This window comes from Oncorhynchus mykiss, chromosome 8 (genome assembly GCF_013265735.2).
Source record: "Oncorhynchus mykiss isolate Arlee chromosome 8, USDA_OmykA_1.1, whole genome shotgun sequence".
NCBI classification, from domain to species: domain Eukaryota; kingdom Metazoa; phylum Chordata; class Actinopteri; order Salmoniformes; family Salmonidae; genus Oncorhynchus; species Oncorhynchus mykiss.
In genome coordinates, this window is record NC_048572.1 from 65,930,821 (window position 1) to 66,041,967 (window position 111,147).

General features: G+C 41.3%; 3 protein-coding genes across 7 annotated transcripts; all 3 read left to right on the top strand.

Moving 5' to 3' along the window:
• Positions 1 to 214: 214 nt before the first annotated feature.
• On the top strand, positions 215 to 74,654 carry LOC110530370 (contactin-associated protein-like 2). Of its 3 annotated transcripts, none has more exons than XM_036985997.1 (26): positions 215 to 332; positions 592 to 685; positions 28,651 to 28,761; positions 28,923 to 29,116; positions 30,807 to 30,954; positions 33,378 to 33,581; positions 34,048 to 34,232; positions 35,030 to 35,173; positions 42,785 to 43,043; positions 50,326 to 50,475; positions 52,300 to 52,462; positions 53,892 to 53,998; positions 54,236 to 54,355; positions 54,623 to 54,738; positions 55,071 to 55,155; positions 58,032 to 58,188; positions 58,393 to 58,520; positions 58,631 to 58,801; positions 60,942 to 61,160; positions 61,500 to 61,736; positions 61,909 to 62,139; positions 62,544 to 62,677; positions 63,349 to 63,442; positions 66,749 to 66,979; positions 73,406 to 73,480; positions 73,572 to 74,654. In XM_036985997.1, exons 2-26 carry the CDS (start codon positions 604 to 606, stop codon positions 73,769 to 73,771), a joined length of 3,945 nt encoding a protein of 1,314 aa, XP_036841892.1. In that variant the 5' UTR covers positions 215 to 332; positions 592 to 603; the 3' UTR covers positions 73,772 to 74,654. The 3 variants fall into 3 exon arrangements, with proteins under 3 accessions (XP_036841892.1, XP_036841891.1, XP_021469040.1); XM_036985996.1 differs by having other exon boundaries at positions 221 to 404; XM_021613365.2 differs by having other exon boundaries at positions 221 to 685.
• A 5,276-nt stretch (positions 74,655 to 79,930) lies between these two features.
• Positions 79,931 to 96,388, top strand: LOC110530372 (cullin-1). 2 transcript variants are annotated; one of them, XM_021613371.2, is made up of 22 exons: positions 79,931 to 80,139; positions 82,176 to 82,533; positions 82,716 to 82,893; positions 84,636 to 84,803; positions 84,907 to 84,957; positions 85,066 to 85,156; positions 85,273 to 85,436; positions 85,580 to 85,742; positions 91,621 to 91,751; positions 91,893 to 92,000; positions 92,113 to 92,219; positions 92,467 to 92,515; positions 92,751 to 92,882; positions 93,101 to 93,218; positions 93,437 to 93,513; positions 93,615 to 93,746; positions 93,959 to 94,051; positions 94,719 to 94,766; positions 94,891 to 94,973; positions 95,119 to 95,224; positions 95,443 to 95,556; positions 95,787 to 96,388. In XM_021613371.2, the coding sequence occupies exons 2-22, from the start codon at positions 82,394 to 82,396 to the stop codon at positions 95,865 to 95,867; spliced, it is 2,334 nt and encodes a 777-aa protein (XP_021469046.1). In that variant the 5' UTR covers positions 79,931 to 80,139; positions 82,176 to 82,393; the 3' UTR covers positions 95,868 to 96,388. The 2 variants fall into 2 exon arrangements, with proteins under 2 accessions (XP_021469046.1, XP_021469047.1); XM_021613372.2 differs by lacking the exon at positions 79,931 to 80,139 and adding an exon at positions 81,007 to 81,061.
• A 7,846-nt stretch (positions 96,389 to 104,234) lies between these two features.
• mcm6l (MCM6 minichromosome maintenance deficient 6, like) lies at positions 104,235 to 109,899 on the top strand. 2 transcript variants are annotated; one of them, XM_036985998.1, is made up of 17 exons: positions 104,235 to 104,425; positions 104,510 to 104,656; positions 105,008 to 105,118; positions 105,210 to 105,459; positions 105,576 to 105,741; positions 105,896 to 106,044; positions 106,174 to 106,324; positions 106,409 to 106,550; positions 106,822 to 106,963; positions 107,080 to 107,187; positions 107,320 to 107,475; positions 107,600 to 107,728; positions 108,056 to 108,217; positions 108,436 to 108,562; positions 108,652 to 108,828; positions 109,288 to 109,424; positions 109,564 to 109,899. In XM_036985998.1, the coding sequence occupies exons 1-17, from the start codon at positions 104,331 to 104,333 to the stop codon at positions 109,684 to 109,686; spliced, it is 2,472 nt and encodes an 823-aa protein (XP_036841893.1). In that variant the 5' UTR covers positions 104,235 to 104,330; the 3' UTR covers positions 109,687 to 109,899. The 2 variants fall into 2 exon arrangements, with proteins under 2 accessions (XP_036841893.1, XP_021469048.1); XM_021613373.2 differs by having other exon boundaries at positions 108,451 to 108,562.
• Positions 109,900 to 111,147: the final 1,248 nt, after the last annotated feature.

Genomic DNA, 111,147 nt, shown 5'->3' on the forward strand with positions numbered 1-111,147 from the left:
TTTAATACTGTACAGAGTGAAACGTAATGTTGCAACACTAAATGTAGCATATACAGCTCTGAAAATATAACTGTATGCTTAACTCTTTTAGACTTGGACCAAATGTTATATGTGGCAGAGTAAAATGTTCTCTGCCTTAATTTTATTTCACCGACGCGTGTCCCCTTGTGTATGTTTGGTGGACCGTACCATCACCGAAATAAAGGGGAACAACAAGACAATTTCCAATTCAGTACCTGAACAGCGGCGACTCTGTTTGCCCGGTCATAATTAGCAAGCGAGTATTCCTCAATGCAGTTAGAGCTAATGGGGCAGTGCACTGAAAAAACATGGTTCGTGAGGATATTCTTTGAAAAAGAGGACCGTTTTTGTCAAGTGTTTAGTTTTGCTGGGTGACACTAGAGGTAGCGAATAATGCGCACCAGCGTGTAAGCGAGCCATTGCTTGGTAGCCGCCACTTTCTATATAGCTAATAAAGCCCTATCTGGATAGCTGTCTTCAGCTTGCTTCCGCCTAGAGAGGCGGGTTACTATACGAAGCATCCATAGGCAAAGGAAAACAACAACTTGACACAATTTTCTTTGTTTCAAGGTCTAATTGAAGATGCTTCCTGGACCGGAGCTAACATTACTGCTCTGGATCTTCAGTTGCATCAGCAGCCTCAGCTCAGCATCTTCAACATCCAGTGAGTAGGCTAACACACACTATATGTCCTGAGCTTCGTTGCTTTGTGTCCGTCTTGTGCAGGACAAGGACCAGGGCATTCATTGCAGGCTGAGTGTTATGCGTCAAAGTGTTTTAACACTTCGGCATCAGACCTGCTTGGAACACATGGCAGTAGAAGAGTACCGGTGTTTTCAGTGCTTATATCGGTGTTTTCAGTGTTTATCGTCTGTTATTGTATTTATTTATTGGGATGGGGCTATGCTGCTTATTAGGCTACATTTGACCTGACTCCTTGTGTCGTTCGTAGATCCAATAGATGATTCTGAATGGCAGGCTACAGTATAGGCTACGTTTGGTCTGTGTCAAAATAATCTTCCCCTTGATACATGTTTCTGCAGTTGTTTCGGGAGATGCGGTTTTTATTACAGTGTACTGCAATATAGTTTATTTTTACTGAAGGCACATTTTAAGTCTCCAAAAAGTTGATTTAAAAATTATATTTTAACGGTATAGATCAGAACACCTACTGTCGTTTTATTCTGTGATAAGTCATGAGTTAATTAAGCCTAATATTTAACGTGCATACATACATATGAAGGATAGCTATCGTAACAGCGTGTGTTTTAGGAAATTATCTGCGTGCTTTACTCTTTATTTCTAAACTAGTCTAAGCCAATATAGCAGGCATAAAATAAACTGGATTGACACAGCTGTATTGATGGCTGGGGGAGAGTGCTGGTCCCATGTGACATTAACTTTAAATGGATCTGTTAAACATTAAGATCTGTACAAGCAAAGTCATTATTTAACCAACATCTATACTGAATAAAAATATAAATGCAACATGTAAAGTGTTGGTCCCATGTTTCATGAGCTGAAATAACGTGTTTCTCTCAATTTGTTTAAATTCCTGTTAGCGAGCATTTCTTCATTGCCAAGATAATCCATCCACCTGACAGGTGTGGCATATCAAGAAGCTGATTAAACAGGTGCACCTTGTGCTGGGGACAATAAAAGGTCACTCTAAAATGTGCATTTTGTCACACAACACAATGCCATAGATGGCTCAAGTTTTGAGGGAGCAGGAAATTGGCATGCTGACTGCAGGAATGTCCACCAGACCTGTTGCCAGAGAATTTAAGATTAATTTCTCTACCATAAGATGCCTCCAACATCGTTTTAGAGAATTGGGCAGTATGTCCAACTGGCCTCACAACCGCAGACCGTGTAACTATGCTAGCCCAGGACCTTTACATCCGGCATCTTCAACTGCGGGATCGTCTGTGACTAGCCACCCTGACAGCTGATGAAACTGAGGAGTATTTCTGTCTGTTATAAAGCCCTTTTGTCTGGTAAAATTAATTCTGATTGGCTGGGCTTGGCTCTCAAGTGGGTGGGCCTATGCCTTCCCAGGCCCACCATGGCTGCACCCCTGGCCAATCATGTGAAATCCATAGATTAGGGCCTAATGAATTTATTTCAATTTACTGATTTCCTTATATGAACTGAACATAATTGAAATCGTTGAAATGGTTGCATTTATATTTTTGTTCAGTATATTTTGTGTGTGGATGTGTCTGTTTACACATGTACATGTGCAAGAGAGACATTAAGATGCCATGAAATGAGAGCATAGAAGTCCCAGGACAGCAGTAAACAGACATCCAGATCAACTGAAATAAAACAAAAAATAGATCACATAACTCAGTGATATTTGGCACTACATTTGGCTATTTAACAGACAATACATAGTGGTGTAGGTTCTCGCCACACACCCCTCCCCTTCTTCTTGTCTCAATTTTTTTTTATTATACACAAGATACTATATCTTCATGCTTTTCACTGACAGCTGCAACTCAATAAGCTAGTCCTACATTTGCCGCATGCCCTGCCCAAGAGGTCTGAATAGTTTCCGAATGCACTGTAGACAGGCGTAATTAGGAATTCTGGCAAATGTATTTCCCTATTGGAGGCACTGCCTATGCCTGTCTGTGACGCTTGGCCTTAGTGTAACGGTAACCCATGATCATGTTTGAGGAACAGAGGAAGGGGTATTGCATGTCATTTCTGTCATACTCTATAACTGCTAAGAGGGAAAGATGATTAGCTCCTCCAAATTAAGCCATAAAAATCTCACTGTTATTTCTGTCTATTCAAGAGGTTGTGTACATTGTGGTAAAGTGTTCAGATGTTATGCCCTTGCCATTCATTCAGTGCGCGAAATAAGTTTGTTTCAGTGGCAAACTATCTTATCATCATGCCTGATAGAAAGTTGAGAAACACACAGACAAATTAGAAAAACTTTGCCCAAACTCAGTGAACACAGCCTGACCATTGACACGACTTCACAGGCAGAGCTGACTGCAGGCTGAGCTCACTGAGGTAGTGACCTCACTAACACTGTTTGAAAACTCTCTTGCCACACCATAAGGATACAGTTTTCTTAACTCCAAATATACACTTCTTGTTGTTATCATTATCGTCACAACTTGCATTTGCAATGTTCCTTCAGTTTTCATAAATGAAATGGAGGGGGAGAGAAACCGAAGGAGAGAGAAACAGAGGGAGAGCTTGTGTGTTTGTGCCTATTAGAGCTGCTAAACACATGATTTAATTGCTTTCCTCCAGCCTGCACTGACCTTTCACTATTTGTATGAGTGGAGAGGCAGAAAGTTTAGATTTAATGAAGGTTGGATTTCATCATTCTGAACGTCTCGGATCAGATTTAGCTGTAACTACCTGGTTACCTTATCTACATCTTTATACCGATTGTGTTAGACTAGATACACATTGAAAGCCAAACTTCTATGGAAATATTATTGGATTTCAATTGTAGTGGTTTCCCTGACAGATTATCATGTTATATTAAGTGACTTCTGTGGTTAAATAAGGGTTAGTAAATTAACATGGTAAAACCAGATGAGTTATTTTGCTAGTACCTTGTCAGTAGCTATATTTCCATTAATTTGTCCATTTTATTTTATTTTTTCCGACATTTAGAAAGTTTGCATAGAACATAGATGCGACAATTGCTTTCCAGGGTGTGTTTACATTTAACTATCTTGTGTCATTAAAACAGCTGGACGTAATGATGTCACACCTAAAAACGTACAGTGTCAAATAAAAATGAAGTGGTTGAAGTGTTTCCATGACTCATTAAGGCAAATTGCGCATGAAAAAAATGTTGACAGCCTGTATGCCCTCCCACCTATCTGTTTCATGTCTCAGGTAGCCCACGAAAGCCAGCATGGGTAGAAGGCAACAATTTACTCATATTTGCCATATGTTCTAATAATTATCCTGTGCCAACGTATCGCCATGGTCCGTGCCATGGTGAACCTTGCACTCCTGTAGATCTGAAATAATTGGATGGTGAAACTTGCAGCCAACTAGAAGAGCAAGGCGATGCAATTCAGGCATTCATGAAAGTCAGGACAATTATTGTCCTGCAAAGAAACCATAATTTTTGTAGTTTTATTTTGCAAGCAGTAGACATTTGGATTGAAATGTGGAGTGGAGATTTATAGTTGTGGTGACATCACGTGCCCCGCGCACCTTCGAAAGGATTTGTAAATCATAATTTATTCACATTTGTCGCAATACGTTTGATTTCCAAATCATTTTGAAGGTGCACGTGATGTCACCACAACTATAAATCTCCACTCCACATTTCAATCCAAATGTCTAATGGCTAACTACATGATGATCGACGCTAAAATATTCTCATTATGTAGACTACCCTACTCGCACAGCCTACCCGCACTGTATCTGCTATACCCGCACTGTATCTGCTATACCCGCACTGTATCTGCTATACCCGCACTGTATCTGCTATACCCGCACTGTATCTGCTATACACGCACTGTATCTGCTGGCTAGAGCGCAAAAGCCTAAACCAGACACATCTGCTGTAAACGCAACAGTTTTTGTAACTTAACTATCGGTAAGAGTGACCGCATTTCAGCCATACAAATCCATCCTTGTCGAACAGATAAAAATGTATCCTGTATCTGCTGTTTCCATTACACGACACAATTCTTTTTGCAACATTGCTTTTGTCGAACAAACCTGGGTCAATGGAAACCTGCCTAATGAGAAGGGAAGCCAGGGGCCAATCACCCTTTACTTCCATTGATGTCTCTGTGTTGACCTCTTGGTATTTGTAATGACTGGGACATAAAGACCGACTCATTGTGGCCACGTGTCACATTTGTGTGTCAATGATTTCCTACAGTAAGATTCCATTTAAAGGTCATGAACAGTCAATCATGTTTTTCATGAAATTAGTTATTTGAAGGGAACCAGATCAAAGTATGATAACCAAAGTATGAAAAATTACTGTTGCTTCTACATTGATAAAATTGATCATGAAGTTACTGGTCCCCTCCCCCATGTCAAACACTTGGATTCACTATTAAGAGGACAAGGTGACATCACCTTAACTCTCATTTTTAATACACCAATGGTAACATGATATTCTCTTACCTAATTGAAGTAAGTACTGCCTTGTAACCAACATTGGAGAAGGCGTGTTTGCAGAGAGGTGTGGTTTATATACTAGCTAGACTGTAGGGGGTCGGCAAATATAATTCAAAGTTTACCCTATTCATCTATGGCAAGGATACTTATACCGAACAAAAAATGTAAACGCAACATATAAAGTGTTTCCATTTTTCATGAACTAAAATAAATTATCCCTGAAATAGTTAGTCCCATATGTACCTCCTTAGTTTAGAGGCAATGGGGCCACACTCTAGGGTGCTGAGGAGTAGTTCTGTCTGTAATAAAGCCCTTTTGTGGAGAGAAATTTTGATTGGCTGGGACTGGTTCCCCAGTGGGTGGGCATATGCCTTCTCAGGCTCACCCATGGCTGTGCTCCTGCCCACTATGTGAAATCCATAGATTAGGACCTAATTTATTTATTTAAATTGACTGATTTCCTTCTATGAACTGTAACTCAGTAAAATCTTTGAAATTATTGCATGTTGCGTTTTATTTTTGTTCAGTATATATGTTTCTCCTTTCATCTGTGTCGGGTGTTAGCTAGTTACTGGCTAGCTAGGTCTTCAGACAGCATGGAACAAAAGGGGGGGAAGGGTGTTCAAAACTTTGATGCCGTTGTCAAGTCAATATCTGTCAATGCTGCTGTGAACCGCATCACAAGAGACCATGTAAAATAAAAAATAATAATAATGAAAATAATGCTATCATAGGTGCAATTTCAGTGTTGTTTGAGTTGCTTTGTGTATCACCAAATTAGCCTGAGATGATTTTACTGCATTGCAACCAAGTTGCTTGACATTGGTGTTTCAAAGATCTGGTCAGTCAAGGCAAGCTCGTGAATATAAGTTCTCCACCCACTCAGCCTGTCTTTTCAAACTTCCTGGTAGTTAGCCATTAGAGAAAGTACTTTTCAGAATGACTGTTCAGGACCTTTAAAAAAGTGGATTGATCAATAGAAAATGCAATGTATAGTTTAAATTCTTTATTTTTCCACCCAAGAAGTTAAATCTTAGAACTAATCACTTAATTCATCAGACTCAATGTACTTTCCCTGGCTAAAGGATTTAAATACATCTCAAATCTGAGTAATACAATTTGGCCAATTAAATAAGTAAATCCAATTGAAAAATGGACCCAGTCAACCCTCACTAAGGTAGCTCAAAGACCTGCATAGAGAAGCCATAGGGAATAGATCAAAACAAATCAGGTCTCTCTTTAGTTCACCAAACGAACTATAAAAACAAATGAATCATGCATATTTCAGGCATAAATACCTGCAATGGACTGTACAATACACATATGGCACAAAAGAGAGAGGATTTCTACTGTCTGAAAGAGAGACTACTCCTTACAAATGCCGTATGGATTTTATACTTGTGTCCAGTGACCCTAAATAACTAAATGTTAACAATAATATTGAACTGAAGCTGCTGCGTGGGTCATGTAAGTAGGGGAATAGTGACTACGTCTACAGATAATAATCTTGCTGCATATCCCCTTTTGATAATGAACCTCTAGATTGGTGTTTTTTTGTTAGGCAAATGAGAAAGCTCATTAAGATTCTGGACACCTGCCACCATCATTTGTCAAAACATGTGACGACCCTTACCGTGACCCTCCCCCCATTCTCCAGGATCCTCCTTTTGTTCACTCTTGGTGGACATCTCCAGAACAAAGACCTACCCCAAATCAGCTCCCAAAATAACAATACCACATTAAATCTCTAGTAAAATATGGCCGTTATTCCACTGTCACTGGCATTGCACATATGGAGACAGGTTGGCCTCATGGCCTCTATACATGCATATCTGAAATGATTACACGTTTATCACATTGTTGTTTGGATTGAGATGGGGGGTTAACTGTAGGAAACACACTCCCAGTCACAATGTCTTGCCATGGCTGATTGCTGGTCATAACTCTCTGTGTGTGATTGTGAAGTGAATCATTGGGGTTTCTGAGTCCCAGCAAGAGGAGATTAAAAAGGAAGCACTCATGCACCCGCTTTCAGGCAGCAGACCTCCCCGCGGATCACCAGCTTTTGACAGACTATGTTTTTCGTTAAAAAAATTAGAATTCATTTGTGAGCAGTGCGGGCAGATGCTGTGTTCAGTATGATTGGGTCGAACAAAGAGAGGGAGCCAAGGAGGGAGCTATTCAAAGCCTAGCTCAGTCATTACCACTTGATGGGGCTGTGGGTTGGAGAGGCATAATTGACAGCGTTCACAACAAAAGTAATCACCCGTATTAACTCACAACATATGGAGTGTCAGTCAGTCAGACTCCCAAGATGACTCCCAACACTGAAATCTGAGATTAAAATCGAAACTTTTTAACATCATCATTTTAGGGAGGTTGTAAAAATATATGTTTATTGTAATTAGCTCCAGTTGAGTTAGCTAAATAGTGGAAATTGAATAGCTTTGTTTACCACAAGCTTCAGGGGCTTAACTTAAAGCCAGCTCCTGCTGTAAATAGAGCTATCCAAAAACATGGCCTTGTATGAAATCCATGATCAAATATAGCATGCACAATGATGTTGAACTGTAGCTGCTGTGTTCAGTATGATTGGTTCCGTATTAAACATGATCCTGTTTGAAACATTGTATCTATGCTATGGTGGGGATAGTTGAGTGCGTTTGAGTGTGGCCCCATTGCCTCTAAACTAAGGAGGTACATATGGGACTAACCATGTCTCTGACACAGATCTTTAGGCACAGAACTCCCTTTAAAGCAACTGCTCTGGTTTACTGGTAAACAAAAATCTGTCTCATTAATTACTGTCCCCTTTTTTATTGCACATTTTAAACCAAATGTTTTTCATACTGTAGCAGCAGCATTGTGGTTTAATGTGATGCAGAAGTGGGCTATTTTTTTCTATTCTTGTGTGTTAATAGATAGTTAAATGATGCATACAGATAATTGTATGAGAAGATGGTAATTATAGTTTGATTTTATTTTGGAGTTCACATCTAGTATGGGATGGGGGCAAAATAAATGATAACTGAAAGAAAACATTCATTGAGCTTGCAAGACGGGGGTTCCCAAACTTTTTAACTCAGGCTCCCCTTCCAGTATTGGGGAACATTCCGCACCTGCCACGTTCATGACGCAAACTGTTATCACGCCTCTTGTTGTTGGATAGGTTTTACAGCTTTACCTGTAAGCTTATTTCCTGCAATTCAACACATTTTGTCATAGAGTGCAGAGAAAATGATGCAGTTTTAAAGCAAATGTTCTATTCTATACATTTTGCCATGTCTAATATGTGATAGTTGAATGACTCACACATTACAACAAAATCTATGGGGCCCCCCTGCGCCCCACAGATCGAGAACTACTGATCTGAGATACTTAATGAGATGACTGTACTTGGTATAAACCTTGTCATATTTCTCTATTTAAATGAGCTTTTTGATTCCCCTCTCCTCATATCCATTCAGACTCATATTCACTGATATCTCCACCTGCATTACTATCGAGGAGGAATTCATATTAAGTTTAGACCCACCCAATTTATGTCTGCGATATTAACATAATTATTTTCCTGGTTATTCCAGTTCTTAGAAGGCATCCATTATTGATCAATGTCACATCCATTTCTTTGACAGAATATCACCCGTAAATCAAATACAATTTTATTGGTCACAAACACATATTTAGCAGATGTTATTGCAGGTGTAGCGAAATGCTTGTGTTCCTAGCTCCAACAGTGCAGTAATATCTAACAATTCACACATCTAAAAGAATGGAATTAAGAAATATATAAATATTAGGATGAGCAATGTCGGAGTGCCATTGACTAAAATACAGTAGAATAGAATACAGTATATACATATGAAATGAGTATGGTAGTATGTAAACATTCAAGTGACCAGTGATTCCATGTCATGTATACAGTGCCTTGCGAAAGTATTCGGCCCCCTTGAACTTTGCGACCTTTTGCCACATTTCAGGCTTCAAACATAAAGATATAAAACTGTATAATAATTTTGCACGCCCAATTTTTCAGTTTTTGATTTGTTAAAAAGGTTTGAAATATCCAATAAATGTCGTTCCACTTCATGATTGTGTCCCACTTGTTGTTGATTCTTCACAAAAAAAATACAGTTTTATATCTTTATGTTTGAAGCCTGAAATGTACTGGCACTGTATAGGGTGCAGCCTCTAAGGTGCAGGGTTGAGTAACTGGTAGCCGGCTAGTGATGGCTATTTAACAGTCTGATGGCCTTGAGATTGAAAAACAGCTTCTGTCTCTGTCCCAGCGATGCTGCACCTGTACTGACCTTGCCTTCTGGACGAACTTGAATTCCTTGGCAGAAGAATTGGCCTTATCAACTCAAAGTAGACATTCCAACAACTGTAGGTTCAGTATACAGTACCTATATAGCAGCAGTTACTGAATTCAGATGTAACAAATATATTACCACTCCTGCAAATAAAGTCCTGTGTCTAAATTGGCAATGATTGAGTGGTGTTTGTGCATCTAGCGTTGTGGTGTTAAGGAGCAGCATCTTGAGAGTTATTTAAACACTCAAAAATACCCATTTCCTTTGAAGGACAGCAGTAGGTAGAAGGAGCGTGTTTAATTTGATGCTTGGTTACTCTCTGCAAATCTCACAGGGATGGCTTCTGAAAGCGTGTTGCTTTTGTTCAAACTAATCTAAAAAGGCAAGGAAATGTAAATATGTCATTTTGACTGACATGTAACGGAGCAATATGTCATTTCAAGCAGAATTGCTCCACCGTGAATAAAAATGTGTCAAATTGTGATTTGCTGCCACATTTCAATTTGGTATCCCTGTTCTCTGATGTTTTAATGTGTTCTACAATACAGTTCAACATTCAAACATCACTCGATCAAACTTCCCACCAGAATAAATGATTTAGCTTCTATAATTTTCCGCTCAGAGTGCTAAGACTTGGTGCTCAATGAGTAGTAGCTAATTCATTATCACAGCAGAATGAAAGTACAGTAATGGTCCCACTGAGAATAATTATTCTTAGAGCTTCATTTGCTGATATAGTGAATCCAACACTTTCTTTTTCTACTTTTATATTAATCCTGTGAGCAAGTGTCCTTGCGACACTCATTGGCTTTGCAGGGGCCTACTGTACTGTTTAGTATTGTCTGCACGTGTGGCATCACAGTGCCATTCACTCATTGTTGAAAAATAACAGGGGAAGAGAAGGACAGAAGCCTATAGACAGCTAATTTCCACTCTCTCTCCCTCTCTGGAATACCATCAATACAATAGTTACCTAGTTTGACGCAGGAAAATCTTTGAACAAGGTCAATGTACATAGCCTATGTACCGCTGCATAGATCCATATCATTGAACACATACATTGGAGGTGACAAAACATGCCATTCCATTAGTTTAAGCGGAGGCCATGCTCCAATAACAGCTCAGCTGCAGTCACGGCTTTGGCTGTGCTAATAAGGCCCAGAAAGTCAGAAGCTCCACAGTGACATATTGAATCTAACCCATGATTTATGCAGTGGTATAAAAAGTACCCAATTGTCATACATGAGTAAAAGTAAAGATACAGTACCTTAATAGAAAAAATACTCAATTAAAAGTGTAAGTCACCCAGTAAAATACTACGCAAGTCAAAGTATTTGATTTTAAATATACTTAGGTATCAAAGTAAATGTAATTGCTAAAATATACTTAAGTATAAATAATTTCAAATTCCTTCTATTAAGCAAACCAGACAGCACTATTTTCTAGTAAAAAAAGAATCGTAATACAGATAGTCAGGGGCACACTCCAACAATTTACAAAGCATGTGTTTAGTGACACCGCCAGATCAGCGGGAGTAGGGATGTTCTCTTGATAAGTGCATGAATTGGACCCTTGTCCTGTCCTGCAATGCATTTAAAATGTAACAAATACTTTACAACACAGTACTTGTGTTCCAGTGTTATACTATTGTCTATATACTGTAGTATTACTATATTTATTTACTATTCACTGTAGTGTTTCTGCAGACTTGAGTGTTTTTGCAGATGACTAGTATACTGCAGTATTGTTTTTGTGAAAATTGCTAGTATATTGCAGTATTTGTTGTCGTGTTTTTGCAGACTAAGGGGTGCTTTTATACATTCCCTGCATGTCCTCCCATAATAAGGGTTCCGACGGAAACACTGACAAAACCTTTGGTTCCTATCTGGTCACTCAATATACTTCAGTTACAAGATTGTAACGATTGAGGTTTAGGGGAGAGTTCTGGTGATGCCCATCTACTGTGGGACTCCAGTTGAAGAGCAGGCGGAGGCAGTAATGCAGTTCAGTTTGAGGCTTTATAGATGCAGGCACTGAGATGATCCATGGAATGATTGACAGTTGAGACTGGTCTTGAGACTTGGTTGTCTTTGTATGGGGTATGGTTGATCTAAAAAGGAGAAACCGCAAGGTACAAATAACATGCCATAACAGCAATGAAAAAACATCATTAATTGTCCATTAATGTCAATAATCATTGACAATATGCAATAAGCATTTACATTTGGAAAACTATGCATAAATATAGCAGCAGTCAACAATGAACTTTAGAAAGAGGTGCAGTGGCATGCTGCATGTTAGGCCGAAGTTATACAGTAGCAGGATAATTTAATCAATGGCTACATGCATAGCATAACAAACAATATAAAGCTAACAAAAGTAGCAAGCATAGCCATAAATTAAGCCTAATTAGCATATCAAAAGGCAATGCACAGAAAGTGCAAAACTTATAAGCATGTGTCTATTAACACTACAAGTACCAAAGAGAACAGAACAGTCAATTGAAAATAACTGTTTGACTGAGCCGTTAGCATTTCACAGCCATTTTTGGCCGAAATCAACTAAACAAAACAAACAATAGTGAGAGAGTCCTCTTTTATAAGATGAAAGGCTTGTACTCACATTTCGATGACACGTACTGGTTGTTCTTTGTGAGAGTTGTTTGTCGCGCTCAACTACTCAGCTCTGTCTGGGTGAAGGACCCGGATTGAAAAGAGGCACCTTCGAACATGCCCGTATAAATACCTTGCCATAGAGTTTTATAGAGTGCCCTCTGTCATCCTGTGACTATAGAGATGGTTAAGGGCACACCTGCCACGATGCCCTCCCCCACATCCATGTCACAGAGCGAGGAATTCTGTACAAAGATTAAAAACCAACCGGCAGTTCATTTTGGCTTTACAAGTATAAATAATCAACAATAACCAGACAACCAGTAATACATACCCAGATAGTGGCTAGGTCAACTTATTTTTTAACTAGGCAATCATACAATCATAAATATGCAAAGTATTTTAATTATTATCTTTGATGAAATGATATGTGACTTGAAGTCCTAAGTATTTATGATTGTCTGAGTAGAGCAAAGTGTTGTCTGGTCTGGTATTGCTTAGAACTGTTGACCCAACTCGAGGTGTCTGTCAAGAACCGGTGTCTTATGTTCTGGTCTGGTTGAGATGTTCCCCTCATTAAACAGTAACTCGTATAGTCTGGTAGTTGTGCCATTTTAGTTAAACCTAGTCGGCAGGTGTTACAACTAGAGGTCGACCGATTATGACTTTTCAAAGCCGATACTGATTATTGGAGGACCAAAAAAGCTGATACCGATTTAATCGGCCAATTTTAATATATATATAGATATATATATTTTTTAAAGTTTTTGTAATAAAGACAATTACAACAATACTGAATTAACACGTATTTTAACTTAATATAATACATCAATTTAGTCTCAAGTAGATAAAACATGTTCAATTTGGTTTAAATAATGCAAAAACTAAGTGTTGGAGAAGAACGTAAAAGTGCAATATGTGCTATGTAAGAAAGCTAACGTTTCAGTTCCTTGCTCAGAACATGAGAACATATGAAAGCTGGTGGTTCCTTTTAACATGAGTCTTCAATATTCCCAGGTAAGAAGCTTTAGGTTGTAGTTATTATAGGAATTATAGGACTATTTCCCTCTACCATTTGTATTTCATTAACCTTTGACTATTGGATGTTCTTATTGGCACTTTAGTATTGCCAGTGTAACAGTATAGCTTCCGTCCCTCTCCTCGCTCCTCCCTGGGCTCGAACCAGCAACACAACGACAACAGCCACCACATCGAAGCAGCGTTACCCATGCAGAGCAAGGGAAACAATCACCCCAAGGCTCAGAGCGAGTGAAGTTTGAAACGCTATTAGCGCGCGCTAACTAGCCAGCCATTTCACTTCGGTCACACCAGCCTCATCTCGGGAGTTGATAGGTTTGAAGTCATAAACAGCGCAATGCTTGACGCACAACGAAGAGCTGCTGGCAAAACGCAGGAAAGTGCTGTTTGAATGAATGTTTGCGTGGCTGCTTCTGCCTACCATCGCTCAGTCAGATACTTAGATATTGAATGCTTGTATGCTCAGTCAGATTTATAGTTAACTAGTGATTATGATTGGTTTTTATAAGATAAGTTTAATGCTAGCTAGCAACTTACCTTGGCTTACTGCATTTGCGTAACAGGCAGTCTCCTTGTGGAGTGCAACGAGAGAGAGGCAGGTCGTCATTGCGTTGGACTAGTAAACTGTAAGGTTGCAAGATTGGATCCCCCGAGCTGACAAGGTGAAAAGCTGTCTTTCTCCCCTGAACGAGGCAGTTAACCCACCGTTCCTAGGCCGTCATTGAAAATAAGAATGTGTTCTTAACTGACTTGCCTAGTTAAATAAAGATTAAATAAAAGGTGTACAATTTTTATATATATTAGTTTGTTTTCTAAATCGGCGCACAAAAATACAAATTTTCCGATTGTTATGAAAACTTGAAATCGGCCCTAATTAATCGCTCATTCTGATTAATCGGTCGACCTCTAGTTACAACAATATACTAGTCATGTTGTCCACAAAGACACTTAAGTAAATACTACAGAATCCTAGTAATGTCCGGAAAAGCACTATAGTAAATACTACTGTATACTACAGTCATGTCCTCAAAACACTACATTGAATACTACACTATACAGTTCTACAGTCATGCCCATTAAACACTATAGTGAATATTAAAGTATACTAGTTATATCATAGTAAGCGTTACACGATTGAGGGATACTACAGTGGGTAGTATAGAATTAAATAGGATACTACAGCATTCTAAGGTAAGTACTACCCATGAGCAAGGGATAGTACAGTGTGTAGTTTGGGATTCTACAGTATACTACAGTTTTCTACAGAATCCTATAGTAAGTACTATAGTATTCTATAGTAAACTGAAGTATTTTTTATGTGGGCGAGAGAGCGGTCTGATTAACATGCCACACTTCTCAGTGTATTAGCGACTGTAGCGACTCTACCATTGTCACTGACCTTGGCGCAGCAAAAAGACATGGGTCATCAACAAATTAAAGGAGCATTACATGGTGGACCCAATTCATTAGCCTATCCCCATCAACATTGTCTTGAATATTTAGGAGTCTTCCGGTTTTAAATTGCTTCATAAAATGAAGAAATGTTGTCTATAAGCCTTAGGCGTAGCTTGATGATAGCTAGTGGGCGTGTGGCTATAGTCACCATTAACCACATTACTTCTAATGTTTTGTGTAGATAGATATGGTAATATAGGCCTAGTTCCATGTGATGTAAATAGAATAAACTGCCTATTCTCCACTAAAACAAAACTCAGCAGCTCATGCACTGTTAGACAAGAAATTACCAATAAGGAAAACGAGCTGATGTACAGAATATCCAGTGGCCATTTTGAAACATCAGCTCCCCTGTAGTCATCGTGCTCAATTAATTTGTTTTCATGTAAGCTCAATGTTTGTTAATGTTGTGCTACTATAGCCACAAGGCTGCTGGAATTATTGTCCCTATGTTTAAGGAAAATGTGTACTGCCAGTCCTAGACATGAGATGAGAGTGGGCCTTGCTGCTGCTGATATTGAAGGTCTTCGTTGTGCTCTTAGCAGAAATGAGGCTATCACAGGAGACTGCACTTAGGCTCTGTTGCCAAATCAATAACATTGGACTGTCTACATCAGAGATGGGGAGATCTGGGCTCAGCCCACAGCTACAGTAGATGAACAGCAGTCTGAGAAATGAGCTGTCAGCATCTAAGCCATGCCTTTATGCGCCAAGGAATTCATCTGGTTCACTTAATGTATGTTCAACCATCTGGGACAATCTCACTACAACAGACGGTCATGATACAAGGTGTGTGTGTGTGTGTGTGTGTGTGTGTGTAGGTGGGTGTGCATACAGCACAATATTTGCTCACAGATGATGAGTAAAACTCAGTCAACACCCGGTGTATGACCTAATCTGGTGTATAGAAAACTTTTGGAATGCCAAAGCTACAGTATTGTGATGAAGTTCTTCCACGTTCAAGTTCTGCTCTCAAAACATTGTTGACAAAATCTGTCTTGGAAAGCAGTGGGGTATTTTCTATAACATGGCAGTGTGTTTCAACATTTTCATCCACAAATAATTATTAGGTTTCTTGGGTCTTAGAAAGTGTTTGTTGTCTGGATATCTTTATTCTGTTGTGAGGGGCTACACATTCCATCTCCACCTGTCAAAATACAAAGAGGAAATTATGTGTTTGTTCTTTTGCATTTCTATCAAACAAAAAGCATTCCTTCTTTGTCAGTCTGGGCAGACACTTTGATGGAGGCAATTGTCTGTTAAATGTTAATTGAGGCAAATGAAGGGAAAGTAACAAACAATCAATATAACTCCTTAGGCACTCAGTGGTCCAGCAACATTCTTACTGTAGGTGATTCAGATGTCCACAATCACATTGGTCCTTGTCTAGTGTCATAAACCACGTTTCCATCCAGTTTTTATGTGAGTAAACTCATATCGAATAAAATAAATATATTTTATAAATGCCGACACGTTTGTTGGACATGGTGGGATCTTTTTGTGTCAGTCAAATTAAGTATACAAGAAATGGTGGTGGAAACGCCGCTATGTGCAAATATTGATATAATAACCATCATATCGAAGTAAACTTGGAGTCACGCGATGATATTGTGTGTGGTCCTCCCACTATGACTCGGGAAACCATACAGTTTATTAGGCCACAGATGAAATATCTTATGAACTTCACAGGGTGGTGAAAGTGCACAGCGATCTTGATGCTCCTTTCCAATAAATATTGAGGGTCTTATTCTGGAGACATGATGATCGAGGTTTGACTGCCTTTTGACAAATAAAAATATTCTCATCATGTAGACTACCCTACCCGCACTGTATCTGCTATACCCGCACTGTATCTGCTATACCCGCACTGTATCTGCTATACCCGCACTGTATCTGCTATACCCGCACTGTATCTGCTATACCCGCACTGTATCTGCTGGCTAGAGCGCACACGCCTAAACCAGCCACATCTGCTGTAAACGCAACAGTTTTTGTGACTTAACTATCGGTAAGAGTGACCGCATTTCAGCCGTGCGTAATTTCCATGCAAAGGAAACGCGTTGAAATTTAGATTTTTATTTGGTAAATGAAAAATTAAGCAAAAAAGTACATTTGTATGCACTACATCACGCAAAGCCTTTTATCCAAGTCAATTTGATATTGGATATATTGGATATATTGACACTATTCTCGCATTATTTACCAAGCAGTTGCCAAGCAGTTGGTTTGTTGTTTAGGGAAACCTCAGGAATGTAGACAGCGGAGTTATTCAGATAGCATCTCTATAACAAATTTGGTGGGAGGTAGCCACATCGCTAAAATCTGAATCTGCATGTCATAGTTTGTTAGTAAAGGAGCAGTGAAACCTTTCCTTAAGTCTTTAACGTTGCTTTTGAGGTCTATTAAATGTATCTGGCTTATGGCTACAGATTCAAGAGTGATAATTAACTTTTGGAAATGATGTTGACCTCTGCAGCTCCAATTAAACATGAGTGCATGGTGCATGTTGATTTGGAGGCCTGTAGTTAATGAGATTGTAGAGTGTGCAGTGAGTTTTGAAATGCAGCCCCGAATTCTTACCGTTGACCTCTGTAGCCAAGCAATATTGAGCCATTAGCAAAAGTTACACTAGGAGTCTGTTAGTCTCTTAGACAATAAGATGGCGCCTGAGAAGAAGGCAGACGTTTTACGTGCCCCCAACAGTGCCTTTTGTTTGTTTAAAAAAAATGTATTATTTTTTTATCTTATTTTATGGAATATCCGAAACATACAATATACTTGCAGTGAAGCCGCTCAACAACTACACCATAACAGACTCCCATTCAGAGCGACACACAGAAGCATCCAGGGTCAATGCCCTGCTCAAGGGCACGTTGACAGATCTCCCACCAGGCCAAAAAACGTGAACCCGAACCCTCCGAGATCCCCCCACAGTTCCCAAATAGCTGTCCCTCAACTATTTGAGACCCCTCCTACAGTCCCCCCAATAATACAAAATACAAATAAAAAATACAAATAATTCCATTCCCCACCCCCAAGAACCCCCAATGCACCAACAACCAAGAGAATGAACCCCCACCCCCAAGAACCCCCAATGCACCAACAACCAAGAGAATGAACCCCCACCCCCAAGAACCCCCAATGCACCAACAACCAAGAGAATGAACCCCCACCCCCAAGAACCCCCAATGCACCAACAACCAAGAGAATGAACCCCCACCCCCAAGAACCCCCAATGCACCAACAACCAAGAGAATGAACCCCCACCCCCAAGAACCCCCAATGCACCAACAACCAAGAGAATGAACCCCCACCCCCAAGAACCCCCAATGCACCAACAACCAAGAGAATGAACCCCCACCCCCAAGAACCCCCAATGCACCAACAACCAAGAGAATGAACTAAAGACAAGATAGAAAAAGACACAAGAAAGGACAACCAAAATCATAACAACAATGCCAATTTGTATAATTTTGTGTGCATTTCCGGCACTATTACATGTATATGTGTTCTTGTATGCGTTTATTAGAATGATAGTGTGTGTATATATGCAAGGGTTCAAACACCTGCACGGCATCAGCCTCAGGCAACCCGGCATTAGCTGTAAAAACACTGCCCATCAGTGTCATTCAAATATACTTTTAATTCTGTTTTATTGTGATTTTTTTTACTTTTATCTTTGACCATCTCCCGCACAGCAACTCCACTCCCACTTGTCTCCAATTCCACATCCCAACCCTCAGCTTCCCTCAGCCCATCCCACCTATCTCTGCTGGCCACCCTCTTCGGATTTCTACGTAACATATATCTTTCAACTATGCTTTGATGTTTAACGTACAATTTCAATCTATCTAATCATTGGATTAGATTGAAATTGTACGTTAAACATCACAGCATCCACAGATCACAGAATCCACAGATTGCGAGTTGATGATAAATACTTTTACTAAGAGTATTAGTATATTAGTAATTGACTGACCCGGTCTCTCCAGATCTCATAAAAGGAATATTTATAGGGTCAATTATAGATCAATGCTATGCATTTTCAGCCATTCCTGAACCTGAGATCTTCATTCAGTGGGAGAGGATAAGACTGAAAAGAGAACATCTGCCTAAAATATTTTAGCTTCCTCTTTTTAAAATGTAATTTGGAGAATCATTGAGGATTCCGTCTACAGTAACGAGTTTCTGCAAATTCTTTTGTTATCATTCCTGTACTGGAGATTCAGGAAGAATTTAGCATTTTTCTCCATATTTCATCCAGTTTGCTTTATTTTTGTAATAGATTACATTAGATCATTCTTGAATAAGTTCCTCACGTTCTTTTTGTTTTTCCTCTAACTTATTTTGCATCTCTGTAGTATTTTTTTTATTGCTATCTACCTGTACCATTAGTTCATTGATTTCCCTTGTTAGTCTCTTTAGCCAGGAACTGCTTTTTTATTATTGATGAATATTGAATTGAATGACCCCTGAAGGTACATTTTTAAAGGTATCCCAAACAATAAGGGGATTTCCTGAACCTATATTATACTGGAAAAATTCAGTTATAAATTATTTTGTCTTAGTTAAAAATAAATTGTCCTCCAGTAAACTTTGATAAAATGTCCAATATCGCCGTCCACTTGGAAACTCTATAAGAGTTATGTGAATGCCAATTAGATGAGCCGATCGCATTCTGTCTCCTATTAAAACTCTTTTAACCTTTGATGCAAGAAAGAGGCGAAAAGGTAGTCAAGACGACTAGCTTGATTAAGTCTCCTCCATGTATATCTCACTTGGTTGGGATTTTTTAGTCTCCAAATATCCACTATTTCTAATGTGTCCATAATATTTGTGAGTTCCTTAAGGGCACTGTGATGGTAGTTTGTTGAGTGATTACTGTCATTGAGGTACTTAACACTGTGTTATAGTCTCCTACCATAATTATATGATAATTCATTTGTTGCCTGTAAGTTCAATAAACTTGTATAAATGTTTTCGAAGAATTATGGATCATCCTGATTTGGACCATATAGATTAATGAGCCAAATCTCTTTTTGTCCACTGTCATATTCAAAAAGATCCACCTTTCTTACGAATCACTCCTGACTATTTGCACACTGGGATCAAAATTATTGTTAATTAATATCATCACACCTTTTGAGTTCCTTTGTCCATGACAGAAAATTATTTCACCACCCCATTCCTTTTTCCACACAACTTCATCTACGGATGTAGAGTGAGTTTCATGAAAACAGTATGTTATATTCCTTTTCCTTTAGCCACGTAAAGACTGATCTTCTTTTTTAATAATCCGCTAAAAAACAGTTCTCGACAATAGAGAGAGTGAGAGAAGATTGCGAGATCAGGTGTGTGTGTGTGTGTGTGTGTGTGTATATAAGTCCATATGTGTAAGCAAACTTGTAATTGAGTACATGTGTGTTCATATTCACTTCATGATGTTCAGATATTTTTATAGTTCCCATACTTTCTTTTTTTGTAACTTGAATTCCCTGTAGAATTTAGTACAGCCATGGTGTTATGGAGCTGTCTCGGAATAGCTGTCCATCTATAAAGAGTTTGTCCACAATGATAAAGGCACACTTAACCTTCTCCCTCTGTTGCCTTTGTACCGGACACAGTCTCTTATGATGTTTGTTTATCTCCCTTGGAAATTGGTAATTGAGACCGAATTTGGTCCCGGTCTTTAAGCTCCCTTCCCCTCCTTTTGATCAGCTCCTTTTGTTGGTAGTGTTCAAATTTTGCGATGATCGTTTGGAGACCCTTGGTCTTGTCGCTCCAAGTGTGTGTACTCAGTAGAAAGCCACCTTCTTTACAGTCTTTTTACGAAGTTTCAAGGCAGATTGCATGAATTCTCTGATCGCGCCCTCTGGACTATTGGATGCGTCCTCAGGAATCACAGAAAAAAATATATTTTCACGCATGCTACGACTTTGTATGTCTAGTAGCGACTTCTTAAAGGCATGTTTTCCTTGAGGAGACAATCCATGTTGGAATCGTTGATTTTTACCTTGGCTGTGAGTGCCTTGTTCTCTGCTTGGAGAATGAGAATTTCACTCTGGCTAAACTCAAAACTCCCACTCAACCCTGCTACCTCCTCACACAACTTTTCCAGTGTTGCATGGATTCCAGCCAGAGCACTAGCCTCTACATCAATGGTAAGTAAATTGTCCATGTCTGTAGATTAAACTGGATTTCTTTTTTTGGGGGGGGGGGGGGTTAAAGTTATTTTGTGAGGTAGTCGGATCTTTCCATGATGGGAGTATGTTATTCCCCCATAGCGTAAAGCTGTTGGTACTCGTCGATATCCCTCTGGATCTCCTTAGTATCCAGGTTGGCTCTTTACTGCAAACAGTTGTTTTACGAAAAGATAACGAGTCTTTCTCATGACGACGACAGGTGTCTGTAGTACAGCCAGCTAGCCCTCCCGGTATCCACGCAAAAAATGGAACACAAACTTGCAGTCCCAGACGTAAAGGATAACCGAGCCGTGGAATCCTTAGCAGCAAAAATCATTTTAATGAAAAATATTTAATATAAACAACAAACCAAGTGTAGACAGTACAATGTTCTGTTGCGCGCTCTGATTATGTATGCTGTGTGATGATGTCACCTTGTGTTTCTTGGCACACTTTATTTGCGTTGTTTAACTTATTTGTTTACTTATTTTGTACATAATGTTGCCGCTACTGTCTCTTAAGACTGAAAATAACTTCTGGACATGAGGACTGCAATTACTCACCACAGACTGGCAGAATCCTTTTTTTCCTTTACCTTCTTCATGCACCCATCCCATTAGCGGGATCATTTACGTCAACATCAGCTGGATTGCAGCGCGCCAAATTCTAATTAAATTACAAAAAATATTTAATTTTCATGAATTCACAAGTGCAATATAGCAAAACACAGCTTAGCTTGTTGTTAATCCACCTGGTGTGTCAGATTTCAATAAAGCTTTTCGGCGAAAGCTATCCAAGCATTTATGTAAGAACATCTCTCTCAGTAGACAAAATATTACAAACAGTTAGCCGCCAAGTAGATTGGTCACGAAAAGCAATAAATTAAATTGCTTACCTTTGATGATCTTCAGATGTTTGCACTCACGAGACTCCCAGTTACACAATAAATGTTCCTTTTTATTCCATAAAGATTATTTTTATATCCAAAATACCTCAATTTGTTTGGCACGTTATGTTCAGAAATCCACAGGCTCGAGTGGTCACGACATCGCAGACACAAATTCCAAATAGTATCTGTAATGTTCAAAGAAACATGTCAAACTTTTTTTTAAATTCAATTCTCAGGTTGTTTTTTCAATATATAATCGATTATACACTGCTCAAAAAAATAAAGGGAAAACTAAAATAACACATCTGAATGAATGAATGAAATATTCTTATTAAATACTTTTTTCTTTACATAGTTGAATGTGCTGACAACAAAATCACACAAATTATTAATGGAAATCAAATTTATCAACCCATGGAGGTCTGGATTTGGAGTCACACAAAATTAAAGTGGAAACCACACTACAGGCTGATCCAACTTTTATGTAATGTCCTTAAAACAAGTCAAAATGAGGCTCAGTAGTGTGTGTGGCCTCCACGTGCCTGTATGACCTCCCTATAACGCCTGGGCATGCTCCTGATGAGGTGGCGGATGGTCTCCTGAGGGATCTCCTCCCAGACCTGGACTAAAGCAGCCGCCAACTCCTGGACAGTCTGTGGTGCAACGTGGCGTTGGTGGATGGAGCGAGACCTGATGTCCCAGATGTGCTCAATTGGATTCAGGTCTGGGGAACGGGCGGGCCAGTCCATAGCATCAATGCCTTCCTCTTGCAGGAACTGCTGACACACTCAAGCCACATGAGGTCTAGCATTGTCTTGCATTAGGAAGAACCCAGGGCCATCCGTACCAGCATATGGTCTCACAAGGGGTCTGAGGATCTCATCTTGGTACCTAATGGCAGTCAGGCTACCTCTGGCGAGCACATGGAGGGCTGTGCGGCCCCCCAAAGAAATGCCACCCCACCCCATGACTGACTCACCGCCAAACCGGTCATGCTGGAGGATGTTGCAGGCAGCAGAACGTTCTCCACGGCGTCTCCAGACTCTGTCACGTCTGTCACATGTGCTCAGTGTGAACCTGCTTTCATATGTGAAGAGCACAGGGCGCCAGTGGCGAATTTGCCAATCTTGGTGTTCTCTGGCAAATGCCAAACGTCCTGCACGGTGTTGGGCTGTAAGCACAACCCCCACCTGTGGACGTCGGGCCCTCATACCACCCTTATGGAGTCTGTTTCTGACCGTTTGAGCAGACACATGCACATTTGTGGCCTGCTGGAGGTAATTTTGCAGGGCTCTGGCAGTGATCCTCCTGCTCCTCCTTGCACAAAGGCGGAGGTAGCGGTCCTGCTGCTGGATTGTTGCCCTCCTACGGCCTCCTCCACGTCTCCTGATGTACTGGCCCGTCTCCTGGTAGCGCCTCCATGCTCTGGACACTACGCTGACAGACACAGCAAACCTTCTTGCCACAGCTTGCATTGATGTGCCATCTTGGATGAGCTGCACTACCTGAGCCACTTGTGTGGGTTGTAGACTCCGTCTCATGCTACCACTAGAGTGAAAGCACCGCCAGCATTCAAAAGTGACCAAAACATCAGCCAGGAAGCATAGGAACTGAGAAGTGGTCTGTGGTTATCACCTGCAGAACCACTCCTTTATTGGGAGTGTCTTGCTAATTGCCTATAATTTCCACCTGTTGTCTATTCCATTTGCACAACAGCATGTGAAATTTATTGTCAATCAGTGTTGCTTCCTAAGTGGACAGTTTGATTTCACAGAAGTGTGATTGACTTGGAGTTACATTGTGTTGTTTAAGTGTTCCCTTTATTTTTTTGATTAGTGTATATCAACCCGGACTTTAACTTCGTCAATAGGAGAGAGAGACACAACAGCTGGGACACCCAGCTATACACTGACGCGATGTGATCTTTCTCGCTCGTTTTTTCAAAATAAAAGCCTGAAACAATGTCTAAAGACTTCACAATATGGGGAAGCCATAGGAAAAGGAATCTGGTTGATATCCCTGTAAATGGAGGCAAGGCATTCAATGGAACATGGAGCTTTCAAAATAGAGGCCACTTCCTGGTTGAATTTTCCTCAGGTTTTCTCCTGCAATATCAGTTCTGTTATACTCAGACAATATTTTGACAGATTTGGAAACTTTAGTGTTTTCTATCCTAATCTGACAATTTATATGCATATTCTAGATTCTGGGCCTAAGAAATTGGCAGTTAAATTTGGGTACGTTTTTCATCCAAAAATCTAAATACTGCCCCCTACACTCAACAGGTTAACGAGTCTGACGAGGCTGACACGAACGATATATACTGCTTTCTTGGGAACAGGCCCAGATCTCTGTGATTTGCGTGAAGAGGAGGCGGCGAAAAAGTGGCCGGAGGGCGGGCTGCCTTCTGAGAATTCCTAGACGATTGAATAAACCCCCACTTTCTTCCATTCTGCTAGCAAACGTGCAATCTTTTGACAATAAAATAGATCACCTACGCGGAAGATTAAACTACCAACATTCAAAACTGTAATATCTTATGCTTCACGGAGACGTGGCTGAATGACGATACTATCAACATACAGCTGGCTGGTTATACGGTGCACCGGCAGGATAGAACAGCGGCGTCTGGTAAGGCGAGGGGCGGCGGTCTATGTATTTTTGTAAATAACAGCTGGTGCATGGTATCTAAGGAAGTCTCGAGCTATTGCTCGCCTGAGGTAGAGTATCTCATGATAAATTATAGACCACACTACCTACCTAGAGAGTTTTCATCTGTATTTTTCTTAGCTGTTTACATACCACCACAGTCAGAGGCTGGCACTAAGACAGTATTGAATGAGCTGTATTCTGCCATAAGCAAACAAGAGAACGCTCACCCAGAGGCGGCGCTCCCAGTAGCCGGGGACTTTAATGCAGGGAAACTTAAATCCCTTTGACCAAATTTCTATCAGCATGTTAAATGTGCAACCAGAGGGAAAAAAACTGGACCACATTTACCCCACACACAGAGACGCATACAAAGCTCTCCCTCGACCTCCATTTGGCAAATCTTACCATAATTATATCCTCCTGATTCCGGCTTACAAGCAAAAATTAAAGTAGGAAGCACCAGTGACTAGGTCAATAAACATTTGTTCAGATGAAGCAGATGCTAAGCTACAGTACTGTTTTGCTAGCATACACCTGGAATATGTTCCGGGATTCCTCCAATGGCATTGAGGAATACACAACATCAGTAATTGGCTTCATCAATCAGTGCATCGATGACATCGTCCCCACAGTGACCGTATGTACTAGAAGTCGACCGATTAATCGGAATGAGCGATTAATTAGGGCCGATTTCAAGTTTTCATAACAATCGGAAATCGGTATTTTTGGGCTCCGATTTAAATATATATATTTATTTAATCTTTATTTAACTAGGCAAGTCAGTTAAGAACACATTCTTATTTTCAATGACTGCCTAGGAGCGGTGGGTTAACTGCCTCGTTCAGGGGCAGAAAGACAGATTTTCACCTTGTCAGCTCGAGGAATCCAATCTTGCTACTTTACAGTTAACTAGTCCAACGCAATGACGACCTGCCTCTCTCTCGTTGCACTCCACAAGGAGACTGCCTGTTACGCAAATGCAGTAAGCCAAGGTAAGTTGCTAGCTAGCATTAAACTTATTTTATAAAAAACAATCAATCATAAATCACTAGTTAATTACACATGGTTGATGATATTACTAGATATTATCTAGCGTGTCCTGTGTTGCATATAAATCTGACTGAGCATACAATATCTAAGTATCTGACTGAGCGGTGGTATGCAGAAGCAGGCACGTAAACATTCATTCAAACAGCACTTTCGTGCGTTTTGCCAGCAGCTCTTCGTTGTGCGTCAAGCATTACGCTGTTTATGACTTCAAACCTATCAACTCCCAAGATGAGGCTGGTGTGACCGAAGTGAAATGGCTGGCTAGTTAGCGCGCGCTAATAGCATTTCAAACTTCACTCGCTCGGAGCCTTGGGGTGATTGTTTCCCCTGCTCTGCATGGGTAATGCTGCTTCGATGTGGTGGCTGTTGTCGTTGTGTTGCTGGTTCGAGCCCAGGGAGGAGCGAGGAGAGGGACGGAAGCTATACTGTTACACTGGCAATACTAAAGTGCCAATAAGAACATCCAATAGTCAAAGGTTAATGAAATACAAATGGTATAGAGGGAAAGAGTCCTATAATAACTACAACCTAAAACTTCTTACCTGGGAATATTGAAGACTCATGTTAAAAGGAACCACCAGCTTTCATATGTTCTCATGTTCTGAGCAAGGAACTGAAACGTTAGCTTTCTTACATAGCACATATTGCATTTTTACGTTCTTCTCCAACACTTCTCCATCTACTTGAGGCTAAATTGATTTTATTGATAAGTGTTCATTCAGTATTGTTGTAATTGTCATTATTACAGCTTTTTTGGTCCTCCAACAATCAGTATCGGTATCGGCGTTGAAAACTCATAATCGGTCGGCCTCTATGTACATACCCCAACCAGAAGCCATGGATTACAGGCAACATCCACACTGAGCTAAAGGCTAGAGCTGCTACTTTCAGGGAGCGGGACTCTAACCTGGAAGCTTATAAGAAATCCCGCTATGCCTTCTGACAAACCATCAAACAGGCAAAGCATCAATACAGGACTAAGATCGAATCGTACTACACCAGCTCTAATGCTCGTCGGATGTGGCAGGGCTTGCAAACCATTACAGACTACAAAGGGAAGCACAGCTGAGAGCTGCCCAGTGACACGAGCCTACCAGACGAGCTAAACTACTTCTATGCTTGCTTCGAGGCAAATAACACTGAAACATGCATGGAACACCAGCTCTTCTGGAAGACTGTGTGATCACGCTATCCGCAGCCGATGTGAGTAAGACCTTTAAACAGGTCAACATTCACAAGGCTGCAGGGCCAGACGGATTACCAGGATGTGTACTGCGAGCATGCGCTGACCAACTGACAAGTGTCTTCATTGACATGTTCAACCTGTCCCTGACTGAGTCTGTAATACCTACATGTTTTAAGCAGACCACCATAGTCCCTGTGCCCAAGAACACTAAAGTGACCCTCCTAAACAACTACCGACCCGTAGCACTCACGTCTGTAGCAATGAAGTGCTTCGAAAGGCTGGTCATGGTTCACATCAACACCATTATCCCAGAAACGCTAGACTCACTCCAATTTGCATAGCGCCCCAACAGATCCACAGAGGATGAAATCTCTATTGCACTCCACACTGCCCTTTCCCACCTGGACAAAAGGAACACCTATGTGAGAATGCTATTCATTGACTACAGCTCAGCGAACAACACCATAGTGCCCTCAAAGCTCATCAATAAGCTAAGGACCCTGAGACTGAGACTAAACATCCCCCTCTGCAACTGGATCCTGGACTTCCTGACAGGCCGTTCCCAGGAGGTAAGGGTAGGTAACAACATATCCGCCACGCTAATCCTCAACACGGGGGCCCTTGGGGGTGCGTGCTCAGTCTCCTCCTGTACTCCCTGTTCACTCATGACTCCACGGCCAGGCACGACTCCAACACCATCATTAAGTTTGCCTGGTGACACAATAGTGGTAGGCCTGATCACCGACAACGACGATACAGCCTATATCGGAGACCTGGCCGTGTGATGCCAGGACAACAACCTCTCCCTCAACGTGATCAAGACAAAGGAGATGATTGTAGACTGCAGGAAAAAGAGGACCGAGCACATGCCCATTCTCATCGATGGGGCTGCAGTGGAGCAGGTTGAGAGCTTTTTAAGTTGGTGTCCACATCTCCAACAAACTTACATGGTCCAAGCACACCAAGTCAGTCATGAAGAGGGCTTAACAAAACATATTCCCCATCAGGAGACTGAAAAGATTTGGCATGGGTCCTCAGATCTTCAAAAGGTTCTACAGCTGCACCATCGATAGCATCCTGACTGGTTGCATCACTGCCTGGTATGGCAACTGCTCAGCCTCCGACCACAAGGCATTACAGAGGGTAGTGTGTACGGCCCAGTACATCACCGGGGCCAAGCTTCCTGCCATCGAGGACCTCTATTCCAGGCGGTGTCAGAGGAAGGCCTTAAAAATTGTCAGAGACTCAAGCCACCCTAGTCACAGACTGTTCTCTCTACTACCACAGGGCAAGTGGTACCGGAGCGCCTAGTCCAGGCGCAAGAGGCTTCTAAACACCTTCTAATCCCAAGCCATAAGACTCCTGAACACCTAATCAAAGGGCTACCCAGACTATTTGCATTGCCCCCCCCCCCCTTTACGCCGCTGCTTCTCTCTGTTGTTATCATCTATGCATAGTCACTTTAATAACTCTACCTACATGTACATATTACCTCAACTAACCGGTGCCCCCCACACATTGACTCTGTACTGGTACCTCCCTGTATATAGTCTCGATATTGTTATTTTACTGCTGCTCTTTAATTACTTGTTACTGTTATTTCTTATCCATATTTTTTTCAAACTGCATTGTTGGTTAGGGGCTCGTAAGTAAGCATTTCACTTTAATGTCTACAGCTGTTGTGACTAATAACATTTGATTTGATTTTGATTTGATCTTTGGAAAGTTATTCATCAAGATTGAGTGTGCCTACCAGGAACATGACAGGCTGAACGTTTGATTTATTTTTCAAAGCTATTCATGTATTGCTATTGACGTGTTCAATAATAACCAAACCAGACAGAAATTGGCCTTGCCAGTATTCATATTGTACTTATATGAATGGCCTTTGCTTCCAGTCATTACCACCACGGGCCTGCTATAGAAAAGGATGTGAATGGTAAGAGACATCACATGTGCTATTCTCTCCAAAAACCTGTCTATGGTAAGGAGCAGTAATGTAAAATGCAATTGTAAGGAAGAAAATAACTTAATCAAATACATTGTTAAAACACGCTGAAGTGTCATTTTATGGGACGATGACTCATTCCTCCTTTGTCTGTATCTTGTGTTTTGTGTTGCCCTCCAGGGAAATGTGATGAAGTGTTGGCCACACCACTCTCTCACACAGCTTTTACCAGCTCCTCAGTGTACTCTGGTGGATATGGGGCTGGATACGCAAAGCTCAACAGGAGAGGAGGTATTAACTAAAATAATTCAGAATGAAAGCGTAACATCTCAATATTTTTATCTTATGATTATTTTAAGCTGCAGTCTCATTCACTTCACTCACATATGTTTTGCCACGTAGAAGCAGAGGATACTAATGGTTGCTGGTTTGATTGTTTCTCTCATCTCCAGGTGCTGGAGGCTGGTCTCCGGGGGACACTGACCGTTACCAGTGGCTGCAGGTGGACCTGGGCACCAGGAAGCAAGTCACCTTCATTGCCACACAGGGCCGGTACAGCAGCTCTGATTGGACAACCCAGTACAGACTCCTCTACAGTGATACAGGAAAGAACTGGAGACCATATCGGCAAGATGGCGACATATGGGTGAGTGTGTTAGTTGTCATTCGTGTATCAGAAATGCCTACTTAATCAACAATCATTTCTAAATGTTTGTACTTTGTTAATATAATTATAGCCTAAAGTGAGCAATAGTAATGGCGTATTTTTGTAGGCACTAACGCCATGGTTTGTTGAACAAATCCTATGGGGAAATTTTGTTGTAGGGTTATTGGATAAATGCCGAAAATAAGGTCTGGGGTGAACACAGGTTTAGGAGGTTTTATACATTTTGTTCTATGAGATAATCTTCATCAGCTGACGTCACTTTTTGTAAATCTTTAAGCATTTACTGTATGTAATAAAAAAAGCACATAAAAGGCTTCATAATTAATGAAGGTCATGTTGACTGACTGATATTACCTCATAGAACAAAACATATAATATCTCCTAAGCCTGTGTTCATCTCAGACCTTATTTTCGGGCATTTATCCCAAAACCCTATTCTTTCCCCATTCATTTTCCCCATAGCAATTGCTGAACGAACCAGAAGTAATTCATTTCCGTTTTCTTAGGATTACAAACCTTTTGGTTGTGCACCTGTTATACCCCTGAAAGGGGTAAATAAATCACACAGAGATGTAGCTTCAGCTTCAAGTCACTTGTAATGAGTGTTTTTCATATAAAATCATGAACCATTTACATAGGTACAATATATAATTTTTTACAAATGCACAAAACATTATCTTTAAATTACATAACTGTTACAATTGTTCAATAAACCAATATTGTCTCATTTATACTTTGCAATGGCTTGAATAATCCTTTATTATCGCTCTTTAAATTGATAATGAAATGCATCACGCATTCTACTATTTATTATCCGGCAGGGGCGGCAGGGTAGCCTAGTGGTTAGAGCGTTAGATAGACTAGTAACCGTAAGGTTGCAAGTTCAAACCCCCAGGCAGTTAACCCACTGTTCCTAGGCCATCATTGAAAATAAGAATTTGTTCTTAACTGACTTGCCTAGTTAAATAAAGGTTAAAAAAATAAATTATCCTTGTATATACTGTTCCTATATTTATTAGATTCTGTATGGATTCATTCCCATCAGCATGCAAATTCCTCCTAATAACAAAAACATGTATAACCTTGAATGAATTCATATTTAGTGCTTTAGATTACAACAACATTCACATTTTCCGAAAATGTTCCATTGTTCCCATTCATCAACCACACACACAGGAGCTGTGCTCGTCTCTCTTGGGCACGCTCTGATCACGAAGTCACCTCGTGTAAGTGAGCATCCTTCTAGCAAGCTAGCTAGAAAAACGGCTCATTTTGACGTGGTCTAAACATACAAATAACAAATGTAATGCTTTAAACATCTTTGCTGTGACTAATTAACATTCTGACATTAACAAATATATTAAATCGCATTCATACCTGAAAGGGGGAAATATAGAAATAAATCACACAGAGATGTAGCTTCGGCTTCAAGTCGCTTGTAACGAGTGTGCTGGGAAGCCCCTATAGGAATTCCTTGGTATAGCCTATCAAACTCACATCAGACAAATGAACAGCATATTATTTACTGGTCCAAATTATGATTCTGTATTATTATTTTGTTATTAAGGCACTTTTAATAATATCACACACCATCTGAAATGCTCCCCATGAACAGTAATTGGCTTCAAAATGTGGAACCTAAAGGTTATGTTTCTGTTTGCTTTCCAAGGCATTTTCAGGCAACTCCAACAGCGAGAGTGTGGTCCGCCATGATCTGCAGCATGCAATCATAACACGCTACGTCCGCATCATCCCACTTGAGTGGAGCGAGGAGGGGAGGATCGGCTTGAGAGTGGAAGTCTATGGCTGTTCTTACTGTGAGTGTACGGTACTGTACATCCATGCACATCTCACTCTACTGTACAAGAGAGAGTATATGCAAACATCCTTTAACAGAAGAACATAAAGGAATCTCTTAATTCAAAACATGAAGAAAATATGAGAATAATTAGGTGTTGGCCAATATGGGCTTAATTAATATGTAATACTGAAGGTTTTAATTATCTTGGTATCATATTTGTCAGGTGGGTGTATTAATATGCTCAGTAATGTAGATTCATTGAGTTTACATAATTACATTACTGATCTATGTGCCAACAGCGACATTCACACAGCTACAGGTTTTTGATAGAGTAGGAGATGGAGAACAGCTGTTTACCTTGGCTGGTTTCTGTTGTTACCTTATACTACAGAAAAACACGCTTTACTGATCAATTTCTTTCTTCAAAGCTTTCACCTGCCACACCACCCTTTATTGTGTCCATCCTATGCTGTATTACACACTGTAGAAACTGATAGACAGGAAAAACTGACCAGGAGAAACTTGTTTGCTCTAGTAATTGAACAGTCTAGTTCCCCCTGGCCACTTGTCCTTACTGCGAATACTGCATCCATGCCCTTAAGATTGAACAGCAAATAGATGTATCCGACTGTCAGACCGGGTAAAGAGATGAAAGCACCTTTGAAAGGAGAAAGTTGCCACAGGGTGATATCACAATGCCATGCTGCTGTCTAAAGACACGTAGGCTGGCACATCTCAACAGACAGAAAAGTATTTGAAGTAGGCTTATATACCGGGGTATTTCAATAACGCCAATACCGTTGAAGCGGTTTCTTCTAAGTATATATTTTTAATACATTTTAATATTTGTAGCAATTTTTTTAAGTAAAGAAGATTGCGTTCTTCATTTCACCTGTTACATAACTTTTCATAATGAAGCTTACCGGTAGTCCCCACTCAGGTGGTGTTTGTTTACAAGTACAGAACGATGAGAGACCGGAGCCTTGTGAGTCATTCACTCTTGTGCAGCACGCGCCAGGTAGTTACAGTATGGAGATCACAACAAACTGTTTGCCAGCTAGATATCTTATGACTATTAAGTTAATTGTCCAAAATGTGCTTTATGCTCTACAGTTGTGCATTTGGTTTGCTAATTTAGTAGCTATTAAGCTAAGTGGTTAGCCCTTGAATATGACTCTCAGTTCCATTCCATTACACATAAGAGTCATTGGACAAAGGCGTCTTCTCTTCGGGGGAGTTTTGTTAAGAGCTCAATCTGAAGATTAACACGCATCGCTTGCGGTATGGTTTAGGTAGAATAAGGACATTATCTTAAATATCAGCAAGAAATAATAAAAAAATACAAAACTAAATTGATACACACCTTGACAGGATTAGAGTTAGAGTTAGTGTTCTCACGCGGCCATAAGTCAATGTTACAGCGCATGTTTACGAAAATCAGACCGAAGACAAGACTGTACTAATTGCTAACTGGCGTGCTCTGAACAACTGTGTGTAAGCATAACTCGGGAAGTGTAGCTGAAGTGTAGTTTCGTCGGATGGAGGCACCCATGGCTGTATGGATATGTGCAGAACTGCTACAGTAAGTATCTTTTTTTATTTGAAGGATTCTTTCTCACTGATGAACGATAAGGCCATATGTTTCAAAAGCCAGCGATGATTGTTGAAATTTCTAAACTTTTTAAAACCGCATTGGGATTGTAGTACACATGAGCCAGTCGGAGACGAAACTAATGGCTGAACATTTTTAGGGAGAAGTCAGAATGACGCCTAGAGCTTTCGAGAGCTAACTAAGGGTTTAGCTTCTTCCAAAATCAAGCTTCACTTGGTAACAGCAGAGAATCCCCTCCTAAATCAAGAGCCTTGCTGTCTAATATTTGTTTTGTGCTTGCAGCAAACTGTAGTATTTTTTTGTTACTTGTATAACTTTATGAGCTGGGATGTCGTAATACATCAGAGACTGTATAGGTCAGAGAGTTCACAATGCACTCATTAGCATTTAGATAGCATTCTCTATGGGAGTTTATCATGTACTTGTTAGCAATGCTAATCTTCGGATTACAGAGTCAGTGGTGTTTGAAAATAGCGCCCCTTGCTTGTGTTCAGTGTCGGTATTACCGGATATCCCGATATGGCACAATGTCATACCTTCATACTGACCATCTGGATACTGCCCAAGCTTACTTTGCAGCCATGGTTATATGTATTAGAGACAGTCATTTCTCCCGCAGTTGTTCTTTTCCTCCAATTATAAAAAGAGAAATCCGTATAAGCTGCCTCACCTTTTTGACATTGCTTGTGATTGCAGTAGGTGATCTCTAAAGGACTATAGGTTCTTCTCATTAACACTCACATTACCTTTAATGTCAAAAGCCTTGACACAGGACAGTAGAGGGGATATTAAGCTCTGTAACCTTTATCACTGTTCGGTGACCTCAGGGGCGGATGTGATCAACTTCGAAGGCCAGGGTGTGATATCCTACCGCTTCAAGATGAAGAAGATGAAGATCTTGAAGGATGTCATCTCCCTGAAGTTTAAAACCACGGCCAGTAACGGTGTGCTCCTGCATGGGGAGGGACAGCAGGGAGACTATATCAGCCTGGAGCTGAAGAGATCCAAACTACTGCTCATGATCAACCTGGGTAATGGACCATTATCTGATCCTGTCTATGGGATATCTGTGTGCGTCCCAAATGGCACCCTATTCCTTATTTAGTGCTCTACTTTTGACCAGGTCCATAGTGCTCTGGTCAAAAATAGTGCAAGATATAGGGAACAGAGTGCCATATGGATGAACACCTACTGTAGTGTACTGTAGTCACTGTTAATATAGCTTCTTATGGCAATTACTTACGGCAGTTGATGAAACTTGATACAATTCCTGCATATTTGCTAATATGACTGGCCCTTATGCATTAATCATCTTCAGTTTTTATTTGATGGATTTCAGTAATAGTTGTTGTCAGAAAGATAATTATTCATCACAGTAGCCTACACAAATTAGCATTTGTAAAATGTTATCTCACTATGTCAGACTGTTGTTTATAGGAAAAATGTCGCCTTAAGCATTTTCTTGAATTCAATCTGTTTATGTCTTGTAAACTTCAGGCAGCAATCAGTATGGTTCCATCCTCGGGCACACCTCCGTGACAAGCGGAAGTTTATTGGATGATGACCATTGGCACTCCGTAATTATCGAGCGTTACCGACGGAATGTCAACTTTACCCTGGATCGCCACACGCAGCACTTCCGCACCAACGGGGAATTTGATCATCTTGACCTGGACTATGAGGTAGGCCACAGTTTTATTGTGTATTGTCTTAGTGGTTACTCTTTTTGCTTCCTTCCCTATCAGGGTTGGGGTGAATTCCATAAAAATGTCATTTCAGGAAATACACTGAAATTAAAAAATGTCTTCAATGCTTTTCAATTAGGAAAATATGAAATTTAAATTTGATTTACTTTCTAAATTAACAGGAATTTTAATGACTCCAATCCTATATAGTTTGTATATTGTCTTGGTTAATTTCTCCATCCATTCCTATAAAATTGTATTGTATATTGTCATTGGTGCGTTTCTACAACCCTCCCAATAAAGTTGTATTGTATATTGTTCTGGTTCATTTCCTCACATACCTCCCTATCTCTACGAGGAGAGGGGATATGAGAGATTATTTAATTAGATCCTTTGGCTCCTGTGAGTCAGGTTACTCAGAGGTCTGTGTGAAGATGTGTTAGTTCACAGATGCCAAATCGGAGCAAGCTCTCTCTGTACTGCGGCTCCCCTGTGTGTACAAAGCTCAGCTTTTAGGTTTGTCTGTGTAATTATCGGTGTGCGATACCGAAGGAAATTACTTTGGCTCCGCAGGGAAAGAGAAGTAAAAAAACACAACACCATACATACATTCATTATAAAGTGGAGATTAATGCAATCAGGCACAAGCGAAAACCAATATACTCTCTGAAGGGATGTATGCTGCTGTATTGATTTGATTCAAAGCGACAAATTGCTCTGAGGTGTGGCTCCTGCTGCAGAGCCTCTTCAAATAATACTTGACCCCTTTTCTTTTTCTCCTTCTGTGTCCTCAGATCAGTTTTGGAGGCATGCCCTTCTCTGCCAAGCCCAGCTCGGGAGGCAGGGAGAACTTTGTTGGCTGCATGGAGGGCATCACCTACAACGGAGATAACATTACCAACCTGGTCAAGAGGAAGAAAATTGATACTTCAAGTTTTGTAAGAATCTTTCTCTGACATGTTTTGTACATCTGAGTAGCATCTTTTCTAGGTGGTTTGTGATTCCCTGGTATGCCTGGAAAACATAAACGGTAAGAACAGCCATGTATTTGTGATTACTTACTTGGAAAGTCCAGTGTTGCAACACCTCACTTCAATATAATGATCCTTTTTCACTGAGGCACTACAATAAAACAGTATAGTGCATCTCAGTACACTCACTGTAGCATAAATCAGAAGAGAAGATACTCTTACCTTGTGGTGATTATGACAGAAAACAAATTAATTTCTTAAAGTCATCCTATATGGAAACATTTTAAAAGTATTTTTAGCTAAATATTTTAGGATACATGTGAAATATTTTAAATTGGCCAAATAATGTATAAAAACATTTTCATTCATACATTTTAAATAAATTACAACATATATTATGGAATGTATTTAAAGGCCTAGTGCAGTCAAAAATGTTTTGTATATATTTCAATACTATGAGGTCAGAATAATATTGTGAAAATGTGACCGACCGGCTCGTTTCGGTCTTATGTAGCAAAATTTGAAATTATGTTTTTTACATTGGATAAAAGTAGAGACTCCAAGTTAGAAAATTGTATATCATACACCACAGTTGAAGAACAATGGGAAAGTAATTCTGCTTTGAAAGTTGATAAACTTGTAACCTCACTTTTGAGAAAATGGCCATTGAATTTTTTGGTAAACCACTTCTTTCTCTACACCCATTCAGCATCGTTCACACCCTCTTAAGTCTTAGCCCCACCAATCTCTTTAAGGATTCACATGTGAACAACCAAAGATTTCAAGACTAAAGGCTGGTTTATTTTTTTATTTTTTCACCTTTATTTAACCAGTTAGGCTAGTTGAGAACAAGTTCTCATTTACAACTGCGACCTGGCCAAGATAAAGCAAAGCAGTGCGACACAAACAACAACACAGAGTTGTTACACATGGAATTAACAAACATACAGTAGAACAAGTCTATATACAATGTGTGTAAATGAGGTAGGACAAGTGAGGTAAGGTAATAAATAGGCCATAGTGGTGAATTAATTACAATATAGCAATTCAACACTGGAGTGATGGATGTGCAGAAGATGAGTGTGCAAGTAGAGATACTGGGGTGCAAAGGAGCAAAATAAATAACAGAATAGGGATCAGGTAGTTGGATGGGCTATTTACAGATTGGCTATGTACAGGTGCAGTGATCTGTGAGCTGCTCTGACAGCTGGTGCTTAAAGCTAGTGAGGGAGATGTGAGTCTCCAGCTACAGTGATTTTTGCAGTTCGTTCCAGTCATTGGCAGCAGAGAACTGGAAGGAAAGGCGGCCAAAGGAGGAATTGGCTTTGGGGGTGACCAGTGAAATATACCTGCTGGAGCGCATGCTACGGGTGCTGCTATGGTGACCAGTGAGCTGAGATAATGCGAGGCTTTACCTAGCAAAGACTTATAGATGACCTGGAGCCAGTGGGTTTGGCGAAGAATATGAAGCGAGGGCCAGCCAACGAGAGCATACAGGTCGCAGTGGTGGGTAGTATATAGGGCTTTGGTGACAACGGATGGCACTGATAGACTGCATCCAATTTGCTGAGTAGAGTGTTTGGCTATTTTGTATATTACATCGCCGAAGTCAAGGATCCGCAGGATAGTCAGTTTTACGAGGGTATGTTTGGCAGCATAAGTGAAGGATGCTTTGTTGCGAAATAGGAAGCCGATTCTAGATTTAATTTTGGATTGGAGATGCTTAATAGGGCAGGCGTTCCACTAGCGGAACCCCTCAACAACATTCCGCTGAAAAGGCAGTACGCGAAATTCAAAAATATTTTTTTAAATATGTAACTTTCACACATTAACAAGTACAATACAGCAAATGAAAGATAAACATCTTGTTAATCTTCTGTTAATCTTGTCCGATTTCAAACATGCTTTACAGCGAAAGCACAACATATGATTTAGGTCATAGCCAAGTCAAAAAAACAGTAATTTTTCCAGCGAAAGAGAGGAGTCACAAAAAGCAGAAATATGGATAAAATGTATCACTAACCTTTGATGATCTTCATCAGATGACACTCATAGGACATCATGTTACACAATACATGTATGTTTTGTTCGATAATGTGCATATTTATATCCAAAAATCTCAGTTTACATTGGTGTGTTACGTGCAGTAATGTTTTGATTCCAAAACATCCAGTGATTTTGCAGAAATACTCATAAACATTGATAAAAGATACAACTGTTATTCACAGAATTAAAGATAGACTTCTCCTTAATGCAACCACTGTGTCAGATTTCAAAAAAACTTTACGGAAAAAACCCAAAACAGCCAGAGGAATATCCACAATTTTGGAGTCAACAGAAGCTGGAAATAACACCATAAATATTCACTTACCTTTGATTATCTTCATCAGAAGGCACTCCCAGGAATCACAGTTCGACAATAAATGACTGATTTGTTCCATGAAGTCCATTTATGTCCAAATAGCCACTTAGCGTGTTCAGCCCAGTAATCCATCTTCATGAGGCGCAGGCACTTCGTCCAGACAAAAACTCAGTTCCGTTACAGTCCTTTAGAAACATGTCAAACGATGTATGGAATCAATCTTTATGATGTTTTTAACATAAAACATCAATAATGTTCCAACCGGAGAATTCCTATGTCTGAAGAAAAGCTCTGGAACGAGAGGTAACTCTGTCGGGAGCGCGCGTCACAAGACTGAGATACTCTGCCAGACCACTGACTCAGAGGTTTCATGAGCCCCTCCTTTATAGTAGAATCATCATTCAAGTTTCTAAAGACTGTTGACATCTAGTGGAAGCTGTAGGAAGTGCAACTTTATCCATATCTCAATGTGTATTCGGTTGGCCAAGCTTTGAAAAACTACAAACCTTAAATCCAACCAGGATGTGGGACATCTTTCTCAGGTTTTCGCCTGCCATATGAGTTCTGTTATACTCGCAGACATCATTCAAACAGTTTTAGAAACTTCAGTGTTTTCTATCCAATACTACTAATAATATGCATATATTAGCATCTGGGACAGAGTAGGAGGACGTTCACTCTGGGCACGCTATTCATCCAAAAGTGAAAATGCTGCCCCCTATCCCAAGAGTTTTAATGTGAGTCTGCAAGGAGAGTTTACAGTCTAACCAGACACCTAGGTATTTGTAGTTGTCCACATATTCTAAGTCTATGGCATTGAAGCTCATATGGAGGTTAGATAACACGGTGTCCAAAGAAGGCCCAGAAGTATACAGAATGGTGTCGTCTGCGTAGAGGTGGATCAGAGAATCACCAGCAGCAAGTGTGACATCATTGATGTATACAGAGAAAAGAGTCGGCCTGAGGATTGAACCCTGTGGCTCCCCCAAAGAGACTGCCAGAGGTCTGGACAACAGGCCCTCCGATTTGGTAATAATAATCAATAATTTTGCTCTTTATTTAGCCATCTTACATATAAAATTGAAAATTGTGAATAACTCACCACATGTTAATGAGAAGGGTGTGCTTGAAAGGATGTACATAACTCTGCAATGTTGGGTTGTATTGGAGAGTCTCAGTCTTAAATCATTTTCCACGCATCATTGTCCACGCACAGTCTGCTAGTGAGGCCTAGAATTCACTCTTACATAGGTACGTGGTTACAAAGGGCATCAGTGTCTTAACAGCGCGATTTTCCAAGGCAGGATACTCTGAGCGCAGCCCAAACCAGAAATCTGTCAGTGGCTTCTGATTTAAATTACATTTTCACAGAACCGCTTGTTGCAATTTCAGTGAGGCTCTCTTGTTCAGATATTGGTAAGTGGGCTGGAGGCAGGGCATGAAAGGGATAACGAATTCAGTTGTTTGTGTCATCCGTTTCGGGAAGGTACCTGCGTAATTGCGCACCCAACTATCTCCGGTGCTTCGCTATATCACATTTGACATTGTTTGTAAACTTGAGTTCATTTGCACACAAAAAATCATACAATGATGGAAAGACCTGTGTGTTGTCTTTCTCCAACTTCTTAATCATAGCCTCAATTTTGTCCACCACATTGAATATAGTTACGTAGAGTCCGTGTAATCCTAGATTCAGATCATTCAGGTGAGAAAAAACATCACCCAGATAGGCCAGTCATGTGAGAAACTTGTCATCATGCAAGCGGTCAGACAAGTGAAAATGATGGTCAGTAAAGAAAACTTTAAGCTCGTCTCTCAATTCAAGGAAACGTGTCAATATTTTGCCCCTTGATAAACAGCGCATGATGTGAAAGCGTTACATGGTCGCTGCCCATATCATTGCATAGTGCAAAAAATACACGAGAGTTCAGGGGCCTTGCTTTAACAAAGTTAACCATTTTCACTGTAGTGTCCAAAACATCTTTCAAGCTGTCAGGCATTCCCTTGGCAGCAAGAGCCTCTTGGTGGATGCTGCAGTGTACCCAAGTGGTGTCGGGAGCAACTGTTTGCACGCACGTTACCACTCCACTATGTCTCCTTGTCATGGCTTTTGCGCCATCAGTACAGATACCAACATGAGCAAATGCTACGTTTGGCTACATACGGACCGTTAGTGGAATTCCCGTTAGAGAGTAACGGTTAATAGGATTGGATGTTAATTATTTGACTAGGCTACCTGTATTTGACATTGTGTTGTTATTTTGCTGAACACTAGATGGATTAATTTTATTTTGGGCAGTGAAACGAGGCTACTCAGGCGAGAAAAAAACTTCACCCAAATGTATAGCCCTGTTGGAAATATAATTTGACTGTTTGGAAATGTGAAGAAATATATATTTTTATTGTCAATAAAAAAACATGTGAATCCCATTTTTATTTGGCGTACCCCCGATGGCATTGCGTCGTGTGAATACCTGGTCTACCGAATCAAAAGCTTTGGCCAAGTCAATAAAAATAGCAGCACAACATTGCTTAGAATCAAGGGGAATGGTGACCTCATTTAGGACCTTTTTAAGGTTGCAGTGACACATACATAACCTGAGCAGAAACAATATTGCATACCAGAGAGAACTGTAGACGTCAATCAACTGACTGGCTTTCTTGATAAGTGTTTTCCAACACTTCTGATAAACAGGGCAAAATAGATATTTGCCTATAACAGTTAGGATCCGCTTAATCTCCCCTTAAATAAAGGACGCACCATGGCTGCCTTCCAAGCAATGGGAACCTCCCCAGAGAGGAGAGACAGGCTTGGCGGTGATTGGGGCATCGTGAACACTCTATTGAAATGGTTGCTTGCATATTGGAGTCTTTCGTTTAGACATGTAGCTAGCTAAACAGTGAACCATAATCCCAACTCATAACGTTACTACCCTGCATGAATCTGAAGGTAACTAACCAACCAGGTTCAATGTTAACTAGCAATGAAAATGGCTCTGAGATACAAATAATATTACTACACACATCATACACACAACATTAGCTATCGAGACTGCCAGCTAAAGTTAGCTAGCTACCTAACAGTACGCTTTAACTTTAAATGAAAATGACTTTCTGACAATTAGAAACTTGTAATTTCTGAAAATGTAGCTAGCTAGACTATCTTACCCATGTACATGGATAGACGCTTCTTCCTCTCTGTCACGGATGCCATGGTTGCCCTTAGTTTGAAGATGTAATCTGGAGACAGGTGTTCTATACAACAGCTTTCTGTGTGTTCTTTTTTTGACTGCCTCTGCATATTTGCAATCAAACGGCAGAATTTTCTCTATCTCCCTAGCTATCATACTCTAATTCCACAGGGCATTTCACTAATTTCAAAACTCTGTCTTCCAGAAAGTGGAGAGCAACACTTTTGCAATCCTACTATGTGATATCTTTAAAAAAAGCACCGTTTACCGAATTACCTACACATACTGGCCAGCTCATGTTATAGACAGAAGCGTGCTACATGGCAGACCAATCCGAACTCATCTCTCGGCATGTCCCATTATAGACAATCATGGCTTAGCCTTTGTTATTTTGTTGCTTTCACAAAGTTATTTCGGGAAGATTGTTATTCATTTAGTGTGATTAGTTTACTTAGTCATTTTAAGGTCAAGCCTGTTACTCAAACTAAACTCTTTAATATGGTGAAACTATTCCTTTTAAAATATTTATTTGAAAAGAAATATTGAACATCTACAGTAATAGTCAAATGATAGTCTTTTTGGCCATTTTCTGGTGTTTTGTGGTAAAAATCTGAATGGGTCGAGCATAACACGTCAACCCATAGATAAAAAATGTCTTGCCTGTCTAACTATGTTTTTGTGGTAAATCTTGCATTAATTTGCCCCTCCTTGTTGCATACAACAAGCTTCCATGGGGATTCATGGCTGATTTAACTAGTAATTACCAGTTGGAGGGCTTTTCAAGTGGATTTTTCCCTTATGTGGTAAATTCCCACTTCCCACTTGGTTACGAATGCACCATAACACCGGTAAACCATCCACTGTAGAGCCATATAATACCACTCATTGGAAGCGCAAAATCTAGACCTACACTTTGACATATTGTGTTTTTGTTTAAATCGATAACAAACTCAAATAAAACATTATTAGAAAAGCCTCTTGAGATGGGACATGTCTTTTATTAAGTTGGACATGTGCGCTTTATGACAGAATGTTAAAATTGTGAAATCAAAAGGTTTTAAAAAAATCACTGGTTAAGTTTTGGCTTTGTGGCCCCCAAAAAAATTCTCCATTGATCAATACATAATTTAAGAAGCCGAATTAGGAACCACTTTGGCCACCCTATAGACTAGATGTCATAGCCATGCATTTCTGGAATATTGTCAGGCATGCAAATGAGCAAAGATGCAAATGTATGCACATGCATCTCTGGAATACATTTAAAGCATTCAATTCATTTTAGCAAAGATGCAAAAATATTTATTACGTGTCGTTTTCTTTTTGTTTGGGAAATGTTGAATAAAAAAGTATTCCATGCAATGGGATCGAACCCACTAAATGTGTCAAGCTTCAGAAGTCCTCAACGTTTAGCACAGGACAATTACTGCTCAGTTGTCAATGGTATGTGATGGTGTGTGAGCCATTACTGTGCTGAAGTATGGATCCAACCATTTTTATTGATTTCACTTCTTATGTGCCTCTTAGCTTGTTTTGTTTTCCTGTGAGCATGTTCCTTGGTGTTGCATTGCATGCTTTGTGTTCAGCACAAGTAGAGGGAGAAAGGTCAGCTTTGATAAGAGAAGCCAAAATAGTTTTTTGTCAAGTGCTGCTGTATGATGAGTGATTTTCTGTGTCGCTCTGAAATAATGCAGGCGCTTGCATTTTCCCATGCATTAAACCGCAAAATGTACATTTAAAAAGCACCTTAGGTTTTCTGATGCGCCTCTTATGGAAAATATATGCAAACTATGTTTATATGGTTGTGCCAATGTCTTGAGCTTAAATCAACAGGGAAAATCTGCCCTAATTTATAGACCTGTTTGCTATCTAAAAAGCACCTAAAAAATTGTATATATGCTAAATATATCCTAGCTTTGTTTATACTTTGTGTGAATAACATTTTTGTTGTTGTTACTAAAGTCAAGAAGGAAAAGCTGCCCTAACTTGTAGACCCATGTACTATTATACTTACTATCCACCTTACAGAGGAACCTGACGTTCTCCTGCAGTGAGACACACTCCTTCCCCTTGTTCTTCAACGCCACCAGCTTCCTGCGTCTTCCGGGGCTGTCGGACAGTGACACCCTGTCGGTCAGCCTGTCCTTCCGAACATGGAACCCCAGCGGTCTGCTCCTCTACACGGCCCTGGCCGACGGTGTGGTGGAGGTGGGCCTCACCGAGGGGAAGGTCACTGTCTACATCAACGTTACCCAGAAGAAGAACATGCGCATAGACATCTCCTCAGGTACGGTCTAGTTCAGGGCTCTCCAACCCTGTTCCTGTCGGTTTTCAATTCAATCCCAGGTGCACTAGATTAGGGTATGAACGAAAACCTACAGGACTGTAGATCTCCAGGAACAGGGTTGGAAAGCCCTGGTCCCGTTAGTACTGCCATGCTGGCTAATGCACTACAGTAGACCTGTTAATTTAGTCTGAAGACCTTCCTCTCCCTTGAAAGCATTAATTGCTTCTCTCTATCGATCTGGGGAGGCCCTCCCCAGGAGGGTCTTCTGTAGCTGAATCTCTGTCTGTTAGGCCCTGTCTGTTGGGCCCTGTCTGTTGGGCCCTGTCTGTTGGGCCCTGTCTGTTGGGCCCTGTCTGTTGGGCCCTGTCTGTTGGGCCCTGTCTGTTGGGCCCTGTCTGTTGGGCCCTGTCTGTTGGGCCCTGTCTGTTGGGCCCTGTCTGTTGGGCCCTGTCTGTTGGGCCCTGTCTGTTGGGCCCTGTCTGTTGGGCCCTGTCTGTTGGGCCCTGTCTGTTGGGCCCTGTCTGTTGGGCCCTGTCTGTTGGGCCCTGTCTGTTGGGCCCTGTCTGTTGGGCCCTGTCTGTTGGGCCCTGTCTGTTGGGCCCTGTCTGTTGGGCCCTGTCTGTTGGGCCCTGTCTGTTGGGCCCTGTCTGTTGGGCCCTGTCTGTTGGGCCCTGTCTGTTGGGCCCTGTCTGTTGGGCCCTGTCTGTTGGGCCCTGTCTGTTGGGCCCTGTCTGTTGGGCCCTGTCTGTTGGGCCCTGTCTGTTGGGCCCTGTCTGTTGGGCCCTGTCTGTTGGGCCCTGTCTGTTGGGCCCTGTCTGTTGGGCCCTGTCTGTTGGGCCCTGTCTGTTGGGCCCTGTCTGTTGGGCCCTGTCTGTTGGGCCCTGTCTGTTGGGCCCTGTCTGTTGGGCCCTGTCTGTTGGGCCCTGTCTGTTGGGCCCTGTCTGTTGGGCCCTGTCTGTTGGGCCCTGTCTGTTGGGCCCTGTCTGTTGGGCCCTGTCTGTTGGGCCCTGTCTGTTGGGCCCTGTCTGTTGGGCCCTGTCTGTTGGGCCCTGTCTGTTGGGCCCTGTCTGTTGGGCCCTGTCTGTTGGGCCCTGTCTGTTGGGCCCTGTCTGTTGGGCCCTGTCTGTTGGGCCCTGTCTGTTGGGCCCTGTCTGTTGGGCCCTGTCTGTTGGGCCCTGTCTGTTGGGCCCTGTCTGTTAGGCCCTGTCTCTTAGGCCCTGTATATATTTGTATTTTTGTCTTTAATATTACAGATAGATTGAAGGTTCTGTAAATTTCATTGCTTGCATAATTTATTTTCTCTATACATTTTTCCTCCTCCCCTACCATCATCTACCCTAATTGGAGTAAACTAACAGACAACAATATTTCTACTGCTACTTACAGCTATTTTGCTCACATCTACGATACCTGTAGTTCAATAATTATACATATATTCCTAATTTCCTTTTTCTTGAAGTACTTTATTTTCACGCACAGTGGGCAATGGCCAGGTCGCAGTTGTAAATGAGGACTTGTTCTCAACTAGCCTACCTGGTTAAATAAAGGTGAAATAAATAATTTTAAAAAAAATGTACTTTAATTTTAACTCCAACCCTTTGATGTCCACAAATTAAACCATCTTTCCAGTATAATGCCATTTTGCTATTTACTTTTGCAATACAACTCTCCATTTTACTATGATGTCTTACAAGGCTCCTGAACCTTCCTATATGTAACATTTCTACCGATATTGCCCTAAAAATAAATACTTTACCCTAGAGTATAATGATATTTCCCATTGACTGATTGTGGTGTTTCGGATTCCCGAACAATACGGTTTGCAGGTCCATCGGAACCCTGATATTATGACATAACAACCATTCCTGGACCAGACTCCAAAAGCGAGACACCAATGGAGAGTACCAGAAAATATGTTCTAATGATTCTGTTTCCTCGTGTCTGAACAAAGCTGACTGTTCAATGCCCCATATATTGAGCAGTATTTTTGTATGTGCCTGCCAATTTTTGTTTTACAGTGCCTTCAGAAAGTATTAACACCCCTTGACTCTTTCCACATTTTGTTGTTTTACAGGCTGAATTAAAATGGATTAAATTGAGATTTGTTGTCACTGGCCTACACACAATACCCCATAATGTCAAAGTGGAATTATGTTTGTAGAATGTTTAATTATTCTTCAGGCAATAAGTATTCAACCCCTTTGTTATGGCAAGCCTCAATAATTTCAGGAGTAAACAGTTGCTTACCAAGTCACATAATACGTATGTGTTTAACTTTATTTTTGAATGACTACCTAATTTCTGTACCCCACACATACAATTAACTGTAAGGACCCTCAGTCGAGTAGTGAATTTCAAACACAGATTCAACCACAAAGAGCAGAGACGTTTTCCAATGCCTCGCAAATAAGGGCACCTATTGGTACATGGGTACAATTTTTAAAATAAACAGACATTGAATATCCCTTTGAGCATGGTGAAATTATTAATTACACATTGGATGGTTTATCAATACACCTAGTCACTACAAAGATACATGCGTCCTTTCTAACTCAGTTGCCAGAGAGGAAGGTAAGCGCTCATGGATGGTGACTTTTTAAAACAGTCCCAGAGTGTAATGGCTGTGATTGGAGAAAATTGAGGATGGATCAACAACATTGTAGTTACTCCACAATACTAATCTAATTGACAGAGTTAAAAGGAAGAAGCCTGTACAGAATAAAAATGTTAAAACATAGCGGTGGCTGCATCATGTTATGGGTATTCTTGTAATCGTTAAGGACTCTGGAGTTTTTCAGGATAAAAGAATAAGCGGAATAGAGCTAAGCACAGGTAAAATCCTAGAGCAAAACCTGGTTCAGTCTGCTTTCCACCAGACACTGGGAGATTAATTCACCTTTTAGCAGGACAATAACCTAAAACACTGGAGTTGCTTACCAAGAAGGCAGTGAATGTTCCTGAGTGGTTGAGTTACAGTTTGGACTTAAATCTGCTTGTCTATCAATGATCAACCAATGTGACAGAGCTTGAAGAATTTTTAAAAGAGCAATGGGAAAATGTTGCACAATCCAGGTGTGGAAAGCTCTTAGAGACTTACCCAGAAAGACTCACCTCTAATCGCTGCTAAAGGTGATTTAAAAAAATAAAAATAAAATGTGTAACATGTATTGACTCGGGAGTTGAATACTTATATTAGTGGGGCGGGGGGTTATGTATTTTTCTTCCACTTTGACATGAGTATTTTGTGTAGATCATTCACACAAAAAAATACAATGAAATCAACTTTAATCACACGTTGTAACAGCAAAATGTGGAAAAAGTCAAGGGGTGTGAATAGTTCTGAAGGCACTATACGGCAGTTCATTGACCTGATGCCAAGGATTTGAGAAAACAAAAAACCAACTGTATTGCTGTCAAACCTTTAGACTTTAAGTTGAACAAATATTTTGTATTTATTTATACTAAGCCATTTATGATTTTTATTTCTTCTTTCATCAATTGTCTCTTCCAATTTGGTGGCTGAGCTACGAGGAGTTAGTTATAATTTTGTATTGAGCATACACCTCCATACACTGTTAGTTGCTTGTGTGCCAATTTACTGTTCTCGTTTACAAGGGCCTTCATAAATAATATTATTATTGTACATTAAAAAATAAATATTTACATTACAGAAGAAAGTGCTTTGTTTCTGGCCATTTTGAGCCTTTAATCGAACCCACAAATGCTGATGCTCCAGATATTCAAATAGTCTAAAGAAGGACAGATTTATTGCTACTTTAATCGGAACAACAGTTTTCAGCTGCGCTAACATAATTTCAAACGGGTTTTCTAGGAGTGATGGTTGCTGATAATGGGCCTCTGTATGCCTATGTAGGTATTCCATAAAAATCATGTTTCCAGCTACAACAGTCATTTCCAACATTAACAATGTCTACACTGTATTTCTGATAAATTTTCTGATATTTTAATGGACACAATTATTATTTTTTTCAAATAAAAGGACATTTCTAAGTGACCCCAAACTTTTGAACGGTAGTGTGTATGTATATATATATATATTAACCCCAAAAATATATGGGGTATTGGAAATGATGCAGACAATTACATTGATGGAAGCAACAATCTATCCACAATATTAAAGTTGATCCACCACCTGAAGAAGAAAAAAAAAGTAGGGGTGCTGTACAGAAGATAGCCCTATTTTAGTAAAAGACCAAGTACATATTATGTATGGCAAGAACAGCTCAAATAAGCAAATAAGAACGACAGTGCATCATTACTTTAAGACATGAAGAACTTTGAAAGTTTCTTCAAGTGCAATTGCAAAAACCAACCAGCGCAATGATGAAACTGGCTCATGAGGACCACCACAGGAAAGGAAGACCCAGAGTTGCCTCTGCTGCAGAGGATAAGTTCATTAGAGTTACCAGCCTCAGATTGCAGACCAAATAAATGCATCACAGAGTTCAAGTTACAGACACATCTCAACATCATCAACTGGGCTCCCGAGTGGCTCAGTGATCTAAGGCACTGCTTCTCAGTGCAAGAGGCGTGACTGCAGTCCCTGGTTTGAATACAGGCTGCATCACATCTGGCCGTGATTGGGAGTCCCATAGAGCGGCGCACAATTGGCACCAGTGTTGTCCTGGGAAGGCCGTCATTGTAAATAAAAATGTGTTCTTAACTGACTTGCCTAGTTAAATGGAGAGACAAATATATAAACTGTTCAGAGGAGACTGCATGAATCAGGCCTTCATGGTTGAATTGCTGCAAAGAAACCACGACTAAAGGACACCAAGAAGAAGAGACTTTGCTTGGGCCAAGAAACACGAGCAATGGACATTAAACCGGTGGAAAATTTTTCCTTTGATGTGATGAGTCTAAATTAGCATTTTTTTGGTTCCAACCACCGTGTCTTTGTGAGACGCAGTAGGTGAACGGATGATCCACAGAATTCTGCAACGAATACGCCATCCCATCTGGTTTGTGCTTAGTGGGACTATCATTTGTTTTTCAACAGGACAATGACCCAAAACACACCTCCAGGTGGTGTAAGGGATTTTTTATGTAGTGCTGCATCATATGACCTGGCCTCCACAATAACCCGACCTCAACCCAATTGAGATGGTTTGGTATGAGTTGGACCGCAGAGTGAAGGAAAAGCAGCCAAGTGCTCAGCATATGTGGGAACTCCTTCAAGACTGTTGGAAAAGCATTCCAGGTGAAGCTGGTTGAGAGAATGCCTCTGATGTGCAAAACAGTCATCTAGGCAAAGGGTGGCTACATCGAAGAATCTAAAACTTTTTTGGTTACTACATGATTCCTTATGTGTTATTTAATAGTTTTGATGTCTTCACTATTATTCTACAATGTAGAAAATAGTACAAATAAAGAAAAACCCTTGAATGAGTAGGTGTGTCCAAACTTTTGACTGGTGCTGTATTTTTCTATTCATATATCAATTTCTCCATTATCATGCCTTAATTGGGCACAATTAAATAAGAAAAAGTAAGGAAGGGAGAGAGAGAAAACAACTGAAATAAAAGTACAGCGTGCTTACAATTTCAGCGTCTTAGGCTCTAATATTTTATCTCTCCCAGTCTTTTTTCATATTTGGCAATTTAAATTCATCCCATCTACTCAGGCCTTTATAGCCTGTCTGCGAAGGGAACATTCCATTTTTTTTTCTTCAGATCATAGCAATCATCATGTTGTCCTGTTCCCTTGTCAGTTCGTTACTTAAAGAAATAGATCATGTCTATAGCCTACAAATGAATGGGTTGCCATTTAAGCTGCATAGCCAATAGTCATTAAAGTGTTATTAATTTAGACAGATCGCTTGAGTGGTACTGTGATTGTCTTTTCAATAGGTGTGTGAGTGAAGGCATTAACAACACATCTTTCTCTTTTGTGTCTTTTGATGTGGTGGGGTGTAATAGTCCATCTTCACTTCATTTCAGTTGCCTAAACAGTTCAATGGTCCAGTGACCCATCTGTGCTACATTGTCTGTTAAGAGGCTGTCCTAGTCTATGCAGTTCATTCAAATCAAATCAAATTTTATTGGTCACATATACGTATTTAGCAGATGTTATTGCGGGTGTTCCTAGCTCCAACAGTGGAGTAGTATCTAACAGTGCAGTAGTACCTAAAAAATGATTCACAACAATACACACATCTAAAAGTAAAATAATGGAATTAAGAAATATGTAAATATTAGATTAAGCAATGTCGGAGTGGCATTGACTAAAATACAGTAGAATAGAATACAGTATATACATATGATATGAGCAAAGCAGTATGTAAACATTACTTAAATTTTATTGAAATGACTAGTGTTCCATTATTAAAGTGGCCAGTGATTCCAAGTATATGTATATAGGGCAGCAGCCTCTAAGGTGCAGGGTTGAGTAGCCAGGTGGAAGCCTGCCAGTGATGGCTATTTAACAGTCTGATGGCCTTAAGATAGAAGCTGTTTTTCAGTCTCTCGGTCCCAGCTTTGATGCATCTGTACTGACCTCGTCTCGTGGATATTAGCGGGGTGAACAGGCCGTGGCTCAGGTGGTTCATGTCCTTGATGATCTTTTTGTCCTTCCTGTGACATCGGGGGCTGTAGGTGTCCTGGAGGGCAGGTAGTTTGCCCCCGGGGATGCGTTGGGCAGATCGCACCACCCTCTGGAGAGCCCTGCAGTTGTGGGCAGTGCAGTTGCTGTACCAGGTGGTGAGACAGCCCAAAGGGATGCTCTCAATTGTGCATCTGTAAAAGTTTGTGAGGGTTTTAGGTGCCAAGCCAATTCTTTTTCAGCCTCCTGAAGTTGAAGAGGCGCTGTTGCGCCTTCTTTACCATACTGTCTATGTGGGTGGACCATTTCAGATTGTCAGAAAAGTGTACAGTGTGATTTTAAGGGTTAAGCCAGATTCAGCCTCCTCCACACGTTTGCCCAGTTCAGTCAGTTTTTATATTTTTTTGACATTTGAATATTTTCTTCATTTGCTTAGACAGTTTCTCATTGCAGGTGCAAAGTTCTGTTAGTAGTGACTCTAAACTCACTTTAGTCGAGTCGGTAGCTACTTGGTCCATGGTCATGTTGTTTCGTTGTGTTTAAGAAGGATATTTTAGTAAAGAGAGGGAATACCAAACAGATCTGTATATCATAGTCTTTCTCAGAATGTATTGTTGTATTGTTGTTTTTCTGATGTTTCAGTACTTGCAGTTGTCTGCTTATCACCCACCGTGACTGTGATTCATGAAGCCATATTGTTCTGTCTGTGGTCACTGTTAAGGTTCGGGGCTCAACGACGGCCAGTGGCATAACGTCTATCTCCATGCTCTGGAGAACTGCGCCATGCTGACCATCGATGGTGATGAGGCGTCCACGGTCAGAACGGTCATTCCCATTCAGATTAGAACAGGGGGCCAATACTACTTTGGAGGTATTTACACAGATGGTCTATAACAGAACCATGTAGCTCTATACCTGGACAGGTATATGGCTCTGGGCCCGATTTCTCAAAAGCATAATAAGGCTTATTTCATCGTTAGAACCTTCGTAGGAGCATTTTTACATTCTCGTTTCCCAAACCCGTCTTTATTGACGTTGCACTTCAAATCGCTTGTAATCTAACGCCTGCCTCAGACCACTTGTTGAACAGCTGAGTGCATCGTTAAATCACCGTTTGTCCTCCCGCGACACTTTACACACAGGAAATATCTGCTGAACATAGAATGAAGATGTGTATCTGTCTCTCTGTGACCGCCGAAAACTTCCTAATTGAATATAAATAGCCTAAAAATGGTACATATAGGAGCAGAAGGCATTATACATTAGATATGCACACCTGCAACGCGTTTCAACTTCTAGTTGGCATCTTTCAGGCAGCGTGAGGAAGATTCTAGAAGTCGAAACGTGTTGCCGTTGTGTATCCTGATGTGCACTGCTGACTGCTCCTATATGTATTATTTTGTAAATATGTTCTGTAAATAGTTCACTAAAGTTTGTTGCAATGTAGTGGCCGCCTACTCGTCTTTCTTGGATTACCTGCCCTTTAGGGGCCTACCGTCCCACTGCCATATCTCACCCTGCGATGCATCGTTAAAACACTCGTAAGAGATGGAATTTAGGTTTACAAGTGATTTAACAATGCACCGTTACTATAACGAACTCGGATGCATTTCCCAAAACACCTCGTAGGGAGAACTTTCACTTTCGTACAAGCTTGTTTTTATATTGATAGGATTGAAACAGTGCTGCAATCAGATCACGTTTCTTCATTCACATTTTACATTCACATTAGAATTATTGCCTATATGGCTGCAAATATTGAGACAGTTTATTCCAATGCTTAGCCTACCCTATACTACTAAACTATCGTAGATGTGGCATATCATTGCGCACATGTTGTTACATATTAAATATGAAGGAAAACATTTGACAGCCTACAGTTAGCAAAATAGAACTCAATGGAATGAACATGAAATTGATTTTAATATGATTTCAATATTGTCCTATGTAGTCTATAGGCCTACTGTATTCAATACTGCATTCATCTCTGTTTTTATTTGAAGCATGGTATTATCTTTTGCTTCTTTGTAACAATTGCAAAGACATTTGCAACTTTGTATTTGTAGTCAACTTCGTTCTGAAGTTAACTGCGGTCACAGAGAGACATCTTGATTCTATGTTTAGCGGAGATCTTATGTGTATAAAGTGACAACACACTTAGCTGTTCAACTAGTGGTCTGAGGCGTTAAATAACAAGCGCTTTCAAGTGCAACTTTAGTGAAGATGGTTTTAGGAACAAGCTCTGAGATTTAACGATGCGCCTACAAAGGTTCTTACGATGAGCATACCCTTTAAATGCTTTTAGGAAACCAGGCCCTGGTCTATAATGTGTAAACCCTCATAATGGGCTTGTTACTTACTTATTCATGATGACATTTCTATAATTCAGTCTGACAAACAGTCTTGTGATTTATTGTGTGTACAGTACATGTTTTTTTGTGTTTGATGGCATGCTTTGTAAGAAAATCCTCTTTGTTACTTTTGATTGGTTGCCTTTTTGTTTTCTTTGTGTTTTGTTAGCCTTTGAAGATGTTTCCTTTAAGACAGTGTCTTAAATATTGAATGAAACTCTTCCCTAATGATTTAAACGAAAACACAACACTCAGAATTAATGTTGCTTACTTTTCAAACAGAAAGCTCTGTCTTGATCATATGGTTAACTTTGGAACTCTTTCTCCCTCTTGTCCTCATGCAGGCTACTTCCTGCGTACCAACACTCCCCCTGCCCAGCGCTCCTTCCAGGGCTGTATGCAACTGATCCACGTGGACGACCAGCTCGCTGACCTGGTGGCGGTAGAGCAAGGCAACATGGGAACCTTTGAGAATGTCAGCCTGGATATGTGTGCCATCATAGACAGGTAATATTCTATACCATTCCCCAAAGATCTTATTGAGCTTGATAATCTAAGCAGCCTTTTTGCTTTGCTGTTGATCATGAAAGTGAATGTATAAAAACCTACTGCGACATTACCTGAGGGGCTGGTTGCTCATGGGCATGCATTACACAGTCTTTTCATAAAGACGGTAGGTGGCCCATCAAGATCAAGAAAGCATCTCACACAGCGACACAGCGAGAGGCAGGGATCAGAGGATCACATAAGGCTTGCTAGTGGATGTCTTGGTGTGCAATCTCTGTGCTCCTGCTGGTAAATGCCTGTGTACACAGCCAAACAGGCACACATCCCCAATGCAAAACTCATCAAAACAATAAAGTGGAAAAGCTCTGTTGCTTCTCCCGAGATATGGAAATGCAATTTTAGCAAAAGGTTACTCAGTCCGCCTGGAGAATTTGGACATGCGCTTACATTCTTATCAAGATAAGCACATTAACGGTATTCTCACAGTATGTTGGTTCACTCCAACACATGGTTCTGGTTCATAAATGGAATCTTATCTCTGCTTCTTATTCTCCGTTAGTGATTAGGAGTCAAACTGTAGATCCTGTTATTCCAACCTTTTTGTGCTGGAATTGTTAACGACACCCTTTAAAATGTCAGAGGAAGACATTTTCAAGACCGCAAAAAAAATGTTCTGGACGGTCATCCAGATTTGTTTTCAGCTTAACGTCCTTAGTCAAATCAAACTATATTATTGTTCAAGGGACATTTGTGTAATATGTACATATGATAAATCCATTTATGGCTGAATACTCTTGATTGTGTTGTTCATTTGACTGATCTATTAGGGCCAAGGTTATCCGATACACCAGATTTTCTCTCCCGTTAAATAGGAACGTTCCAACATCTCTGCCCTGTGTAAATTTACAGGATTGTGGTGATGAAATCGTCATTCTAAACTATGCTAGCAGGGGGAGTTCAACTAACTTCAAAGGGAACTCCATGTTACCACAGCCCTTTGATCACACACCAGCAGGGTTAAGGAGGTCCTGCACTGGACATGGACTAAGAGAGTACAGTGATACAGCCTAACGTTCACCATGAAGTGGTATCAAAAATACATGAAACAAAGGTCACGAACCTCCTCACAGCACCCGTGTGTTGGCTGATTACTGTCATGACACGGCGACAGCACAGTAACATCCTCTGTTGTCTCACAAAGGTCAACGTATTTCAATTAGATGTCTTCTTGTTGAATTTGTATCCATCCATTTCCAATGAATTTGTTTTTTAGCGTAAATTACGTTTGAAATATGCACTCTATGAAAGTTCTTCCTATGTTGTCCTATCTATTCTCTTCTGACCCATCTGTAGTTTCGCAAAGGTCAAAGTAGTTAAATTAGAGGTCACTTCTTCTTCTTCATGTGAGAATGATCTCCCCCCCACACAGATGTGTCCCTAACCACTGTGAACATAGAGGCCGCTGCTCTCAGACCTGGGATAGTTTCAGCTGCTCCTGTAACGGGACAGGATACACCGGGGCTACATGCCATACCTGTAGGTATCCTCCCCTTCCTCCTCATTAGCCTATCAAGACATCTTCATCTATGGTCTGTCAATATTCATACCCTCAGGGACCCATCTGAAACGTCAGTCACATTTTTGCACATCATTCACCTCCCTTACAAATGGGGAAACACCTGGATTTGTAATGATGAATAAGTCATTCTACTGCAATGTCCGCTTCATAATACATGTGGCTTCCTCTCTCGCGTGTGTATTCCTCCTCTCCAGCCGTGTATGAACAGTCCTGTGAGGAATACAAACACCTTGGTAAAACATCTGGCACGTACTGGATCGACCCTGATGGGAGTGGTCCCGTTGGCCCCTTCAAAGTCAACTGCAACATGACTGGTAAGAGTACCTCTCAATAAGACCCAAGATGAAAATCAACTAAACCATCTCTGCGTCTGATGATTTTGTCCCATCCCAGCGGGCCAATCATGTTAAAATGACATCATTATAACCAGATTACAACCAAATCTGGTATCTGGTTGGAATGATGTCATTGCACCCAGTTTTGACTGCATTGATGGTTGACCCACATTTAATTATTCCCCTGTAAATATTGTACACGGCTGACTGGTTTGTTGATGGTGTTGTTGACTGTGTGTGTTGCAGAGGACAAGGTCTGGACGACAGTGAGAAACAACCTGTCTCCCCAGACTTCAGTGACTGGCTCAGACCTGGAGGGGAAGGCTGTGCTGCAGCTCAATTACAACATGTCCACAGAGCAGGTCACCTTATGACATCTTCACCCATTGAATCATTCATAAAGGAACCATCTCAATGGGAAAGAAATCTGTATTTTATCAGTGGGTTTAATGGACCCGCATTAAGCCTAGTTTCATACAAAAAAACAATACTCAATGGAGAAACTCTATATTTTCAGTCTAGAGAAACCAGCCCTATGTGTATTTTCTATGTATTTTGATGTTACAGCCGAAGACACTAGCTAGCTACGTTTTTATTAAAGATGTTCTCACTGTATTTTCACTCAGCTCCACTACTATTACTAAATGTTATGCATTCTGCATTGCTTAAACCCTCTTTTCTCTCCCTACGACAGGTGACAGCCATCATGGGCAGTGCGGAGTACTGTGAACAGCATGTTGCCTACGCCTGCCGAATGTCTCGACTGCTCAATACGCCAGGTAAAGAGGATATTGGTGTTTGTATGTTAATTGTTGTGTACATCTGAGAATATTTTAAGGATCTGTTTCTATTGGACAGTACTGTAGTATCCTTTCCAACAAAGACAGCAATTTAGGCATCTGGAGAGAGAAAATTGCAATAATATGTTCCTTCCCAGTGTTTGTTATTGATTAATGTCCATTTAGGTGTTGCTAGATTGTTTAGCCGATTGTTATTACCATTATGGCTACACGTGAAGAATACTCTTATCTATTGGATTTGGCAAGTGTTTCACGAGATGTGAAGGCAAGCTGGCGTACATTAGACAGCGACAAGCTGGCGTACATTAGACAGCGACAAGCTGGCGTACATTAGACAGCGACAAGCTGGCGTACATTAGACAGCGACAAGCTGGCGTACATTAGACAGCGACAAGCTGGCGTACATTAGACAGCGACAAGCTGGCGTACATTAGACAGCGACAAGCTGGCGTACATTAGACAGCGACAAGCTGGCGTACATTAGACAGCGACAAGCTGGCGTACATTAGACAGCGACAAGCTGGCGTACATTAGACAGCGACAAGCTGGCGTACATTAGACAGCGACAAGCTGGCGTACATTAGACAGCGACAAGCTGGCGTACATTTGACAGCGACAAGCTGACGTACATTAGACAGCGACACAGCTATTGTCATCCCTTGTCATTACTCATAGAATTGAGCCAAGCGTTTATTGCAGTGGCTCTGAGGAATACGACCTGTGATAAATGGAACTGGTTTATTCCCTTAAGCCAACCATATGGAACATTATAACTGAAATTCCATGACAGCCACAGAACCTAAAAGCTTGTCAGTTTCATCCAACAATGTAGTGTTTTTTTTTTTACCTTGTTTGATTTTTATCTCATCTGGCGTTATCAAGCAACAGCCGTTCCCCCTGAGGGTCCATAGAGTTCTGAGCCTGAGGTTTTGTCAGCAGCAGGGTAGCCCCAGCTCCCAGCCTCTAGAGTAGACACTGATTTGTGCATCACTCGGTGTATATGAGCAGCATAACAAGCTTTCATCATGTCCTTTGGATGTGTTAGGATCTGAGACAGGGGCCTGACTGACTGGAGACGTTGACAGATAAAACCCACACATCATTAGTGTTCTGGTGAGCTCTGTACACCTTGCTGCTCAACAGCCGTTTAGCATGGTGAAAGGGAGCGTGTTGGTTGGCAGGATCAGTGAGCTGAAAGAGACTAGGAGTCAGAAATTCCTGGTCAGAGCTGCTGGTTGGTGGTAGTAGCTCTCCCTCATTTGGTAGTCTTATTGTGTTGGCCTCAGTGGTGCCCATTCATCCAGTATTGAGGAATAGAAGTTTACTCTACCTCCCAGTTTCACCGCTGCTGGTTTGTCTCTCTCCCCGCACACAGACGGGAGACACTTGGCCTCCAGGCCCTCAGCTTAGCCTATTTCCCTTCTCATCACCATAAAGAACCTGAATTATTGATTACTCTATAGCCAAGGAATACCCAGAACCCCACAATGGTCCATGCTGCTCCCCTCAATCTCTCTCTCTCTATCCACCCTCCTCTCTCCATCCACCCCCCTCTCTCTGTCTCTCTCTCTCCATCTCCCTCTCTTCACCCCCCCCCCCCCCCCCCCCCCCCCCTGCATGTGGACCAGTGTGGAACATGGATACCTTGCAGGGGAACAGCCTGTGTAACAGCCTTTGTTCTCTCCCTGGAGCCTCACCGCTTCACTCTGTGTCCCCTTGGCTTTTGCTGAATTTTTTTTTGCTGATTTCTGAGGCATGTGTTGAACAGACCACCCCTGTGGCTAGAAACAGCAGTCCCATTGTCCTTCAACTATTATTTCCCCATTGATGCAAACATTGCGTAAATATTTCACTGTCAGTGGCTTGATACCAGACCCCTTCAATAATGTACTACCAGCCAATTATTATTTTTCATAAAATTATTATTTGTCATTCACTGGAGGGAAACTTCAGCCAGGTGCTGCTGATAAGTAACAATGACAAGATGGAAAATGGCAAATGAAATTATATTTTCTTGTCTTTCCCAAATTACCATTGTGTAAACATTGTTTTTTTCCCACTGCTTATTGTTAAGCATGCCTGTTGTTTGACTACTTGAAATTCAAAAGCATAATTCACATTGTAAACAGCAAAACACAAGAGTTGTTCAGTGATCCTACAGTAGTCAGTATGACTACACAAGCACGGTGGAGATGTTGAACAAGAACAAATGCCCTGGGGTGTGTTTGTCTTGATAAATGATCTTGTTTGTCCATCTATACAAACAGACATTTCCACTTGATGTGATTCCTCACGCCAGTTATTTTCCCGTTCCTTAGAGCAAGTCATTTTTGATTACCTGGAGTGCTGAATAACACTATCGGTCTGTGCTGCTGTTGGTGTGGAACAGGAGGAATAGCTGATTAATAGACCACATAGCTTGTCTCAATCAATAAAAAAGTAAAGTGCCAAATAGAGTGAAGGAAGATGGATCAGCTGGTTACACTTGTTTAAGGATCTAAACATAGGACTGCACATAACATAAGCAGTATAGGCATCAATAGCCTCTTCATCTCAGTTTCAAGGCTATTTGCTATGCGAGTTTGACATCAACAACGGTAGCATGTTATTGTCTGTGTACCAGTAGAGAAGAGTACATGAAAAAAAACTGCTTAGACTATCTATGGTCATTTGTTTACTGTAGATATACAAATATTGTACCATGATGCTTATGTATTGAGTATGTTGTGGTTTTGGTAAGTTCTGTGCTGATTCATGTTGTTATTTTGCAGAGGGATCTCCATTGACATGGTGGGTTGGCAGGGCCAATGAGAGGCATTTTTACTGTGCTGATTCATGTTGTTGTTGTTTTGCAGAGGGATCTCCATTTACATGGTGGGTTGGCAGGGCCAATGAGAGGCATTTTTACTGGGGTGGTTCAGGCCCAGGGATCCAGAAGTGTGCCTGTGGAATTGAGAGGAACTGCACCGACCCCAAGTACTACTGCAACTGTGACGCTGACCAAACACGGTGGTGAGTGACTGAACAAGACCATAGATTCGATGTTTACAGTATTAAAATTTAGTTTTATAATCTAGTTATCCTGAAATGTCATACATGAAATGAATCAAAACATAATCCATTGTAGCACAATGCAAATGTTACAATCTTACTGTAGTTCCTTTTGTTGTGAAAATATTCCTCTGTATCTCACATATTTGATTATTTTTAATTTAGGAGAGAGGACGCTGGTCTTCTGGTGTATAAAGACCATTTGCCTGTGAGTCAGGTGGTGGTTGGTGACACTAATCGTGCTGGCTCGGAGGCTAAATTGACTGTGGGTCCACTGCGTTGTCAAGGAGATGGTGGGTTTGTTATAATTTCCACACCTATGGTAGTATTTTGGGCCATTATTCTCTGCTTTGTATGACTAGAATGCACATTGAGTGATTCATGTTTCCTGTCTGTTTCCCAGGTAACTACTGGAACGCAGCATCCTTCAACACGCCTGGATCCTACCTGCACTTCCCTACCTTCCAAGGAGAGACCAGTGCTGACATCTCTTTCTATTTCAAGACTTCCTCCTCTTATGGCGTCTTTCTGGAGAACCTTGGCAACGCTGACTTCATCCGCCTGGAACTAAAAGGTGAGTATACCACTACTCAGTAACAGGTCGATATACACTACCTGTAGACTTATATTGTGGATGTGTGTCTGTGCAGTTCAATATCAAAGCTCTGGGTCAACATCTGCAAAAAATGATCCCATTACAATATATAATGTATAGATGCGGTATAAATTCAGTGGTTTTGGACAGTATTGGTAAGGATTATTCACAGTAGATATCGACTTTGACTTGCCACTATGACTTTCCACTATATAAAAAGTATCTTGTCTGTCTTGTGGCCACAAAACAAGTATCTCGTGTTCCTCCTAAAAACAAACCACCAGCCACTAAGCAATTGTCACCTGCCATGTTCCCTGAGAGCTACTATTCAGTTCTTAGTACAGATTCTCAGTCAACTCTTGGGGACTGTAACAAGATGGTAGATTGAATTTTGAGGGACAAGTGTGTGTGTACTGTAGAGTCTCAGTCTGAGAACATTGTGAAGGTGAAACCTCCCAAGATACCTCTAGGGCTCTCCATAAAGGCTGCCATCCATCTCATCGATCGTAGTCCATACTTCTTTCAGCTTATATTCAACTTCAGTGCTTTAGAAATCTCCACTTAGAAATGGCTAGAAGTCAGTATTAACTTAAAGTTCACCAGCACAGTGGGAACCCTGTTTGGAAATGGTATTGTTAGATGAAATTGGTTTCCAGTGACATTTAAGCATGATTTGTGAGCTGGTGGGAGAGCAGTTTCCTTCCGCTGGGAAAGATCAATGGTCAGAAATATCTTTGAGCTGCTTCCGTCGCCTCAGAACCCATTGTTATTGTTTCTGACCCTTTTTCTCTGGCAGGTTTGAAGCTTTACTGACGCCATCTTTTGGTGCAATGCGTTGACAAGATTTGAGCAGTATTATTAGTGATTCAGTTGACAATATTCTGTTAAAAAAACATTTCATATTCAATATTTTCCCCCCATTTTAATATTCACAAGGTATAGTATTAGTCTGCCAAGGGAAATGGATTTACTAAGCCTCTGGTGAGCTTTTATATTTTAAACAGTTTTAAACACTCTTGAGTACTGGTACACATTAGAATTTCTCTTTAGAGCTTGGCACTGGCAGTTGTTTTAATGAGACTTGGCTCCACTCCAAAATTCCTCTCTGAGCTTCAGAATGTTCTCTGCCAGTCCTGCAGGCCAAGCATCTGCTCTGAACAGGTGGATCTATGATTGACAAGGCTCCCCCATGTCATCTCCACAGCTTCAGTACATGCTCTGAATGGAGAACAAATGCAGTCAGACAGCTCCCTTTAATATAGATCTATTGAGTCGGTTGGGAAATAAAATCAAATAATGATTCTCCCAATGTGGTCCAGGGTGAGACCCCCTGGTAAGTGGAAAAGAGCTCAATCACAATCGCTGTGAAATCTCATTACTCGATGGCAGCCTGGAGTCTGGGATTTCTGTGGATTAAGCAATCGGACAGGGTGTTGGGTGATTAGACAAGTTGTCAGTATGTAACGTACGTCTCTGTAGAATTGGACCCAACAGGGGGTATGATGATACCTGTCAACAGGGTTTCAATAAAGTAAATGATGATAGACGGGGAAATGAGAGAACTGTGTCGTTGTGAAAGGGAGAGCTATCTCACTGCTCCCTGAAGTATTTGTCTGCTTTACGCATTTATAAGTGTTGGCTGATAGGTACTTGTCAAATACACATCTAGAAAGTGATCAGTTTTTCAGAGCTGTGAATTATACATAGTGTCATTCATTTTTATTTTGAAGTCATCATGATTTCAACAGCAACGGAAATTATACAACAGTTTCCTTCGCATTCATGGGAAAAGTCAACACTGTATGTAAGCAGAATTCAATTTCGGTAAAAATGCTTGTTAGCTTTTCAACCACTCCGAAACAGACCAAGGTCTTTCAAATCTCCTGTATAGCCCAAGCCTAATCCTTGTTTCAAAAACAACCTCCTTGACACATTTCCACCTCTTAATTAAGTTGTTTCTCACCGAAAATTACTTACTTAGACTCTTACTTACTTATCCTCTTTGTGCCCACCAGCTCATAAGGCAGATACAAGACCTCTCCACTTCTGACATCCAAAGCCTGTTTGGCAGCACCCAAAACCTTATCTAACTCCTTGCCCTTTCTCCCCTCCTGCCCAGCTGCCACGGTTGTGTCCTTCTCCTTTGATGTGGGCAACGGTCTGGTGGAGCTGAGTGTGAGGTCGTCCACTCCTCTTAATGATGACCAGTGGCACAGGGTGGTGGCTGAGCGCAATGTGAAGGAAGCTGTGCTGCAGCTGGATGGGCACTACAAGGAGGTTCGCCCTGCACCCCCACAGGGTCACACCCGCCTGGAGCTATACAGCCAGCTCTACGTGGGTAAGATATCCTGCCTACCTGCCTCCCACCACATAGCGTAATGATGATCCAGTTTATATGTCTATATGGGTTAGACTACTGCTGCTCAGCTCATGGTGTTATGACCCGACTTATACAGGCTGCACTGTTGGATACAGGCCCACGCAATTTTCACATTGCACACAACAACAATGTCAAAAGGTATAAGGATGTCAATTCAACAACTTCAACAACTAAAAACAAACATGAGTTTACCTGTTTTTTTTAGTCGTTTTTTTTACCAGAAGTGTACTTTGTAACATAAGTTGTTGTAAACCAAAATACCTAATACAACTTCTTGTCATAAACGTTATCATTCAGGTGCATCGGGTGGCCAGAGGGGGTTCCTAGGATGTATCCGTGCCCTGAAGATGAACGGTGTGACCCTTGACCTGGAAGAGAGGGCGAAGGTCACCCCAGGGGTTAAGCCTGGCTGCTCTGGCCACTGCACCAGCTATGGGCAGCACTGCAGAAACGGTGGCCAGTGCATGGAGAAATACAACGGTTACTCATGTGACTGCACCTTGACGGCGTATGACGGGCCCTTCTGCACTGAAGGTAAAATACAGTCACAGTCATGTGAGAGAATAGTAACTCTGAATATGTCCTGGTATTTTTTTTTTTCAACTTTACACATTGCTTTAGGGAGGCTAATATCGATACGCTTGTCAATCTCTCAAACTTATGCTGATGTTTTGTATTGCTGCCAAATGTCTCCTGTGTGTATCAGATGTGGGCGGCTACTTCGAGAGCGGAACACTCGTTCGTTACGACTTCCTTCCCGAGAGGGGCCTTCCAGCTATCAGGGATGTGAAGAGCCTGTCTCCCTTGCTGCCCACGGAGGGCAACCTGACCCAGGAGGAGCTGGTGTTCAGCTTCAGCACCTCCAACGCCCCGAGCATCCTGGTGTACATCAGCTCTAGGACTCAGGACTACCTGGCTGTGGTGCTCAGACACAATGGTGAGAGAAACTGCTCAAAGGGTCTGAAATGCTTGAAAGAACAAGAGAGCAACCCTGGCCGTCCGTTTATAGGGTTTGAAATGCTTGGAGGGTGAAGTTAATGACTCGGTCAGCAAAGAACCACAGAATGTACTGTAAATTAGCTCAATAGCTAATTATATAGTGCAACACACAGGTTGGGCATGGTCCCAGGCACATACATATTTCACTGAAAAAGCAGAAAGAGAGAGTGATAGTCAATTTAGTATTTGGCAATGTAAAGCGTAATTTAAAATACAATTTCCACTTGAGTGTGATACTCTTACCATGTTACTAAGCCTATCAGAATATGGACTGACAACCATATGAATTACGATGGTGATGGAACATTGGGACTGACTGTCCATTCCATCTCCCTCTGTCAGGAACACTTCAGATCCGCTACAGCCTGGGAGGCCTGAGGGAGCCGTTCACCATCGACCTGGACCAGCGCAACATGGCCAACGGGCAGCCCCACCACATCAACATCTCCAGGCAGGAGAGGAACGTACGGCTGCAGGTGATAATAATGAGGACAGTAATGTGGTTTTATTTCTCTATAAAGCACTTTTCAGCTGCAGGTCCAGTATGACCCTAGTGTTCCCCTGTCACAAAGGCTGATCTAACACACAGTGGGATTTGCTGAAGTCATGAAATTCAAAAAAAAAAATAATAATAATGTTTTATTTCCTCTAAGACTACATTAGGCTGCAGGTAAAAATCATACCAGTGTAGCTTTATTTAAAGAACCATTTTCATCAAGCAGTTGAAAGGTTGGACTTTAATGTTCTACTTGTCCCAGGGAGGGCACTGCTCTCAGTGGGAGATTTGCTGACGTCATGAAATCCAACAAAATACAACCTTTCCCTGTCCTCTTGACTACATTAGGCTGATTGATAGCTACATAGACTATAGATAAAGCACTTCATTAAGGAGTTGAACGGCAGGACTAGTGCTCTCAGGAGGGGAGGACACCACTCTCAGTGAGAGTGTGCTGTCCTCTGACTGCATTAGGCTGTTGACACACCTGACCCACCTTGTCTGTGGAGATGGTGTTTAGTGCATTGTGCTATTAGCACACTTTTTCTAAAGCCTACCACTAGGGGGCAGTAATAATACAGTACAGCTGAACTGGGTTTATAACTGACTGTAATACATCATGATTCAGGACCATATGGTATTATTTTCCAGTTGGATCATTACCCCCCAGTCAGCTACACTCTGCCTGATGACTCTGACACTCAGTTCAACCTGGTCAAGACCATATTCCTGGGGAAAGTCTTTGGTAAGTGCAGATATAATCCATGTATTACTGGAGTGCAAATATAATAAATGCCATCAGAGGTATGTGTACAGATCTCTTAGAATTCGCCCCTAAGTCATTTTAGGACTTTGGTTCTGTGTGTTCTGATAAAAAACAGAACCATAATTTGTGTTGACCATCCGTGGCTAAAAAGTGATGAGTCCTGGTTTAGTCCAGGTGTATTAATATATGTAATGAGGGTATCAATATAGATGGTAAAGGTGATGTTGCCTTGACAGAAAATCATGTACGTGTATTTTAGTGGCCATATTGTCTAGGTCTTAATCTGACTGATGTAGTACCACACCACTGCAGCACACAACACAACAGTATTCTGTAACCAGACGAGGGATGGAATAGGAACTCTAATAATGTGATGTGGTGGGAGGGAACAGTACTGTGTCAGCAGGAGTCAGACACCAGTACACTGGTCCTGTTCTGAGAACAGTAGAATGCCCCATTCTGCCTGGCTGGTAAAGCCTTACGACTCCCTAGAGTGCTTTGCTGCTGCACTCTGTGAATAAATTAACAACAGGCCCACCGATCTCTGACATCATCCTCAGGGAGGGAGGGAGCACAGAGGCCCGATCCTGATCCCCCATCTTGCACTCCTGTACGCACATCCAGGTTTTCTCTGAGCCGCGCGGTGAATGCATTAGTTCACTGATCCATGACATCATATTTTCTCCATGTTTTCTCTGGTCTGGCTGTGGGGAAGGTAAGGAAAGGAGGTGGACTGAATCACTCGGGGTGCATTCATATTCAGAGCTCGCTGGCTAACCAAGGCTGCAGGCACGTAGACACCCTGGCAGGTACATAGACAGGCTGACAGACAGGTATACACACAGGAAAACAAACAGAGAGATTGATAGATGTATTGGCAGGAAGACAAATAGACTACTAGCTGGCAGCGAGGCAGATAGAGGTAAATGGACCTGGTGACTGACTGACAGACAGACAGACGATCATTGACAGACAGACAGACGATCATAGACACAGTCAGACAGACGATCATAGACACAGACGGACAGACGATCATAGACACAGACAGACGGACAGACGATCATAGACAGACAGACGGACGGACGATCATAGACACAGACAGACGGACGGACGATCACAGACAGACAGACAGACGATCACAGACAGACAGACGATCACAGACAGACGATCATGGACATGGACAGGTGTACAGACGATCATGGACATGGACAGGTGTACAGCGGCCAGTGGTAGCACTGTATAAGGCAAGGACTTGTGCTGTGGATAGAGGGTCTGCAAGGTAGAGGCAGAGCAAGCATCACTACATTCAGGGAGGACAACAGGGTAAACAGGTACTAACTACTCTTCTGTATTTGACTAACTTGAGGTGGCATAGAGTTTTGGATAACAACATAACTGTAACTACACTAAATACAGTGCCTTGCGAAAGTATTCGGCCCCCTTGAACTTTGCGACCTTTTGCCACATTTCAGGCTTCAAACATAAAGAAGATACAAAAAGATTTCCCAAGCTTTAAACATCCCAAGGAGCACTGTGCAAGCGATAATATTAAAATGGAAGGAGTATCAGACCACTGCAAATCTACCAAGACCTGGCCGTCCCTCTAAACTTTCAGCTCATACAAGGAGAAGACTGATCAGAGATGCAGCCAAGAGGCCCATGATCACTCTGGATGAACTGCAGAGATCTACAGCTGAGGTGGGAGACTCTGTCCATAGGACAACAATCAGTCGTTTATTGCACAAATCTGGGCTTTATGGAAGAGTGGCAAGAAGAAAGCCATTTCTTAAAGATATCCATAAAAAGTGTTGTTTAAAGTTTGCCACAAGCCACCTGGGAGACACACCAAACATGTGGAAGAAGGTGCTCTGGTCAGATGAAACCAAAATTGAACTTTTTGGCAACAATGCAAAACGTTATGTTTGGCGTAAAAGCAACACAGCTCATCACCCTGAACACACCATCCCCACTGTCAAACATGGTGGTGGCAGCATCATGGTTTGGGCCTGCTTTTCTTCAGCAGGGACAGGGAAGATGGTTAAAATTGATGGGAAGATGGATGGAGCCAAATACAGGACCATTCTGGAAGAAGTCCAGACCTGAATCCAATCGAGAATCTGTGGAAAGAACTGAAAACTGCTGTTCACAAATGCTCTCCATCCAACCTCACTGAGCTCGAGCTGTTTTGCAAGGAGGAATGGGAAAAATTTCAGTCTCTCGATGTGCAAAACTGATAGAGACATACTCCAAGCGACTTACAGCTGTAATCGCAGCAAAAGGTGGCGCTACAAAGTATTAACTTAAGGGGGCTGAATAATTTTGCACGCCCAATTTTTCAGTTTTTGATTTGTTAAAAAAGTTTGAAATATCCAATAAATGTTGTTCCACTTCATGATTGTGTCCCACTTGTTGTTGATTCTTCACAAAAAAATACAGTTTTATATCTTTATGTTTGAAGCCCGAAATGTGGCAAAAGGTCGCAAAGTTCAAGGGGGCCGAATACTTTCGCAAGGCACTGTACATAGGTATTGGGGAGACTTATTGTAAACCTTGACCTTGTGATTTGTGGTTGCAAGATTTGTTTTAGATTGGCATTTCCTATACAGGAAAGACTGTAGGGTAGGCCTATGTTGCTTTTAACAAACCTTGCCACTGTAGTTTTATCATTGGTTTAAGATGGTGAATTTTTTTCCTGTAGGTATTGGGATGAGTTCTCAAAAGTAAAGATCATGAATGGCACAATGCATGGCTAATGTTCCAAACAGGATGTGTTTTGTATTTTTGTTTTACCCGGGGGCATATGAAACATCCTTCTTACATGTAACCTTAAAATTGTGAAATTCTTCTTCTTTAGCCACCTTTGGAGAATACTGTATTGCAGTAGAATTGGATACTTTGTTTTCCCTGGTCTATTGGGAGTATATGTCTGCAGTAGGAGCTTGTACAGTAGCTGCCTGTCTGTAATGTAGGGGGAGACTAGGGATTGGGAATACAGCATCACCAACCAGAGGCTAGATTCCAGTGAACATAAATCAAACTGGGGAGGCTTACAGTATTGCAGTGTGCTGAGTAGTAGTACATCGTGGTGGTAGACCAGTATTAAGTGGTCAGATAGAGTCAGTCAGCAGCTCCACACAAGCAGAAGATGATAAAGCTCTACTGTGCACTGATACACTCAAGGTCTATACATTTCACATGGGTTGACAGGGATACCATAAGGAAGAACTCCTATCTAATCCAGAACTGCTGTTATGTTTTAATTTAATTTGTCTTGGTTTTGATCAGAAACTGGCCAGATTGACCCAGTCCTCATAGAGAAGTACAACACTCCAGGGTTTGTGGGCTGTCTGTCCAGAGTTAATTTCAACAACATCGCCCCTCTGAAGGCAGCACTGAGGTCTGGCATCGTCGCCCCGGTGACCACCCAGGGCATTCTAGTGGAGTCAAACTGTGGGGCGTCTCCTCTCACGATCTCACCAATGGCTGCTGCCAACGATCCCTGGCACATGGACTCAGGTACAGTAAATCATTGTGTATTTATCTATCTCCTTTGATTGTCCAGCCAATGGAACCATTTATTCATACAGTGTCATGGGATTCTATTCTTGTGGTTTTACGTCTTGTTCCATCTTGAATACTGCGTTTTTACGGTAAGCACTGTAAGGCCGTTAGTGTGTATAGTAGATGAATTGTCAGCGGTTAACTGGCAGCACCAGCGGTCCACTCAGTTCTCCAAAGAGATCTGATATTTCATTGTAACGTCAAGCCGTTATGTTTAATGGTGGTATTTTTCTTCTCCTCCAGCTATTGTACCATTTAAACCCATGTGCTGTTTAGCTCCTGCGGATTGCTCTACAGGGTGGTTATTACTGGGTCAGTGTATTGATCCTGGGTGAGCTTTTCCAGATACATGAGATATATTGCTGGGAAACACAAGATCCATCTCCTGCCTGCTCTGAGAATGGTCTGCTCTGTACTAGGGTATGAACTCCATCTCTCAGTGACTATGCTGTATGTTTAACCTATGGAGGCATATGTGAGGTTTCAATAGGTCAGATAAGTCATTTTAGTGATACTGCTTTGGTAAGGATTAATATTAACAAGTTCAATTATCTTACAGCTAGGCCTAATGGAAGTAGTGGGTTGATATTTTCAGTTATTGATTTTTACACCACTGATAGTAAAAGACAAATAGAATTTTAGATGAAATCCTTTTATCATTTGATCTTAGCCTTGCATAAGCTCCCTGTGAGAGGCATCTGCGATCCCTGCCCTACTGTATGTGTGTACATGTGTGTATGTGAAAATAACAAAAAACGAAGTATTTCGTGACCCAGTACTTGCACTAGATTTTTCCCCTACTAGATCTGATTTTGCTGATTAGCTACTTTATTGAAGAAAAATGTACTTACTGTGACTGAGATACAGTTTTGCAGGTTGCAGGCCGATTTTGCAGGTTTTCCTACTTACAAAGCATGTAGTCTGTAATTTTGATCATAGGTACACTTCAACTGTGGGAGACCGAATCTAAAACAAAAGTCCAGAAAATCACATTGTATGATTTTTAAGTAATTCATTTGCATTTTATTGCATGACGTAAGTATTTGATCACCTACCAACCAGTAAGAATTCCAGCTCTCACAGACCTGTTAGTTTTTCTTTTAAGAAGCCCTCCTGTGCTCCACTCATTACCTGTATTAACTGCACCTGTTTGAACTTGTTACCTGTATAAAAGTCACCTGTCCACACACTCAATCAAACAGACTCCAACCTCTCCACAATGGCCAAGACCAGAGAGCTGTGTAAGGACATCAGGGATACAATTGTAGACCTGCACAAGGCTGGGATGGACTACAGGACAATAGGCAAGCATCTTGGTGAGAAAGCAACAACTGTTGGCACAATTATTAGAAAATGGAAGAAGTTCAAGGTGACGATCAATCACCCTCGGTCTGGTGCTCCATGCAAGATCTGGGGCATGGGGCATCAATGATCATGAGGAAGGTGAGGGATCAGCCCAGAACTACATGGCAGGACCTGGTCAATGACCTGAAGAGAGCTGGGACCACAGTCTCAAAGAAAACCATTAGTAACACACTACGCCGTCATGGATTAAAATCCTGCAGCGCACGCAAGGTCCCCCTGCTCAAGCCAGCGCATGTCCAGGCCCGTCTGAAGTTTGCCAATGACCATCTGGATGATCCAGAGGAGGAATGGGAGAAGGTCATGTGGTCTGATGAGACATAGAGCGTTTGTCTAAACTCCACTCGCCATGTTTGGAGGAAGAAGAAGGATGAGTACAACCCCAAGAACACCATCCCAACCGTGCAGCATGGAGGTGGAAACATCATTCTTTGGGGATGCTTTTCTGCAAAGGGGACAGGACGTCTGCACCGTATTGAGGGGAGGATGGATGGGGCCATGTATCGTGAGATCTTGGCCAACAGCCTCCTTCCCTCAGTAAGAGCATTGAAGATGGGTCGTGGCTGGGTCTTCCAGCATGACAACGACCATAAACACACAGCCAGGGCAACTAAGGAGTGGCTCTGTAAGAAGCATCTCAAGGTCCTGGAGTGGCCTAGCCAGTCTCCAGACCTGAACCCAATAGAAAATCTTTGGAGGGAGCTGAAAGTCCGTACTGCCCAGCAACAGCCCCGAAACCTGAAGGATCTGGAGAAGGTCTGTATGGAGGAGTGGGCCAAAAATCCCTGCTGCAGTGTGTGCAAACCTGGTCAAGTACTACAGGAAATGTGTGATCTCTAAATGCAAACACAGGTTTCTGTACCAAATATTAAGTTCTGCTTTTCTGATGTATCAAATACTTATGTCATGCAATAAAATGCAAATTAATTACCTAAAAATCATACAATGTGATTTTCTGGATTTTTGTTTTAGGTTCCGTCTCTCACAGTTGAAGTGTACCTATGATTAAAATAATTACAGACCTCTACATGCTTTGTAAGTTGGAAAACCTGCAAAATCGGCAGTGTATCAAATACTTGTTCTCGCCACTATGTGGTTGTCCCACCAAGCTATCTTAATTGTAAATCGCTGGGAAGATATTTTTGATGTAGCGATTACATGGACAAGGTGTATGAGTTGATATATAAAACAATGCAAGTTTCAAGACTTCATGCTTTTCAGCTAAAATTATTGCACAGAATCAATCATCGCAGCCCTGCAGATTTTGTTGTGAAGATACAGAATCAATAGACAATTTGTTTTGGTATTGCACTTAGGTAGCCTGTTTCTGGTCTCAGGTTCAGGAATGGCTGAAAATGCACAACATTTATAAAAAATTGACCTTAGAAATAGTATTGTTGAGAGATCTGGTCAGTCAATTACTAATATACTAATACTCGTAAAAAAAAGTATTTACCTTCAACTCACACTCTGTGGGTTCTATTCGATTAGATAGATTCAAATTGTATGTTAAACATCACAGCATAGTTGAAATACAGTGAAGGAAAAAAGTATTTGATCCCCTGCTGATTTTGTACGTTTGTCCACTGACAAAGAAATTATCAGTCTATAATTTTAATGGTAGGTTTATTTGAACAGTGAGAGACAGAATAACAACAAATAAATCCAGAAAAACGCCTTGTCAAAAACGTTATAAATTGATTTGCATTTTAATGAGGGAAATAAGTATTTGACCCCTCTGCAAAACATGACTTAGTACTTGGTGGCAAAACCCTTGTTGGCAATCAGAGGTCAGATGTTTCTTGTTGTTGGCCACCAGGTTTGCACACATCTCAGGAGGGATTTTGTCCCACTCCTCTTTGCAGATCTTCTCCAAGTCATTAAGGTTTCGAGGCTGACGTCTGGGAACTCGAACCTTCAGCTCCCTCCACAGATTTTCTATGGGATTACGGTCTGGAGACTGGCTAGGCCACTCCAGGACCTTAATGTGCTTCTTCTTGAGCCACTCCTTTGTTGCCTTGGCTGTGTGTTTTAGGTCATTGTCATGCTGGAATACCCATCCACGACCCATTTTCAATGCCCTGGCAGAGGGAAGGAGGTTCTCACCCAAGATTTGACGGTACATGGCCCTGTCCATCGTCCCTTTGATGCAGGGAAGTTGTCCTGTCCCCTTAACAGAAAAACACCCCCAAAGCATAATGTTTCCACCTCCATGTTTGTCGGTGGGGATAGTGTTCTTGGGGCCATAGGCAGCATTCCTCCTCCTCCAAACACAGCGAGTTGAGTTCATGCCAAAGAGCTCCATTTGTCTCATCTGACCACAACACTTTCACCAAGTTGTCCTCTGAATCATTCAGATGTTCATTGGCAAACTTCAGACGGGCATGTATATGTGCTTTCTTGAGCAGGGGGACCTTGCGGGTGCTGCAGGATTTCAGTCCTTCATGGCGTAGTGTGTTACCTATTATTTTTTTGGTGACTATGGTCCCAGCTGCCTTGAGATCATTGACAAGATCCTCCTGTGTAGTTCTGGGCTGATTCCTCATCGTTCTCATGATCATTGCAACTCCACGAGGTGAGATCTTGCATGGAGCCCCAGGCCGAGGGAGATTGACAGTTCTTTTGTGTTTCTTCCATTTGCAAATAATCGCACCAACTGTTGTCACCTTCTTACCAAGCTGCTTGGCGATGGTCTTGTAGCCCATTCCAGCCTTGTGTAGGTCTACAATCTTGTCCCTGACATCCTTGGAGAGCTCTTTGGTATTGGCCACGGTGGAGAGTTTGGAATCTGATTGATTGATTACTTCTGTGGACAGGTGTCTTTTATACAGGTAACAAGCTGTGATTAGGAGCACTCCCTTTAAGAGTGTGCTCCTAATCTCAGCTCGTTACCTGTATAAAAGACACCTGGGAGCCAGAAATCTTTCTGATTGAGAGGGGGTCAAATACTTATTTCCCTCATTAAAATGCAAATCAATATAACATAACATTTTTGCATGCGTTTTTTGTGATTTTGTTATTCTGTCTCTCACTGTTCAAATAAACCTACCATTAAAATTATAGACTGATCATTTCTTTGTCAGTGGGCAAACGTACAAAATCAGCAGGGGATCAAATACTTTTTTCCCTCACTGTATGGTGCGTAGAAATCCGAAGAGGGTGGCCAGCAGAGATGGGTGGGATGAGCTGAGGGTTGTGTTGTGGAACTGGAGACAAGTGGACGTGGAGTCGCTGGGTGGGGGATAGAATGACGGTCAAGGATAAAAGTTTTTAAAAAGTCAAAACAAACCAAAAAGTACGTTTGAATGACACTGACAGGCATTGTTGTTACAGCGAATGCCTGTTTGCCTGAGGTGTTTGTACACATGCATATACACGCATTCAAACGTGCACATTCACACATGTAAATAGTGCCATACATATTCAGTTGGCCTTGCTGTTATGATTTTTGTTGTCCTTGATATCTTGTTTTTTGCATTGTTTTCTGTGGGGGGGTCTTGGAGGGCTGGTGGCCTGGTGACCTGGCAGTTGGGGGCTTAGTCCGAGGGCTGATAGTAGAGGTCGACCGATTATGATTTTTCAATGCCGATACCTGATTGGAGGACCAAAAAAGCCGATACCGATTAATCGGCCAATTTTAAAATAAAAAATTACATGTATTTGTAATAATGACAATTACGACAATACTGAATTAACACTTATTTTAACTTAATATAAACATCAAAATCAATTTAGCCTCAAGTAGATAATGAAACATTTTGGTTCAATTTGGTTTAAATAATGCAAAACAAAGTGTTGGAGAAGAACGTAAAAGTGCAATATGTGCTATGTAAGAAAGCTAACGTTTCAGTTCCTTGCTCAGAACATGAGAACATAGATTAAATAAAGGTGTAAAAAATGTTAAATAAAATAAAAAATCGGCAAATCCACGCCCAAAAATAACGATTTCCGATTGTTATGAAAACTTGAAATCGGCCCTAATTAAATCGGTAGACATCTAGCTGATAGTTCTGGTTCAGGTCCCCATTTTTTTACCTTGTGGAAGATCTGTTGACGTGCCCTTGAGCAGGACGTTGACCCTGGTTGCTTCTCTGGATGGGACTCTGTTAGATGACTGAATGTAAGAAATATCATTTTTAAAACAAGTCCCTCTGGATAAGAGCATCTGCTAAATGACTAAAATGTGTTTTTTGCACGGATTCTGCAGGATCCACTCAAATGGACTAGTGCCCACAGAGATGTCAGCTGAAAAAAAAGAGTAGACTGCACCTTTTGACTCTGAGCCCACTCCTACTTCCCCCATAGACTCACATACTGTGCATATACTGCATGCTATACACTCAGAGTATACCAAACATTAGGAACACCTTCCTAATATTGCGTTGCGTACCCCTCCCCTTTTGCCCTCAGAACAGCTTCAATTCGTCAGGACATGGACTCTACAAGGTGTCAAAAGTGTTCCAAATGGATGCTGGCTGATGTTGACTCCAATGCTTCCCACAGTTGTATCAAGTTGGCTGGATGTCCTTTGGGTGGTGGACCATTCTTCATACAGACGGGAAACTATCGAGTGTGATAAACCCAGCAGCGTTGCAGTTCTTGACACAAACCTACCATACCCCGTTCAAAGGCACTTGTGTTTTTTGTCTTGCTCATTCACCTTCTGAATGGCACACAATCCATGTCTCAATTCTCTCAACGCTTAAAAATCATTCTTTAACTTTTAAAGTCTCCTCCCCTTCATTTACACTGATTTGAAGTGGATTTAACAAGTGACATCAATAAGGGATCCTAGCTTTCAACTGGATTCACCTGGTCAGTCGGTCATGGAAATGTTTTGTATACTCAGTGTACATCTCCTGTCCAGTTGTTTTAATAGATGTCAAAATGTGCCAGTTTACAATTGACATATTCTGTCTCTAAAACATGTGACCGCATTTACATTTTTTTTAGCTTGTTGGATTATTTTGGGGCAGAGATATTTTGTAGCTGAGATTTTGTTTTTGTTTACTTTTTCAGCTGGTGCTGTATTCCCATTCAACGAGGAAAGAGTTAGCCGGGATGGAGTTGATCAGAACTCTGCAGTTATCGGAGGTGAGTAGGAGCAGTAACCAACTCGCTGACTATACAGGGTTGTTGATATTTTTAAAGGTCATGTTCCTCATAATGTCGGTTGTACTTGCAGGTATCATTGCTGTGGTCATCTTCACCATCCTCTGCACCCTGGTGTTCTTGATTCGCCATATGTTCCGTCACAAGGGCTCCTACCACACCAACGAGGCCAAAGGGGCGGAGTCTGCGGACTGTGCCGATGCAGCCATCATTGTCAATGACCCCGCCTTCACAGAAACCATCGATGAGAGCAAGAAGGAGTGGTTCATCTAATCGGACATTCACATTTTGGTACTGGGCAGAGGTGTGCCCATTGCTCTTCGCTGTGTGAAGGCAAGGCTTTCTTTGATGAGGGATGAATGATGTGTCATTGTGGACTAGGGAGATGTCCCCTTGGACTAGATGTGTGCTTTGGCTGGCTTGTCTATAATGTATTTACATTGAGTGAGGAGTTTTGTCAACATGATATCAGTCATTCACATGGAGCCATTATTTCAATTACTGCATCCACTGAACTGAGAATGGGGGGAGATTAAATTATATAACTTTTTTATTTATTTTTGCATTACAGTTGATATGTCTTAATGATTTGAGCTTTGATTGTAGAGATGTTTATGCCTGCATTTAGTGGGTCAAGCACAAACTGTATACTTATTTCCTTTGCTGCCAAATGAGACGACTATTCCTTCACAGTTTAAAAAACACAAGGTTTATGTCAGACATTGACATTGTATTGTAATGTGCTAATTTGATTGCACTGCAGTCCTTTGTGTGTATAATACAATGGCATGCTTCAAGATTATGACATCCCTTCATTGCACCAGTAGCACTTGTATTTCCTCACAAATGTGTCTTTTATCTCGCCAAATTTTTTTTGTACCAAATTATTCAGCGTGCTTTATCTGTTTTGCCCAGTCTTGCTACGTGATGGTTCTTCCTGGAAAGATTGTAATCTGGTATGAGATGACAGTTTCACATTTGGGGACATTTGTAAGGGATTTGCTATGATATTGTTATGAAAAGGTTTATAGCATATCAGTTATAGAAATGACAATATCTGGCTTAACCCAACGTACCTTCAGGGTTCAGCCACTTAGCCTTCTGTTTTAGACTATTTCATTATGGGCCCACTGACTGTCCCTTGAAACAATATAAATACAGTGCCTTGCGAAAGTATTCGGCCCCCTTGAACTTTGCGACCTTTTGCCACATTTCAGGCTTCAAACATAAAGATATAAAACTGTATTTTTTTGTGAAGAATCAACAAGTGGGACACAATCATGATGTGGAACGACATTTATTGGATATTTCAAACTTTTTTAACAAATCAAAAACTGAAAAATTGGGCGTGCAAAATTATTCAGCCCCCTTAAGTTAATACTTTGTAGCGCCACCTTTTGCTGCGAATACAGCTGTAAGTCGCTTGGGGTATGTCTCTATCAGTTTTGCACATCGAGAGACTGACATTTTTTCCCATTTCTCCTTGCAAAACAGCTCGAGCTCAGTGAGGTTGGATGGAGAGCATTTGTGAACAGCAGTTTTCAGTTCTTTCCACAGATTGTCGATTGGGTTCAGGTCTGGACTTTGACTTGGCCATTCTAACACCTGGATATGTTTATTTTTGAACCATTCCATTGTAGATTTTGCTTTATGTTTTGATCATTGTCTTGTTGGAAGACAAATCTCCGTCCCAGTCTCAGGTCTTTTGCAGACTCCATCAGGTTTTCTTCCAGAATGGTCCTGTATTTGGCTCCATCCATCTTCCCATCAATTTTAACCATCTTCCCTGTCCCTGCTGAAGAAAAGCAGGCCCAAACCATGATGCTGCCACCACCATGTTTGACAGTGGGGATGGTGTGTTCAGTGTGATGAGCTGTGTTGCTTTTACGCCAAACATAACGTTTTGCATTGTTGCCAAAAAGTTCCATTTTGGTTTCATCTGACCAGAGCACCTTCTTCCACATGTTTGGTGTGTCTCCCAGGTGGCTTGTGGCAAACTTTAAACGACACTTTTTATGGATATCTTTAAGAAATGGCTTTCTTGCCACTCTTCCATAAAGGCCAGATTTGTGCAATATACGACTGATTGTTGTCCTATGGACAGAGTCTCCCACCTCAGCTGTAGATCTCTGCAGTTCATCCAGAGTGATCATGGGCCTTTTGGCTGCATCTCTGATCAGTCTTCTCCTTGTATGAGCTGAAAGTTTAGAGGGACGGCCAGGTCTTGGTAGATTTGCAGTGGTCTGATACTCCTTCCATTTCAATATTATCGCTTGCACAGTGCTCCTTGGGATGTTTAAAGCTTGGGAAATCTTTTTGTATCCAAATCCGGCTTTAAACTTCTTCACAACAGTATCTCGGACCCGCCTGGTGTGTTCCTTGTTCTTCATGATGCTCTCTGCGCTTTTAACGGACCTCTGAGACTATTACAGTGCAGGTGCATTTATACGGAGACTTGATTACACACAGGTGGATTGTATTTATCATCATTAGTCATTTAGGTCAACATTGGATCATTCAGAGATCCTCACTGAACTTCTGGAGAGAGTTTGCTGCACTGAAAGTAAAGGGGCTGAATAATTTTGCACACCCAATTTTTCAGTTTTTGATTTGTTAAAAAAGTTTGAAATATCCAATAAATGTCGTTCCACTTCATGATTGTGTCCCACTTGTTGTTGATTCTTCACAAAAAAATACAGTTTTATATCTTTATGTTTGAAGCCTGAAATGTGGCAAAAGGTCGCAAAGTTCAAGGGGGCCGAATACTTTCGCAAGGCACTGTACTAAGGCCAATAGGGATGTATTTATGATGGTTGCTATTTGCTAAAAGGAAAATGAAAGAACATGGCTTAAGTTCAGCTGTCCCCATGGACAGTGATACACTACAGTAATGGCCAAAAGTTGAGAATGACATTAATTTTCACGAAGTTTGCTGCTTCAGTGTCTTTAGATATTTTTGTCAGATGGAATACTGAAGTATAATTACAAGCGTCAAAGGCGTTTATTGACAATTACATGAAGTTGATGCAAAGAGTCAAAATTTGCAGTGTTGGCCCTTCTTTTTCAAGACCTCTGCAATCCGCCCTGGTATGCTGTCAATTAACTTCTGGGCCACTGATGGCAGCCCATTCTTGCATAATCAATGCTTGGAGTTTGTCAGAATTTGTGGGTATTGTTTGTCCACCCGCCTCTTGAGGATTGACCACAAGTTCTCAATGGGATTAAGGTCTGGGGAGTTTCCTGGCCATGGACCCAAAATATCAATGTTTTGTTCCCTGAGCCACTTGGCTATCACTTTTGCCTTATGGCAAGGTGCTCCATCATGCTGGAAAAGGCATTGTTCATCGCCAAACTGTTCCTGGATGGTTGGGAGAAGTTGCTCTCAGAGGATGTGTACCATTCTTTATTCATGACTGTGTTTTTAGGCAAAATTGTGAGTGAGTCCACTCCCTTGGCTGAGAAGCAACCCCAAACAGGGATGGTCTCAGGATGCTTTACTGTTGGCATGACACAGGACTGATGGTAGCGCTCACCTTGTCTTCTCCGGACAAGCTTTTTTCCAGATGCCCCAAACAATCGGAAAAGGGATTCATCAGAGAAAATGACTTTACCCCAGTCAACAGCAGTCCAATCCCTGTACATTTTGCAGAATATCAGTCTGTCCCTGATGTTTTTCCTGGAGAGAAGTGGCTTCTTTGCTGCCGTTCTTGATACCAGGCCATCCTCAAAGTCTTCACCTCACTGTGTGTGCAGATGCACTCACACCTGCCTGCTGCCAATTCCTGACCAAGCTCTGTACTGGTGGTGCCCTGATCCTGCAGCTGAATCAATTTTAGGAGACGGTCCTGGCGCTTGCTGGACTTTCTTTGGCACCCTGAAGCCTTCTTCACAACAATTGAACCGTTCTCCTTGAAGTTCTTGATGATCAGATGAATGGTTGATTTAGGTGCAATTTTACTGGCAGCAATATCCTTGCCTGTGAAGCCCTTTTTGTGCAAAGCAATGACAGCACGTTTCTTTGCAGGTAACCATGGTTGGCAGAGGAAGAACAATGATTCCAAGCACCACCCTTTTGAAGCTTCCAGTCTGGTATTCGAACTCAATCAGCATGACATATTGATCTCCAGCCTTGTCCTCGTCAACACTCACACCTGTGTTAACGAGAGAATCACTGACATGATGTCAGCTGGTCCTTTTGTGGCAGGGCTGAAATGCAGTGGAATTTTTTGGGGGGGGATTCAGTTCATTTGCATGGCAAAGAGGGACTTTGCAATTAATTGCAATTCATCTGATCACTCTTCATAACATTCTGGAGTATATGCAAATTGCCATCATACAAACTGAGGCAGCAGACTTTGTGAAAATGAATGTGTCATTCTCAACTTTTGGCCACAACTGTATACATGCTCTTAATTAATACCTGAACTTGTATGGCTTTGTTGGCATCATGTGGTACTATGTAATATTTTACTGTATATGATTGTTAGAGTACAGTGAGGTTTAATGTCTACTAATTTTATTTCCTTATTTTCAGAATGCCCCACAATATTAAACGGTTCTCTCTTACAAGTGCCAACAAGACTCAAGTATGCTTTCTATGTCAGCCTTTCCCACGTTAAGATGCTCATATTCACATCATGTGGGTTGAGTATTTAGAGTGGCATAACACAGACAACACAGTGTGTGCTCAGAAGACAAGAACTGGGGGATTCGAGAAGCTAAGGGGAATGTAGACAGCATGAGAGAGAGTAATGAAAACCTTTGCAATGAACATGAAATTATTAGCGGTTACTGCATTCTGCAAACTGAAGGCATGCCTCCTTACATATGTCAGCATTCCACATGCCCACAGCAATTTTGCACCACTTATTATTTGGTAATTGCGTCATTGTTTGTTGTTGATATTTTGTCATGTAGGCTATTATGAATCAACACAAAACCCTCTGCATCTCACAAGGGTACAGTTTGGCTTATTGTTGTAAAGGGGAGCAAAACCTTGATTGTGCTTCAGATAGTTTTGCTCATTTGAATATCACAAACTATGTGGTAATAGTCAAGTTGCAACTGTATCAAAGCTTACTATTTTGTAAGCTAAAATAATCAGAGGACAATTACTGTAGAGCAACACTATGACAAAGCATGAGCTCACGTCAGATTAACACTTAAATATTATAGCATACTGATAATGGATACACTATTTATGTTACTGATAACCACTTGTCAAATGAACAATTGGCGTTTGATTACAATTTTTTACTTTCATTAGCAGCATGATATGTAAACTAAAACAGTACCACATTGCAGTACAATATATTTTACATGAATTACTTGGAAATATTTTGTATGTTTCTGAGGGATGATGTGCAAAAGCCTTTTTATAATATTTTAATTTTTCATTACAATTAAATGCCAGTTTTCTTTAATTCTGTGTGAAAAACAAATAGTAAAAAATTGTATTTTACAGTGGCTTAAGATCATGTCCCCCAAAATGCATTTAATTTGTTACTTATGTTCAGTATTGTATGTTAGGCTTGAGATTGCATACGTAATGTGATTTTTGTCTTAATATAAATCATTAAACAAGCCTTGCCATACAAAGAGTGTGGTTGCTTTATCATCAGATGCCTCCCCATCAGAACCTTCCTCTCCCTGACATTTATGGTAGACACTAGCCTGGTCCGTCAAACTATAGTGGACCTAGCCTTTTGGGGGCCCTAAGTGAGATTTGGTTGGGAGGGCCCCCACCTCACAGTAAAACATTTTAGTGGCCCCTCTTGACAGTGGAGAAAAACATACTTTAAAAGTAACACGTTTTCTGCAATTCTACACATTTTGCCATGAGAAAATGTTGCTATTTTACTATTGAGGGGATAATATGTTTTTTTCAGTTCTAAGGCAAATTTCCTGCAATTCTACACAGTTTGCCATGACCTATACCATGTTAATACATTATCTGAGTGAGAGTGACCAATGTGCCCAGTGTGTATTTGGCTATGATTACTAAATTTAGATTGCTGACTAGACTAATTTACCAATCTAAAAATTGTTAGCCGACATGGCTCATTGAGTGACTGACAACAAAAAAATGCTGATACACAACCAAATGTCAGGATTGCACCTTGTGTATTATACTATTCTTACTCTCACTAGTAAGTTAAGACCTGACTGAATTCCTAAAATGAGGGGCCCTAAAGTCACTTTTGGCTGGGGCCAGCCCTGCATAAAACCAATACTAATATCATTAATTTTAGCATGTTTCAGAATATAACGACAAATTGTTTGTTGCAGTGGCATACATGATTATCAATCAGTTTTCATTAGAACCTTGACCTTCTCACAAATCGTGCTGTTCCATGCACAACATACAGTATGTCCATTATAATCAGCCGTGCGTGTCCGGAACTTTAAATTCCACTCAAATTCCATGGGACATCTTTCTGCAAACACATTTGTAAAGTGTTATTTCTATGCACTGCCGCAGCTATTGTTGTGGCAGTGAAAATTAAATAATTTGGAGGGAAACGGGGTTGTGTCTTTGAAAAGGAGTATTCCAATACTTTACTCAGATTAAAAACGTAATATTTGGTTCTAATTGGTACTGTTTTGTTTCATTTGGAGCCAAGAACGAGCACTACACGATGGTAAGCTAACGTCAGCTAGCTAGTACAGTAGCTAAACTGACTGGCTAGCTAAGCATAACGACAAATCACCAGTGAACTTGAATATTATTCTAGCTAGCTAGTTATACAAAAACAGAACACACACGACTATTGTGTGTTGTACTTATACAGAGAACACTGCCTGGCTGTTTATCCGTAACGTTAATTGGCTTCTGTGGTCAGGTAGCTTAAGTTAGCTCTAGCGTTGCGCCTGAACAGGCCTCATTTCTCACGGTAGTTAGCTAACGTTACCCTGAAAGCTCACTGGCTAATACCATGTTAGCTAAGTTGGTTATAACGTTTGCCAATCCAAATTTGCAGTTTGTATTATCGACTATTTGGTTTAAGTTACTAGCTAGCTAACAGTACACCTAGGAAATGTAATGCTAATGTCAGCTAGTCAAAAACATTGCTAACTGCTACGTTTGCTTACACTGCACCACTAACCAGGTTAATATTTCACGTTTAGCCATGGCATGACAAAGCTAGATAGCAAATGTAAAGTTCAGAAGCTTCCTTGGCAAGCTTGTGCATGGACTACAGGTGTAGTAGCTAGCATTGCCAGAAAGTTCATATTTAATGACACGATATTGCCTTGGACTAGTTAGCTATCAATATTAGGTTTTGCAAATAACAAAAAGCTAGCTAGCAATATACAGAGAATAGGTATGTAATGTCGGATTGCAAGCCAGGCATTACAGTCCCTCAAAGATTGTTTGCCACCAACTCAGTGGCAATCATTTTGGCAAAATATACTGTCCCTATCGTTGTAGCTTCCTCTTTGCTGCCCACTGTTAGGCTACCTATTTTCAGTGTGTTTGCTGCTTAATCTGCATCTTTTGCCTTGGTTAGACAACTCTGTCCCTGTGATAAATTGATGAATACTTGGGCCTGGACTGAAATGGTAATTATCTTGAACAGTTGGTTATTTAACAATTAGCCCCAACACTTATCTTACCATCTCATGTTTGTCATTCATGCGCAATACTTGCAGTATTCACATAAGATATGTTTTACTTTATTATCCAAGGATATCATTATATCCACTTTGGTTCGCCCATATCAGGGGTAGGCAAACCTGTTCCTGAAGTGTCGCAGAATTTTTTCCCCCAACTAGGCACAAGACTTAACTAAATTATCAGTTCAGTGATTGCCTACATTCAAAACACCTGGTCTTCCAGATCAGTTAAATCAAAAACATGAAGTGCCTGCTCCAGGACCAGGGTTGCATACCCCTTGTGTATTTTATGTCTATGGTTGTATTCTAAGACTTAGTAGAATCCAAGTTTATATGTAAATATGTTAACATGTAATGAAACAAGGTCAGGTTAGGCCTCATCTTGAAATCATAATTCTGCGCTCTTGTCTACGCTTAAATTATATATTTTTTTCTTTGTGATTTCTCTACCTTCAATGTATTATTCAATATCACTTGAATGATCTCCTGCTCCATGCCGGAAATCAGCCCTGCCTACCCTGCACAGGTTTAACAACAGAAGCCGAGGGCAGTAGGGTTTAGGTTTCCACCTGAAGGAAAGCCAAATCCAGTCAGCCGTATTCCCCCAGCCAGGCTGCACTGGGGTGGGCAGACACTCACTGACACTAATGTAGTTACAGTATTCAGGACCAGTGAAGGTCAGATCTCAGGCCCAGCTGTTGGGTCTTGATCAAGGGGAGGCTGGAGTCAATATAACACTCACTAGACTAATCTCTAACAATATGTCATACATTATCACCTGGATAGCAGATACTAGCTTTATATGGCAGGGGAACTATTCCAATAATTTTGCTGTGTACTGTAGTCTACAATGGATGCAGTTTCAAGTGCAAATATTGATGAGCTAGATCCTATTGCATGTTTTTTTTCTAGCCAGGTAATGATCTTTTTCAATTGAATGTCAACATCATTTGTTGCAATCACAACATTCTACAATGCAAGATTTTTTCTTACTCTTCAGGGCCTGTGCTATGTGACTTATACAATGTTTTCTCCTTTCTTACATTGTGTTTGTTTGCAGGTTTCTTGGCAGGATGCTCTCCTGATTGCTACTTGAAGGGGGTCTTCCAAGATCGTCTGCCACTCCAAAGAGAAGACCCCACCTTGTCTCTGTGTTACATTGTGGCCTCTCTCTTTATCACCTTATGGAGGAGTAGCTCTTGACGGTTTCATTACAAGCAATAAAAGAAGACGTGGCACGGAGCATCTGAAAGGAGAGCAACAACAAGCAAAGAGACAATGTCATCCAACAGAAGCCAGAACCCTCATGGGCTCAAGCAGATTGGCCTGGACCAGATCTGGGATGACCTGCGAGCAGGAATACAGCAGGTGTACACCAGACAGAGCATGGCCAAATCACGATATATGGAACTGTACACGTATCCTTCCACATAAATACACTCTCAGGCTTCTCTGACTGTGTGCTTCCAAGTGTGTCTCTTTATTAAGGGCAGTTTTTATGGCTGACACCAGAACAGGTTTTCCTCAGTTTAAAGCATATTTGGGATAATCCATTGTCAGTATTTCTACATTTATGTTGTTGCCTTTACCCACCACCCAGACATGTTTATAACTACTGTACCAGTGTGCATCAGTCCAATCAGGCCCGTGGGGCAGGGCCCCCTCCATCCAAGCCCTCCAAAAAGGCCCCCACCCCAGGAGGGGCCCAGTTTGTGGGCCTGGAGCTCTACAAGAGACTCAAGGAGTTCCTCAAGAACTACCTGACCAACCTGCTCAAGGTAATGCTCTGTTCTGTGCCTTTTTTAAATGGACTGAGGTCAATGAATCGATTAAATGAATTGGCCTGCTAGTTAATTCTCTATTAGCCCTTCCAGTAAAGGTTAAAAGGAAGCATATCAAATGTCCTACCACATGTGCATGCTTATCTCTAACTACAGTGATATGTGAACCCTTTTGAATTATCTGGATTTCTGCATAAATTGGTCATAAAATATGATCTGATCTTCATCTAAGTCACAACAATAGACAAACACAGTCTGCTTAAACTAATAACACACAAACAATTATAGTTGTTCATGTCTTTATTGAACACACAGTGTAAACACTCACAGTGCAGTTTGGAAAGAGTATGCGAACCCTTGGATTTAATAACAGGTTGACCCTTCTTTGGCAGCAATAAGCTCAACCAAAAGTTTTCTGTAGTTACGGATCAGACCTGCACAACGGTCAGGAGGAATTTTGGACCATTCCTCTTTACAAAACTGTTTCAGTTCCACAATATTCTTCGTATGTCTGGTGTGACCCACTCTCTTGAGGTCATGCCACAGCATCTCAATCGGGTTGAGGTCAGGACTGACTGGGCCACTCCAGAAGGTGTATTTTCTTCTGTTCAAGCCATTATGTTGTTGATTTACTTCTTTCTTTTGGGTTGTTGTCCAGTTGCATCACCTACCTCCTGTTGAGCTTCAATTGGCGGACAGATAGCCTAACATTCTACTGCAAAATGTCTTGATAAACTTGGGAATTAATTTTTATGTTGATGATAGCAAGCTGTCCAGGTGTAGAGATACTGAGAGAGTCACTCTACGTAGTGCAGCAAAGCAGCCCCAAACCATGATGCTCCCTCCACCATACTTTACAGTTGGGATGAGGTTTTGATTTTGGTGTGCTGTGCCTTTCTTTCTCCACACAGTGTTGTGTGTTCCTTCCAAACAACACAACTTTAGTTACATCTGTCCACAGAATTTTTTTTGCCAGTAGCGCTGTGGAACATCCAGGTACTCTTTTGTGAACTTCAGACTTTTTCTTTTGGACAGCAGTGGCTTCTTCCATGGTGTCCTCTAATGAACAACATTCTTGTTTAGTGTTTTACGCATTGTAGACTTGTCAACAGAGCTGTTAGCATCCTCCAGAGATTTCTGTAAGTCTTTAGCTGACACTCTAGGATTCTTCTTAACTTCATTGAGTGTTCTGCGCTGTGCTCTTGCAGTCATCTTTGCAGGGCGGCCAATCCTAGGGAGAATTTCTCTATTTCTATACAATTTGTCTTACCGTGGACTGACTTTTAGAGATACTTTTGTAACCCTTTCCAGCTTTATGCAAGGCAGCATGGGTCATATCGGGCAATGCTTCTTGTGAATAGCGAATTCAAATATTCTGAGTGTTTTTATGAGGCAGGGCAGCTCAAACCAACATCTCCAATCTTGTTTCATTGATTGTACTCCAGGTTAACTGACTCCTCGCTCCATTTAGCTTTTCGAGATGTCATTAGCCTAGGGGTTCACATACTTTTTCCCAACCTACACTGTGAATGTTTAAATGATGTATTCAATATAGACAAGAAAAATACAATAATTTGTGTGTTATTACTTTAAGCACACTTTGCTTGTCTATTGTTGGGACTTAGATGAAGATCAGGGGAATTTTTATGTCAAATCTATGCAGAAATCAGGTCATTCCAAAGGGTTCACATACTTTTTCTTGGCACTGTAAATATCACTCATGTCCCCATCATCTGCAGGATGGAGAAGACCTGATGGATGAGAGTGTATTAAAGTTCTACACACAGCAGTGGGAAGACTACAGATTCTCCAGCAAAGTGCTGAATGGTATCTGTGCCTACCTCAACCGGCACTGGGTCCGCCGCGAGTGTGACGAGGGGCGCAAAGGGATATATGAAATCTACTCCGTAAGACAAAATGTTTTTTTTGTTTTTTTGTTAACCTAAATCTTATATTCTTAAATGGTTTTCTCAATTGTATGCATTGCCTCATCCTTTCCTCTCCTTTCAGCTCGCGTTGGTGACATGGAGAGAATGCCTTTTCAGACCTTTGAATAAACAAGTGAGTATCCGCTCAGATTAGCTGTGGAAAAGTTATTCCCAGTCTTAGTTGATTACGATACATTTTGTTGAAGGTATGATCCTAAATGTGTCCCCCCTCCCAACTAAGGTCACAAATGCTGTATTGAAGCTCATTGAGAAGGAACGTAACGGAGAGACCATCAACACTAGGCTAATCAGTGGAGTCGTCCAGTCCTATGGTAAGTCCTGGCACATTTTAATGGTGTGTTGTTCAACCAATTTGAAACTGTTGTGAGATGTGATGTCATGGTTCTGAAATTATGTTAGTTGACAGTGGAGGTTGTGTGTCTTTCAGTTGAGTTGGGTCTCAATGAGGATGATGCCTTTGCCAAAGGCCCCACGTTGTCAGTCTACAAAGAGTACTTCGAGACTCAGTTCTTGGCGGACACCGAGCGCTTTTACACACGAGAGAGCACAGAGTTCCTGCAACAAAATCCAGTTACTGAATACATGAAAAAGGTGGGTTATGAAACCAGTATATTGAGCCAAATAGATGTATCTGTAGCCTTTTTGTTTAGTGTAAAAATGTACAGAATCCCTCTCTTTCTCCATCTCTTTCGGTCTCTCACTCGGCTCTCTTTCTCCTTCTGTCTCTCTCTCAGGCTGAGGCGCGTCTGTTAGAGGAGCAGCGGAGGGTGCAGGTGTACCTCCATGAGAGCACGCAGGACGAGCTGGCCCGCAAGTGTGAGCAGGTGCTCATTGAGAAGCACCTGGAGATCTTCCACACAGAGTTCCAGAACCTTCTGGACGCTGACAAAAATGAAGGTATGGATGAGAGTCCAAATGGCAATTGCCAGCCAGACATGCCTTTTTGCTATTGCCAGATTTGTGCTTTATGTACTTTTTGTACATTTATACTTTTCCTTGAGAAATTATTCATAGCCACTTATTTATTCCACATTTTCTTCTTACCTCATGAATTCAAAATCGAAAAAATCTATAAAAAAATTACCCATCTACACACTATACCCCATAATAACAAAGTGAAAACATGTTTTTAGAATTGATTGAAAATTAAATACAGATCTCATTTACATACATATTTTCACCACTGAGTCAGTACTTTGTAGAAGCACCTTTGGTAGTGATTACAGGTTTGAGTAGTCTTTGGTATGTCTGTATTAGCTTTGCACATCTGCATTTGGGGAGTTTTCTCCCATTCTTCCTTGCAGATTTTCTCAAGCTCTGTTACGTTAGATGGAGAGTGGCGGTGAACAGCAAGTCTTTCTGATGATTTTCAATGGGAATTAAGTCTGGGCTTTGGCTCAAGGACTTTCACATTCTTGTTCTGAAGCCATTCAAGCATTGCTTTGGGTCATTGTCCTGTTGGAAAGTACATTTTCACCCCAGTCTAAGGACGGTTTCAAGTTTTAATGTCACATGCACAAGTACAGTGAAATGCCTCTGAAGCAGGTTCTCATCAAGGATTTGCCTGTATTTGGCTCCATTCATTGTTCCCTCTATCCTTATCAGTCTCTGTCCCTGCTGCTGAAAAGCACTTCTTTTTTTTCCAGTGCCATGATGTCCTTAAGGAGCAGATTCAATGCATGAGCAGCACAGCCAATGGGTGTGATGTGAGAGTAAGACTCCTTCACTTTAGACCAAGCAGACTTCATGTTTGCAGCATTGTCTGTCACCAGTGCAAATACCTGCTGTGGTCCAAGGTCATTGATAACTGCCTTCAGCTCCTGATGGGTCATTGATGACTTGCAATCATCTCTGATGGGTGGACGAATGTTCGTGGGCAAGGAATTATTAACTACATAATCTATACTACCTCATCCAGTATTCTACAAGAGCACAGACACAATAATACTTGTAGAGTACTGGATGAGGTAGTAGAGATTATGTAGTTAATAATTCCTTGCCCACGAACATTCGTCCACCCATCAAAGATGATTGCAATACAGTCTGCTTTCTCTATGAGTTGCTTGACCTTCACTTGAACTCTGCATCCAGCAATGAGTAGATAAAGCATGTCTGGTTGGAGGGGTATGCTGGGCGAGGAACATTCAGAATTCTCTTCCAATATACATAAACCTGTGAACATCAGAGGTGAACCAATTGCATACACAGCTCGAGCAAGACATTCATCAGCATTTCTCAGACTACGTTCCTCCATTGAGTAAAAAAACTTCTGATTCCAGGAGGACCATGAGCTGTTGCTATCGATAACGTGTCTGATTCATCATTTTTACCTGGAATAGAAGTAGAGGGACTTTTGTCAGAGGTTTCTTGTTGTGAGCATTGAGGGAACTTTATGCACTTGGCCAGATGATTCGGCATTCTTCACAAATGATTTGGCACAGTCTTTGCAAATGTACACAGCTTTTCCTTCTACATTAGCTGCAGTGAAATGACTCCACACATCAGATAGTGCCCGAGGCATTTTCCTATAAAGATTATGAAAAAATTGAGTAAAAAAACAACAAATACAATTCCATGTACAGGTAAATATAGTTAGTCTAACCTCTCTAGGATAGGGGACGGTAGCGTCCCACTTGGCCAAAAGCCAGGGAAAATGCAGCGTGGCAAATTCAAATAAAATGACATAAAAATCTAACTTTTGTTAAATTACACATGTAAGATACTAAATTAAAGCTACACTCGTTGTGAATCCAGCCAGCATGTCAGATTTTAAAAAGGCTTTTTGGCAAAAGCATAAGAAGCTATTATCTGATGATAGCACAACAGTAAACAAAGAGAGTAGCATATTTCAACCCTGCAGGCGCTACACAAAACGCAGAAATAAAATACAAATCATGCCTTACCTTTGACGAGCTTCTTTTGTTGGCACTCCAATATGTCTCATTAACATCACAATTGGTCCTTTTGTTCGATTAATTCCGTCCATATATATCCTCCAAAATGTCAATTTATTTGGTGCGTTTGATCCAGAAAAAAACAGCTTCCAATTTGCGCAACGTCACTACAAAATATCTCAAAAGTTACCTGTAAACTTTGCCAAAACATTTCAAACTACTTTTGTAATACAACTTTAGGTATTTTTAAACGTTAATAATCGATCAAATTGAAGACAGGTCTATCTGTGTAAAATTTTTATTTGTATTTTTTTTATTTCACCTTTATTTAACCAGGTAGGCTAGTTGAGAACACGTTCTCATTTGCAACTGCGACCTGGCCAAGATAAAGCATAGCAGTGTGAACAGACAACACAGAGTTACACATGGAGTAAACAATTAACAAGTCAGTAACACAGTAGGAAAAAAAAGAGGAGTCTATATACATTGTGTGCAAAAGGCATGAGGAGGTAGGCGAATAATTACAATTTTGCAGATTAACAACACTGGAGTGGTAAATGATCAGATGGTCATGTACAGGTAGATGACGTGTCAGTGAAGTGTCTTCACTGACATTTTCAACCTCTCCCTGGCCGAGTCTGTAATACCTACATGTTTCAAACAGACCACCATGGTCCTTGTGCCCAAGAAAGCGAAAGTAACCTGCCTAAAATTATTACCGCCCTGTAGCACTTTCGTCGGTAGACATGAAGTGCTTTGAAAGGCTGGTCATAGCTCACATCAACACCATCATGTCAGAAACCCTAATAATACTCCAATTTGCATACTGCCCTAACCGATCCACAGATGACGCAATCTCAATCGCACTCCACAGTGCCCTTTCCCACCTGGACAAAAGGAACACCAATGTGAGATTTCTGCTCATTGACTACAGCTCAGCATTTAACACCATAGTGCCCACAAAGCTCATCACTAAGCTAAGACCCTGCAACTAAACACTTCCCTCTGCAAATGGATCCTGGACTTCCTAACTGGCTGCCCCCAGGTGGTAAGGGTAGGCAACAACACATCTGCCACGCTGATCCTCAACACTGAGGCCCCTCAGGGGTGCGTGCTTAGTCCCCTCATGTACTCTGTTCACCCACGACTGCGTGGCCAAGCATGACTCCAACACCATTAAGTTTGCTGACAACACAACAGTGGTAGGCTTGATCACCGACAACGATGAGACGGCCTATAGGGTGGAGGTCAGCGACCTGGCAGTGTGGTGCCAGGACAACAACCTCTCTCTCAATGTGAGCAAGACAAAGGAGCTGATCGTGGACTATAGAAAAAGGAGGGCCGAACAGGCCCCCATTCTCATTGATGGGACTGAAGTGAAACGGGTCGAGAGTTTCAAGATCCTTGGTGTCCACATCACCAACAAACTATCATGGTCCAAACACACCAACACAGCTGTGAAGAGGGCACAACCATGCATATTCCCCCTCGGGAGACTGAAAAGATTTGGCATGGGTTCCCAGATCCTCATGTTCTACAGCTGCACCATCGAGAGCATCCAGATCTGTTGCATACGGCCCAGTACATCACTGTGGCCGAGCTTCCTGACATCCAGGACCTGTATATTAGGCAGTGTCAGAGGAAGGCCCAAAAAATTGTCTAAGACTACAGACTGTTATCTCTGCTACTGCACGGCAAGCAGTACCGGAGCACCATATCTAGGACCAAAAGGCTCCTTAACATCTTCTACCCCCAAGCCATAAGACTGCTGAACAACTAAACTAATCAAATGGCCACCTGAACTATTTACATTGACCCGTCCCCCTCTTTGTTTTTACACTGCTGCTATTAACTGTTTTATTATCTATCAATAGTCACTTTACAAATTACCCCCGCACATTGATTCAGTACCGTTACCCCCTATATATAGCCTTGTTATTGTTATGTAAATGTATTTAACTTTTTGATATATATATATATATATATATATATATATATATATATATATATACAATTTATTTATATATATATGTATATATATATACAGTGCCTTGCGAAAGTATTCGGCCCCCCTTGAACTTTGCGACCTTTTGCCACATTTCAGGCTTCAAACATAAAGATATAAAACTGTATTTTTTTTGAAGAATCAACAACAAGTGGGACACAATCATGAAGTGGAACGACATTTATTGGATATTTCAAACTTTTTTAACAAATCAAAAACTGAAAAATTGGGCGTGCAAAATTATTCAGCCCCTTTACTTTCAGTGCAGCAAACTCTCTCCAGAAGTTCAGTGAGGATCTCTGAATGATCCAATGTTGACCTAAATGACTAATGATGATAAATACAATCCACCTGTGTGTAATCAAGTCTCCGTATAAATGCACCTGCACTGTGATAGTCTCAGGGGTCCGTTAAAAGCGCAGAGAGCATCATGAAGAACAAGGAACACACCAGGCAGGTCCGAGATACTGTTGTGAAGAAGTTTAAAGCCGAATTTGGATACAAAAAGATTTCCCAAGCTTTAAACATCCCAAGGAGCAGTGCAAGCGATAATATTGAAATGGAAGGGGTATCAGACCACTGCAAATCTACCAAGACCTGGCCGTCCCTCTAAACTTTCAGCTCATACAAGGAGAAGACTGATCAGAGATGCAGCCAAGAGGCCCATGATCACTCTGGATGAACTGCAGAGATCTACAGCTGAGGTGGGAGACTCTGTCCATAGGACAACAATCAGTCGTATATTGCACAAATCTGGCCTTTATGGAAGAGTGGCAAGAAGAAAGCCATTTCTTAAAGATATCCATAAAAAGTGTCGGTTAAAGTTTGCCACAAGCCACCTGGGAGACACACCAAACATGTGGAAGAAGGTGCTCTGGTCAGATGAAACCAAAATGGAACTTTTTGGCAACAATGCAAAACGTTATGTTTGGCGTAAAAGCAACACAGCTGAACACACCATCCCCACTGTCAAACATGGTGGTGGCAGCATCATGGTTTGGGCCTGCTTTTCTTCAGCAGGGACAGGGAAGATGGTTAAAATTGATGGGAAGATGGATGGAGCCAAATACAGGACCATTCTGGAAGAAAACCTGATGGAGTCTGCAAAAGACCTGAGACTGGGACGGAGATTTGTCTTCCAACAAGACAATGATCCAAAACATAAAGCAAAATCTACAATGGAATGGTTCAAAAATAAACATATCCAGGTGTTAGAATGGCCAAGTCAAAGTCCAGACCTGAATCCAATCGAGAATCTGTGGAAAGAACTGAAAACTGCTGTTCACAAATGCTCTCCATCCAACCTCACTGAGCTCGAGCTGTTTTGCAAGGAGGAATGGGGAAAAATTTCAGTCTCTCGATGTGCAAAACTGATAGAGACATACCCCAAGCGACTTACAGCTGTAATCGCAGCAAAAGGTGGCGCTACAAAGTATTAACTTAAGGGGGCTGAATAATTTTGCACGCCCAATTTTTCAGTTTTTGATTTGTTAAAAAAGTTTGAAATATCCAATAAATGTCGTTCCACTTCATGATTGTGTCCCACTTGTTGTTGATTCTTCACAAAAAATACAGTTTTATATCTTTATGTTTGAAGCCTGAAATGTGGCAAAAGGTCGCAAAGTTCAAGGGGGGCCGAATACTTTCGCAAGGCACTGTATGTATGTGTGTGTGTGTGTGTGTATATGTGTATATATATATATATATATATATATATATATATATATATATATATATATATATATATATATATATATATAAATTGTCAATTTCATTAACTCTTTCTTGATGTGCGTTGTTGGTTAAGGGCTTGTATGTAAGAATTTCAGTGTAGTGTTTGGAGCATGTGACATGCATCGCCATTCTCTGTCTGTAGACCTTGGGCGGATGTACAATTTGGTGTCCCGGATCACTGATGGATTGGGAGAGCTGAAGAAACTCCTGGAGACGCACATATACAACCAGGGCCTTGCTGCTATAGAGAAGTGTGGAGAAGCAGCTCTCAATGTAAGAACTACAATGGATTTAATAGTTAAATGTGCGCATTGGGTTTTACCGGTTCACATCTTTATTAGAATAATCTGAGACAGTCCTTTCTCCAGTTCACTTGAGTGTTCCTTGACTTTGTTTTCATTTATTTCACCACAGGATCCCAAAATGTATGTCCAGACCATCTTAGACGTCCACAAGAAGTATAATGCTTTAGTAATGTCAGCGTTCAACAACGATGCTGGTTTTGTTGCTGCTCTGGACAAGGTGTGTTCATATTTTACTATATTTTGTGGTGTTAGACATTTTCAGACGGTGTCACACACACACACACTTACTGTTTTTGTTAACTTTTAACACCCATTTTTTGTCTTCACAGGCCTGTGGACGCTTCATAAACAACAATGCTGTGACCAAGATGGTGCAGTCATCCAGCAAATCCCCAGAGCTACTGGCTAGATACTGTGACTCTCTGCTGAAGAAGAGGTGTGCCTCTGCTCTGGCACATTCACTTAATGTATAACTCAGAACCACAGTTTGATATTCAAGTCTACGTACGCCTGAGACCAGTAGCCAGCACTCCAGTATTGCTATGGACATTTGTTCTGAAATGGTTCACATTGACTAGAGTCAATACGACGTCTACTCTTGTGGTTTTAATAGACACTGCTAACATACAAGAGCAGGATGTCTGATTTTTAAATTGAATTATTTTCTTTCTTTTTTTGCACAGCTCAAAGAACCCAGAGGAGGCAGAGCTAGAAGACACACTAAACCAAGTGGTGAGTTGGACTGCATTTTTTTCCTTTTTTCTCAGCTGCCACACTGGTACTGCATTTTATACATTATCTGGTTGCCTGGAGTTGACAGGATGAAAAGTGGAGCTTCTGCACTGGCTGCCTTCCATTGTAGACCCAATCTCCTCTCCCTCCTTCAGCCCGGCGTTGCATTTGAGTTGGTTTACGAGATGTAGTCTCTATTCACAGCTCTCTAACTGTTATGTGTTCTCTTCCCTAGATGGTGGTCTTTAAGTACATAGAGGACAAAGATGTGTTCCAGAAGTTCTATGCCAAGATGCTGGCTAAGCGGTTAGTCCATCAGAACAGCGCCAGTGATGATGCTGAAGCCAGTATGATCTCCAAACTAAAGGTACTATACCACAAAAAATCTGTTTACCTCCTCATGACCATGTTTTTAATTTGGCATTTTCAACGTGATATTGACATTACATTGTGATTGGTAACTAGAGTTGTGCAGTTTGTTTATTGTACAAATCTGTTAGATATTCTCTGGTTGCTCAGTCTTTGGACTGTGTTTTACCTGGGATCATCTGTCCTAATGGCATGTCCTGCCCTCTTTCCCAACAGCAAGCGTGCGGCTTCGAGTACACCTCCAAACTCCAACGCATGTTCCAGGACATCGGAGTCAGCAAAGACCTAAATGAACAATTTAAAAAGCACCTCACCAACTCTGAGCCTTTGGACTGTGAGTATATCTGTCTGTGACTCTGATATGCGGTGGTACCTTGTCCCCCATTCTGGGATTCATTATGTGATGACAGAAATTTGTTTCTTAATCTCGGAAACCTGGATTGATTTAGTAGGGCCCTGGTTTTTCCTAACCAAACGTTTAAAAAATCACATTGAAACAAATAACTATTATAGGAAGATTGTTGATCGGTTTTCTGTGTGTGTGCGTCTCAGTGGACTTCAGCATCCAGGTCCTCAGTTCTGGTTCCTGGCCCTTCCAGCAGTCCTGTACATTTGCCTTGCCCTCTGAGGTGAGAGACTAACTGATCCCCTCCACAGTGACCCAATTTACTGACATTGATCACTGTTTTACTCACTGTTCTCTCTTTTCTTCTCTCCTACCCTCATTCAGCTGGAGAGGAGTTACCAAAGGTTCACTGCCTTCTACGCCAGCAGACACAGCGGGCGCAAGCTGACCTGGCTCTACCACCTGTCCAAAGGAGAGCTGGTCACCAACTGCTTTAAGAACAGATACACTCTGCAGGTGATTACAGGTGTTGTCTGATCAGATAAAATATGAATATTTACTCTCAGACTCTCACAACCATCACTGTTGAACAAACATACTGGTGTGTGCTGACTATTTAACAAGAAAAAAATAATGAATCAACAATATGCATGTAGCGGAGATGTCATGGTATCCTCTACTATTGAATGGTTTTGACGTATTTCCTGTTGCTCCTCCTGTCCTCCCAGGCTTCTACCTTCCAGATGGCCATCCTATTGCAGTACAATGCTGAGGACGTCTACACAGTGCAGCAGCTCGCAGACAGCACACAGATCAAGATAGTGAGTACTGACAACTCAACGGTATCTAGTTGGCTACAGACAGAGAGTCTATTCTCTTTGATGGATGGTCTTTCAAAGGAACACCTTATGCTCTGATGGGAATACACTAATAACACCTGCTCTTTCCATGACAGACTGACCAGGTGAATCCAAGTGAAAGCTATGATCCCTTATTGATGATAAATCCACTGATTGTAGATGAAGGGGAGGAGATGTGTTAAAGAAGGATTTTTTTAAGCCTTAAGACAATTGAGACCTGGATTGTGTATGCCTGCCATTTATAGCGAGAATGGGCAAGACAATATTTAAGTGCCTTTGAACGGCGTATGGTAGTAGATGCCAGGCGCACCGGTTTGAGTCAAGAACTGCAACGCTGCTGGGTTTTTCACGCTCAACAGTTTCCCGTGTGTATCAACAATGGTCCACCACCCAAAGGACATCCAGCCAACTTAACATGGCCCAGCATCCCTGTGGAACACTTTCGACACCCTGTACAGTCCATGCTCCAACCAATTTAAGGCTGTTCTGTGGGTAAAGAGGGGGAGGTGGGGGTGCAACACAATATTAGGAAGGTGTTCCTAATGTTTGGTATACTATGTGTATAAGCTGAAAGCAACAGCCCACTATCTGCCTTATACGTTGCTTGTTTTGTTTTTGTTCTCACCAGGACATTTTGGTGCAGGTGTTGCAAATCTTGTTGAAGTCTAAATTGCTGGTAGGTTTTATGCCTCTTATTTTCAGATAATCTACCAAACAACTCTAGTTGCTAGGGGAGCCATCAATTAACTATTCTGCACTGTGGATTTCAACTTTGACCTAAGCAATGTTCTGTTGTCTAGGTCCTGGAGGATGAGAATGCAAATGTGGATGAAGTAGAGTTCAAACCAGACACCTTAATAAAACTCTTCCTGGGATACAAAAAGTGAGTCATTACACACACCATGTAATCAATATAGGTCACAAACCTGCAAGTTGTGGAACCAGATATTCCAAATTGCTGTGATGTTACTGTACTGTAATAGATTCCATGAACTGTTGCTGATATATTTTGATTTGAATCTATATAGCAAAAAACTTCGGGTGAACATTAACGTGCCAATGAAGACAGAGCAGAAGCAGGAGCAGGAAACCACTCACAAGAACATAGAGGAGGACAGGAAACTGTTAATACAGGTACACTGTACATCTCACACTTCTATTTTTTCCCCTGATCTAACTCACACTGCTTGCTGCCACTGTCAACATTACTCACCTTGTCAAGCATTCAGTCACACTCACAAAAATCTGTCTATTGTCTAGCGTGCACAAACAACCTCTCTGGTCTAGAATATTCACCCAGGATCATTTTGGTCTAAACCTGCTGTGTTCTCTCTTTCTCTACCTTGCTGTAGGCTGCCATTGTGAGAATCATGAAGATGCGCAAAGTGCTAAAACATCAGCAACTCCTGGCAGAGGTGCTGAATCAGCTGTCATCCAGGTTTAAACCAAGAGTTCCCGTCATCAAGGTAAATTATGCTGTAAATTAGGCCACGTTAGATGGAAATGTACCTTACCCCAGAGGATTTCTTGGAACCACATACTGTAAATGCAACATCTGCCATGGTAGGAACGTGCTTGTTTTTGTCTTTCAGAAATGTAACAAATCTATACTCCTGTAGGTTTATGGAAACCACTTTCTGTATGCAACATGTGCCATGTTAGTTAGTAATGGTCATGTATGGTTTTTGTCTTTCAGAAATGTATCGACATCCTGATCGAGAAGGAGTACCTGGAGCGTGTCGACGGAGAGAAAGACACTTACAGCTACTTGGCTTAAAACCTTTTCATTGCCCTCCCTCCTTTCTTTTTTTAAAGTTGTCTTTTGAGTAATTTTAACATCATTCCTTTTGACATTTGGCCAATGTTGTCAGGAATGCGAGCACAGAAGGAGAAAAAGAAGAAAAAAGTTGTCAATCATCATCAAGGTGGTTTGCGAAAGCTGGACTTCCCTTTAAACTCTGACATTATGGGATAGCTGCTCGCCCAGTGTTTGTTTGAAGATCCCATCTGAACTGCTCAGGATCGACAGATACATTTTGATATGTAAATATCGACAGAGACCTTTACCTCTTTACTTTTATCTTGCAAAGTTAATAACATACAAAAAAAACTATCAAAACCCTTCACACCGAGGGTTGCATGCTACTGCCTATCTGCATTTAAGAAGCAAAAAGACGTAATAGATGAGAAGCTATTAAGACACTGCTGCTTTATGTGGCAGTAGCAAATTATGAACGTATGTTTTAAAAAAAGATGAGTGCAATTTTAGCTGCACTTCCAGAAAGCGATCTGTGTTTGCAAGGCCCTTAGAAGTGTAATCTGCATTGTTACCAGCTACCAGAAAAACATTTGTATAGTGTGGTTCACTTTTTTTTTTAAATGTATGGTCAATAAAAATTAAAGGTTTCTGTATTCCCTCTGATGGTTTTTATTCCTTCAAAGCTGATGTGAACTTTGGGCTGAGATGTTTACGCACGCATCCCAATTCTAATCAATGTTCACTAATTGGTTGTGAAAAAGAGCTAATGTGATTGGTCAAAAGACCAATTAGAGGGGGAAAATATAAGAACTGTGCAGCCTGTTTAAACGCAGCCCTGGATATTATAGATCATTGCTGGTTTCTTGATGTTACAATCCATGAATGACCTACTTAGCTGTTCATTGCCATTCATTTGTAAACTGTAAAGCTTGTCAACAAGATGTATTGTGTGGGTATTAGAACCGAAGGTTGCTACTTTCCCATGATCAGTTTTAATCAGAATGTACTTTAATGGCTGTGTTTAGACAGGCAGCCCAATTCAGATATTTTTTTACCACTAATTGGTATTTTGACCACTAATTGGTATTTTGACCAATCACATCTGGTCTTTTTTTTCTGATTTGTCAAAAGACACATTTTTGAGAGAAAAAAAATATCAGAATTGAGCTGCCTGTCTAAACACAGCCTAAATCACTGAAAACGTTCACATCGTAGACAGGATGCAGGCAGAAAATGTATGAGATTGGATCTTCTCTTGCCTATTTCAATAATAAACATTTTAAATTAGCCTATCATAATGCTATTATTTTTTACGTTTTTAATTATTGTATGAATGCAGACCCATTTCAACATACATATGGATGACTGTTTGGCGGCGTTAAAGCCTTGTTCACACAGGTCTTAATGCTCAAATCAGTTTTTATTTTCAAACCTGTTTTGGAATACTAACTATCCAAACAGCAAGTGAACAAATCAGATTTCTGTTTGTTGTCTAGCCCCCACCTATCCTTTCTTTGGATTGGTGGATACATGTCATTATTGTAACCTTTTTGAATATTTGATGAGGGTTGTTGACATCAACTGCTTGTAATGGAGAGAGATGCTATGCTATTAGCCATATGCCAAGAATATGCATAGCCATCTCGAGACAACTTCTATATAAAGACAGGTTTTCTGCAGAGTTGGGCCTCTCTGAAATCACTCAGAAGTGTATTTTTATTTATTTATCCGTTATTTTACCAGGTACAGTGCCTTGCGAAAGTATTCGGCCCCCTTGAACTTTGCGACCTTTTGCCACATTTCAGGCTTCAAACATAAAGATATAAAACTGTATTTTTTTGTGAAGAATCAACAACAAGTGGGACACAATCATGAAGTGGAACGACATTTTTTGGATATTTCAAACTTTTTTAACAAATCAAAAACTGAAAAATTGGGCGTGCAAAATTATTCAGCCCCCTTAAGTTAATACTTTGTAGCGCCACCTTTTGCTGCGATTACAGCTGTAAGTCGCTTGGGGTATGTCTCTATCAGTTTTGCACATCGAGAGACTGAAATGTTTTCCCATTCCTCCTTGCAAAACAGCTCGAGCTCAGTGAGGTTGGATGGAGAGCATTTGTGAACAGCAGTTTTCAGTTCTTTCCACAGATTCTCGATTGGATTCAGGTCTGGACTTTGACTTGGCCATTCTAACACCTGGAAATGTTTATTTTTGAACCATTCCATTGTAGATTTTGCTTTATGTTTTGGATCATTGTCTTGTTGGAAGACAAATCTCCGTCCCAGTCTCAGGTCTTTTGCAGACTCCATCAGGTTTTCTTCCAGAATGGTCCTGTATTTGGCTCCATCCATCTTCCCATCAATTTTAACCATCTTCCCTGTCCCTGCTGAAGAAAAGCAGGCCCAAACCATGATGCTGCCACCACCATGTTTGACAGTGGGGATGGTGTGTTCAGCTGTGTTGCTTTTACGCCAAACATAATGTTTTGCATTGTTGCCAAAAAGTTCAATTTTGGTTTAATCTGACCAGAGCACCTTCTTCCACATGTTTGGTGTGTCTCCCAGGTGGCTTGTGGCAAACTTTAAACAACACTTTTTATGGATATCTTTAAGAAATGGCTTTCTTCTTGCCACTCTTCCATAAAGGCCAGATTTGTGCAATATACGACTGATTGTTGTCCTATGGACAGAGTCTCCCACCTCAGCTGTAGATCTCTGCAGTTCATCCAGAGTGATCATGGGCCTCTTGGCTGCATCTCTGATCAGTCTTCTCCTTGTATGAGCTGAAAGTTTAGAGGGACGGCCAGGTCTTGGTAGATTTGCAGTGGTCTGATACTCCTTCCATTTCAATATTATCGCTTGCACAGTGCTCCTTTGGATGTTTAAAGCTTGGGAAGTATTTTTGTATCCAAATCCGGCTTTAAACTTCTTCACAACAGTATCTCGGACCTGCCTGGTGTGTTCCTTGTTCCTCATGATGCTCTCTGCGCTTTTAACGGACCTCTGAGACTATCACAGTGCAGGTGCATTTATACGGAGACTTGATTACACACAGGTGGATTGTATTTATCATCATTAGTCATTTAGGTCAACATTGGATCATTCAGAGATCCTCACTGAACTTCTGGAGAGAGTTTGCTGCACTGAAAGTAAAGGGGCTGAATAATTTTGCACGCCAAATTTTTCAGTTTTTGATTTGTTAAAAAAGTTTGAAATATCCAATAAATGTCGTTCCACTTCATGATTGTGTCCCACTTGTTGTTGATTCTTCACAAAAAAATACAGTTTTATATCTTTATGTTTGAAGCCTGAAATGTGGCAAAAGGTCGCAAAGTTCAAGAGGGGCGAATACTTTCGCAAGGCACTGTATATATACAGTATGTGTAAAATACACACTCACACCTCACAACCTTCTTTACCCCGATTATAATTTTTAGTCTCTATTTACCTCTGGTACCTTATGCCTAAATCACACTGACAATGTCATTGCGCAAATAGTACGCAGCATCATCTGGATATGTGTGCAACAAAAGTTTAACATTAACCTTCTGCTACCATTTCTGTCAAGCACTCTATCCATACAGTTAGATGCATACATTCGATAAATCCAACACTTGCGCCACACAGAACGCACTGGAACTGCCTCTGCAACTCAATGCTGCAATTCTGCCAGGCAAACAGAGTGTTCCATTGGAAAGGAATGTACTTCAGGTGTACCAAAGCGCAATGACTCTGTGGGTGTGATTGAGGTGTAACCCAATGCTGCAAGGCAAACACAGCATTCATATAGATGAAGTCGCCATCGTCTAGGACCGATAGGAACGTAGACTGAATAATCTGTTTTCTACTATTTAGTGAGAGGCAGGACCTATTTCTATAGAAGAAGCCCATTTTAACATCAGCTTCTTAACTAACTCATCAATATGTTTTTTTAAAAGACAGCCTATCATCTATCCAGATTCCCAGATATTTGTAAGTAGGGACACAATCAATGGACACCATGGATACCATCTAAAGTACATATGCTTAAATCAAAGTTATTTTTATAAGCTGTAGAGAACAACATATACTTAATTTTACCTGAATTCAATACTAACTTCAGGTCAATAAAGTTTTTCTGTAATACAATGAAGGCAGACTGAAGTTCAGATAGAGCCTGGTCAACCATGGGGGCAATAGCATACGCAACAGTATCATCGGCATGCAAGTGTCTATTACAGTTTTTTTTCTCGATGTTGTTAATGTAAACAGTAAAAAGTACAGGACACAGAATCGACCCCTGCGGTTAGCTGAGAATTGATCAAGGATTATAATATTTTAGCTAGACAAGAAAGTTTAGAAATAGGGTTATAATTATTTAGGTCACAAGGGTCACCACCTTCGTGAAGATGGAGTACATGGGCCGCCTTCTAAATGTTGGGGATAGTACCAGATATAATCGTCAGGTTAAAAATATGGGTTAATGATTCAGCAATCGGGGGCAGAAAGCTGCAGCAAAAATGGATCAAGCGTATCAGCCCCAGTGGATTTTTTTTAACATCCATATTAAGCAAGGCATCTAGCACATCACAGATAGTAAATTGTAGAAATGAAAACAAAGATTCACTGGAAGTTGACAGGTTAACCATTGAGTCAGCTAGAGGCTGGCAGAAGGAAGAGCCCTCGATTGACTGACCAGGGTCAATTAAAGCACCATTTCTCTCAAATAAGAGTCAGACAGAACTTTCTTAGGCAGGGAAGAAGGGAATTTGTACACTTCCGTGCATTTACTGTCTTCCAAAATGTTGTTTATGGACACATCTACAACCAGGAGCTCAAATTTCTTGCGAACAGAGATATTTAAAGATTGGAACGCCATCAAATTAGATTTTTACATGTATGGCCACTCCTCCCCTTTCTGTAATCTGTCACATCTAAATTCATTAGAATCATTTACTTCAATCTCTTCATCAGATACAGAACCATTTAACAATGTTTCAGAGAGAACCAGAATGAGTCCTGTAACCATGTCAATTGTATCCATTTTTAAATCAGATTTCGCACATTTATGTGCATTAGCCCAAGCCCCCTACAATATTTAAAGTCAGAGGGGGCATTCAGCTCATTCCCATAAGAGCATAGGGTCATCTGCAGCTATTTGTTGAGTGAGCTGAGACTTTGCCAAGGTCCATGCCAACCACTTGAGAGCAGAGTAGACTGAGCATTTGACAGACGTCCTTCAAGTCGCTGGATGCAGTGGCTGGGGCGGGAACTGGGAGAGCAGTGTTGGCAGAGCTCTGTCCACCCAGCTGAAACTCCTGCCAAGGGAGTGGAGCTGCTGCAAGAGATCGGAATGGCTGCCAATGCTCTATTCTGAGTGTGCACAGGAGGCCTTGGTGTGGCTCCTGTTGCAGGGTGGGGCTGCCATAGGGGGAAGGAATGTCCCAGGCCTGTCCTGGGGATGGGAGTAGGGAGAGTAACCAAAATTAGCCTGGGAGGGAGGTTGTGGGGGGACTTGAGGAGAGTGGTGTGGAGGGCAGTGTGGCTGGTGAAGCTCCAAACTCTCAGAATATGATGGCTGATGATGTGAATGATACATGGGGTGGACTGCATCATGTGGTGCACTATCCTCAACAGTGTTTTGCCAGACCCTAATGTAGTGGTCGGGGCTGTGTAGAGCTGGGCTGAGTTGAGGTGGGCCTTGTCTGTGTTGTGATGGGCCGGATCTAGTAGAGCTGTGCTGTGATGGGCCGGGTCTGGTTGAGCTGTGTTGTGTTGTGATGGGCCGGGTCTGGATGAGCTGTGCAGTGATTGGCCAGGTCTGGTAGAGATGTGTTGTGATGGGCCGGATCTGGTTGAGCTGTGTTGTGTTGTGATGGGCCGGATCTAGTTGAGCTATGCTAAGACGGGCCTGGTCTGGTAGATCAGTGCTGAGGTGGACCTGGATAGACCACCACCAGATGCAGGTCTAAAGGATTGTTTGATATGTCTCAGGGAGTTGGTGGCTGTTCTGTTGCTCCTGTGGGTTGAGGTGGACTGGCAATCCTTTAACGTCCTGACAAGGTAGGGACTGCCTCTTTGTTAAGGTGTGCATTGTCGGGAAGACAGTCCAGGCTGAGGGTGGGATGGTGGCTCCGTATGGCTCTCCATTGACAAGGTTGATTGACGGTAGGTGAGGGCGGGAGGTCCTGTATAAACACAAACTCAATTACTTGACAACTTCCTTCACGACAGCTCTGCGCTGCTCAGCGAAGCACAAGAAGTATGAATGCCCTGAATTCTGCAGAGGCCATATCACCATAAATGCTGCACGGCCAATGCAGGACATTGGATTGAACATGCAGCGCCTTTCACACCTCGATCACACCTACAGCATTACGTTATTGCGCAAAAGGGTACGACACATTATCTGGATGCATGTGCAACAAAAGTTCAAAATTCACCTTCTGCTACCATTTCTGTCAAGTCGTCTATGTATACAATCTGATGCATACGTTCGATAAATCAAATGTATACACCACAGAGAACACACAGCAACTGCTTCTGCAAAGCAATGCTGCAATGCAAACGCAGCGTTCCATTAGAAATCAATGTACTTCTGGTGTACCAAAACCCACTGACACTGCCGGTGTGATCGAGGTGTTAGGTTCCCTAAGTGACGTTTTGCATGTAAAAGTTTAATGATTGAGTTGATATGAAAATAACCAAAAGTATGTGGACACCTGCTCGGCTGGGACAACCATCTCTGCAGCACTCCAACAAACAGGCCTTTATGGTAGAGTGGCCAGACAGAAGCCACTCCTATGTAAAAGGTACATGACAGCTGTCATGACAAATACCTTTCTCCCCTTTCTCTCTCTGCTCTACAGAATGGACTCTTGGAAAGCCCTTTGTTAACATATAGAGAGTATGGTAACATAAAAAGGTTGGGAACGGAGTACTATTTCGATAATCCAACCAGTTGAAAGTATCTGTTAGTACTTAAAAAATATGATGTCAGATCAGTTATCGTCGGAGACATTATTACTGATGATAGGACGACATAAATTGTATCTTGGAAAGTCTACACATTCTAGTTATCAGATTCACATGGAATTGTTGTGCAATTTAAATGTTTGAATATAAAACTATTTGTGAAAAAATGATAAGTTATTTTATCTTTCAAAATGAGAGAATTGTTTTCATAAGTAAAATATGCTCACTCAGTGGCCACACCCACGTGAATAGGCATTGGTTGGAAATGATGAACCAGTGGCCTAGGAAAGGACGGACAATCTCTTCAGAATGACAGGGTACTACAACGTAACCGTTCTACGACACGACGACAGACTACAACGTATCCGCCCAGAAATATTCTTCAAAGGACAAGGGAGAGTTTTGCTGGGCAGGTAGACTGGCAGACACCTGTATCTTTGTAGTGACTGGGTGTATTGATACACCATCCAAAGTGTAAATAATAACTTCACCATTCTCAAAGGGACAGTCAATGTCTGCTTTTTTGCAAAACCTCCCTGGTCTTTGTGGTTGAATCTGTGTTTGAAATTCACTGCTCGAGTGAGGGACCTTACATATGCGAGGGGTACAGAGATGACGTAATCATTCAAAAATCATGTTAAAACACTATTGCACACAGAGTGAGTCCACTTATGTGACTTGTTAAGCAAATGTTTACTAAGGAACTTTAGGCTTGCCATAACAAAGGGGTTGAATACTTATTAACTGAAGACATTTCAGCTTTTCATTTTTAATTAATTTGTAAAGATTTCTGAACATAATTCCACTTTGAAATCATGGGGTATTGTGTTTAGGCCATTGAGACAAAATCTAAATGTAATCCAATTCAGGCTGTAACACAACAAAATGTGGAAAAAGCCAAGGGTTGTGAATAGTTTCTGAAGGTATCGTACACAAGGCTCAAACATACATTTAAATATCTGTAATTTACATACACGTAAATACATGTACATTTTAAAATAATGTATTTGTCAGTATTGACTCTCTGTTGGTGGCTTGAAAAACGTCTGAAAAACGTGGTCTCGACTCCAGATCATATATCTGTATTGTTTGATTCTTGTTTGTTTTGCTTTTTCAAGCACTGTAATGAACAGCTCTATAGAAGTTGAGTAAATTATTATTATATTATATCATTTTTCATATGGGAAAATAGTATTTGAGTCACTTCAATCTGCCAGTGTGAACAAGGCTTTAGACAGGCAGCCCAATTCTCATATTTTTTTCTCTAATTAGTCTTTTGACCAATCAGATCAGCTCTGAAAAACATCTGATATGAAAAGATCAATTACTGAAAAAAAGATCAGAATTGGGATGCCTGTGTGAACGCAGCTTTAGTTTTTTCTCCTCAAGAGGTGCAGTTGTGGGCGGAGCTAAATACCAATTATACTCGATGGCACACCTGTGTGCATTGTTTCTACAACAGCTTGCAGGGGAGGTTGGCAAACGAAGCACCCTCTTCCATCAATAGAACTGTCATAATTTTTCAGGATGGAGTCTGCAGCCGAGACCAGCACTGCAGGAGTTTCAGTAAAAGATGACCTTTCAGAAAAATGTCAGAAGTTATTTCTTGAGTTCTTGGAGGAGTAAGTTGTTTGGATGAGCCCAATAATAGTGCTTAATACGAGTGATAATCAATACGTAAACTCACCCCTCACTTTTACACACAGGTTTCAGGACACAAACGGGGAGATTTTGTATCAACCAGATGCTGAGGAGCTCATTCGACCAGAGAGAAACACACTGACTGTAAACTTCACCAACATTGAGCACTTCAATCAGCAACTAGCTACCACTATTCAGGAGGAGTATTACAGGTAATTGAAATTCTAATTTGGTAGGCCTGGCCAAAAAAACTCATTCTAATTCTCCACTGAACCAGCAAGTTACTAAACATTTTAAAATGTTTTCCAATCAATCCACGAAGGGAATACATTTGATGTTTCATTTTCACACACCAGATGGATACAGTGAAATGTGGTGTTTTACAGTATCTTCCATAGTAGTGTGCCCCTGGAGCAAATTAAGATTAAGTGCCTTGGTCAAGGGCGCACTGACACAATTTTCCCCTTGTTGGCTCAGTTATTTGAACCAGTGACCCTTTCAGTTGCAGGCCCAACACTAACCACTAGGCTACCTGCTACTTGTCCATGTTTTGTCATCCCCAGGGTATACCCATTCCTATGCAGAGCAGTGCGTTACTTTGCAAGAGATCATGGTAACATGCCAGTAGCCAAAGAGTTCTATGTGGCCTTCTCTGACTTTCCATCAAGACAAAAGTAATGATCAAACTACTGAACCAGATCTCTCTGAATACATGACATTATTACTTACCTTAAGTGTTAAGTTGACTGTATTGTCCCTTGACAGGATCCGAGAGCTCTCCACGGCCCGGATTGGGTCCCTACTGCGTATCAGTGGCCAGGTGGTGAGGACACACCCAGTGCACCCTGAGCTGGTCAGTGGTACCTTCCTGTGTCTGGAATGCCAGTCCGTTATGAAAGATGTTGAGCAGCAGTTTAAATACACCCTGCCCAACATTTGTAAGAACCCAGTCTGTGCCAATCGACGTCACTTCATGCTGGACCCCAACAAGTCCCGTTTTGTGGACTTTCAGAAGGTACGAAGAGGCTGGACTGCATGAGTCCACCAGGCCAGATTGACCCTCCAGCAGACAAGGAAACCATAGCATGATATATCAGGGCTCTAATTGTGTATGCATGGGTGTTCATATAGGTGCGTATCCAGGAGACCCAGGCGGAGCTGCCTCGTGGCTCCATCCCCCGCAGTGTGGAGGTGATCCTGAGGGCAGAGGCTGTGGAGATGGCTCAGGCAGGGGACCGTTGTGACTTCACCGGCACACTGATCGTCGTACCAGATGTTGCTGCCCTGGCTGTGTCAGGTGAGGAACTTCCCTCCACACACCATGCCTTTTCATACACACAAGATGGCTTTCTGAGGGTTAAAGTCATACCTGACCCTGAATAAAAAAAAACATTGCGATGGTGCATAATAGTAACATTCTCCCCTGTACTTTCTCCATGTATGCACTGCAGGCACCAGGGCAGAGACCAGCAGCAGAGTGACTGGGGGGAGGCAGGGCTTTGATGCAGATGGGATCCAGGGACTGAAGGCTCTAGGTGTCAGGGATCTGTCCTACAGACTGGCCTTCCTAGCCTGCTACGTGGCCCCCACTAACCCTCAGGTTTGTCCATTAGTTAAAAATTGATTTAGATTTATTTAAAATGTATTTAACATGGGAAGGTGCCTCTAGCGAGGGAGATGGATCTAGAGACTATGTATTGTAAACCACAAACTGTGTTCCTGTGTGTAGTTTGGTGGTAAAGATCTACGACAGGAAGACCAGACTGCAGAGAGTGTGAAGAACCAGATGACTGTTCAGGAGTGGGAGAAAGTGTTTGAGATGAGTCAGGACAAGAACCTCTACCACAACCTCTGCACCAGCCTCTTCCCCACTATCCATGGTGTGGAAATTGAATAGATTTGTCATGTAAACTGTTAAAACATCTGTTTTGAAATGCACTGCCTAACCTGAGAAAATATTTCAGGGAATAATGAGATCAAGCGTGGAATCCTATTGATGCTCTTTGGCGGTGTTGGCAAGACGACCATGGAGGGCACATCTCTGAGGGGGGATATTAATGTTTGCATCGTTGGGGACCCCAGTACCTCCAAGAGCCAGTTCCTAAAGTAAATCACCAAGCACTATCCTATTTGTATAACCTACATATGTTGTATTTGAAATTTAACTCAAACCAGTTTGAAAAATAAAAAGCTTTAACAGAAGCATTTTGAGTTGTTTACTAGTGTTGCACAGCCTGTGTTGCTAGTCTCTGGAGGTCTCATTATTCCTCATAGCAATGTAGCCTACTACATGATGGAAGCAGGAGTGGTGTGGATGTTTTGAGGGTAAAGGTTGGTGTTTAACTCTGATGGATGTGTGTGGTATGCCCTACTTCAGACACGTGGAGGACTTTGCGCCCAGGGCAGTCTACACCAGTGGGAAAGCCAGCAGCGCGGCCGGGTTGACGGCAGCTGTAGTGAAAGATGAGGAGTCCCATGAGTTTGTCATCGAGGCTGGGGCCCTCATGTTGGCAGATAACGTAAGCATTGTGTTCTAGTACGGGACAGTCATCTTATGCGTTTCAGTTCGTTCATATGTCCTCTGGGGGGCACTGTGCGCTTTGATCTAACTTTGTCCTGTTATCAACATCCACAGGGAGTCTGTTGCATTGATGAGTTTGACAAGATGGACCTGAAAGACCAGGTAGCTATTCACGAGGCCATGGAACAGCAGACCATCTCCATCACTAAGGCTGGTGTGAAGGTATGCTATGTGGGAATAGTGCTGTAGCTGTACACAATTTATTTCTTATAATTCCGCAATACTTATTACTACTCAGTGCAGAGGGAGTATCAGTGGTTTGAGTTGTGAGCTGTTTGACTGTGTTGTGTTCAGGCCACTCTGAATGCTCGCACCTCCATCCTGGCGGCTGCTAACCCCATCGACGGGAGATACAACCGCTCTAAGTCTCTGAAACAGAACGTCAACATGTCAGCACCCATCATGTCCAGATTTGACCTCTTCTTCATTCTGATTGATGAGTGCAATGAGGTAAGAGAGAAAATGGAGGGTTTCACTAACTTTTTCAACTCCTACAGTAAGCCCATATTGAATGGAAATGTATGTTTTGGAAACTTGACACATTTTGCATTTTCACCTTTGTCTTGTGGTCTAGGTGACAGATTATGCCATAGCCAGGCGTATCGTAGACCTGCACTTTAGAAACATGGAGTCTGTGGAGCGAGTCTACGCCACTGATGAGATACAGAGATACATACTGTTTGCTCGGCAGTTTAAACCAAAGGTTATAATTTCCCTATGTTTGTGTTCCTTGTGTTGGGCTGCTTAGATTTATATTTATTTATTTTACCTTTAACTAGGCAAGTCAGTTAAGAACAAATTCTTATTTTCAATGACAGCCTAGGAACAGTGGGTTAACTGCCTGTTCAGGGGCAGAACGACAGATTTGTACCTTGTCAGCTCGGGTGTTTGAACTTTCAACCTTCCGGTTACTAGTCCAACACTCTAACCACTAGGCTACCCTGCCGCCCAGATGCAGCGTTCAGTAAGACCTACCTACCGTAACATGCTTTTTGTTCCCTGTCGTTGGTGTGGTGCACTTTGACCCCAGATCACAGCAGAGGCAAAAGAGTTTGTGGTGGACCAGTACAAGCGCCTGCGTCAGCGGGACAGCAGCGGCAGCACCAAGTCAGCCTGGCGTATCACCGTCAGGCAGCTAGAGAGCATGCTCCGACTATCTGAGGGCATGGCCAGGCTCTACTGCTCAGATGAGGTTGGTCAGACACCTACTACTGAAGTATACATCCCTATATGTATAGGCCCCTATACATTGTAGAATAAAACTGTATTTTTGTCTTCATTACTTGTTAAAGCTAATAATTATGGTTGTTTGTGTAACAGAGGTGGTTCAGCAATTTTGCTCATGTAATGAATAAGCTTGCCTGATATCTGAAGTTAAATTGACTGTACAACACATTTTCACCCTTTAAGTTGACTTATTTAAAGGTGCATCCCAAACACGTTAAGGAGGCCTTCCGGCTATTGAATAAGTCTGTCATCCGCGTCGACTCCCCAGATATCAACTTCGACCAGGAACAAGACAATGGGGAAATGAATGGTAAGAAACGGTCACTTTCACCTTTGTGAAATAATATATTTATTGAAAGTGATACACGTATACATTAAATTGCCACCCTCACTCTCCAGATCATAGTGACATGATTGGCACTAATCGCAATCATGCAGAGGAGGCTATGGACACAGAGCATGGGGCAGGCAGACCTGAGAAGACCAGCACTGCCAAGCCTGCCCTCAAGATGACCTTTGCTGAGTACAAAAGGGTCTCCAACCTCATTGTTTTTCACATGCAGAAGATGGAAGATAGTAAGAGCTTAAAGGGGCCATCTACAGTTGAAACAATAACAAAGCTCCTGCCACTGTTTTGGTAAAAAGCTGAGGGATGGGGCTGGAGAAATGTAACCACTCTCGGAATTCATAGAAATAACTATGGATGCAAGGACTGACCGACCAAGATTAAGAAGAAATTATATATAGATAGAAAAAATATAGATTAACAATGTTTGAGGATATAGTGTTTGTCTACTCCAATATATTACAAATATTGGAGTAAAACAAGCTTATATTTTGGGTTCTTATGTGGTGACATGGAATTAAGCTCATGAGGTTATATACTTCAAAAATCAATGTGTGTGTATCAAAAAATAGATGTAGCAACTGCAGATTCACCCTTTTAACAAACTGCAACGTTACTTTGCAAAGTTTTTGTCATGAATTCAAAAAGATACTAGTTTTTCCAAGGTGTAACAAATGTTTCATTCTTAGTTGATGAGTCCTCACTGAAGATGAGCGAGCTGATTAACTGGTACCTGAAAGAAATGGAGAGTGAGATAGAGTCAGAAGCTGAGCTGGTTGCCAAGAAGAATCTTATAGAGAAAGTGCTTCACAGACTAATCCATTATGTAAGTAAAGCCTTGGAAACAAGACACACCAAGACCATCAAATATTTGACTGTTTGAAGAACATTTCTGATTTTGATCTGACAACAAAAGTGTTTTGTAAAATTGGTGAGTGACATGCTCTGTATTGTGTTCATTATAGGACCACATTATCATAGAGTTAACGAAGACTGGGCTGAAGAAAGTTGGTGATGAGGGAGAGGAACCTGTCATCGAAGAGGACCCCTTCTTAGTGGTCAACCCCAATTACATCCTGGAAGATTAGGTAGGGTCCACCTCAGCCATAGATATTGTGGAAGTAATTGAACTCGGGCTTATCTGTAAGGAATTTGTGATTGCAGCTACAGTAGCCTACTGTCAACTTGTTTTGCTGGCATGTTGCTATTGACTATCAATGTACTGTCTCTAAAAAAAACACTGAACACTTGTCATACTGATCATGTCTATGCATTTCAATAAATATATATTTTTTGCAGTGCGTGGTGCTCACTAAATGGTGCACTTTCCCCTATCATTGTACTGGTGGCCCAGAGTTCAGGCCAATGGTTCATGCTCATGTCAGTGGGACATTTAGGGGAGCGGTTTTATTATATGCAAGAATATTAGCATTTTTGCCATATGAATTGCCATTGGTTCTAAAGAAATATTACTACAAAATTATATTTTCTTATACACTGAATAACATTATTTTTGTATTTATTTTTTTAGGAAGGATTTGTTTTATTAAGAACCCATTGACCCTAATTCTGGGGACATTCATGCAGTGTTTAGGCATAATTCTACTGTCCCCCTCGTTTGATCTCGACGATGCAATACATTGAATAGACTTTAGCATAGCCTAGATGCACACACACTATTTTAAATAAGTTATGTTTAACAGAAGTTCGTTTACATTGGCTACAATAGCACTAGCCCATAGACTCTATTCTCCGTTAGTACATTATTGGGCTACAGTAGCACATCCAATGACAATTTTTACATATTTATTCCAGAACAATTGGCTACTCACCCTGTTTTTAATTTGGTGTCTTGTACCCTTCGCTACGTAGGAAAGTGAAGTTACATTTTTTTTTTATGTGAGAACATGAACATTTTGGCTATTGTCCTCCCGGAAAATTGCTGTGGCTCTTTCCATTCCTTTCCAAACGTCAAAATGAATGCTAATGGTGGATATAACCTACATTAATACTATTTCGTTTGTAAATGAACGTATTCCATTATATGTAAATATTAAATAATATCCATAATAAGAGACCCTCGCTCACTGGCTTAAACTCTGAGAAGTGCGAAACTGCTTGTGGGTCCCAGTCCTGAAGAGCATCCCGGAGAGTTGCGTGCGAAGAGCATGCCAGGTCATTGGGATGAATCCGCCACCTGAAATAGCCTACGTGGAATTTAACGCCACCCAATCGGGTATATAACATCAACCACATCTCTGACAAGAAGACCGCCGACTGATAAAGCACATTTACTGAGAGCTGTATTGTATGCAATAGTTTAGTTATTTTTGTTAAACTTTATTCACAAATTGTACATTTACGGGGCTCTAGACGGTTGAGGACTGCCTATTAACTTTGATTTGCAAATTGATTGGAACAGCCTTTAGGTAAGTTGTTACATTTGTATACAATATGTAAGCTAGTAGATCTGTTAATTAAAAAAAAATGTATCAGCAAAGGTAATTTCCCTTGAATCGATGGTTTACTATGCCTACGCTTAGGCTACT

Bases quoted from the DNA above. Each gene is read 5' to 3' on its own strand.
- LOC110530372 (XM_021613371.2), top strand. From the start codon at position 82,394: ATGTCATCCAACAGAAGCCAGAACCCTCATGGGCTCAAGCAGATTGGC. The intron at 84,958-85,065 runs GTGAGTATCCGC...CTCCCAACTAAG, and splicing joins TCAGACCTTTGAATAAACAA to GTCACAAATGCTGTATTGAA. The intron at 93,514-93,614 runs GTGAGAGACTAA...ACCCTCATTCAG, and splicing joins CATTTGCCTTGCCCTCTGAG to CTGGAGAGGAGTTACCAAAG.
- LOC110530370 (XM_036985997.1), top strand. From the start codon at position 604: ATGCTTCCTGGACCGGAGCTAACATTACTGCTCTGGATCTTCAGTTGC. The intron at 28,762-28,922 runs GTATTAACTAAA...TCTCATCTCCAG, and splicing joins AAAGCTCAACAGGAGAGGAG to GTGCTGGAGGCTGGTCTCCG. The intron at 66,980-73,405 runs GTACAGTAAATC...TTACTTTTTCAG, and splicing joins TCCCTGGCACATGGACTCAG to CTGGTGCTGTATTCCCATTC.
- mcm6l (XM_036985998.1), top strand. From the start codon at position 104,331: ATGGAGTCTGCAGCCGAGACCAGCACTGCAGGAGTTTCAGTAAAAGAT. The intron at 106,325-106,408 runs GTGTGGAAATTG...AAAATATTTCAG, and splicing joins CCTCTTCCCCACTATCCATG to GGAATAATGAGATCAAGCGT. The intron at 108,829-109,287 runs GTAAGAGCTTAA...TTTCATTCTTAG, and splicing joins CATGCAGAAGATGGAAGATA to TTGATGAGTCCTCACTGAAG.